The sequence below is a fragment of the Rhinatrema bivittatum genome, chromosome 2, assembly GCF_901001135.1.
Source record: "Rhinatrema bivittatum chromosome 2, aRhiBiv1.1, whole genome shotgun sequence".
NCBI lineage: Eukaryota > Metazoa > Chordata > Amphibia > Gymnophiona > Rhinatrematidae > Rhinatrema > Rhinatrema bivittatum.
The window spans coordinates 421979851-422124029 of record NC_042616.1 but is presented as its reverse complement, the minus strand read 5'-3'; the positions used below and the strand labels follow the sequence as shown (position 1 = coordinate 422124029).

Below are 144179 nucleotides of genomic sequence, written 5' to 3'. Positions count from 1 at the left end.
GACAATTTTTTATTTCACGTCTGATCCTGTGTTTTTTCTACTGATTGTTCCTAAGGTTATTTACCCCTGATGAAGCTGCAACCCTGCAGCGAAACACCAGCCGCTGTCGGGTTTAGAGACAGACACACTGTACAGTCGGGACAGACGGATTACCTGTTTAATACTGCTACAGGCTTCCGAGCCGTTGTATACGGATTATAAGTATAAATTTACAGGCTTTATAGCTGTCTCGGACGGGTTACAAAAAGATCTCTACTCCGTTATTGTTTAACATCCTTCACAGCCGTTAAGAGCCGCAGATGATTATCAGACCGGACGGGTTCAACTCTGCATGTTTGAACATGTCACCAGGCTTGCTGATGCGGCATCTTACAAAATATTGTATATTCACTTATACATTGTTATATCCTTTTGGATTTGTTTGACATTGATTGAGCCACGTTGAATCATTAATAGGTGGTGCCTTTTGCTTACTCATGTTTAACTTTGTACCATGCAGAGATTATGTCAGCTTCAATTCATTTAGGAATGAATTAATACATACGATTTGACCAAGGATGCCAAACCTTTTGGATATAATTTTAAAAAGCATTTACTTGTGTAAAACTGGGTTTTACATGCATAAATGAACTTTATGCATGTAAGTGGGCTTTAGAAAATTTCTATTTTTATGCGCCTTTTTTTTTTTAATTCATTCCATAGGACTGAATTGATAGGTTTTAGGCATATAAATGCACTTTAAGACAAATTGTAAAAGCCCTACAGGCGGCAAATCCGGAAGATATGAGTGTGACTGGGATGTGCACTGGCTGTGTGGATTTTAAGAGGCCCGCAGCTACGCACATATCTCCTGGTACATGCAATGAAAAAGATTTTCCAAAAAGGGGTGGGCCAGGGCAGGGTGTGGGCAGACCTGGACAGCGCCATCAGCGAAGCACACGCCAGGATCCGACAACCGCGTAAGTTGCTGCTGCTATGGACTGTAAGTAAGTAGTAAAACAAAAAAATCTAGGGTAGTCAGTGGGGTTTTAGGGATCAGGGCTAGTAGGGTAAAAGGAAGGCAGGTTAGGTAGGGGGTTTAGGAAATCCACTCCTTTTCAGGGGCAAACTGGGAGGGAACGTGCGCACATGTTATAAAACTGGGGCATCCATGTGCGCACGCCAGCAAAAGCGCGCAAAATTGCACACGCGCATCTGTTTAAAAGTTACCTTTGCGCATGAATGGGGTTTTTTTTAATTGTTACACATATTTGAGTTTGTTTATTGAAATTTTCATTATAATGCATGAACAAGGTAAAAGGGAATGAACATATTTCATAAATGTGATAACAGCACAGAAACTTGAAAACATAATGACTACAACATAATGTATACCACACTGAACTCCAGCTTCCCTTGTACTCTAATCCTAACTTGATTTTGGACTTCTTTTAACTAGAGGATTAACATGAGATTATCATTTGTTATCTGTGATACTAGTTTTGCACTGGGACATTTCTCCCCTGAAATAGATGCTTTGGAAATTTGCCCACTTTCCAGAATCACCTTCCTTTGCTGAAATCCATTTCATTACATTAATAGTAGCTACAATATGGTTCAAAACGATCTGAAATTTTAGGGTATTCCCATATAAAATGCAGATAAGTACCTTTACCAGATTTGTTTCTGCTACACATAGCTGAGGGGATAATTCCTGCTTTAAAGGCTTTAGCTGGGTTAATATATAATTTATGCAGAATTTTGTAATGCATTTCCCAGAGCAAAGAATTTTCCGTAACTTTTTTCGCAAGGCAGACCCTTTCTGTATCATATCTATGACTAAGCCTACCACTCCCTCCTGATGCCATCTCATAAATATATTGGTTAATGGGTCATCTAGTGGTGGCTATTTAGAAACTTATAGAATTAAGAGATAGAGAAGCCTTCTTTTGCATTCTTGAGGAGAAACTCATCAAATTCATTTTGTGCAAAAACAGTTGAGTTTACATATCTTATAGAAACAACATCCATGCCTAATTTGCAGGAATGCAAAGAACTCCTTATTTGGAAGACCAAAACCTTTTCATAGTTCTTGAAAGGAGTACATCAAATCTTCCTCTGATGGAATTAACTCATTAATGGCTTTCAGCTCTTTCATGCCCTATGTTTTTTTTTACAAATATTCAAATGAAGTCCGGGAGGGAAAGCTGCATTATCTCTTAAACAGGCCGATACAGTACAGTGCGCTCCAGTGGAGCGCACTGTTAACCCGCGATTGGACACGCGTTTTGGATGCGCTAGCTTTACCCCTTATTCAGTAAGGGGTGATATCATGTCCAAAATACGTGTCCAACCTTCAAGAACCTAATAGCGCCCACAACATGCAAATGCATATTGATGGCCCTATTAGGTATTCCCGCGCGATTCAGAAAGGAAAATGTGCAGCCAAGCCACACATTTTACTTTCAGAAATTAGCGCCTACCCAAAGGTAGGCGCTAATTTCTGCCGGCACCGGGAACGTGCACAGAAAAGCAGCAAAAACTGCTTTTCTATGCACCCTCCGACTTAATATCATGGCGATATTAAGACGGAGGTCCTGAAAGTTAAAAAAAGTTTAAAAAAAAAAAATTTGAAATAGGCCTGCGGCTCATGGGTTGAAAACCGGACGCTCAATTTTGCCGGCGTCCGCTGACAGCCGCTGCCTCTTTTTACCGTTGGGCCTAATTTAAATAAGTTTGTTTACTGAATCGCGTGCACAGGAGAGTGTCCTGTGCACGCGCCCGCTCTCCCGCGATTTTACTGTATCGGCCCGAAAGGAAGAAATTTAGAATACCCAGGAGACAACTGCAAAAGACATCTCACTGAGTTCCAGGCCCACTTCAATGGCTATATTAGAGAGCGCCACTCGATCTTTGCTGGAAGCATATTAGCTTTAGCATGTAGCACCCCTAAGCGGGATGGATACTTTAGCTAGCACCAGGTGCACATAGAAAAAGAAAAAAAAAAGAGAGATGAAAGCCCCTTTCTGCACACAATTCCCCGTCGCTCCCTCTGTCTCTCCACTGACAGCATTTACATTCTGAATTCCAGGGCTCCCAGTGGGGATGGGGGAAATAATAAATTCCAAGGTCCTTTTGCAATAGTTCCGGTACAAGCCCCTCTCCATTCCTGGTGAACAGCATTAATAATTACCTCAGTCTTTAGCAACAACAGTAAGTGGTTTCCAATTTCATTCACCAATAGTTGATCTTGATGACTGCATAATATTTATAGCTTAATTTTTTTATTTAAATAAAGTCAATAAATAACAGGACAGCAGAAATATTTATAAACTTGGGATCTCACTCTTGTTCAAAGTCTCTTAATTCCTTGGAAGCACTCAAACACTTGAATTCTCTTTTCCAGCTACTCCAATTATCCGATTCCTCAAATTTACCCAGACTGAAAATAGTTCAATCCTCTTTCAACTCCCAATTTGAAACTCAGCTCCTTCCCACTGTTGGGTAGTCAAAATAAAATCCCAATATGTTATTAGAACGTAGTCCCAGTCTCATCTCTTTCCTAAAGTCTCCTGTAGTATTTTAGCTCTCCTAGTTATTATCTGATGGGCACTCAGCTCTGAAGATTCCCTCACTTGAGTCAGCTGCATACACAGTTCTAAATACCTTCAGCTCCTTTTAATTTTCTGCAATGGGCAGAATTCCCTTCTGTGATGATTCCTCCAGCCTTCAGGTTCTTCCAGAATGAAAGACACCTCGCTCCAATTGTTTAGGATACTGAGTCCCTGGTACCAAGGGCACTCAGCACCAAAGAACAAAAATAGACTCTAATTCCAAGAAAAGGGGAAAAAAATCAAAACAAGAGACAGAAAGGGTGAAAAAGCTTCTCAGTCTCCCAACAGTTAAACTAAAGTTGCAACTCATCTGCATCAGGTCACTGTCAGGTCCATCCTCTGAAGGAGAGATGGAACACTTCAGATCTTCCCTATCCCTTGATCCAGCCTCAAACAGGCACACCCCAATCCACTGTAGAAAGGAGGACCAGGCTCTCACAAGGAATTCTCCAAAACTGGATTAAAAGAGTAAAAACAAGCAGAATCAGATCAGATGGGAAGCTGATCCTACAAGGAAAAATTCCCCATTCCTTTCCAATAAAGAAGTGAAAAATTTATACAGCATGAGACAAGGGCTCCTGCCTGCTTGAAAGTCCAATTCAAAATCCACTATTTGCTTGAGGATGATAAACACCTAGAACACACCAACTGCAAGCCCCATATGGGGAATTAAAACCCAAACCTTTCTTCACTAAATCTACAATGGACCTCCCCAGCAACTTAGTATACTCCTTTTAGTGAGGGAAACCAAAGGTTCCCTACACACGTAATAAAGGTTAAATGGTTTCACTATTTGTTTTTCAGTTTACACAGGTGAATAGAAAAATTGGCTCACAAGCCAATTAAAAATGCAAACAGAATCTTAGGCATTGCTAGGAAAATAAAACAGGATATTATAATGCCTCTGTATCAATCCATGGTTTGACTGTACCTTGAGTACTGTGTACAGTTCTGGACACCCTGTCTGAAATAAAGATATAACAGAACTAGTAAAAGTAGAGAAAGGTGACCAAAATGATAAAAGGGATAGAACGGCTCCCCTATAAGTGAGGCTAAACAGTTTTGGGGCTCTTCAGCCTGGAGAAGACACATTTGAGAGGAGATATGAAAGATGTTTATAAAATCATTAGTGGAGTGGAATGAAAAAACAGAGAATAGTTATTTACCCTTTCAAATAATATTAGTATGGGGGGGGGGGGGGTGTCACTCTGTGAAGCTAATAGGTAGCACATTTAAAACAAATCAGAGAAAATATTTTTGACATCTGTTGCACAATTAAACTGTGGAATTTATTGCTGGAGGATGTGGTGAAAACAGTATAACTGGGTTCAAAAAGGGTTTGGACAAGTTCCTGGAAGAAAATTCCATAAGCCGTTATTAGTCATGTAGACATGGGAAAGCCACTGCTTATCCCTGGTATGAGCAAGGAGGATAGGATTTATTCTTTGGGATCCTGTTGGGTACTTATGTCCTGAGTTGGCCACTGTCAAGAAAACAGGATGGTGGGCTTAATGGACCATTGGTCTGACTCAGTGTGACGAAGGGGAGGTGGAATCCCCAGTTCCTACTCATCCAGGACAAGCAATGAAACACATACACAGAGAAAGACTAACACACAGGAAGCCCAGACCAGAGAGAAAACTACTGACAACTACATTTCCCAAACACCAAAACCACACACACAGATTGGTGGGAAGTAGGGAGGGATAAAGCCCGGAGTAGCCATGCCCCAAGAGAACCTCTTGATAGGTTGGGAGATGACTTATATTGGGAGGAGGCTGGGCTAAAAAGGGGAGTGTCAAATTAGAGGGGAAAGGAAGTGATTGAATGGACGGAGGAGCAGGAGGAAGCAGAGGAAGGTCCCGATCCAATGCATACACCACTGGAAGCTGTAGGAGAGTCTATGGACACAGAATAGGAGCCCTGCTCAGAGACGGCAAAGGTGAGAGTTCACAGAATCAGTTTTTGGTGTTTTGTTTTGCTTCCCTGCAAGTGGGAATATTGAGCTCAAAACAGCAGCATTGCTAATGACTGCTTGGACATTCAGAGTCCACAGTAGTTTGGGCTTTGGATGTATTCCCTGTCAAGAGAGAACACAGAGTCTAAGACTGCAGCGTTACTCTTGTTCTTTTAGTGACTGGATATTGAAGGCAGTTTTCTTGCTGGTGCTTATTTTTTTTTTTTTGTAATTAAAATTTTTATTGGGCCAATAGTGACAAAACATTAGAGAAAAACAATGTTTAAAAAAAAAAAAAGGCATGTACAAAGTCAGCCAAAGTTTCTCTCCCCGTTGCATAAAACCTCTCACCATCCCACCTCCCAACTATACTAGCGTCAAACAAAAAGTGTCACCAACCAAATCTTTCAAAAGCCAGAGACACACCACTGTTCAAAAGGTTTTCAAATGTTTTGCAATTTTTGAGCACAATCACTTCTGATCTCCGTCAAATGGCTTACAAAAGGAAGCCCTCCCCAAACGACATTGCAAGGAGGCTTCCCTGGTACTTTAAGACTCTTCCCCATCAAGGGCTATTTCACAACAAGCTGTAATAATAATGTGAAAAATCAATTTCCAGGTTTTAGCAGGCATATCAAGATCTGGAGGGGGAATGACCAACAACAACATCGTAGGGTATTTGGGAAGTACGCAGCTAGTAACGAAAAAAATCTAAGGAAGAATCCTATCCCAATATGTTTGAATTTTAGATGAGATCCACAAGATATTGAAAAAAAGAACCAACGCTCCTACACAGTCTCCGATAAAGATTATCTACTCCGGGATAGAGTTGCTGCAGTCTCTTAGGTGACAAATAACTCTTTAAGCAATATTTTATATCCACTTTTGATACCTACAAAACACCTCACCCAATCCTCCTCCCTAATTTCACCCCCTATATCTTTCTCCCAAGCCAAAATATGGTTTGGCTTATTAGACAGTTTCTTATTCAATATTGAATAAAGCTTTGAAATAAGACCCTTAAGTTTTCTGAGGGGAGAGACATAGTCCTTCAAAGAGAGACCAACCCTGCTGCAAATCAGACAGTATTTTCCCACACGATAAATAATGCCAAATTTAAAGACATGAGAAATAATCCCCAAATGGGAGAGAACATTTATTCACTAAGGGGGTCTTTTATCAAAGTGCTATATGGCATTTTTGCATGCGTTAAGAAGAGAGAGAGCCTAGCCATAATGCCTCACACTAGATAGGTATTTATATCTCTATAGGAGGCCCACCCAGTCACTCGAGTTGAGGTTTAGGTATTAGTGTAGGGGTTAGGGGCCACTTTGACATTCAAAGTGAGACATACAAACAGAACAGTGCTCTCTTGTGAAGATTTGATGACCTTCGGAGTGAGGAAATGCACCCAAAGATGAAATTTGTGCAATGTCCTCTCAACCTAGCTTGATGTCTCTCTCTCTCTCTGTCCCTCTCCCTGCCCCCCCCCCCCCCCTGTGGTTGTAGAAGGGCCTTGACAGCTAGGCTGGCTCTCCAGGAGCTTAAAACTACTAAACATGGTCCCCCCAGTGATTGTATGTAGGAAATACAGCAATTCTGGCACTTAAACTGCCTATTACCATAAAACATGCTCCATTTCCTATCACATGCAATTTTTAGTGCATTTTGATAAATCCAGGCCTAAATCAGCAAAAGGAACAAAATGGCTCAAAGTCCATAATTGTCCCACCTGACAAAGACTCAAATGTGCCTGCCTCCCAAAAACTGTGGACTGCAATCCTAGTAGACAAATCTTATTATGTGTAATATTAATTAGTAAAGAAAAATCTTTCCCACCAATAAATAAAGATTTCCATCTATCCCAAATTTTTAAAGAGAAAATTGTGAATGGACTTCCTAGCAAACTAGGACAGCGGGCATGCTTAGGAAGCCACAATAGACCTCTCAGAAGAGTTTCACCCAGCAACAATTGGTCAGTAACAACCCACTGTTTACTTGAAGTCATATTATGCCAATCCTGAAAAATATACATTTTTGCCGCCACATAGTAATGTTTTATATTGGGCACCCCTAATCCACCACAAAGCCTATGCTGAAAAAATACAGATTGAGCAACCCTAAGTGGTCCATATAAAACCAAAGATCTTGACATGTAGTAATTTAAAAGTCGCATCAGGGATTTCAACAGGTAATAGTGAGGGCTAGCACAAATGGAAAAAAAGCCAATAATAGCAAATGTTTTCCCTATGTAAAATAGGGAATAATTTCTCTCAGATTCTTCCTCTTCTGCCGTTTGACCAGAAAGATATCAATAAATATTTACATTTTATGACCTTTCCTGTTGTACTCGGGAGAGCAGTGGACCCTTGGGCCGGCCTGGAAGGAGAGAGTCTCTACCAGGAAGGCCGGGAGGCGGAGCTGGGACTGGAGAGGCAAGGTCTTCACCCTCGCGGACCCAGGGTCCCCCCAGGAGGAGCCCGTAGGGACTGGGCCGCAGGGACTACTACCAGAGGCCGAGGCGCCGGTGGCTACTGGAGCTGGGGCAGACAGTGTTCAAGAGTCTTAGGAACAACCCGGAGTCAGGAACCAGGTATCAGCAGCAGGACCGGAGGGCTGAGGCAAGAGAAGTCAAGAGCGGGTCCGAGGTCGTGGCAGGCAGCGAACAAGAGTATCAGGAACAAACCGGAGTCAGGAACCAGGTATCAGCAGCAGCAGAACAGGAACGCAACTAATTCGCAGAAGGAACCTCGTTGCAAGGCGAATCAAAGGAGCCAGACGCCCGGTAATATACTCTGCCGGCGTCTGACGTCACTCCGAGGGTGGTCCGGGATTTCCGGGTGCGGGGCCTTAACTGCCCTGCTTACTCTCGCGCGCGCACGTGGCAGATGCGGTGGGCGGAGTTTAGCGGGGCTTTCGGCGGCATCCCCACGAGGAGACGCCGAGACCATGCGGCCTACCGAGCCAGGGCAGCTGCGTTCCGTACCGCGGTCTGGAGGAAGGTAAGCGGCCCCGAGCCTGACCGAGGGGGAGGTGGTCGGGAGCGCAACACTTTCCAATCCAAGAGAACCCAGGTCTCCGGGGTGTTGAATTATAGCTTCCTTCACTGGGAAATCATGCAAGCATGCAACTATATCCCTAGCCACGATAGGCTTGGAGGCACGCAATGCTCTGTGAGCCTGGGCCACCAAAATGTCAGTATCCTTATTGGGGTAGTCACCTGCTATTAAAATAGCTTTGCCAATCTGTTTTAGCACGATAGCTGAATCAGCATACTCCCCAATCTCAGGGACACCTCGAATCCTAAAATCTCTCCTTTCAGATCTATTTTCAAGATCTTCATACTTGTCGGATATCCCCTCATACTGATTTTCAAAGTCAGTCACTGTGGTCTGCAGTTGCAGCAGGTTATTTGGTTCCTCCAGCTTATAGTCTGCCTCTTCCACCGGCTGTCCAATATCCTTAACATCTCCCCGGAGGTCAGGCGGCATTCCAAAAAAGTTCTGTTTTGACCCCCAGGATATCATTTTTAAGCTCCTTAAACCAGGAACGAAGTTGTTCCTTAAAGGCCAGAGTCTCCGAACTCACAGCCGCGACCGCATCTCCAGGGTCCAGCAGCGTCTCTGTAGCTTTAGCTGCGCCATTCCCTGCCATGTTGCTTGCTGTGTCAGAGAGGCCTCTACTCCTCGGATCGACCATTCGATGTCTCGTCGACTTGTGGAGGAGCCAGTGTATCTTAAAATAATTCTGACTCCAAATATTTCTGCTATTTCAGGTGCAAATGGGGCAGTTTATAAAGCTTAACGGGGATCTCTAAAATCAATTCAAAATGTACAGAAGTGTCACCATGACCATGAATGCAGCCATATATCGAAGGAACAATACAAATACAAAGGTATAAAAATAGAAAACTACAAAACGAATGAAAGAAATGTGATCAACCAACCACACTACAGTGTGCAACTTGCAGTTTTATGGGTGCAAAGACACACTTTTACTAGGATTCAGCTACTCATCCATACCATCTGCCCCTCATTCACACTCTCTCCAAACATCCCATACCTAATTACACTCGAACCCTCTCCCACCTTCACACACACTCTAAGTCTAGAAAAGTCCCATAGTAATAATGTCACACCTTTAAATGGAAGCATCACACCTGTACACTAATGCAAAACGCCAGGCACATCTTACCAGAAAGATTGTATGACTGAGCAGTTTAAAAGTTTGTGAAGTAACGTGCCATGTTCTGCATTGCATCTAGAACACATTAGAGAAAAGTCTAATTTCATATCATAGTGACATTGTCAATATGTGAATGATACAACACTTGGAATGCCATTTCACACAAAATCATATCAGTAGAGAACTTATGAATCGAGACACAACACCATTGAATATTTGTGACTGATACTTCATGTCCAGTACTTGGCTATAATATTTACTTAATGCAAGTATTCTAGAGGCAGGAATCTTTTGTTTTACATAGAAGATACCACTCTGAAATAGAGTTCTTCTCTTCCCCAATATCCTGTATTGCTTTGACAAAGACAAGCTCCTGACTGGCTGTACAAGCTAACCATTTTCTTGAATGCAGGTAATGCCAAACTTGCAAAAAGGCAAAAAACTGTGAATTTGGTAGCTCATACCTATCTTGAAGTAGGGGAAAAGACTGAATAATAGATTCATCATATCCATTTAGGTGCAAGATGCACTTCATAGAAACATAGACACATGATGGCAGAAAAAGACCATATGGCCCATCCAGTCTGCCCATCTGTCCAATTAATTTAGCATTATAATTCCCATCACTTTGTTAGAGATCCCCTGTACTTATCCAATGCTTTCTTGAATTCAGATAGGGGCAGATTTTCAAAGGGATACGCGCGTAAGTCCCGGGGCTTTCCCGGGGGGGGGGGGCGTGTCGGGGGCGTGTCGCATCATCGGGGGCATTCCGGGGGCGTGGCGCGGCTACGCGCATATCTATTCAAATCCGGCGTACTTTTGTTTGCGCCTGGTGGGCGAACAAAAGTACGCGCGGGTGTACTTTTATAAAATCTACCCCATACTGTTTTTGTCTCCATTTCTACTGGGAGGTCATTAAATGCGTCTACCACCCTCTCTGTAAAGAAATGTTTCCTAACGTTACTTGTGAGTCTACCCCCTTTCAACCTCATTATGACCCCTTGTTTTAGAGCCTTCTTTCCATTGAAAAAGACTCACCTCCTGTGCAGGGAAACCTGTGAGACATTTGAATGTCTCTATCATATCTTCCCTGACTAGCCTTTCCTCTAGTCTAGGGTATACATATTTAGATTGTTAAGTCTATCCCCATATGCTTTAGAACGAAGACCAGTGACTATTTTAGTAACCGCCCTCTGGACCTACTCCATCCTGTTTATATCCTTTTGAAGGTGAGGTCTCCAGAACTGTACCCAGTATTCCAAGTGAGGTCTCACCAGGGACCTATATAGGGTCAATATCACCTCCCTTTTTCTGCTGACCATTTCTTTCCCTAAGCAGCCATGCATCTTTCTGGCTACATAGGGAGAATGATCACACCAGAGGCACTCTAATGTTGGAAAAGTCACTATTCCCCAGTAGTGACAGCAACATGGAACAATGCCCCTCCAACCCCTACCAGGATCATTACCAGCGTCAGGCCAAAACACAAGCCCAGACCAATACATTGTTCTTAGCCATCTTACACAATTGGGCATGTAGTAAAAAAAGAGGGGACCAGGGACAAACCATACATCTATCATTTCTTTTTCACAGTATACATATTTCCCTGTGTACCACTCACCCACAAAGCATAGCTGGCACGCGACATTGTAAAATTTTAGGTTGGAGAGACTGAGTTCCCCACTCTCCTTCATATTAATTAGTTTGTCAAAACTAATTTTAGCTTGCTTACCTCTCCAAATGAATGCAAGAAACAAGGATTTAATGTGGGAGAGATCCTGACTTGTCAACCAGTGTTATGATCCTGCCCGCAGACCGGCCCCTACCTTTTCTGCCACATAGCCGGCGTGCTGCGGCCTTCTCCGCGGTCCGGACCGCCGCTGAGCCGTGCCTCCCTGCATCGTTGCGGCTATGGGAGCCGCTGGCTGCCTCTCTTCTCCTGCGCGGCTGGAGCCTCGCTGCCGACTTCTCCTTCGGACCTTAGAAAATCCCGTGGTAAAGGGGGGGGGGCGAAGCGGGGGGCAGTCCTGCGATAGCCAGCAGTGTTCGCTGCCGGCGTCGCGCTGAATAACTACACCATAAAAGGCGTAGTTATTCAGCGTGAAACTGGCAGCGATAAGGAAGCTTACCTTTCACTGCCAGCGATGTGTCCGCAGCATCGGCCCCGGTGCCACCCCGACTCCTCCTCTTCCAGGGCTGACTCCGCCCCGAGCTAGCCATTGCACTCGAAAAGGGACTTTGCGCGTGCGCTAGCTTTAGAAAATAACCCCCAATCTCCTTTCTGCTGATTATATAATTTGGTATAGCAATCCAGAAAACTATTAGCGATATCTGTATTAGTTGTCCAAACCACCCTTGCTTTATCTTTTATTCACAAAATTGTAGAATGTTGCCCCTTCATCCACATAATTTGGCCATCAGTTTACTGGCTCTGTTGCCATATTTATAGAGTTTGTATTTTATAAAATGTAGTAATTTCACAGCCCTTTGAAAAAGAAGATTATTCAATGCAACTTTGACCTGGTCAGCTGTCGATGTAATTCAGACATAGTGCTCTTATACTTGTCTTGTGCCACTTTTAGCACCTTAATCAGTCTAATTATTTCTGCATTCCTAATCTTATTTTGTTTGGCTGCGTAGATTATAATGTGGCCCCCTCATCCCCACTTTTCCTGCTTCCCATAACAAGGGGGAATAAGGCTGAGGCAAGTCATTAAACGTCATATATTCTCCCCACACATTTTGCAAATAGGTGTGAAAACTATCATCACAAAACAGGCCATGTAAACACTATTTGTGAGGAGTCTTCCAGTTCAAGCCCCAGCTTGACCGAAGCATGGTCCAGGATAGAAATAACACCTTTCTCAGCACCTTGTACTTCAGGAAATATTCTCTCTGAAACTGAAAGATAATCAGGTCTGGAGAAGGACTTGTGTGGGTCTGAATAAAACTTGTAATCTGCCTTCCCCCGGATGAAGAATGCACCAGGTGTCCAGCAATACCTAATTCAGTACAAATAAAGATCACATCTAAAACACACTCTGTGGTCTTTGGGGGGCTTACAATCCAATATCCAGTTGGTGACAACATTAAAGTTCCCTCCCATTACGATCAAGTGTTCTGGGAAGCTCAATAATTTGATTACAATAATTTGAATACAATCATGGGAGTAAATAATGGGTGCATTTGTATTACATATGGCCAGTTTTTGATTGAATAACGAGAGCCCACAAACCTTACCCTCTTCATCCTGGAATTGGTTGTACCTTAAAAAAGGCTCTCATTCTCACATGCTATCTCTTACACACACATACACACTCAGTCTCTTATTCACATGCTGTCTCTCTCTCACATGCACATGCTGTTTCACACACACAGGCACATGCTCTCACACTCACATGCTGTCACACACACAGCTCTCACTCTTACATGCTCTCGCTCACATATACACTCTCTCTTTCACATGCTATCTCACTCAAACAGAGTTTCTCACTCGCACCTGCTGTCTCACACAGAGGCTCTCACTCCCACACACACACACAATCTCTCAACTCATTCCCATACACACTCAAAACACACACACATACATACTCTACAAGCCTCAGCCTCTCTCTCACCTCTGGGCCTCCTCTTCGATGGTAGCCGTGGGATGGGCTCGCAGTGTCCCTCATCTTCTCAGGCTACCGTGAGGTGGGATCCACGGTGACCTTACTACCAGGCCTCCTGTTCTCAGGCCACCTCAAGGTGAAATTCGCAGTGGCCCTGCTGCAAACACTGCTTCTCTTCTGCATGTGGCCGATGCTCATCCTCCTTCCTGCCTGTGTGACTCCGGCAACATTATTCTTCTGGGGCCGCACAGGCAGGAAGGAGGAGCACCTAAAGGTGACTTTTTCTTCGAGCTGTGGTGGGATGAGCTCCACCATAACCACGATAATCTTCCTGCTGTGTCGGCCATCAGCACCCTTCTATAGCCCTGCGCCCGGGGGCACTGGCCCCGCTGCCCCACTTCAGTATGCCACTGCATGCTCCCCAAGGGATCAATGACCCCAGTTCCCCTACCCCTCTCTCTGGGGTGCATCCAAGCAGTCTCCCTATCACATACCCCAAAGAACATATTATTCATAAACCAGATATGGCTATAATACAGTATGGTAAATTCTAATTCATGAAACTTTCAGAACAGAACATTATTATTTTTTGCTTGTATTATAATTCCATTTACACTGTTTCCTTAAATTTATACATGTATGTGTGTCACCAGAATTCTCTGGACCTATTAAGGTAGAAATCAAACATATGCAAAAAATAAAATATTATAAACAGTCCAACAGTATTTGTTCCTTAATTAAGCCCCAGTATTTTGTTCCATAATATTGTGGTAGACAAAACAGCAGAACTTTTTTGTGTGTGTGCATGTGTTACTAACTTTGCAGAAAGTATACTGCAACCTGAAGTCCAGCAGAGTCTAGGTGCTTGTGGACAACAATTATCCAGCACCTCCATCCAGAGAAGCTACACAGTTTTTGGCTTCTATTTTATTTTTGGGGAAGCACACCTTACCCTGATGCTGGAGCCTTATTTTAGCTGGATCTAGCAGAGGGCACTGCACTCCACGTTTGTGTAGCTCCAAGCAAAATAGGTGCCATTTCTTTCCTCTGTGTTTATTTTATTTCTTTAGGCATTTTAAATACTGTCGTTCCAAAAGAAGAACACAACGGGTCACATTATTAAGGTTCATATTCATGGTCAACAATCATATGCTTTTGAGTTAATTCAACACCATAGTGAAAACATATTTTGGTTCATAATTGTACATCATCATGGCTATCATAGTAGTTCCTATCTAATTTAGTTCATATTAATTCATTCTAGGTCTACATAACAATGAAGATAGACTCTAATCGTACTAGTCATACCTTTATGTCATTTATTATATAATGATTGTTCAATTAGCCTTCTCTCTTGTATTGGTAATACAATTATCATCATTATAGATGTTTACGTTAAATCGTAAGCCTTTCCAAACAGCCATGTTTTCAGTTCACACTTGAAGTTCTTTTTTTCTATCTGATGTAAAGCCTCTGGAAGAGAGTTCCACAGCTTGGGGCCAGCTATTGCAAATATTCGTTCTCTTATTAGCGTTAGATATGTGCTCCGAGTGGAGGGTACCATTAGGAGACCTTTGTTTTGCCACATGCACTGAGTAATCATGGAAGAGGAGTACTTTATGGCCATTTTAAAGCAAAGCTCCAGCTGCTCAGTACCCTCGTAAAATCTTTATTTTATGAGATCAATTTAAGATCTTAGCAACCATGGGTTTCGGTCAACCTTCTTTCTTCCTCTGCACACCAATTCTATCTGCCCACTCACAGCACAATTTATCACCGGCCGCAATGAAACCTAACTGCCCCAGAATCCAGTTTCCAACCAATTCCTACAATTTGCTGCCTTTTACCATTGCAGGCAGTCCTATATTGCGGAGATTGTTCCCATGGTTCCGGTTTTCTTGATCTTCTATTCTCTCAAATAGCCATGTGGCGCATGCCTGTAGGTCAGTGATCTGCTACTTGGCTTGAGCGGCCTTGTCTTCCTGTGTGGAGAGTCTGTTTAGCAGCCTCGATCTGCTTGGTGTGAACCTCTAGGCCTTCCTTAATGTCTTCCATGGCTAATTGAAGCTTTATTAGCCTTTCATCTAGCACTGCCCTGACATTTTTAGAAATGTATCATCTCTTCAGAGAGAGTTGCCAAATATTTTCCTTCCCTTCCGACACAGCCGACACCAAGGTGTGCTCAGCAGCTTTTCCTTTGTTGTGAGTGCCCTGTGCAACATTAGCGCTCATGTCCTATTTATCCACCGCAATTGAGACCAGCCTTGTGTAAGGGCTAACTGAAATACAGTCAAATTATTTAAATAATATCCCAAAATGTTGCCAATATCCACAAAAAAAAAAATATTGGGTAAACAGGGAGTGCTGCAGGAGCTCTAGATCCCGTGTCCATTCAGCTCCCAGCCATTACTGGAAACAGTAGCCTCCATATCTAGTTGAGTACAATGGGCTGTATCATATAGTCATGGCTGCTGTTACGTCGGCCGGCTGCTGGACTTGCGATCATCCTCTCTCACCTTCCACTCCTCCTCGCTGGGGAAGCTGCTCGGCTCCGGGGCAGGGCGGGGGGAGTGCTCCTGGTGCCATCCTCTTCCCTCCGGCCCTGCCTGTCTTCGGGAGACCTCTCCTCATGGTGGAGACATCACCGCCACTGAATCTTGCCTGTTGGGCCTCCAGGTGCGCATGTGCGCACCCCCTTCTTTTCTTAAAGGGCCCGCGGTGCGCCGGGGCTGCCGGCCCCTCCTCATGACATCATCCACTGGGGACTATATTAGGCGAGTCCTGACTGTTAGAGCTCACCTTAGCAACTTGTCCTCTCTCTTTCTGGGTTAGTTGCTCCTACAGCTTTCTCTGCTCTCTACTACGCCTCACCGTCTTGACCATCTCCGACCATTGCTATACCTGACCACGTCTTCTCCATCTCCGACCTCAGACCATTGCTATGCCTGACCACACTTGACCATCTCCTACCTCCGACCTTTGCTGCGCCAACCACGCCACGATTGCCTCCTGCTTTTGACCACTTCTACGCCTGGCCACGCCATGATTGCCTTTTTGCCTTCGACCACTGCTATGCCTGACCACACTACAACTCATTCCTGCCTTCGACCATCACCACACCTGACCTCACCTCTATCAATCAGTTCCACCTGCAGTCGGTGGGGCCCTGCGGGTCCCTCATGTGGCCTCCACTCCCCTTCGGCCCAAGGGTCCACAAATCCCATGGACTATAACAGAATCACAACAGCTGCAGGTCATGCTATAAGCTTATAAATTGGGATATCCCAGTTCTCCCTGTTACCACTCCGCATCATGATTTTTTTGGGATATATGTGAGTTTTTCCCTGCCCAAAGATATTTCCAGATGTTTCTACATATCAAATTTACATTCTAGTTCATCAGCAATAGCAGTATTGAATGGAATATATACCCCCAGTTTGGCAAAATTATCATTTTAAATAGATGAATTCTTCCCATCAATGAGATGGGTAGTGGGGCCCATCTTTGCAGTAATAATTTAGTCATGTATTTAAGGGGGAAAAATTGTTGTTATTTTGGTGGCTAAAATACTTAGGTCTCAAGGAGCAGCAGAGGGATTTGAATCCTGGCTTCCCTGATTCACAGCCCAATGCTCTATTCACTAGGCTACTCCTCCATACAGATTTATTTTAAATCTTCTGGTTGTTAGTTTCATGGAACATCCCCTTGTTTTAGTATTATGTGAATAGGTAAATACCCATTCTTTATTTACCCATTCCATTTCATTCATATTTTTATAAACTGCTATCATATCCTCTCTCAAACATCTTTTTTTTTTTATCCAGCTAACTTTAGGACAACTGAATAGCTGTCCTAGACTTATCTGGCTAACTAAGCCAGATAATGCTGAATAACTGTATTTATCTGGCTAAACTGGCTGGACATGTGGCCCCACCCTGGAATGTCCCTTATTCACCCTTCACTTAGCAGCTTTTCAGCCAGATAAAATGTTAGCCAGCAAAGTGGTAGCCACTGACCAGAGCTGGATATTCAAAAAGTGCCATTTAGCCGGCTAACTCCAAATTTAGCTGGCTAAATGGCACTAAATATCAGGCCCTAAGTGTCCATTCTCATTTCCCAAATTCTTCCTTTTTCCCTTCAGACCTACCCATCTCATTTATCTGTATTTTTTTTTCATTTATTTATCAAACTTTTAATGATTTTACAAAGAGAACTTTGCATAGATATCCAAGAGATATACAAGAATTCCATTTTACATTTCACATCTCACAGATAATAACCATTCCTTAAAGTAAAATACCAAATAGTATATCTCTACTTTCATAGGAAATAAGGAGAGAAATGAAAATCAAAGGTGATCATTAAGAAATCATCAATAATATAGAAAGGCTGCTCATATACCCATATTACATTTATGGATCCTTTCCCTATAATTGCGGGTTATTGCGCCCGACCTTCCAAGAAGGCCCGTAGTTGTTCGGGGCTGAAAAAAAAGATATGTGTTCCCGGATAGTTTGATTATGTACTTACAGGGGTGGCATAGAACATAGCTAGCCCCTAGTGCTAGGACTTCGGGACGCATTGATAGGAAATTTCTCCTTCGCAATTGCATAGTTTTGGAAAGATCTGGATATATGCGAACCAGTCCACCCAAGAATTGAACATTTATATTTTTTAAATAATTCTTCATAATTAATCCTAAATCATATTGTGAGAAAAAAAGTAACAAACAAAACAGCTCTTTCAATAATTTCTACTTCAGAACTTTCAAGGAAATTTGATAGATTTTAAAATATCTATCCCTTCATTACTTGGTAATGTTACATTTGAGCTGTTTCTCTGAGAGAGGAAGAATATTTTTTTAACAGCAGGAATTTTTTCCATAGGTAATTTAAGGATCTCTTGTACATATTTCTTAAATGTTAGTAAAGGCAACTTGCCCATTAGTTTAGGGAAATTAAGGATTCTCAGATTCAAGTGAATAAGATAATTCTCAACAGATTCAAGTCTTCTCAAAGAGGAAATCTATTCAATTATAGTAATTGCACTCAAATCTTGTAGTTTCTTAACATCTTCTGTTACCTTTTGTAAAGAATTAGCTTGATCCAGTGTTTCTTGTCAGTGGTCCCGTTCAAACATGTCCATCCTGTTCGATACAGCCTCCAGCCTTCTGGCCTGTTCATTGGAATTCAGTGCTGTGCCTGCAATTAAATCCCAAAGGGCATCCAGGGTTACAACCATCGGTTTTACAATTCCCAAGGGGGTAATCGGGCAAGCCCCATGCTCTGTAGCATTTCTGCCCTCCTCCGATGGTTTCATGGAGCTGGCTCCCCCCATTCACTACGCCACTCTCCGGGGTCATAGCCTGAGCAGGAGCTGCGCCCCCCCCCCCCCCCCCTTCTGCTCCGACGCCGGCAGAGCCTCCTGACTGAGCACGCCTGGTGACATCATCCACCAGCGACTCAGCTTCGACGACGTCTGACAGTGATGAAGCTTGCGGCAGTGCTCTGGATCTGGAGGACTCTGTGATAACTCCCCAGGTGAGTACGAGTCTCCTCTCCCCGACTCTTCAGCGGGGCTTGACGTCCTTGCCCTGGGTGTAGGGGTCACAAATTCGGATATTAAGCGTTGCCCTGAGGAATTATCCGGCTCAGGAGGAAAGACTCGGATCTTTCCTTTTCCTTCTTGTGGCATTGTCCCGAAAAACAAGTGATTTTGCACAAAAGGAAAGCACAGAAAGGAGAGCAAGTTAAAATGTGTCTCCTCCAGCAGCCATCTTGTTTTCTCCCACGAGCAAACACTGTCTCATTTATCTGTATTTTAATGGGTTTCCCTTACAAGAACGGATCACGTTTATATGGGTAGGGTTTCTGCATCTCCCCTTCCTCCTCATCTTCTTAGCCACAATATGGTTATCACCAAAGTAAAGTTGTTGGCAACACTAACTATGATGATGCTTAGCCTAGCTGCTTTGTTTTCTGAAATCAGCACAATCCAGTAACGTCCCATTTAAGCCCCTAGTCCTTTTAATAAGAACTCTCATCAGACTCGAAAGCACTCTGGGATTAGCTATTGAAAAGCAGAGAGAAAGCAAAGAAACAAAATTAAGTAAATAAATAAAAATGTCTCTGTTTAGCACAATTTATTCTTCCAAATGAGTCTTTCAACTTTCTGACATTATAGCTAATCAGCTAATGCCTCCTTCACAAGTGCTTGCACTTGGTGTAGTCATGTATTGAAGTGAAAGGTGAAACTCCTTAACATAAGCATAATACATCAACACTTTTCCTGTCACATGCGGTTAAGTAAACAATAACTAGGGATTTCGTTTTCAGTTGTTTACTTTTTCCTGGGAATTTATCAGTGTTTATCACAATGAACAAAAATGAGAGAAAAATCAGTGAAAAAAAAGGAACCATTTATCTGGGAAGGCAACATGGCTGGTCCAGACGCTTGAAGGTGAGAAGAAATGCAGCAAACCCTCCCCCCCCCCCCCATTTAGATGCCATCAAGGTAGGACTGCTGGACTTTAAAATATGAGTTAATCAGAGATCCTTGGGGGACTACTGGTACCGGGAGATCAAAGAGGAGCCTCTGGGAAGGTGATGAGCATGGTCCAGGCACTTGGAGGTGAGGAGAGACGTTGTAACTCCTCCCCCTCCTGTTTAGATGACATCAAGGTTGGACTGCTGGACTTTAATATCTGCAGCAGTGACGTGCAGCCACTGGCGCACAGTTGAAGCCAGGTGCCAAGGTGGGTGCCCCTTGGAGATTTCTTCTTTCTTCCCTTGAGGGACCTGGAATTATAAGAGTGTGACATGGTGTCCTCCTATATGTGAATTATATCTTCCGAGCCCTTTCTTTGGAGTAGTTATAATCTTTTTGTTGATATGGGTAAGAAGAGGAAGGACCATATATGAACTCTTCCGTTGAAGCCAAGTTTGCCTACCCACTCAACCCAATTAACGTTGGATGGGTTTGTAACTCCTTAGACTCTGGACACTGGATCAGGAAATAATGGTCTTGGTGCTTTGGCACCTTACTTAAATGCGACAACCATCTCACTTATCTCCATTAATTGAGTAGCACTAGTGCTACAGGGAGTGGTTGAAATGGGGGTTGCAGAGGGGGACAAAGGAAATTAAGGCATTCTCAACAACCCAGCCGAGTGACAGAGAACTCCTTTCTAGGACTCTGACTGCCCGTTCCAACTTACATAGCACAGAAGTTCCAACACTCCCAGTTAAATCAGCAATTGTGGGATTATGGACTGCCATTGTGGATCTGGAAAAAGCCCTGACCAAGAGATTGATAGTACCTCAATAGCCCATACCAAAATCCATTCTCAGGTTCAAACCCAAGTGCAAGCTATTGTTAACTTAGACCAGAAGATAACTCAGTTGGAGACTAAATATAAAGGAATGCAAGGATGTGAAGCTGCATTTATAAAAGATAAATAAATTGTTCATCATAAATCTGAGGTGTTAGAAAATATGAAGCGAAATCTTTATTTTATAAATGTTCCGAAGACTCCCTTGGTGTCACCTATTGATGTGTTTAAAACATGTTATCAGGATCTTTTAAAGGTTCCTTTGGAATCTATTCTACCAGTTGTTAGAGCGTTCTATTTACCTAAATCTGTGGGGAAACGTGAAGCTGAGGCACACCAGCCGCAGAACCCTCAGACAGCCTTAATCTTACTGTTTGTCTTTGACATTCTCATTTGGAGATTTCATCCCGGGCTATACTAGTGGTTGTTTTAGAACTTGAGTCAGACAAGAACTGGAAACCTGAAGATGTTTTTCAGGACCAAACAGAATTTAGTTTTCGATCATAGGATTGCAGTTTTTCCAGATGTTTCTAAAGCCTGGGGGTAGGCTAGGCGTCAGTCGTTTCTTGTTACGAAGCAGGATGTGACCTTATTGGAAGTGTGCTTCGTGCTAAGGTTTCCCTGTAAGTGTGAAGTTAAATTAGAGAGCAAGAAATATGTGTTTTACGAGCCTGACCAGTTGAATCACTTTTTACAGACAAGGGTGAGACCCAATGATGGAACATGTCCATGAAATACTTCAACTGTTTGGAAATGCCTTTAAGAGGTAATCATTTGTTGATTTTTTTTTTCTATAATGCTTTTTCTGTAGTTTTCTTTTTCTTGTAATTGTTTTTCTGTTAATTTTTTCTCTGTACCAATGTTTCTTTCAAGAAGAATTATATTTTTGTAAACTATGAAATTATAAAATAAATGAAAAAGAGAGAATAGGCTGTGCGCTCATCTGAAAATTCTTTCCATTTGTTACCACTATAGAGTAGTCTTGAAAGATAAGTCTTCTGGTCATCGTTTTGAAACTCTTGAATATCTGCTAGGCTTGAAGAATCGTTACTTTATGCACAAAGTTAAATGCTTTTGCATGCCATATTCTCCTTTTTTGCTCCCAGATTGTGAGTTCTCTCTATGCAGGAGTGTCCGGTGTGTTCAAGGAAACTTGGCATCCATTAGTGATTTGGGAGGGCCATTGAAAGAAAGGTTATTTCTATGAGACTGATTTTCTAGGTCCTCCAGTTTTTCTCTGCTTTATTTCACAGTATCTTTGAGGACTTTAATTATTTCTGATGATCCACTTTTGTTATCCACCAGCCATGAAACCCTTGGGTTAGACTCAGCAATTTGCTTCCCAAATTCCTTAGATTTCAGGTTTATCTCATTGGTCTTGCCGAAAACTTTATCAAACTTAGCCTCCAATATTTTGGCCACTGCTTCTGCCTCCTCCACTGCAGAGGCTTCGCTCAGCAGGAATGGTGATTTCTTGGCTGGGCCTTTTGCTTTGCCGCCTTGGCCTTGCCTCTTTTGACTATCTTTGTAGACATTATTCTGTCTTTTAAAATTACAAACCTGTCCATGTAGCAGATTACTACCGGAAAGATTTGTTGAGATTTGGTCAATTAATGAAGTCAAATGGGCAAAAATACGCAGGCAGGCCCCAGAGCAAGAGATTCAGCAACTGCTCCTGCTCACCACATCACATGTTCCCCACAATTCTCCTTACAAAAAAGGGTAATTTTACCATCACTTATACTATCCAAATATGATAGGGGCAAGCCTCAAATCAGTTCAGTTGAAATCTCTCAGGTCAGAGCATATTGTGATGTTATCTGGATTATTCCAATGTGGTGGTGTATTTGGCTACATTTTTAGCATACTTCCCTGTACCCCCTTGTCAAGTGTTGGTTACTCACCACATCTGCATTTTTTAGTAAAACAGTGGCAGTAAGCTTTCCCTATGCAACATATGTAACTGTCTCTGTTATTTATATCTTATCTTCACTGTGGTGTGGCATACTAGCTACAAAAGGTGGGACAGAAATCTCAAATTAAATAAAATATCCAAAGCAACATGAAACATGCCAGAAACGTTAAGACTAAAACTCAGAACATCTAAAGTGTGGCATGACTGATGGCTCTGTGGCTCCCAGACCTCCAGCTTTTCTACTACTACCCCCCCTCCCCTTCCCCACAAAATAAAATCCCACAGCTAAGCCTGAATAAACTTGGAGTTTGCCACTTCAGCTGATTTTGTGCTGATTCACAATGGATTCTGCCGCAAACTGTGAGCACTATTTCATTTGCAAGTCAATCTGCAATCAGCCCTCTCTAGTGGAAGGTCTGAAAATGGATATACTGCTTCTCCCTTTAGTTGTCACATACCTGGAATAGGTTATTTCTAGAAAATACCACCCTCGTGTTGCCAATCTGTTATCACTGCAGCTGTTTTGACAGATTCTCCTATTCATATGTAACCCCGCTAACCAGGCACATAAAATGTTGTGAGGATCTGATTCAATATGGTGGAGGTCAGTCTCTCTGATTTACTTTGTAGATTTGACAATTTGGGTCACATAGTTGGTGAAGTGGACCCTGTTACAAGGAGTGGGGCAGAATGGCTGGGTCAGGAAGAGCATTGCCTATCGTCCACTCCATAAAGTTGGTCCCTCTATTTCTCAATTAGTGCTGGCATCAATAAAGTTCCACTAAAAATCACACCACTCACAGGCTTAACCAGATTCCTAACTTTATTTTTACTGGATTTTCACAGCCAGCAACTATGTCCATTTCAGCAGAGGGTAACAGTCCATACCAAATTCTTAAGTTCATAGGAGTCACATTCAGAGTAAAGCAATCTCTATACTGTCCCTGGGTAGTCACCTGGAGCAGGCAAGGTCCTATCTTCGTGCAGTCATGACTTCTGGGGCGGTTCAACTCTTCCGGGCTTGCTAGCAGGAGGACTTAAGTGCAGCGTTGCTCTGCTTCCATGATGGGGACTTGTGCTCCCTTGACAGCAATTCCAATAGGGAGGGGTTTCCTCCCCCGGGCTTCACAGGGTCAGGGCCCCCCAGGATCAAATCCCAAGCAACCACAAAACAAAGAAAAAACTCATCGGGGTAGTTTTTCCCTCCTTAATTATTCACTGGGGAAGGGGTGCTTCTACTTTAGTCTCCGTAGTCCAGCCCAGCTGCTGGGGCTCTCTTGGCCACAGGCTGACAGTCCCGCTCCAAGTCTTAAGCTTACTGCCAGGCCAGTTTGCCCGTATGCCAAAAGAAAAGAAAAAAAAATCAAAACAAGTTTAAGTTCACAAGACTACTAGCCAAACAGTCTGTTGTCCAAGCACCCTTGTAGCCGTAGCATAACTCACCCCTACTCCTCAACATTGTGCTTTTTTTGGCAACTGCCTTCCCTGTCCTTTTTTGCCCGAAAAAAAAAAATGCTGGCTGCAGACAAACAGCCCATTACTTTCCTCTAGGCTGAGGTAGCCAGCAAGCTCTAGGGAAACCTCAGTATTAGTGCCGTTTAGGATTAAAGGCAGAGTACTGTACCCTTAGTCCAGATCCATATCCATCTGGTCTCCAACTCTGTGCAGTCCATTTCCATGTCCTCCTCCTCCTGTTTCATGGGGTTATTTGGAAGTTTAACCTCCCCTTCTTCTGGGTGCGTCTGTACTACGTGCTGTTCCCTTTCCCTCCCCTGAGAGCTCAGGGTTGTGCATCAGGTTCCCCAAGGTCCAACCCTCCTGTGACTGACAGCTTCCCACTGGTTCTCTTCCGGCCCTGAAAGGCTGGGAAATGTAGTTTCTGCCCTGCCTTTTCTGGGCCTTAGTCTTCTGAACATAAGAACATGCCATACTGGGTCAGACCAAGGGTCCATCAAGCCCAGCATCCTGTTTCCAACAGTGGCCAATCCAGGCCATAAGAACCTGGCAAGTACCCAAAAACTAAGTCTAGCCCAATATACTGTTGCTAATAATAGCAGTGGCTATTCTCTAAGTCAACTTAATTAATAGCAGGTAATGAACTTCTCCTCCAAGAACTTATCCAATCCTTTTTTAAACACAGCTACACTAACTGCACTAACCACATCCTCTGGCAACAAATTCCAGAGTTTAATTGTGCATTGAGTGAAAAAGAACTTTCTCCGATTAATTTTAAATGTGCCACATACTAACTTCATGGAGTGCCCCCTAGTCTTTCTATTATCTGAAAGACTAAATAACCAATTCATGAGTGCTCACTGCTCTCTTGATTAACAAATGTTGTTACCTAATCAAACAAATCACACTACCTCAACACTTTTCCAAGGTGAGTAACTGAACTGAACTTTTCAACCTTTTTACTTAGGTATACACTGCTCCTAGCTTATTTCTAGCTTCTAGCTACCTTTTTTTTTTTTTTTTTTTAGGATACAAACACTCTAACTACTGCTTACTAGCTGCCTTACTGACTATTTAAAAATACAAACAGTGTAACTTCTGTTTATTTGCTGCCTTACTATTAAAAGCACAAACACCAAATAGTTAACTTTGCCCCAATACTTTTAAAAAAGTCAATGTCCCAAGCAAAACTTACTGATTCCTTTCAGCAACCAGCAAGGTGATCCTCTCCTCTCAGTGTTCCCACTGGATTGTGGATTCTTTTCACGAATTCTGGGTCTACTTCTGTCTCTACCTTTGCTAATCCATTCCAGGTTTTCCAAACTTGGCAAAAAACAAGAGACTCATCACAATACCAAACTCTATCTGGTACCTCCAAAGTTTGGAATACCACACTCCCAGTCCACATGTCAGCAGAATTTAGATCCTTCAATCCACCCTCCTTATCACAGACAACCCCTTTTGATCCTCCAAGCTTCTCTTGCTCACTCTCTTTGGGGGGACATGGCGTTCAAATCCCTCGTTACCTCCTGAGGCCACGAGCTGCTCACAATCTTCTTGTTCCTTATCGGCCTGCAAGGTTATTATGTTGTCTCAGTCTAAATTATTTTGACTTCCCCCTCTAAGAAAAATGTGGTTGGAGCACAGAAGAGAGATGGGTTTTTCTTATCTCGCTCCAAACTTTGGAATATTCTTTCTTTGGTTTTATGGACAGAGAGAGAATTCAGAATTTTTAGGAAGGGCCTCAAAACCTGGCTCTTTGCCAGAGTTTATGAAACTTTTGCATATTCTGGCTGATTTTATGTTTTAGTAGAATCAAGTTGTTATTTTAAAGGTGAATTTTATAAGCCCGATGCGTGCATCAATTATGTTGGAATACATTGGGCTGGCGCACACAAAGTGGGGTAGATTTTCAAAGGGATACATGCGTACCCCCCGAAAACCTACCCCAAACCCCACCTGCGCGCGCCGAGCCTATTTTGCATAGGCTCGGCGGCGCGTGCAAGCCCCGGGACGTGCGTAAGTCCCGGGGCTTGCATGGAGGGGCGTGTCGGGGGCATGTCGGGAGTGACACCGCGTTTCGGGGGCGCGTCCAGGGGCGTGGTTCCGGCCCGGGGGCGTGACAGCGGCCCCTGGACCAGCCCCCGGACCGGAACATGGAGCACGGCAGCTGGCCCGGCGCGCGCAAAGTTACGCCTGCTTCCAGCAGGCGTAACTTTCTTGATAGAGGTAGGGGGGAGGGCAAAGGAAAGTTCCCTCCGAGGCCGCTCCGATATCAGAGCGGCCTCGGAGGGAATGGAGGCAGGCTGTGCGGCTCAGCGCGCGCAGGCCGCCGATTTTGGGCAGCCTTGCGCGCACCGACCGCGGATTTTAATGGCTACGAGTGTATCTATTGAAATCCTGCGTACTCTTGTTCGCGCCTGGTGCGTGAACAAAAGTACGCGTCTGTGCAGATTTATAAAATCTGCCCCACTGAGCTTAAAAAGCCACCATGATAACATGCTGCTGCGTGCACCAATGAAAAGTTTCTAAAAAGGGGCATGGACTGGGCGGGGCATAGGTGTTCTGGGATTTTAGCATGAAATTTGCGTGCAAATACTTACGCACATTGGCACGCTCCAGGGTCCCCTGCCATGTAACTACTTCTGCTATGGATGTTGCATTAAGTTGTAAAACAAAAAAAATTCTAGGCAGATCAGCAGGGTTTTAAAGGTTGGGGCTAACAAGGGAGAAGAGAGGCTATTAAACTAGGGGGGTTTAGAAGTCTTATCCCTTAACTGGGCAAACTGGGGAAAAAACTGGGAGAACTGCCAATGGTGGCAGGCATGTCTTTTAAAATTCCCTAGAAACAGCAAGGTAGGCGATCCAGTAGAACTGAAGGAAGACAACAAAAGGGATGCCACAAAGAAGCCTTTTTCAATTCTTTATTGGAGGAGACGTAAAAAACTGCCCGACTCTGGCCGAGTTTCGCCACATAAAGTGGCTGCCTCAGGGGCTCAATAAGTGTCAGACGTGCTTAAATTGCTATCGATTCCGTTCATCAACGGTACAATGTACATTTGGCAGCGCACAGCACGGATCGTCTCGGTTGCCAGGTTGCGCGCACAAATCTACGCCCGCACATAGGTACTAAAATCTGGCCCTTAGTCTTTCTGCAATGGCCTTATCTTCCCTAAGAGCCCCTTTAACCCCTCAGTCATCTAACGGTCCAACCGACTCCCTCATAGGTTTCTTGCTTCAGATATATTTTTAAAAGGTTTTATTATGAGTTTTTGCTTCTATGGCCAACTTCATTTCAAATTCTCTCTTAGCCTGCCTTATCAATGTTTTACACTTGACAATGCATATGCTTTTTCCTATTTTCTTCAGATGGATCCTTCTTCCAATTTTTGAAGGATTTTTTGGGGTTAAAATAGCCTCTTTCACCTCATCTTTTAACCATGCTGGTAATTGGTTTTCCTTCCTTCCAACTTTCTTAATGCATGGAATTCATCTGCACTGCGCTTCTAAGATATTTTTAAACAATGACCACACCTTTTGTATACTTTTAACCTTTGCAACTGCAGCTTTCAGTTTCTTTCTATTTTCCTCATTTTATCAAAGTTTCCCTTTTGAAAATTTAGTTTTAGAGCTGTGGATTTACATATTGTCCCCCATCCAGTCATTAGTTCAGATTTGATCATGTTATGATCACTATTGCCAAGTGGCCCCACCCCCGTTACCTCTCTCACCAAATCCTGCGTTCCACTAAGAATTAAATCTAAAATAGCTCCCTTTCGTTGGTTCCTGAACCAATTGCTCCATGAAGCAGTTGTTTATTTCATCCAGGACTTTTATGTCTCTAGCATGTCCTGATGTTACATTTGCCCAGTTAATATATTGGGGTAATTGAAATCTCCCATTATTATTGCACTGCCAAATTGTTTTGCTTCTCTGATTTTTCTTAGCATTTCATCATCTATCTGATCATTTTGACCAAGAGGACGGTAGTATACTCCTATCACTATACTCTTACCCAACACTCATGGGATTTCTACCCATATAGATTTATGATATTTATCCTGTTGGACTCTATGCCCTCCCAGACAAAGTGCTATATCTACACCATGTTGATCCTCCCTATCATTGCGATATAATTTGTATTGAGATAAAGCACTGTCCCACTGGTTATCCTCCCTACCACCAGGTCTCCAAGATGTCAGTTTTGTCTATCATCATTCACTGCTATACATTCTAACTCTCCCATCTTTCTTCTTAGACTTCTGGCATTGGCATACAGACATTTCAAAGTGCGTATTAACAACCTACTTTTCGGTTGATATGGATTATTTGGAATTCTTTAAACCAGGTGATTCTTTACTTATAGTCCATATGCCTACTTTTGCTTTTATTGGAGCCTCTCTGTTGGGATGCCCTAACTCTCCTGTTTCATTAGTATCCTCCAAAGATATATTCCTCCGAACCATGCAATGCTGAGTGATGGTTTTCCTCCTTGTTCTTGTTTAAAAGCTGCTGTATCTCTTTTTTAAAAGTTAGCACCAGTAGCCTGGATCCCCTCAGACTAAGGTGGAGCCTACCCTTTCGGATAAGTATCCCCTTTCCCCAAAATGTTGTCCAGTTCTTTATAAAACTGAATCCCTCTTCCCTGCACCACCATCTCCTCCATGCTTTGAGACTCCGGAGTTCTGCTTGCCTCTGGGGACCTGCATGTGGTACAGGGAGCATTTTAGAGAAGGTTCTGGATTTCAGCTTTCTACCTAAAATCCTAAATTTGGCTTCCAGAATCTCCCTCCCACATTTTCTTATGTTGTTGGTGAACACATGTACCACGACAGCCAGCAAATCCCCAGCACTACCTCTAATCCTATTTAGGTGACACATGAGGTCCGCCACCTTTGCACCAGCTATTTACCAAGCAGTCCTCATGTCTCCCAACCACCCAACTATCTACATTTCTAATAATTGAATCATCAACTATGATGGCTGACCTAACCCTTCCCTCCTGAGCAGTAGCCCTGGGAGACTTGTCCTCAGTGCGAGAGGACAACGCATCACCTGGAGAGCAGGTCCTTGCTACAGGATCACTTCCTATTACACCAAGATGATGCTCTCCAACCAGAAGTCCTTTCTGATCCAAGGCAGCACTGGGGCTGTCAAACTGGATTTGGGACTTGGCTGCTATGTCCCTGAAGGTCTCATCAATGTATCTCTCTGTCTGCCTTAGCTCCTCCTGGTCTGCCACTCTAGCCTCCAGAGATTGGACTCGTTCTCTGAGAGCCAGGAGCTCTTTGAACTGGGTGCACACATACAATTGCTCACCAGCAGGTAAAAAAATTATACATATGACATTTGATGCAAAAGGCTGGAAAGTCTCCCTCTTGCTGCTGGACTGCTGTCATCACCTTAATTTTAAGTTCCTAGTTAAGTTTAGGTTGCTAAGGGAATTGGAATTAGAGTACTTTAAATGTATAGGTGTATTCACTAATTAATCTGCTAGTGACCTACAAGGGGATGATTAAACTCTCAATGAGGGCTGGTGCAATAGTATAATTTAGATAAGAGCCTGATTGATTTTTATGTCTCTTTCCTAGGGTTGAGCTAGAGTTGGGTAGGAGGGAAAGACAGACACTAGAATTAACTCCCTCTGGCTTGCTTTTTATCTCAGACACATACAAACTCTAAATAATATATACCACTATTAAACCTATCTCCAAACTTTTTGAAATTCTAAGAATTTCCAAAGCTATACTTACCAATCCTCTTCAACCACCATTAAGTTGATCTTCACTCAAATGATTGAGAGGTTTGTGATAACGATGTGTGCTTCTGATCCTCTTCTACTGCAAAGGGTGCGGGGCCTCTGGAAGCTGGGGCTGTGGAGATTGAAGCCTGGATCGCTCACTGTGACCTTGGGAGTCCTCTCCCGGGGGATGCTAGGAGCAGTATGTCTTCTCATTACTCTTAAGGGGACAACCTCACCAAATCCCTTAACCTACAATGCCTTAAAATATCCCAGAAACCACATCCTATTTATCCCCTATCACATCATATGCCATCCAGTGGACACTTAGCAGTACTGCAGCTTCAAACATTCAGCATTTTCCATAACATTTCAAACAATGAAAATCCTAGGTTCTTCCCCACCATGGGCGGATTGGCCTATCGAGGGACTGGACATCCCTCGGTGGGCTGGTTGCCATGGCAACATGATAATCTCAGCTCCTGCTGAGGGATTGACATGGAATTCGACACAGCCCGAGGGAAGTGTTGGCGGGGCCTTTACAGAGCCCAACCCGTCGTGGCCAAAGGGAAGTGGTGGCATGGCCCGGGGGAGGTCTCAACCCAAAGAAAGGCCTACAGGCTCAGCAACAGGAAGCATCTGACAGTTGCAGGGCTGCTCCTCCCACTCCCCTCTCTGGCAGTAAATGAGCAGCGTAGGCTTGGCCAAAGCCCAGAAGAAAGGAGGAAGCCTGAGAAGTGTGTGTGTGGGGGTATGAGAAAGCGCCATCATGTGTGTATGAAAGAGACTGAATATGTTCATGCGAATGAGCCTGCCTATGTGTGTGAGAGAGCACTTGCATGTGTATATGAAAGAGAGAGAGCCTGAATATGTGCATGAGTGAGCCTGAATGTGTGCATGAGAGAGAGCTTGCAAGTGAGCATGAGAGCCTGAATATGTGCATGAGAGTGTCTGCATGTGTGTATGAAAGAGAGAGTGCCTGCAAGTGTATGAGATAGAACCTGAATATGTGCATGAGAGTGAGCATCTGCATGTGTATGAGAGAGAGTGTACCTACATGTTTGTATGAATACCTGCACATGTGCATGAAAGATTGAGAGCCTGCATGTGTGAAGGAGAGAGAGATTGTGTGGCCTTCTTCACCCAAATCCATAACAATCTCTGGAAAATCAAAAGATGCCAAGTATTTATTTATTTAATGGTATGGAGAGCTAGAAATGTTTTAATTATTTAATTTTTAATTATTTTAAATTTTGGGGTGTTATTTCACATGTCTGCTGTTTTAAAATATTGTATTGGTGTTTGGGAAAGATTAGAACAAATTTATGTGACTTTTTAAAACATTAGGGGCCCAACATTGAAAGATGGCTGTTTAAGTAACTGGTAAAAAGGAAACATGAAAAATATCCAATATATTCGTATTACCGCTCACGCCAGCGATACTTATAGAAATGTGTTTTTTTTTAATATCTTATCAATTTTTTGTATTTTTATTTTTATTTTGAATTAATTTTTATAAACAGCTATCCAGCTTTATATCAATCAAATGCATGTAAACTTGAATTGTATTGAATTAATATTGAAGCCGCATCAGCTTGCCAGAAGGAGTACCAAGTCTGCCAATAAGGTCTCCCGGACTGATCAATCATCTGCGGTTTCAAAGTCATATGATATTTTTACAGTCCATATTTTTTTAGCAAATACTCAATACTTGAAGGCTTCTTCACTGATAACTTGAAAATATTTCGGCTTACTCATCAATCATCCGTGGCTTTACCGCTAGTAGCTTGAAAGTGTAGGCTCTACTATTGTCGGCATATATCAATTACATATAAACTTTACCGCTGGTAGCTTGAAAGTGTAGGTTCGACAATGGCCAGTGTTTCGCATGAAAATGCTTCTTCAGGAGCTCTGTTTACATTATATGCGGCAAATTTCTAAACATTTTAAATGCCTTGCTGATTTCCAGAATGGCTTCTGAAAATAAATAACATCAAAAAAACTATTTCAACAAACTTCAAATATCAAAACACAATTGAACTTATCTTGGTGGCAGTAGTACCGTCAATTTATCCCAGACATCACGTCTCTTCAAACTTCACTTCTGGAACAGAGACCATACTGAAATTTTGAACACATTTAAATACCGTCTGAAAACTGACGTCACTACTCGTAAAAAAAACATGGTGGCAATACAGGCGGATAACCCGCCAAAAAAACTCTCAAAAACTATTGGTAAGAACTTAAAAAAAAAGGGGGGGAGGGATCAATTTGCCTTTAAATGTCTCCTGGTATTTATAGAAATACTTGCAATTCTAATGCGGTGTTTAACCCAAAAGGATGAATAGTATTCAGAGTGTATATCCAATGCTGTTCAGCTCGCAGTAATCTTGTAGTCAAATCCCTACCTCGCCAATGGGGTAGCAATTGTTCTAAGACACACACTTTTAAATCATCAAATTTATGTTGACACTCGATACAATGGGTTACCAAAGGGGCTGTCAGCCGCTGGTTGTTAACATTTGAACGATTCTCAATGATCCGAACTTTTAAAGAATGCTGCGTTTTCCCTATATATGATTTATTGCAGAGACACTGTATTATATAGATGACCCCAGATGAGGTACATGTGGTTACCGAGCGTAAAAATATGGTCTTCTGCAGAGCTAAAAACGTTAGGCTGTCAGTTGTCAACATCAGATGGCATACGGAACAGTCGCCGCATGCTGAATGCGATCCCGACTGATTTTGAAAAATCTTTTTAGAAATGTCTGAATGGACTAATTGATCTTTTAAAGATGCTCCTTTAGTATATGTAAAACGTGGTAGTGTATGAAATTCATGATGTCCTTGCAGAATAAACCAATTTTGTTGAATGGCTTTTTTTCACCGTTGCAGACATAAGAGAAAAAGGAATAACATGTTAACCACTCCTCATCATCTTTTATCTGGGGAAGAAACAACCATTCACGATGTGAATGTTTAGCTATTAAATATGCTCTTTTTATACAGCGTTTGGGATATCCTCTCTCTATAAATCTCTGACTTAGGGATGTTGATTGATGTTGATATTCTTCAGACGTGGTGCATAGTCTTCTAATTCTGAAGAATTGATTCCTAGGTAAATTTTCTTCCGGTATTTTTGTGTTCTTTTTCTCCTATGTCTGCAACGGTTAAAAAAGCCATTCAACAAAATTGGTTTATTCTGCAAGGACATCAGGAATTTCATACACTACCACGTTTTACATATACTAAAGGAGCATCTTTAAAAGGTCAAACAGTCCATTCAGACCTCGGATTTTATAACATGCGTGGCTGCGCGCGCATGTTATAAAATCGGGCGTGCATTTGTGCGCGCCGGGTTGCACGCACAAATGCACGCCCACGCGTAGGTATTAAAATCCGGCCCATGATGTAAACAGAGCTCCTGAGGCATTTAATATGTTCAGAAATTTGCCGCATATAATATAAATAGAGCTCCTGAAGAAGCATTTTCATGTGAAACACCAGCCGTTGTCGAGCCTACATTTTCAAGCTACCAGCGGTAAAGTTTATATGTAATTGATATATGCCGACAATAGTAGAGCCTACACTTTCAAGCTACTAGCGGTAAAGCCGCAGATGATTGAGTAAGCCAAAATATTTTCAAGTCATCAGTGAAGAAGCCTTCAAGTATTGAGTATTTGCTAAAAAAATATGGACTGTAAAAATATCATATGACTTTGAAACCGCAGATGATTGATCAGTCCGGGAGACCTTATTGGCAGACTTGGTACTCCTTCTGGCATGCTGATGCGGCTTCAATATTAATTCAATACAATTCAAGTTTACATGCATTTGATTGATATAAAGCTGGATAGCTGTTTACAAAAATGAATTCAAAATAAAAATAATACACAAAATTGATAAGATATAAAAAAAACCCATTTCTATAAGTATCGCTGGAGTGAGCAGTAATACGAGTATATTGGATATTTTTCATGTTTCCTTTTTTCCTACAATTGAATGATTAGTGGAAACTTGTATGCTATTTTTTTGATTTGTTTAAATAACTGGGCCAGATATAACTTATGCAGCTGAATTACACGGTATATTCAGCAGCATGGCCTTGTCGCTGAATATACGCATATATATTTATACTTAGCTGTATCAGTTATAACCATCTAATGCAGCTGGTAAACTTATGCGTCTAAGACAGAATATTGCTATTTAGTTGCATAAGTTATGCAGCTAAGTCACTCCACCCACTGCCCGCCCACTAAATGTAAACGCATATTCAGCAGGACTTGCGAGGTTAAGTAGCGGCTAAATAGCAATATTCTGTCTTAGACGCATAAGTTTACCAGCTGCATTAGATGGTTATAACTGATACAGCTAAGTACAAAATATATAAGCTACCAGCGGATCTACTTATCCGACTAAGTAGTGCTGAACGCACTTTGAATATTGGGCCCCCTATGTTTGTTGGCTGATTTGATATATTAATTCTTTTCATGGTTTTAATATTATAAATATCAAATCTTTTGATTTTAATGCTTGATGTTTTGTGAATTATGAATATGTTTCTGTTTTTCCATTGTTGCACTGCATAATAGGGTCGATCTGGTTGTGGTTACCAGAGCATGTTTGTGAGCGAGAAAGAACGGGTAAGCCAATGAGCATACGTTTGAGCAAGAGGACTATTTAAGCCAGTGGGTCTGTGAGGGAGTATAAGAGAGAGCGATTGAGACAGAGAGCATGTGTATGTGTATGTGTGTGTGTGTGTGTGCGCAAGAAAGAGTCAATGAACATGTGTGAGCATGTATGAGACAGCAAATGAGTCCCTGGGCATGAGTGTGTGACACAGTGAGCATGTCTGTGAGAGAGAGCATGTATGAGAGACCGCATGTGATCTAGTTAGCATATATTTGAGAGAAAATATAAGGGAGTGTGTGTGAGAATGAACATGTGTGTTAGAGAGAGAGAAGAAAGTTGCGCATATCTCCCACCCCTTACTAATCCATGACAATCTCAGGTTGACTGGAATCTAAAGTTCCCCGGTATGGGATTTATTTTAGTTTTAATTTTAATTATTGGGGGGTGTTTGCTGTGTCTGCTACTTTGAAATATTTTAATCGATGTTTGGGAAATTAAAAAAAACAAACAATGTTATATGTTTGTAATCACCGGATGATCTTTTCATCAGCTGTTTTGAAAATATGTATTCTTTTTATGAGTTTTACTATTATGATTGATGCTTTATATTTCTTGATGTTGTTGTTTGATGTTTAATGAGAAATGATATTTGTTTTTCCATTCCATACAGAGTCTGGCTTGTTGCGTTTTCAAGTTCAGTTTTTGTCTGCATGTTTCTATTTATACTTTATCTCTTGATTTTGTATTTGGTGAGGGTCTGTCTGTGTTCTATATGTGTGACTAAGGTGAGGTATTCTGCTAAGCAGACTTGTGGTGTGGCCCCAACTGATTTGTTTACTCACTGCTGGTCTAGAGTATACTCTATTTCTTAGTTATTTAGGGAAAAATATGAAATTTATTTTAGAGATATCTGGGCTTAATTCTGCCAGGTTTCAGAGTCAACTTGGCGTGTTGAAGCACAAGTTCGTATAAAGCCCTTTGTGCACAACTCCCAACGTGTGCACAAAGGGCTTTATACGAACAAAACTGCACAACTATGCGCACACACTTCCAAACATGAAAAAAATGAAATGAAACAAACAAAAAAAATCTCCATCAAAACAAACCGAAAATCTTTGGCCAGCACATCTAGTGCCCACTCACTGTACACTATGGACTTCATTCACTAAACTTTGCAGTTCCAAAAAGTTCTGCTCTATGAAAATCATTTTTGTATTTTAACAAACTTTAATTTTAAAAAACCCCCCAGAAGTTCAGGACATACAACTCTGAGCAAAACTATTTACGGGTAAAAGTAATGCAAAAAAATATATAAACAAATGTTGCAAATTCAATGGGATGCAAAGTTTCCACGGAGAAGCTGAAGACTTTTCTCTGGTGCCCCTCCTTCCCTTGATTTAACGATGGAGTGGAGAAGCAAAACTGTGAGGTCACTGCCATTTATGATGTCATCTCTTGTGTATCACCTTCTCCTTTGCAGAATGAGTAAAGCAATTCGATTTCTTCCCTGCGACTGCCAGAGTTTGGGCTGGACAAAAACAAACAGCAGCTTTATCTCCTGACAACACCCTGCATACAGCCATCATGCTTCACAAACTAGGACTCAGCAAAGGGAACATAATCTATTCGGAACTGACCATGTGCCCAAAGCGATGGAAGCAAACTTTTACGTGTGTCAGAGGATCTCACCCAGGCTATTGAAATATATTTGGAGAGAGAAACAGCAAAGCTGAACATTTTCTATAGAGTTTGCTTTTCTTTACCCATCCTCTTTTCTACACATATTTTGATTTAATTCCACTACACACCCTTTTAGTCTGTACAGTGAGGATTGCCAACTGGCTTCAGATTTTCAGGACATGTGGATCCAGACCTTGGTTCAGCCTACTGCACACTGGTACTTGTAGTTCTGATTTCCTTACTGTATTCCCTATGAAAAGCAAGACTAAGTCCATGCATACAGGGAGGTAAAACCTGGACCGAATCAGTCTTTCCTGAAAATATAAAGCCAGGTGAGAACCATATGCACAGCATCATAAAGCAGAATAACAAAAATAAAAATAAAGCTCTCTGGAAAAACACAGGAGGTAAAAATACTAAATCACCAGCAGCCTGAGATTCTTTCAAGCTACTGCATGATTAATTTCTTAAACATTAGCTCTTACTGCTCTATTTTGCATTTTATGGGTGTTACTTCCAAATGTTGATATGGGCAAGAGATTAAAAGTGCTTTAAGAAAAATAAATCATTACAAGGCTGGCCCAGTGGCTATGCTGTTATGTGGAAGGACCTGGGTCTGAATCCCAGCTCAGATCTTGTAATCCCATAGGGAAGCTGGGGCTGGGGCTGCTGTGGAGACAGTCTCAGCCATCGCTTAGTAATGACACCTACTGGCCCGACTTAGGATGCAGAGGAAGGTCTGTGGTCCCTGGTCAAGGAATATCACTGCAATGGCAAGGCTAGGTGGGGTGTTATAAAAAAAAATAAGGGAAATGCCACCGGGAGCTGTGAATGAAGGCTCACTGCACCATAGCCCAACAGAGGCCAGTTCTGATTGAGCTGGAAGCCCAAAGGAGCAGGAGGAGACTACTGGGTCAAAACTACAATTAAAAAAGGTCATTACTTTCTCAAAGCTGTGCGGTGACCTACATGAAGAGAATTGATAGTCTTAGTCCAGTTCCCAGGTGTCTACAGTATTAAAAAACACCATCAAAGTTTGACCCTAATAGTCACACTCTGCAGCCTCTGCACAGGCTTGGAGCCCGAATTCCCTTCTCATCCCCTAGAGGAGTCCATTCAGACAGAAGGTGCACCATCAGGATTGTGGGGAAGCTTTACCTACCGCTGTCTATAGCGCAGCTGTTCTGGGGATAAAACAGAGGACATCAGATTCTAGTGCTTCTAATCTGGCACCATTCATAAGAACAAAAAAACCAAGATTGGGAAGGAGTAACTCCACATAGTATTCAAAATTTCCAAAGGCATTCTTCACATAGAGCACAAGTTTAAAAAAACATGGAAATATGCTTGTGTGCTTCAGACATGAGGCTGTTTGTGTAGGTGAGCCAGAGTGAGCCTCCCTGCAGGGGTGGAGGTACTGTGGGCGAAAGGAGAGAACAGCTGCACTGGGGCCCCTGCATGAAGAGGCAGCTAAAATAGGGGGGCCCTTGCCCTGGAAAAAGATAGGAGCAGCCAAGGGAGACAGCAACGGTGGCAGTAGGCCTGCATTTAACAGCTACCATCATCGGCTCGGACACTAACCGCCAGCACCGCAGGTACATTCAAAACTCATGGGCCTGCTCTTCCTCTTTTTGTTGCTGATCTCACAATACATGAGACCAGTGGCAAGAAAAGAAATGCTGGCTCACAAGTTCTGAAGGTGAAGTTAGTGTCAGAGAGCAGCAGGAAGCAGGGGTAGCGCGTGCTTCTGCAGCTCCTCCTGTCCCCAATGCATGTCAGGTGTTGGGGAAGGGGAGGGGGAGGGAGGAGTGAGAAGCCATATACTGGGGGCAGGAGCCAGATGCTGGGGAAGTGTATGTGCGTGGAAGGAGGCAGATACTGAGAAGGCGGGGCAGAGGCAAAAACCTGATGCTGCTGAAAGGAAGGAGGCAGATGTTTTGAAATGAGGAAGGCAGATGCTAGAGAAAGGGAAGGGGCAGGTTTCCTGTGGATGCTGCAGGTTTGCCAACTTCCAAGAAATACAGAAGTATTACTGATAGTCTTGGTGTTTGGGTAATTGCCAGGTTCTTGTGGCCTGGATTGGCCACTGTTGGAAACAGGATGCTGGGCTTGATGGACCCTTGGTCTGACCGAGAATGGCAACTTATGTTCTTACTTCTGCCTATTCCATGAGTTGGGCTATTTCCTGTGACACTTGCTCGCTCTTGGTTCCTCCTGGCGAGTGATGTAAGCCACTGTCATTGCATTGTCTGACATTATTCACACCCCTCGATCCTGCAAGTGGTCGATGAATCGCAAGCATGCCAACCGAATGGCATGGGCTTCTAGCCGATTGATGCTCCAGAAAGACTCTTCTGTGCTTCAGCGCCTCTGTGCTGTCAACTCCTGCCAGTGAGCCCCCAGCCCTGGAGGCTCACCTCCATTGGGTGTACTAGCCAGTCTGGTGTTTGAAGGAGAATGCCCTTCCTTAGATGATCCACTTGCAACCACCACTGCAGCTGGATGCTGATCTCCACCAATAAGTGAAGCCATATCAAGTAGTCCTGACACTGTGGACTCCCAATATGCAAGCAGTGTGCGCTTAAGGTGACGCACATGTGCTCTTGCCCATGGAACCACTTCTAGATTGGCTACCATTAACCCAAGCACCTGAAGGTAAGACCATACTGTCGGGCGTTTTGTTTCCATCAATAGCTGCACCTGCGTCATCAGTTTCTGAATGTGGATCTCCAGTAGGAACATCCTTGCTTTGCTTCGTGTTGAAACGAACACCGAGATATTCCAATGTCTGGGATGGCTGCAGATTGCTCTTGGCCAAGTTCACCACCCAACCTAGTTCCTGTAGCAAGGAGATTAACATGCGCGAGACCTGAAGGCTCTCTTTTATACTCTTGGCCCGAATTAGCCAATTGTCTAAGTACGGGTGGACCTGAATGCCATCCTCTCTCAACACTGCCGCTACCACCACCATGACCTTGGATAAGGTTCTGGGCGCAGTGGCCAAACTGAAGGGTAGCGCTCGAAATTGATAATGTTCCCCCAAAACAGCAAAGTACAGAAACCTTGATGCTCGAGCTGGCTGGGAATATGCAGGTATGCTTCTGACAAATCAGAGATGTAAGAAACTCCCCCGACTGTACTGCCATTATCACCAATCGTAAGGTTTCCATGCAGAACAGAGTCACTCGCAAATGATGGGTAACTTGCTTGAGATCCAGGATAGGGCAGAAAGAAACCCTCCTGCTTGGGTACAATGAAATAAATGGAATATCGGCCTGTATTTACTTGTGACATGGGCACTGGGATCACGGCCTCCAGGCTGAGGAGTTTTGACAATCTACACTCTACTGCTTGTCTTCTGCAGAGAGCTGCAGAGAGACACTACAAAATCATCCAGAGGAAAGCTGAGAAACTCCAGAGCATAGCCGTCTCTTATCACCTCCAGAGCCCACTGGTCTGATGTGATCTCGACCCACCTCTGATAAATAAAAGAGAGAGGTGACCCCCTATCTCCTGTTCCTGGGGGTGGATTGGCACCTCTTCATTGAGGGGGATAGGAGGCACCGCTGCTCGAGCCTGTGCCCCCTTCTAGGCTGCATGGAACGAAAGGACTGAGACCTATACATAGGTCAAGCCCTCTGAGAAGCTGCTCCTCTGTAGGGTCCTAGCACTAAACAAGTGCAGCACCTGCTTTTTATCCTCTGGTAACAGAGGAACCTGGGATTCACTCCACTTATTGGCCATTTTTTCTAACTCACTTCCAACAAGAGTGATCCTTTACAGGGCAATTTTGTAAGATAAGACTTTGAAATTGTAACGGCCGGCCAATTCCTCAGTCATAGCTGATGCCTGGCTGCTATCACTGAAGCCACTCCTCTGGCTGAAGTGCGGACCAGGTCACAGTCCGCATCTGACAAAAAGGTGGCTGCCAGTTCCATCAATGCCCTGGAATTTGAACCAGATTCATTGACTTCCTGAGAGAGAAGCAAGCAAGTGTGAACCACCAGCAAGAGGCTTTCTGGAAATTCATTGCCATCACCTCAAAGGCCTGCTTAAGGATAGCCTCAATTTTCCTATCCTGTGCATCCTTCAATGCCACTCCCCCTTCTACAGGGACAGTCGTCCGCTTGGTGACAGCACAGGCCAGTGCATCCTCTTTTGGAAAGCGCAACTGCTCTCTTGCTGCCAGATCCAGAGGGTACAGCGTTTCCAAGGCTTGTCCCCCTTTGAAATTAGTTTCCAGGATGCCCCATTCAAGATCAATCAATTCTTGAATACCATCCATAATGGGGAAGAAACATGATGCTTTGAACCAAAGAGAAAATCCCATTTTAATTTATTTGCATACATATGTAATCAGCACCCAGCACCCCTAGCATCTTCAATGTCTGGGAGATCAGAACAGGTAACATCTCTATGAAAGAAACACAACATTGTTCTATACAACTCCAACCCTGCAGGAATGTCCTTATCTTCCGGAGAATAGGGATCGCTTTCACCATCTGTGCCATCTTGGTCCCTATCAGGGTGACCTGCAGCAAGATTAGATGTACTCCAACGCTTACCAGCGGCACCAGGCGTGCAGGGATCCGCAGCTTGTGATCCGGAACGTTTAGGTTTGGCCGGGGCTGCTGACTGTGCCTGAAGAAAAGGACTGCAGTCCTTGAAAAAATTCCACCCAAGAAAAGGCAGAAGGATCCATACCAAAACCAGGGGGGGGCGCTGGTCCTGTGCCCCCTCCAAGCAGCACTAACACAAGTCAGAGGGGACGCCAGGCTGTGATGCCCGAATACGGCAAGCAGCACAAAAGGTAAGGTGCTTAGGCTTCTTTGCTACTGGCGCCATGGATAAAACACCCACTAGCAGCATGCTCCCAAAAGCGCCTGACAATTGTGTGCCCAGCTATGCGCCCACACAAGCAAGCCTGGGCAGAGTGCGCTCAAAAAACAAACTCAGTCCAATAAGCGCATACTATGGACACCCAAAATGTAGGTGCCCAATGCGCAGTCTAGGTAGGCGCCCAGATGAGCACACACCCGGGCACGCAAGCGCGAACCGATGTCAGTTTCATGGCAGATTTTTGCGGGGCGAATTATTTTCCTTCTTCTTTCTCCTTCTAAATTTTTTTTTTTTTAAGCAAGCCCCAGTAGGGAGATGCACATCCACCATCTGCCAGCACATAGGCAGAAAATTTAAAAAAAATGTTTACATGCATTCTGACTATTGCCTTTCATCCTGATCTGCATCTGTATCTTCTCCCACTTCTCAAACCCAGGATACAGAGCAGTAGAAAGTAAAATGGTATATTTCTATTAATAAAAATAGTATTTCAGGTTGTAATTTTTTTAAACATTTCTTCTTAGGGATGCTTCATTTATTTTGCTTAACAAGTGTCTGTGCTGTATACATGTTTTGTGAGCACCAGTGTGATGCCTGCCTGGGGTTCTGACTAAACTTATGAAAAACAGCATCCGAATCACAGAGATTCACAATGGTGGGAATGACTGAAGAGGACGAGGAATATTCAAACATTTCAAACACTGAGCTATTTTCTCAGGGATTTAAAAAGCTAAAACAACCACCAAAAAAAAGGGATCTTCACTTTCTCATTAATGAATTTACTCAATCCTACATTTAAGAAGTAATATCTCAAAGAGATAGTAACTCAATAATATACCTGGACTTGACCAACATTACTCAAATAATTATTTTATTTATGAAATTGTAACCGAACTTTATTGGCACCTGTTAGAATGTACGATATCCTACATTTACTTACCTTAGTCTATGTGCCTATTTGTAAACCGTTGCGATGGTATATAACTTAGCGACGGTATAGAAAAGTTTTTAAATAAATTAAATACCAAAGGAGGATAATAAATGGGCAAATTAATATCTTGAGACAGCAGGTAGCACTGCTAATTTACAGCAGCAGTGAACATTATCAAGTAATGTGTTCAATATGATGAGTGCGCCAGCAGCAATACTATCATTTTTATTAAAATAACTCAGCTGCTAGACAAGAAGAAGAAAAAACATCCCTCATACTTGGCGGCAGCTGCACAGTTTTGGACACTGCACTACAGACAATTCAGGTGTGGATCTCTTGTTCACTGGATTCTGCAGGGCTCACCTACATCAAAGAGATGATGTGCTTAGGTGCGCAAGACTGAGCCCCTAGGGGCAGGTCACAGAAAACAGTTCAGTCATGACCTCTTTTCACTCCGCACGAATGCTAAGGGTAATAAGGGGATTTGACAAGCAAAAGAATAATTATTATAGATCAAGTTTTTACTTTTGTAAGTACAGCTCCTAATTATAGATTTTGCAATAGGTGCACACTTCCAATATATACAACCGGGAGCAAGCTTATATGAAACTACAAATAATAGTACCTATGAAACAGTTCATCATCCAAGGGAAACCCCTTCCCCCAGACCCTATTTTTACATACCATGAAAAATAGCAAAATCTAGAAACTACATTCCAGCTACTCATAATCCCTTGAGATGCAGACTCCCTTACATACTTGTTGAGCTGTGCAGCTGTCAAGGGGTAACTCTTTTTGCCCAATAGAGGGCTAATAGCAAGGATAGCTCATTGAACCCAACCATACATGAAGAGGCCTAAGGACACAGTGCACCAAGGCAAATAAAAAGTGGTTAAAAAAAAAAGACAGTCCCTCTTCTTTTTGCAGACTTTCTCATGGACAGCTATTGCAAACAGATGGGAGAAGTAACTTGTGGAACCCGTGCACAAGCCTGAAAGACAAAATGGTGAAGGGAGTCAACAAGTAGAGGGAAAGGGAGATGGAGAGGTTTTGGGATTAGGAAACTGTAATAGTCAAGCAGAGGTGCACACTAGGGATTTGCGACGCCTGGACGTCAAACGAGTCTTGCTGAGGCACTTGGAGGTCACAAATAATTTCCGCATGTCAGATCACCTTTTTGTGTTGTGGAGCGGTGTCAAGAAAGAGCATAAGGTGTCCAAAGTGACTACTGCAAGGTGGTTGAAAGAGACGATTAATTCCGCATATATTTGTCAGGATTGCCCGATTCCGGAAGGTCTCCGGGTGCATACTACTCGCTCTCAAGCAGCTTCTTGGGCAGAGTGTCACTTAGTCTCTCCTATATCAGAAGCAGAAAGCCTGTGAGGGAGTCAGTTGGACCGTTAGATGATCGAGGGGTTAAAGGGACAATTAGAAAAGATAAGGCCATCGCGGAAAGATGAAATGATTTTTTTGCTTCAGTGTTTACAGAAGAGGATGATACCCGTATCGGAGAAGGTTTTCATGGGTGATGATTCAGATGGCCTGAACCAAATCAAGGCGAACCTTGACAAACTGAAGTGTAGTAAATCACCTGGACCGGATGGTATACACCCCAGGGTTCTAAAGGAACTCAAAAATGAAATTTCAGACCTATTAGTAAAAATTTGTAACCTATCATTAAAATCATCCATTGTACCTGAAGACTAGAGGGTGGCTAATATAACCCCAATATTTAAAAAGGGCTCTAGGGGTGATCCGGGAAACTACAGACCAGTTAGCCTGACTTCAGTGCCAGGAAAAATAGTTGAAAGTGTTCTAAATATCAAAATCACAGAACATATAGAAAGACATGGTTTAATGGAACAAAGTCAGCATGGCTTTACCAAAGGCAGGTCTTGCCTCACAAATCTGCTTCACTTTTTTGAAGGAGTTAAACATGTAGATAAAGGTGAACCGGTAGATGTGGTGTATCTGGATTTTCAGAAGGCGTTTGACAAAGTTCCTCATGAGAGGCTTCTAGGAAAAGTAAAAAGTCATGGGATAGGTGGCGATGTCTTTTCGTGGATTACAAACTGGCTAAAAGACAGGAAACAAAGAGTAGGATTAAATGGACAATTTTCTCAGTGGAAAGGAGTGGGCAGTGGAGTGCCTCAGGGATTTGTATTGGGACCCATACTTTTCAATATATTTATAAATGATCTGGAAAGAATTATGACGAGTGAGGTAATCAAACTTGCAGATGATACAAAATTGTTCAGAGTAGTTAAATCACAAGCAGATTGTGATAAATTGCAGGAAGACCTTGTGAGACTGGAAGATTGGGCACCCAAATGGCAGATGAAATTTAATGTGGTTAAGTGCACGATGATGCATATAGGGAAAATAATCCATGCTATAATTACACAATGTTGGGTTCCATATTAGGTGCTACCACCCAAGAAAGATCTAGGCGTCATAGTGGATAACACATTGAAATCGTCTGTAGTCAAAAAAGCAAACAATCGAGCCGATACATTAAAGTCCGCGGGAGAGTGGACGAACGCCCGCTCTCCCGGCGCACGCACCGGCCCTTCGCTGGTGCACGCGATTCTCTATTTAAATTAGGTGACGCGGTAGATCCGTGTAAAAGGAGGCACTAGGGACCCTAGTGCCTCCTTTTTGGCAGGAGCGGCGGCTGTCAGCTGGTTTGACAGCAGACGCTCAATTTTGCCGGCATCGGTTCTCGAGCCCGCTGACAGCCATGGGCTTGGAAACCGGACTGAGCATCCGGTTTTCGGCCCGACAGCCGCGGGCCGAATTCAAAATTTTTTTTTTTAATTTTTACTTTTCGGGACCTCTGACTTAATATCACTATGATATTAAGTCGGAGGGTGCACAGAAAAGCAGTTTTTACTGCTTTTCTGTGCACTTTCCCGGCGCCGGAAGAAATTCGGCGCTAATTTCTGAAAGTAAAATGTGCGGCTTGGCTGCACATTTTACTTTCTGTATCCCGCGCGCATACCTAATAGGGCCATCAACATGCATTTGCATGTTGGGGGCGCTATTAGGTGCCGCGGGTTGGACGCACGTTTTCCTCCCCTTACTGAATAAGGGATAAGGGAAAACGCGCGTCCAAGAGCAGGCTAACAGTGTGCTCCATCGGAGCGCACTGTACTGTATCGGCCTGAATGTTAGGAATTATTAGAAAGGGAATGGTGAATAAAACGGAAAATTTCATAATGCCTCTGTATCGCTCCATGGTGAGACCACACCTTGAATACTGTGTACAATTCTGGTCGCCACATCTCAAAAAAGATATAGTTGCGATGGAGAAGTTACAGAGAAGGGCGACCAAAATGATTTATTTAACAGTTTTTATATACCGACGTTCAAGGTGATATCACATCGGTTTACAATATACAGAGAACTACGCTTGATTAGCGTTTGACAGGGAATGCGACATGATCAATAACAAAATATAATATAAAGAGCAGACCAGGAAAAGATAATAGAGAAATCCAGAAGGATAAGCTGGCAAGTAATGAAAGCCACTTTGGGCAATTTACAGTAATGCGACTGATACATCTAACAGGCAAATAAATATAAAAGTCCTCAGGAATGTTTTAAACCATCAATTGTTTTGTGCTGTTTGGAGGCGCTAACAGGCTTAGCCTGGCCTCAGGCAATGAGGTCACTATTACTTTTTGAGTAGTCAGAGTTCAGATTGTGCTAGGCCTTAGGAAGTTTCTTTCTTTTAGCATTTCACATATGTTGTTTATCCCCATCTGCTTTTTTTTTAATGTTTTGTTTTTGTGTAAACAAACATGCTTAAAGGAACATTATGTGGAGGCTGCTTCCCTGAAGCAATGTTACAACTCACAGGAAGAGCCAGAGTAGCCAAAACCTCACCTCCTCCCAGTATCTCTCCATAACCATTCAACGTGGTCCTTACTGACCCCGCAGAATGCAGTTTGGCAACATAGATATCCGACTCGAGAAATCTCGGGGAATGCTGCAGTTGAAGTGCATGCTAGTTTAAAGGAAAAAATCTTAACAATTCAAATTTTATTTCAAATTCCAGTTTCCAAAAGTGATAAGTTAGATAGAAGAAAAATCTAGCGAAACATGCTCGGGGGAGGGGGGGGGGGAGGAGAGATTTAAATGAACGCACCTCCCTAGTGCGCAATCTCCGCCTAAAGGGTGCTTACATGTCTTTTTTTAAACATAGGCTGTATTTGTATTTGCCAAAATTGCTGACTAGCTTTCTGTGGAAAATATTTAGAGACCCTGAATTTAGGTGAATTAAGCCCCAGATATGGATTTTTATAATATCTGAGTTTCCTTACTCTACTACTTTGGTTCTTTCTAGTATGAGTAGGTGTGTTTGTGATTTAGTGTGTGTTATTGATTATAAATAGTGTTTATTTTTGTATGACTGAATTTTTTGTGTGCTGGATTTTAAATGTTACGATTATGAAACGTTCCTTATGTACACTGCCTAAGAACAACATGGTAGGTGATTTATAAATCTAACAAACAAACAAATGAATCTGTCATCCAAAAATGTTTCTGAGGGCACCATACAGTTTTCTGAAATTTTGGAACAAGTGTAACCACCGCTGAGATGGCAGTAAAGGAGCTAGCAGAAGGCAAGGCTTATAATAATTGGCCATATTTATTTAAATTGCACCCTTAAAAATTAGTCTTGTGTTTGTCTTCCAATTCTAAGAAACTCTGCCAGAAAGACTTGACTGGATTAAAGAGCCAGGGAGGCAGATCACTGTGAATCTCATTCATACCCGACCAAAATTTGAGCGGGAGCCTTTGTTTCAATGTACTGCAAAGACCAGTCTTATGTGCTTCATTCTTCAATTTACTAAAAAATATGGAGGAAAAAACAAGAGCTGGCTCAGCTAGTACTGGAATGCAATTTCTCCGTGGCTTTTCCATGATTTTTCCCGAAGAAATGATCCAAAATAAAATACTGAATTTTCTGCCTTTTCCTAGGTGTTCTCCCTACAATCAGATTTCATTTGTTTTTCCCCCAGCTCTTAGTAGAGAAACAGAGAACATGACAGCAAAGACCCCACCTTCTGTCTATATCTCCTGCTCAGCTTTAAGTCCTTTCCTCCCTCTCAGCAGGGAAGGGAGGGCAGATAAAGACCAGTAAGGCCCATCCACTCTGCCAGCTGTTTTACCCAATCTTTAAAAGAAAATATCTATGTAATTTAATGCACTTGCACATTTAGATATCTGTATAACGCACACTCCCATCGGTCCCTGCAGTATTGAGTTCAAGGACTGTTTTGTTTTTTTGAAAGAATATTCCTCTAAAGAAGCGCCGCTATCACTCTCTGTAGGAAGCTGTGATGCTGGAAACTGCATCTGGTTTAAAAATCAGACCTTCCTTTGTTTATTTGTTTTTAATATGATACAGCAATAGTGGGTCCCTGGCTACTGATGTTACTGTGCAAGAATAATTCCTGCATGGAGATCACTATGAATAGGAGCCAGGGGACCCCCCTATTGCAGCACCACGTTAAAAAAAAATATAAAATTTTATTTTTAAAGCGAGAACTGATCCATGGCAGTCTTCTGTTACAGCTGTTATTTCTTTCTGGTTTACACATGGCCTGCCTCAGGGAAGAGGTAAAGGTTTGGACAGTTCTAGATCTTTTCATGCACGTTGCTGCTCTTATGTCGTCAGGCCCTCCCCTTCCTGGGTTTGGCAGGTAAACGAGAGACACAGCCCTGGGAGAAAAAAAAAAAGTATCTGGGGGATTATTCAGAGATGACTCACCTGCAAGGGGTCTCGAGGATCATGGGAAGGTCATTGAAACGAGGCTCATTCATGATGTGCCGAAAGCCCTCCATGCCAATGTGTCCCCGCCCAATGTTTTCATGACGATCCAGGTGGCAGCCCAGGGCTCCTGAATTCAGTAAATGACAAACATGAATGTGCACAGAAACACAGGCACTGAGAAGAACTTGATGTTGGTGCTAAGTTGGGGGGGAGGTGGAGAGCGTGGGTGCACTAACAACTAATAAAGATAGGGTGGTTTTTTTTCCTTTTAGCATTAAGATTAATTTGGTAAAAGTTTGTGTCAGCATAAATGGGAATGGTGCAGGGATGAACACATCTGTTGTGGTGGAACTTGGATCCTCTCAGAGTTAGAGGTGAATGGTCTAGGGGGAACCTTTATCATTATAAAAAGTGAAAACCTATATCATCCTGGGGCAGAAAAGGAAAGGGTAAAATATCTTTAACCTGTCACTCCAAAGCAGTTACCAAGATTCACAAGCATTTTGGGACTGTGAGAGAGTATACAAAAGACTCCCTTAGACCACTTTAAAACCCAGGCTAGAGCCATCTGCCCCGGTCCACTTTAAGGTGCAGAGGCACAAAGGATTCTGGGTGCTAGTAGGTTCCCTGCCCAACACTATAAAGGATCAGGGCCTAGAAGAATTAGGCAAGCCCTGGAGAGCTGCTGCAAGCCCATGGTACGCCTGTACCAAATACATATGAACTGCTTGATGTTTAAAGCTAGGTGAGCTGCTCTTGTTTTGCTGTTTATTTTGATTTCTGTAAATAAATCCTTGTTCCTGACCAGAACTGCCAAGTCTCGTTGTATTCCTTGGCTGTTCCAGAAGCTGTGGCAGGTCTATATGCTACAGGAACATTTACACCTGCAAATGACTTTCTGCCCCAATAACATGTCACCAAAGATCAAGACAGATACTGTGAACCTTGACACATGGTCAAGGAGGCATGACTCTGGTTCTGGATCAGTCTCTAGTACTCCCCTGATGCCCATACTGTCTGTCCATTATATCCTCAGGAACTCTCTCTCGCATAAGATCTCTGGCAAGAAGCCTGGGACAACAGCATGTAAAGCCTGACTGTGTTCTCGAGCAATCTTGACAGACTAGGCACAAGTAAACAGACCTGTGTTGTGCTCTTTCAGCCCCCCCAGTGGCTGTAAAGGAAGCCCCTCAGACAATCAGACCTCACCTTTGGAATCATTCAGATGGATGGCCTTCAGGTAATGCAGCCCTACCACGGAGTTAAACTCATCCAGCATATTCTGCAGACCCATTTTCTTCGAAAGGTCATAGCCTATGAGGAAGAAGGTCCACAGCCATAAAGCAGCTATTAAAAAGTGTTGGGGAGAGATTAGCTATTGTTCCTGCCCCTTACTAAAAATGTATATTCCAAGATGGGTTCAAGTCTTTTATCCTACTAATGCTCTGTCTGACCTTTGATAAGCTGCTTTAAGGATGATTAAAACCAGTCCCCCTGTGTGGTCTTCCATAATGTGTCAACTTTTAGCCAGGCTTTAAGGAGATGTTCCCAGAGGCATATTTATGTCAGGGGAGAAAAAAAACACAGTGTGCATGATAGAAGATTTGGTACAGGGAAGATAGTTGTGGGTACATTGGAAAATGGGGACACACCTGGAAAATAAGGATCTACACAGAAGAGTTGGTTTGCATCCATTCAGGAAAGATACTACAGTCCTTAGTCACAGATTCCATTTTTAACTGGACCAGTGTTTAAGCTAAGAATGTAAGGAGGCATATACTGGTCTCCCCCTCCCACAAACATATGAGATAAACAAAGTAACATGATGTCAGCCATAAAGATCACTTGGCCCACCCAGTCTGCCCTGGTACCTGTGTCTTTGCTACAAGAGTTCAGTCAATACTTGCTTGAGCTCTTTCAGTATGCTAGGGTGAACACCGTCAGGTCCCAGGGCTTTATCTACTCTCATTTGTGTAAGTACTTCAAGTACTTTCTCCTTTATAAAAGGGTTTATGATAATATCACAATCAATTACACTCCTGTATCCTGCTTTAGCCCTGAAGGAATAAACCCCCAAATCAGTTATACAATAAAGGCCTGATTTTCAAAAGCATTTACACATTTAAAATTGGGTTTTACACATGTAAATGTACTTTACCCATGTAAGTGAGCTTTTGTAAATTGCTAGAATATATGCCATTGAATTGTCCATAGGATATTCACATGCAAGTGCTACATTTACACGTATAACTCCTTTTAAAATTACCTCCTAAGACTATCTGGAAGAAAGCAAGCAGAAGTAGAGGAGATAGCTAATAAAATGGAAAAAGTGAAAATAGAAAAACAGAAAGAGAACCACAGGTAGCCAACAGAAAAGGCAGAACATCTTGGAGCTTCAAGGTATGAACATTCAAAAGTCTTGATAACAAAATCACCGATCTGGTGGTCTTTACAGCGGACACAGACTTGAATGTGGTTGCATTCACCAAGTCTTGTGTAACAGAAATTAGCATTTGGAAGTGACCACTCTAAAGTATAATCTTTTTTGGAAAATACAGAACAGGGAACAAGTGGGGAGGAATAGTTCTTTACATTAGGGACACGATTGAAATACAGGGTGAGTAGGTATTCCTAAAACTTCTAAGAAGACTTCCATCTACGTAAGAGTAATAATATCCAATGCAGAAGAAAGTGATGGATTCTGACAAGATGAGAGACAACAGAAGGCAGGCACACAAACGGGAAGTGCTCTTTGTAAGAGACTTCAGTTTACGGGATGTGGACTGGAATGTACTGTTGTGGTATCAGCTAGAAGTCAAGAAGTCCTGGATGCCATACAAACACCATTCCTCAGGCAACAAGTTGAAGAGTACACCTGAGGGGAGACTACTCTAGATCTGGTACCGATTGATGCAGACAGTATCACTTGTCTCATGTAGGAGAATACTGAGAGTCTGCTGATCTTTGGAAGGTGTGGTTCAGTTGAAAATTAAGATCTGAGCTGAATAATATTAGGACAAGAGTTGTGGACTGCAAGAGGGCTAACTTCAAAATGAGTAATAACATTGAGGAAGCTTTAGGAGGAATCTGAGCATACAAAGGAATCGTGATCAGCAACAACAGGGCGCACTGAGAAAGCAATACATTTTTGTGTAAGCAGACTGGGCATGACGGAAAGCAAAAGAGAGAAGAAAACAGAGAATAATCTGGGATGAAGACATAAAAATGGTTAAGATCTGGAAACATGGGCAAAGCAGAGAGGAAGGCTGAGCACAGGCTGCACTGGTGCATGACAGTTGCCCAACTTTTATATGAAAAATGGTACTTGATATTGGTAGGCAAAAGGAAGAGGACAAACAGACCAATATGTTGTCTAAGGAGGTAGCAGAAATAGTAAGAGCACAGAAGGCAACTTTCCAACTGTGTGCAGAAGTGTAAGTCTGCGGGGTACTTTTTATCTGCAGACTTTACATCAATTTTCAAAGAGAAAAAGCTCCCTTTGAAAGCTAAGGCAGAAGTAGTACACACACAGACCTCCACCTGCTATTTGTACAGGTACTTTTACCAGAAAAATGAAGTGCGTACACAATGCCTACATGCATTAAGGGCTAACCCTGCCTAGACTGTACCCCCAGAACGCCTTTGCACTCTGTGCATGAAAATACTCACATACTGGCAATATGCACAGACTTATAGGCAGAGAGGGCGGGCAATTATCCAAGAGCCCGTTTCCATGCATATTGCAGTGTTTTGTGCATGGAAATGGTTTTGAAAATTGCCCTCAAAAACATTAGCACTCAAATTAGAAACAAACAAAAACAAGATAAGATGAACAAGCAAAACTATATGAAAACAAAGGCTCAAGCTGACAAGGAAAGTAACCAATCAAAACAAGGAAGAAATAAAACCTTCTTTAGAAAGACAAGGAAAAATTGAAAGAAACAAAACCTAAAAAGAGAAAACTGGGTTAGTGAGGACGGGACCAGCAAAGGCAGAAATCTTACACGAGTTGTCTCGCTCAAAATATACAGAAGGAGAAGGTGATGTGTCTAAGGCAAGATACAAAGGCATAAAGGATTGTGAAATGATCACAAAACCATTTACAGGGGATGTATTAAAGGGCTATTGTTACAGAAAGGAGAAAAGGCATTCAAACTTGACAAAGTATATCTCCAGAACACTGAAAGAGCTCAAGGGAGTGCACGCCTCAAAGAATCTTTTCAACTTGTTTTTAAGAGACAGGGAAGCTTTCGAAGGACTGACACACAGCTGATGTATATTTCATTTCACAAAAGAGGAAGTAAGACGAGGCAGATAATTACAGACTTGCCTACCTTTAGTAACAGGTACAACAATGCAAACACTACTAAAGCAAAGGATAGTGCAATACCTTCAAACAAGTGGATTACAGCCAGGACCCTAGACCAGAGATTCTTAATCCTGTCCTAGAGGCACATCTAACCAGTCTGGTTTTCAGGCTATCCATAATGAATATCCATGAAATAAATGTGCATACATTGGAGACATACTGCATGCAAATCTATCCCTGCAAATTCATTACAAATATACTGAAAGGCAGACCAATTACACGTGTCTCCAGGACAGGGTTGCAAACCATTGCCCCAGACAGTATGGCTTCACAAAGGGGAGACCTCATCAAGCAAACATGATTGAGCTTTTTGAAGAGGTGACACAAGTAGTGACCAGGGAGGTGCGATGGCTGGGGCTTACCTGGATTTCAGTAAGGCTTCTGACATGGTTATTCAGTGAACTGGTATAGAAAACAGTCCATATGGGAGCAGGAAAGAAATCTGTTAACTGAATCAGGAACTTTGTGGTCAATGGAGTCCACTCTGGTAAGAATAAAATATTAAAGATATTCCAAAGAACCAGACTTATCAGCAGAACTGCAGAGAGACTTAGGGGGAAAATGTCAATCTGGGAGAGGAAGTGATGTCACCGGTGAAAATGGAAACTTGAACGCAGAGCTCATCTCCTCACCTAGCAAATCTTGCTTCAACGGAGCCTCTAGAGCCAATTTTCTTTCCTTTCCACGGAGACTGTTAACTTGTGCCGATAGCGAGATGGCTGTCAAACAAAAATCAGTTGATTTTCGTCAGTTTTCCTATCATAAAGGCAATGATGCCAAGGATGGAGTGGGCTGTGATGGTGACAGCCCAGAAGGCCTAGGAGAAGATTCGAGCCCTGATGATGCACTGACTATTCCCTCGGCAGACCTGCCTTCCCATGCTGAATTTAGGGAATGGTTTTGCGGTCTACGAAAGGATTTAAAAGATTATAAAAAAGAGCTGCTGGGAATGATGGACGAAATCAAGGAGGAAATAGCTACTTTAGGACACAGAGTTGATGAACTTGATACCCGCATGGAATTTCAGGCAGAGCCTTCCAAAAATCTTCAAGAGGCATGTTCTAAGCTACAAGATGAGACTTTCTATAAAAGAAAAACTGGCCGATTTGGAGAATCACACGTGAAGGGGAAACCTTCGTTTTAGAGGTTTCCAGGAATCGCCGGAAAATGCCAACTGCGCAGCTCTGATTGTGTGCTTTCTGCAAATACCTCCTTGTTTCTTCTACAGAGGATAGAGAGAGTGATTTTCCTGACATCAAATTGGCTAGAGCTTATCGAGCATTAGGTGTCTCTAATAAATAATCGTGTTAGAGACATCACAGTCTGCTTTCATGATTTTTTTTTTTTTTGGTTTATAAAAGAAAGGGTGGCCACAGCTGCTAAAAAACAATCCACCTAGCTATGGGAAGACCAAGAAATAGCAATCTATGTCGTCTTTCACAAATCACCCTACAGAACATGCAAGAACTGTGGGAAGTTATGGCTTTCTTGTGAAAAGAAAATATTAAGTATAGATGGCTACATCCCTTTGGCTTATCCTTTTCCATCGATGGAGTGACTTCTAAAATTTGCACAATTGCCGATGCCATTCCCATTCTACAGACCCGTGGTTTTGCTCTATCTTCACAGGCACCAACAAAGACAGCTAAAGCTTCCAGCTCAAGGACTATACTTCCAACTTGGCAGTGTGTAGGCAAACCAATAGTAGACTTAGGAGGCATTCCAGAAAATCCTTGGCTACTAAGGACGTAACAATCTCTTTATATAAGATGGAACTTTTATTATTCATACTAAATGTTCCTTAATTTTTGCTCCGAGATTTCATACCATGTAGCATTGTTCTTGTTTGGATGGTTCTATGCTCCATGCGATGTTATTATCTTATTACATTATTTATTTTTGTTATTTCTAGCTTTCTTTTTCTAGGCAGTGGGAGAGATCCATTCCACTGGTGACCGAATTTCCTCCACTGGAAATGGATCTGTGCGGAGGTTTCAGCAGATCTGTTTAGTTATATAGAGGGATTTTTTTTTTTAGGGGATCGTGCGGGGGAGGCTTCTTTCCGCTGTTATTATATGCACTATTTCTCTTTTTCTATTCCTTAGTAAAAACAATTTATACCAAAGGTATTTGAATTTGTGTGGCTTTGCTCCTTTTCCCACAAAACATGAGCATGGTTTATTATTTTTCTTATTCTCTTCTTTGAGGATTATACTGATGTTACCTTTTGTTCAGGGCGTTAAATGTGATGTTTTCAGGGTTTTATTGGCTTTGACCTCTTGTCCCTATCATGATAAATGTCTTCTTTTTGCATAAATTCTATTAATGCTAAAGGGCTAAATTCCCCATATAAGAAAAAAGGATCATACCAGGTCAGGCATTATCTTTGTTCAAGAAAATCATTTAAAGAGCAGGTATGAGTGCTTACTTCATTCTCCTAGATTTTCACATTCTTTTTTTTACTCCCAGCTGTAAAAGGTGCCAAATATACGGGTGTCTGCATAGTGTTTTCCAGGGATTTTATTTTTGATTGCAAATTGTGTGTTAAAGACCCATTGGATAGGTATTGTAGATTTCAGTGAATGGTATTCTATACACTCTGGTTAATATCTATGCACCCCATAAAGACCAAGGGGTAATCTTCCAGAGACTTCACCAAACATTGCTTACTTCTTGTTCTGGTAAACTGATCATTGGTGGGACTTATTTCATAGGGAAAAATTAAAGGATATTATGGAAGATTGGCATCTGATTGATGGTTGGAGACTATTTTTCATCGCTCGCTCATACATTTTATTCAAATTCTCATGATTCTTATTCAAGAATTGATTAATTTTTGGTGGACAGATCTATGCTCCATAAAGTCACTGCAATGGGCATAGAAGCAACAGTCTGGTCTGATTATTCTCCCATATGGGTGGATATGATGATTACGATCAGGTAAAAAAATTTTGGCGATTAAATGAATTGATGCTAATGGCTAAGACTTATAATACCTTTTTAGCCAATAATATTCAAGACTTTTTGGTCAGAAATGATACTGGTGACTCCTCTCCCCTTGTAGTATGGGACTGTTTGAAGGCTTATGCCCGTGGGCTCTTGATTTCTCGAGCCTCCTTCCTTAAAAGACAGAAAGAAAAAGACTGTGTGGCTTTACGGTATAAAACTCAATTGTCTCAGAAGCATATTTCAGACGGTTCCCAGCGAACCCTATCTTTGCTTTCCTGTGCCAGGGAGGAGTTGAAACGATTAGAGGTATTTAATACTGCGTATATTCTGGAACTTGTTAAACAGGAATATTTTGAAGGAGGAAAGCTGTTGGCTAATAAAATTAATTTTTAATAAAGGAAGTTTCCCTTCAAAACCGTATAAGGATGAAACTAGAATGATTTTGACCAATACTTCTGATAGTAGGAATAGGCTCCTTAAATATTATGGAGATTTATACAGTACTGATACTTCCATTTCTTCAGCTATAATTGAGACTTATTTTCATAATCTTTCTTTACCAAAATTAACAGAGGATATAAGAGAAGGATAGAGAAATCTCTAGCCCAGAGATCCTTTTAGCCATTAAAAATGTCAAAGTGGGTAAAGCACCTGGCCCCGACGGATTGTCCACTAGGTTCTATAAACAATTTGCACCTTTTATTGTAGCGCACTTGCAAAAATTATTCGTTTTCTGAGAACTGGGGGGGGGGGGGGGGCATTGCTTCCGGACTCCAATGTGGCAGGTATTACTATTATAGCCAAACTTGGCCATGATCCTATTGACCTATTTCCTTAATAAACCTTGACCTCAAATTATTGGCCAAAATACTAGCTGTCTTAATTTTATTGGGCAACTCATATATCAGGACCAGGCGGGCTTTATTCCTGGGAGGATGGCGGGAGATAACATGCATAAGCTTGTGGAGATAATGTGGTGGGCCCATAAATAAAATATACCTTCCTCTTCCTTACCATTGATGATGAAAAAGCATTCAATATGGTGCATTGGCCTTTTTTTATTTTATACACTTAAGAAAATGGGTTTTGGTGAGTTTTTTTGATCCTGGATTTATAAACTTTACAATCAGCCAAGAACTTGCATTAAGGTAAATGGGGGGGGGGGGGGGGGAGAGGAAAATTCCGACTCTTGTTTGGTAGAGAGGGGTATTCTCCAAGGCTGTCCCTTATGACCGTTACTGTTTGCTATATTTCTTGAAACCATAGCTATTAAAATTTGAAATAATTAATTCTGGCTTCCAGTTAGGCCCACAACTATTCAAGCTTTTTCTTTTTGCACGATAATGTTTACCATCAGTGATCCACATATATCTCTGACAGCTATAGAAAAAGACTTAGGTGATTTTAGTAAAGTGTCTGGTCTTAAGATCAATTGAGAGAAGTCCAAAATACTTACTATTTCCTGTGATTTAGATGCAGAATCTTTTTTAAGATTGCACCATCCATTTAAATGGGCCTCGGACAAGATTAAGTATCTTGGAAAGCATTTGAAAGATCTGTTTGCCCTGAATTATCCTCCTTTGATTAAAAATATTTGGCAGGATTTGGAAAAATGGGGTGGTTTGCATCTTTCATGGTTAGGGAGGATATCAGTGGTAAAGATGAAGGTATTACCAAGACTGCTCTATTTGTTCCAAATTTTACAGATTCCTGTTTCCACTAGTTTATTAAAATCCTGGCAAAAGAAAATATTTAGTTTCATATGGAAGAGGCAATATGAGGTCGGGAGGTACTGAATATTTTGTAGTATTTTGCGGCTGCCCAGCTTCGCTCAGTGGTTGAATGGCACCAACTCACATGACATCAAGCATTGGGTCTTGATAGAGCAGTCTTTGACGGCCACGACACACTTGGCGTGGGTGCTCTGATATGGCACCAAGCACTTGTAACTCTCTGAATATCTGGAAAAATGTGGAACTGTCGATTGGTAGGGACACGAGACTATTTCCATTCCTCTTATTTGTTTCACAATGTTTCCTCTCCTCCTTGCATTCCCCTGCATTCCTTTAAAATTTGGAAGGAGTGCAGCATTTTTCTTGTGGAACATATTTGGGAGGAAGGTAGATTGGTCTCATTGAGTACCTTGTGACTGAGATAGAAATTTAGATTGAGGACAGTTATACCTTATCAACAATTATATCATTTTTTATTTGGCATTAAGGAGGGTTTCTCACTCAGTGCTTGGGAAATCTCTTTTTGATAGTTTTTGTACTAAGGGGGGCACAATGAAGGGATTGATATCTAACATATAATTATCGAACTCCAAACTGAACGTCAAGCCCTTGCATATTTGTGCTTGGGAGAAAGATTTGGGTTATACTTTTTCAGAGGAGGAATGGAATCTCATTTTCATCAACATTAGCAAATTTTCTATCTCATCTTTAATTTTGGAAAATAGTTATAAAATATTGTATAGATGGTACTATACTCCGGATAAACTTACATAGAATTTATCCCACTATTCTATTAATAATTTCTGTTGAAGAGACTGTGTTTCTGTAGGATTCTTTTTTCATATTTGGTGAGACTGTCCTATCATCCATTTGTTTTGACAACAGATAATGGCTCTTATTTCGGAGGTCCTTAAAGAAGCCATTCAACTACAGGCAGAGGTTGGGCTCCTGAACTGTCCAGCCGAGTGTTGCTTCTCAACTTTTGATTCTACAAATTTGCACTGCACCCCAGACTGAAATTGTGAGCTTTTGGAAACAGAAGACTGCTCCACTATTAAAAATGGGTGCTAACTAGATTAGATACAGTCTGTACATTGAGCAAAATAACTGCCATTAAACAACAATCTCAGGAAATTTGATTTAATTTGGAGTCCTTATATACATTGGAGAAAACGTGTTTAATGTTAATCATATACCCAATGGTATCTATATCTTTATATTTACACTTGTCAAGTATTAATATCTAGGACTTTATTGAATACAGGAGGGTGGGAAGAAGGGGAGCGTGGGGTTGGAGTCATACTTGTAAAACAATTGTTGTCGTCAAGCAATTGTTCTACTGTTGATTTTCTTTATTCATGTACATCACTAAAGTGTTATTCTTTTCTTATAGACAATAATAAAAGTGTTATTTAAAATATATATGTGTCAGCCTGCAGATGACAGAAAATACACAATGAAAAGTGACCTGGAAAACTGGAGAAACAGTCAGGGGTTTGAAAGCTGTGCTTAAAGCATTAAAAGTAAAACTAAACAAGTGGAGTGCAAAAACCTATTAGGCACTTATCAGTGAGGAATACAAGAAATGGCAGCTGTCAACCAGAGAAGGGACCTACAATCATCTCAGAGAACATGAAGAAAATGAGTCAGTATAATAAAGCAGAAAAGAAAGCTAACAGTATGCATGGGTATATAAGGAGGGATGTCACCATCAACAAAACAGAAGATATGGAGGTCCTTGTGTAAGTCACTAGTGAAACTTTGCTTCAGGCACTTTGTTCGGTGTTGGAGGCCACAAGTTCATAAGGACATTGAGAAGAGCATGAGAGGTCTTGAACGAGTAGATGTGAATCGGTTATTTACACTTTCGGATAATAGAAGGACCAGGGGGCATTCCATGAAGTTAGCAAGTAGCACATTTAAGACTAATCGGAGAAAATTCTTTTTCACTCAACGCACAATATAGCTCTGGAATTTGTTGCCAGAGGATGTGGTTAGTGCAGTTAATGAAGCTGGGTTCAAAAAAGGTTTGGATAAGTTCTTGGAGGAGAAGTCCATTAAACGCTATTAATCAAGTTGACTTAGGGATTGGCCTCTGCTATTACTGGCATCAGTAGCATGGGATCTTCTTGGTGTTTGGGTACTTGCCAGGTTCTTGTGGCCTGATGGACCCTTGGTCTGACCCAGCATGGCAATTTCTTATGTTCTTAGAGACTGGCATCAATGTCTCAGGTATAGGAACCTGAGGAAAGTTACATGTGGGAAAAAAAGGATGATTGGAAGGACATCCCTCCTCAGCTACTGAAGGCTGACAAGCTCTTATGGTCTGAGTCTGTTGCCCAAGAGCAGAGACCTTTGCTGGCTTGTACCTTTTGCACAGTAGCCTGAGAACCTGTGCTTCTGCTCATCACACTTAGAACCAGCTGCTTATCTGAGGTGGATTTACAATAGATCTAAGCAGTTTATCGGAAGGTTTTAGATACTTGCACATGGCTGTAGGAGAGGGTCCCTGAGAACTAGGCTTCAGGATTGTTTTTAAAAATGTCTGAGCCTCCTGAGCCTTAGGGACTTGTCAGACATTGGAGAAAAGTAAGAACATTTTTTAACTTGGTGTTCCAGCTCGCGGCAGTGCAGGCAAACCTTAAGTCTGTCTATTAGAGATATTTTCGTATTGCATTCTACATACCATTTAAACCCATAGGAGATTTTCTCCGCTAGGTGAAAAATAATTTCAGCCAGATTAAAAGTGACAATTTTTTTTTGGAAGGTAAAAACGCCAGACAGAACTAAGAATAGTGAGAGGGATTCAAATACAAATATATATTTTAATTCTAACTTGTTTCCTGAAGGGAACACACAATTTAGTAACAGAACAGCGAGGACACGTCTTGTTGGCTCTGCAGAAAAAAACAGACTGAGAGGACCTCACATGGCCATTAGCACATGCTGCACACCGCACATGCTCAACAGAGCAAAAACCTTACTTAGAGTTGTGACACTTCAGTCCTTGGTGCTGTCGGATGATGTCACCTAGGACGCATGACTGACTGACCTGCTTGTCCATGGAGAAACGTTCAAATACCTAACAGGCTTCAATAACATATGTAACTGTTTTACTTTGAGGACTGCCTGAATGGTTTTAGGTTTCTCACATGAAAAGGCTACAGTACAAATGCAAATCACGTTGGGTAGCCCCGGATAACTGTAGGTGGCTCAGCAGGAGCAGTTCTAAATCGGTCTGATCAGCACAGACTGATGCTCTCAGAAACAACTGAGGAGGGGGTATCAGGCTGCCTATCACTCATGGCAGGACAACTTGGCTACACTACCCAGCTAACAGCAAAAAAAATGAATAAAGGAGTGATTTTCTGCAGATGGTCAAGCCGTATGGCTGACAGCAAGGAGATCTCCCTTAGTACAGAGGGTGATGGTAAGAATGATGATGAACAGAGGTAGAGCAGCGTTAACAGGGACAATCAGGCAGACTGAGCCAAATGTTCCTTATCTGACATCATATATGAACACAGAACACAGCAAATAATAAAGTGGAGATGAGCGATATACACACTGGTGATAAACCATATATTGACAGTATAGTGCTAAGAGCTCTGGGATTTTGGTAGAAGTGGTGAAAATCAAGACTCAATCAGTGAAGGGTATTTCCAAATAATTTATTCAAAGAAGCAATAGATTTTGGTCCCCCGACGTGGACCGTATTTCGCCACAAGGGCTGCATCAGGAGGAACTGAAGCCCAAAGCTGCCAGATAAAAAGGGAGGGTGTAGACAAACAAGGATCCAAAATAAAAGTAACACATATAGCAAAACTGGCTACATCAAGCATAAGGAGTAAAACAGAAAATAGAGCAGAAAATACAAAGCAGGGTGTCTGAAATGATAACTGAAATAATGATAACAATGATAACTGAAAAAAATGGATACTGAACAGAGGTTTTAGAAATTTAAAACAATAATATAACTACAAAATGTAACAAGATGTGACAACAAAATATAACAGTATAATACGGTAGTATAATAGCAAAAAGTCAGAAAGAGGCAGGAGGGGGGGGGGGGGAGAGAGAGAGGAGGGGAGTGGAGAGGGAAGGTCAACGGACTAGAAAAAGGGAGGGGGGGGGCTAGAAGTGGCATAGGGAGATGCATATAATGTAGAGCCATACCTAATAACACAGCATCAATGGACTATTCGAACATAACAGCTCCAAACTCTGACGGTGAGTGAGAAAGATCATCAAGGAGATGTATAGGGAAACAAATAACAGAATGCAGTGTGTATAAATGTGAATATTGAGGGTACATACTGCGCGACAGAAATGCGGACAAGACTGAAATGCCCGGAACAGTAGATACAATAGCAACTAAGATCCCTAATCCAAAAAATAAAACAAAATCAGGCAAAGTTTTACCAAAGCAAAATGGAAACAATCTACAAAGGGGGTGCACATACCTGGACACAATTACTGTCTATATTGAAGGAGAAAGCAGAGTTGCTTACCTGTAACAGGTGTTCTCCTAGGACAGCAGGATGTTAGTCCTCACACCTGGGTTACATCATCGGATGGGGCCCAGCATGGAACTTTCTTTTTTTTTTAAATTTTATTTTTATTGAATTTTAAACATATATGAATTGTACAATATTATTCAGAACTGAAATATACATCTTGCAAAATTTCTTAAAGAAAACAATTATTCTGTATATAAATTATCCATTACATTCAAGGAAATATAGGGAGGCCAAGATGTAAAGGAAGCAGTTATCTATAAAGGAAATAAACTACAAACAATACAAAATGCTATGTAGTTCACTCTGCATTACTTAACTATACCAATCCACAGTGGTGATTTTTCAGGAGTGAGCATCTAAATAAGAGCATAATTGATCAGGATCACTAAACATATACTTAGAATCTTGATCTACAATCATACATCTGCAAGGAAATCGTAATACAAATTTAGCGCCTCTAGCAATTACCTCTCCCCTCATCGCTATAAACTTTCTCCTTCTGAGTTGGGTATTCCTTGCAATGTCCGGAAATATTTTAATCTGGTGACCATAAAAATTCAATTTTTAATAGCGGAAAAAAGATCTGAGAACAGAGTCTCTCTCCATTGCAAAGGTAAATTGAACTAACAAAGTAGCTCTTTTATTTATGGTCATCTCATAGCATTTCTCCAACAGTTCCGAAACATCCACATTCAAATCCAGTTGATTCTCTTGTTGTAAGACTGTTGCTTCAGATGGCTGAGGCACGTAATAGATTTTAGATGTTGCAGGAAGTGCCTGATCTGGATATTTTAATATATTCACAAGATAACTCTTAAATAGGTCATTCGCTGTAATCAACTTCGTCTTAGGGAAATTTAAAATCCTAAGATTTGCCCTTCTCATTTGATTTTCTATTGTTTCCATTTTATCTGTTTGAATTTTTTCAGATTTTAATGAGATTATTTTTGATTTTTTCCATCTCTTCTATTTTCCCCTCTATTACTTTTACCGATGTTTCCATATTCGCCATTTTAGTTTCCAAATTTTGAGTTTTATTTATAGCCTCTTGTACCGTCACAGTTAAATTATTTATTGATTTATGAATAGTTATCAACATGTTCCAGATTTCTTCCAGAGTTATTTTTTGCAGTGTTATGAGTGGGGTATTGCACAAAACTCTTATTTTATAATTCTCCATTTCTACCTCCACTGAGCCCTCTCCAAACTCGTCTCGGCATTCTTGTGTCTCTCCATCTTGGCTCCTGGAACCCTGCACTTCCAGGTTCACCGAAGGACCAGGTGTTCCCTCCGCCCTTCTCTGGACGCCAAGGTCTATCAAGGTAGATTTTTCCTTCAAGTTTTCAGGTAAAGTTTCCATCTCTCTTGAGCCGGACGGTGGTTCGGGCATCGTTGGAGCGCCAGGGCTTAAAGATGTTTCATAGGTCAGGGGGCTCTGTAACTGCTGCTTGCCAACTTCCCCAGCGACCTCTCTTCCTGGCTGTGCTGAGAGAGTCCTCACAAACAAAACCTCAATACGAGGCTGTCTTGATTCAGAAACTGGTGTCTAGGTCACATCTCGAATTCTGGCTTTCCTCTTTGTATGAGGCATTTCCAGAGTAGATTTTTCAGGCAAAAAGGAAATTATCCAGAGAAGTAATAGCAATAGCCCGGAGCTGCTATGTACAAGTGCACACTACACAGCGGTCATCTTGGCCTCTGGGCACCCGGCATGAACTTTGATCTCAAAGATTCTGGAGCTTTCAGTATGCCTTACTGAGCATGTGCAGTTGTAGTCATCACCCTGCCCCCTAGGCAGAGCCCCTCAGTCCATGATATAGCTAATACAATGAGAAACCAACTCCCAGGGGACGCGGGAGGGTTTCATGAGGTCTAACATCCTACTGTCTTAGCAGAACACCTGTTACAGGTAAGCAACTCTGCTTTCTCCTAGGACAAGCAGGATGGTAGTCGTCACACATAGGTGAATGCCAAACTACAGGCTGTCTGAGCAGTACAAAACGGTAAACTGCACGGTGCTGGAGCACTACCTCCGTCCTTTGCAAGCAAGGCAGTCAACCCACCAGGCTGGAGAAGAGTTGGGTTCTACAAAGAAAGCCAAGAAAAAGACTGAGAAAAGTCCTCAAGCATAGCAGCGATGCCTGAAGTAGAGGAGTGATGTGAGTGCAAACAGAAGAAACTACGCATCATGGAAGACATGCCTAGTGGTTAGAGCAGTGGACTATGAACCAGGAGACCAGGGTTCGAGTCCTGCTGTTGCTCCTTGTGAGAAAAAAATAAGGCAGTATTGGCCAAAGAATGGTGAAAATAAGTGGAAAAACATGGTGTAACTTCCCTGCAGGTATACAAAGATATACCACAGGCACCTTAGCTTTACCTCCCCTCCCCTTGACATCCCAATCGGAAGTTGGAAGGCATGATGAATGTAAGGAGGCTGACCAGAGGACTGTCAGGGCTAGCACAAGTCACCCAGTTGTCTATCAACCCTAAGCAAATAACTCACTGCCGATACTAGCAGAGAGTAACCCACTAAGATGGAGTACTCAGTCTTTTTGAGACAGCGGAAACTGAGAGTGATTACCCCAGGGGAGAAGCTTCCCCTTCTAAGGGAGCATGTGGCCCAGCAATGGGCAACATTGCATGACCCAGGACTCCTCTGTCTGCAGATGGGGTGATCCTGAAAAAGGGGAAAAACAGCTTGCATGCTACTGCAAGCAAAGGGCAGTGCCTCTGTTGCCGTGTACTTGGCCCCCAACTCCCTCATCCATGGACATGGCAATAGGGTAAAAGGCACAATTGCCCAGCTGATGGACTGAAACTCTCCTCACAGAGGAGGGTTCTGCAGGCAAGAATGACTAATGATAGTGATCCTTAAGGAGGATGCTCACAGAGTCCAGCAGAATCCGAAGTGACTCCCATACAGGGGAAAACCTGGAGGGTCGCCAGCGAGCAACACTGGATAAGCTCCCTCATGGATAGACCTGTTGTCTCTCAGAGCGCCCAAAGGAGAGTGCTATTCTCGACTATTCTTGGGGCTGGTGCTAATCAGAGCAATGCCATCCCTTGTCCAGGAACAGAAAATGTGGGACACCCCTCAAAGGGGTGCATAGTCGGGCGTCAAGAGGGGAATTCGAAAGGACTGCCCTGGATCCCAGTCAAGTTTCCCCTTTCAGAGGGGATAGGGAAGCAGCGGAATCGGGGCCTAGCAACCCCCCCAAAGGAGAGTTGAGGCACAATGACAGATCACGGAGACACTGACGCAACCAACCCACCACAGGCAGCCAGCCTCAGATAGGGGATGTTGCCACTGCAATCCCCAGAAGGGCTCCAGCTGAAAACGGTCCAATGACCACCAATGCCGCTCCCCGGCCCTGTCCTCCAAGGAGACGTGCCAATTCAGAGGCTCCAGGCTCCGGATCAGAGAAAAAAAAACATTTATCAGGGACAGAGCCCCAAGGACTGTTCCACAATCCCACTGATCGCAACACTCTCCTGCATTTTACAAGCCATCATCCTAGAGACTTGCGAGAGAACATACCGGTTGGTCAAGTTTTCCATCTGAAGAGACTGCATTCTTATCGAGAAGACTTTTTGATCCAGGCTTGCACTATGTTGGCGCGGTTTCAAATTCAAGGCTGTCCTTATAAACTTCTAAAACGAGCTATGAAACATGCTTACTACGTGAGCTTCTCTTGATACCACAGAATAGATCTCCCTCATCTGACTTGACTTGAGTTCTTCCTTTTTCTTCCAAGACTGGTCAAGTCTGTTCAATAATATGCCAGTTTTGGAATGTTCTTTCTCCACATCCCTTGTTTCATGATCCCCCCTTCATTCCGCGTTCACTCATGGCCAGAACCTGAGGGATGTACATCCAATTTAAAGATTGTACAAAGGGATGCCCTTTGATGTTACTGGTCAGTCCCCTTGCGGGTCCTGAATTGCTTGTCTTTTTTCAGCACATTTAAAGAGTTTCAATAACCCTAGCACTGGCAGAGTCATTTCTTTATGTCATTTCTTTATGTCATGTCTCTACCTGTTGAACTTGTGCGATTTATGTTACTTTTTGCCCTGCTCACTGTTTTGTGTGGGCAAAACCACCCGGGCATTGAAAACACGTATTTTTGAGCACATGAGCTGCATACACAATTCTCATGAAGAAGCCTCCTTAATTTTGGATCCTTGTTTGTCTACACCCTCCCTTTTTATCTGTTGGCTCTCAATGCAGCCCTTGTGGCGAAACACGGTCCGTGCTGGGGGACAGAGATCTACTGCGTCTTTGAATAAATTATTTGGAAATACCCTTCACTGATTTAGTCTTGATTTTCACCACTTCTACAAGGATCCCAGAACTCTTAGCACTATACTGTCAACATATGGCTTTGTCACAGTGTAACAGAAAACATGAAAAGCTAAACTGCAGATGAAGGTGAAGACTTTCTCCTTATGAGCTGTGACTTTGCAGGATGGCTCTCACACTGCTGTATTCCATCTCAAGTCAATCAGTGCTACCAGTGCCGACGCAGCAAGGAATGGTGACAGGTTGGGAGGACCTTAGCTCACCTGCAGCAAAAGCATGGCAGGTATCGAGACAGACACCGACCCGTGACTTCTCCCGCACTCTGTCGATGATCCCTCGCAGCTCTTCAAACTTGCCCCCAACGGTGGTTCCCTGACAGCTCATGTTCTCCAGGACTGCCACAAGGGAGAGGGAAAGACAAAAGACAGAAGAAGATAAGAAGTGCCATGCTGGTTCTGACCAAGCTCCATCAAGCCCAGCATCCCATCTCAGATTGTGGCAAATCCAGGTTGCAAATACCCAGCAAATCCCATAAAGTAGATCGAACTCCTGTTACTCATTCTCTGGATTCAGCAGTAGCTTTGTTTTCTCTACCTGGATAATAATATATTATGGACTTTTCCTCCAGGAACATTTCCAAACCTCTTATAAATCCTGCTATGACCATGTACTCTGGCAACAGATTCCACTGTTTAATTGTGCGCTGTAACGGAAAAGCACTTTCTACCATTGTTTTAATTCTGCTGGTTGTTAGATACACTGAAACCACTCTTATTGTGGCTATTGGGATTGCATTCTTTGAAATAACACTAAAACAAGGGAATACTTCATCAAACTGTCCTTTATATTCCTGTTTCATACCACTCATTTTATAAAACTTTTATCGTATCCCTTCTCAGCCTTCTCTTCCAAGCTGAAGAGTCCTAGCCTGCATAGCCTCTCTTCATAAGAAGCTGTTCACAGGCAGACTGCAGAATCGGCTTGGTAGAGAGATAGCAGCAGAGGCGGAGGTTTTTTGTGGGGAAGCTGGTGCAACTGCTCCTAGATCCCACGATATATGCAAGGCAGCTGACAGGAAAGAAGCAGCAGCAGCTACCTGGGCTGCAGGGAATTGGAGCATGCACGGTGGAGCTGACTCCACCACTGCTCCCTCTTCCCTCTAGTCACGCACTTCCTGTTTAAAGTGGAAGTTGTGCTGGCAGTGAGAAGGAGGGGGAGCCGTGGGGACTGACACTACCATGCTGCTGGCTATAAGTAGCAAAACCTGGAGGATGATGGGCAGAAGACAATGATACATAGTGGAGAGGGAAGGGGGGGGGGAGCAAGATAAGGGAGAGGTGAGAAGGAAGGAGAGAGATAGGGGAGAAATGAGGGAGGATAGCAAAAGAAAGGAAGAGGAGGAGAATGAAGGAAGGAGATGGAGGGTTGGGAGGAGAAGGATGAGAGGGGTGGATGTGATAATTGCAGGAGGACCTTCAAGCCTGGAAACTGGGCATCCAAATGGCAGATGAAATTAATGTAGAAAGTGCCAGGAGTTGCAGATAGGGAAAAATAATCTTAGGTTCTAAGTTAGATCCAATTAGGTGCTACCACCCAGAAAACGATCTAGACATCATAGTGGATAACACATTGAAATCATCGGCTCAATGTGCTGCGGCAGTCAAAAAAGCAAACAGAATGTTGGGAATTATTAGGAAGGGAATGGTGAATAAAACGGGAAAATGTCATAATGCCTCTGTATCGCTCCTGATGAGACAGCACCTTAATTACTGTGTACAGTTCTGATCAATGCATCCCAAAAAAGATATAGTTGCAGTTAAGAACATACAGAGAAGGGCGACCAAAATGATAAAGGGGATGTAACAACTCCCCTATGAGGAAAAGACTAAAGAGGTTAGGGCTGTTCAGCTTGGAGAAGAGACGACTAAAGGGGGGGGGGGGGATATGACAGAGGTGTATAAAATCATGAGAGGTCTAGAACAGGTAGATGTTATTTACTCTTTCGGTAATAGAACAAGGGGCACTCCATGAAGTTAGCATGGGGCACATTTAAAAACTAATCGGAAAAAGTTCTTTTCCACTCAACGTACAATTAAACTCTGGAATTTGTTGCCAGAGGATGTGGTTAGTGCAGGTTAGTGTAGCTGTGTTTATAAAAAAGGATTGGATAAGTTCTTGGAGAGAAGTCCATTACCTGCTATTAAGTTGACTTAGAAAATAGCCACTGCCCATTAGCAATGGTAACATGGGAACAGACTTAGTTTTTGGGTACTTGCCAGGTTCTTATGGCCTGGATTGGCCACTGTTGGAAACAGGATGCTGGACTTGATGGACCCCTTGGTCTGACCCAGTTTGGTAATTTCTTATATTCTTATGGCTGCTTTATTTTGATAAAAATTTAGCACAGAGGACCGTTACCAATAGTGACTCCTTCCACACATCCATGGGCATAGTTGATGCCATCAGCAATGCGATCCAGACACTCATCCACTGTCATCGCACCCGCCCAGGAGCCTGGGTGCATGTTGTACAGGGTGAGGCCCAGCTGCTGGCAGCACTGTAGCTCCTCCACCAGCATTGCTCGGCTCTTTTCAAACACATCTGAAATTGAAGTGGGGAGAAGAGGAAAGAGGAAAATATATATATATATATATTAATATATACACACATATATATATATATATATATATATATATATATATATATACACACACACACCACACACCACACACATATAATATTATATCTATATATTATATAATATATTTTTTTTTTTTTAATGCAAGTCACTGCTTACTAAGCCTGGAAGACAGCAGTCATATACCATCCCTGAAAAATGTACCTTTCCCTATGACAGAATATGGGACGCTTTTACACCCGAAACAACGAACAGGCACCCAATCATGCTGTGTAACTGTACTGAAAAATGAAAATATGCTACCTCACAGGCGCCAGACACCTTGGCTTTTTAAAAGATATTGCTTAACATCCTCTTAACCTAGTCTAATCATCTGTCCAAAAGGCTTACTTTTTTTTTTTTTTTTAAATATCCATATCAATACCTACTCTTCATATCAAACCCCTTGAAACAAACACAAAAAGGACTTGAGGACATTGCCTTTCTGCAATGTTTAACTGTCTCCTCACCTCTGGTATTCTCTTTCCCTTCCCCCGCCTCCCCTTTAGTGAACTGTGATGATGCATGCAGACAGCCTAAGCCTCGGATCAGGCTGTGCTGCTGAATCCCAGTGAAACCGTGCCGTTTCCTCACCGACCTGACCTCACTGCAGCAACTTAAACTTCTTCCACGGAAGTTAAGTTCCAAATGATATCATGGATAACAACAGCTCTGTCCCAATATATACAATCGAAATATAACTCACAACTTCCCAGAAATGGAAGAGAGCAACCCACTCAAATCTGTTTGTAAAATGAACCCTCTTCGTTCGGAAATAATAAAGTGCCTATAATTAGACCATCACTCTAGGCATCATCAGAGTAAATGTGTGCAAAACATTTCTCAATCTTCTGTCTTATTCTTAATCATCGGTCTGTTCACGTTATATATATTTTTTTTTATTTTATGTTGCATTTAAAAACATGTATTTGCTGAGGTAGCACCATGCTTCTCTGCATTCCCTCCTCCTCCTCTACCCCCCAGAGTCTCAGCATTCATAAACTGCTTGAGCTGACCAGGAGTACTCCTCTGAGACACTCCAGGACAAGCTGACCCACCCTTCCTAGCCATGAACTTTACAGAACCTGCCATTATCCAAAAGGCAGTTCCATCACTACTCCCTGTCAGTTTTTTTTCCCTTTTCATCACCTTGGCCAGGCTGGTTCAATTTTCCCCTTCCCCCGGGCTGTTACCCTGACCTATATGCACACTAGAAATGCACAAAGGCGCATGACCATACATGCAAAACAGCCTCTCATGTGTACCGACAGATGCACCTTTCCCAGTAAGCCACTCCTGCTGAAGGGCCATGAACCTAAATGCTTGAGAGAGATATAGAGGCAAAGGACTGGTGGAGTGGGGGGGGGGGGGTATTAACGTAGAAACAATGAGAAGGATATATTTGGAGGCGCCTGTGGAGGATGCTGGAGGAGAACAAGATTGAGAGGTTGGGTGGTGGGAGAGTGTAGGGAGGGTTTAACTGGTGTGGTTTAGGCAGTGGGAATTTCTGTGGTCATCTACTCAAAATGGTAGAAAAACCAGAAAGAAAATCTCAGTCTTCGGAGAGGTTGGACGGAATAGTTGTTCTTTACTTGCCATCATTTACTATGAGCTTAATATTCAGCTGCAGGCTGTCTGGGTAAGTTACCAAAGCAGAGTTGCTTACCTGTAACAGGTGTTCTCCAAGGACAGCAGGATGTCAGTCCTCACGCATGGGTGCCATCATCCGATGGAACCCAGCACAGAACTATGATCTCAAAGATTTTAGAGCTTTCGGCATGCTGACCGGCACTGATCTCGCCTGGCCCCGACAACGGCTTTCTCCTCTGGTAGGGATGAACTACCAGCTCGGCAGGACAAGCAACAAGGGATGTTCCCTCCACCTCCACCCCCACCCCCCGAGAGAGGAGGGAGACGCCGGCGCCCTCGGTGCTGCGCCAGCCCAGAGCCCTCCCACCACCGAGGGAGCTTCATCTCGGCGGCAATGCACACCCTTGATGCGAGCACGAAGTAGCACAACATAAGAACATGCCATACGCTACTCTTATTAAATGTTTAGTCTCTTTCAAAAAAATATCCCTCTTAGACCTGTTAGAGGATTTAAATCCTACTATTGTTTTGCATTTCTGAAACCTGTCTAAACGACAAAGAATGTGCTCTTAAAGCAAATTTCACATCTCAAATATGATGTATTTCATTTTCCTAGACCTAAACAAAAAGGTGGGGATTTATTAATAATTAGTAAAAAAAAAAATAATAATAATAATAAACTTAAGCTAGAACCTTAGAAAGTAGAGACTAACCCTCCCTACGAAGTAGAAATTCTAAAATCACCTCTACTAAACATAGGAATGGTCTATTGTCCCCCAGGAATACTACAAAAAGGACTGCTCACCTATAATCAAATTCTTCACTAAGGTGTTTCAATCACCATTGTAGGAGACTTTAAGAACATTTCACAGGCTATAGTTCTAGGTGTTCTATCTATATGTAGATAGAACACCTGCTCTCCAGGTGGGGCATTGTCCTCTTGCACAGAGGATGCTCTCCAGGTCCTCTTGCACAGAGGATGCTCTCCAGGTCCTCTTGCAACAGAGGATGCTCTCCCAGGTCCTCTTGCACAGAGGATGCTCTCCAGGTGGGGCATTGTCCTCTTGCACAGAGGATGTGTCTCCCAGGGCTACTGCCCAGGAGGGAAGGGTTAGGTCGGTACTGAACGCAGTGTGCTACTGACGTTGCCATTGCTCTGACTGAGTGTGCCTTCACTTGTCCCTGTAATGGGAGGCCTGCTTGCTGGTAACAGAATGCAATGCAGTCTGCCAACCAGTTTGACATTGTTTGCTTGCCCACCACATTCCTAAATTTGTCTTATCAAAAGAGACAAAGAGTTGGGTGGACTTCCTGTGGGCTGTAGTGTAGCTAAGTAAAAGCACAAAGCACGTTTCAGTCCAAGATGTGCAGAGCTTGCTCACTTGGGTGAGTGTGAGGTCTTGGAAAGAAAGTGGACAAGATTATGGACTGATTTAAATGGAGATCAGTAAACCACCTTAGGAAGGAATTTAGGGGGACTTCCGGCGATGTTGTCACCGGCAAGGAAGGCTGGGACTTGAGCTCCGTGGTCCCCCTCTAGTTTCTCCCCGATAGCCCCACGCAGCAGCGGCGATTTTATCCTCCTTTCGCTGGGGAGGGCTTCTGATGCCGTTGGGCCTCCAGCGTAGCTGCTTCGGCGTCCGAGGGTGGCGGATGCGGTGCGAAGGAGCGAGGCGCGGCGAATACAAGATGGCGGACAGCCCGCCCAGCTGCCCCCCCCTTACCGTGAGCCTAGGCGGGTGACTCTGCAGCGTTCCGACCTCGGAGGCCCTCCTCCAATTAGTGCCCGACGCCCGGAGCACTCCGACGAGTGGCGAGAGACACGGGTCGTGAGTGGAGCTGCACGGAGTGAGATCCACATGGCCAAGATGGCGGCCGCCTCCGTAAGTCTACACTATTAAGCTGCTGTGTGGGCCAGTATTTGTAGGACTTTGGCAGGAGCCTGGATGCTTTGAATTTGGGAGGACTGCTTAGTACTTTTCTTTTTCCTGCCATCCACACGGGAGGGTGAAGATCCAGGCCTCTGTTTGCACTTCGGAGCCGTGCCCCTGGGAGGCTAGGGATCAGAGCCCAGGACACCAGGCTTGTAGCCACTGAAGTGGCCGTGACGCACAAGAGCCTGTAACTCACTCACTCTGTGAGCAGACGTGATGGCTACTAGGAAAATAATTTTCCATGTAAGGTATCTGAGTTCGCAGGAGTGCAAGGGCTCAAAAGGAGCGTGCATGAGTCGTGCAAGTATGACATTGAGGTCCTGTTGTAGCTTCACGAAAGTCTTGCTTATTAGTGGAATCGGAAGATACGCATAAAGCAAGCCTTTGTTCCAGGGACGGGTGAAGGCATCCCTGGCTGGTGCATGTCAGTCCTTGTGCAGGGAGCAGAAGCCATGCTGGGTCAGACCAAGGGTCCATCAAGCCCAGCATCCTGTTTCCAACAGAGGCCAAACCAGGCCATAAGAACCTGACAATTACCCAAACACTAAGAAGATCCCATGCTACTGATGCAATTAATAGCAGTGGCTATTCCCTAACTAAACTTGATTAATAGCAGTTAATGGACTTCTCCTCCAAGAACTTATCCAAACCTTTTTTGAACCCAGCTACACTAACTGCACTAACCACATCCTCTGGCAACAAATTCCAGAGCTTTATTATGCATTGAGTGAAAAAGAATTTTCTCCGATTAGTCTTAAATGTGCTACTTGCTAACTTCATGGAGTGCCCCCTAGTCCTTCTATTATCTGAAAGAGTAAATAACCACTTTACATCTACTCGTTCAAGACCTCTCTTGATCTTAAAGACCTCTATCATATCCCCCCTCAGCCGTCTCTTCTCCAAACTGAACAGCCACCGGTCTTTTTTGAAATTAGGAACTATCTGGAGTAGAACCCTTTTTCCTGCTAATTCGGTGGAATCGGTGCCACGGCTCTGACTGACAGAAGGGTTGAGAGCTCTGATTCGAGTTTTCCTGTGTGGTCTTCCCAGCACCAGGATGGATTGGGTGGAAAGGTCGGGGGTATTTTTGAAAAATGTAGACGGTAACCGTGGGTTACGATGGACAGTACCCACTGATCCGTGGTAATTGGATGCCAATTTGTTGCAAAGTGGCACAGGCGACCCCCACTGGAATATGGCTGCTGCTCTCTGGAAAAAAAAATCAAAATCCAGACTCGGGGCCAGCTTGTGGAGCTGGCTGTGGTCTAGATGTTCTGGCTTGGCGCACATGTCCCTTCTGAGGTGCCTGAGCATGTTGTGCATAGGATGCAAGAGGGTAATATCTGCGTGGCCTGCAGAATTGTTTCTTGGGTTCTCTTTGCGTGACCCTACGGGTTACGGAGGGAACATCTGGGGAGACAGTTGACAACTGGCGCAGGGTCTCATGATAGTCCTTTAACTTGGCCACCGCATCCTGGATCTTATCCCCGAACAGGTTATGTCCAGTACAGGGTAGATCTGCCAGTTTGTCCTGCACTTCTGGGTGTAGGTCTGAGGCCTTAAGCCAGGCCCAGCATCTAGCACTGATGCCCGCTGCCGAGTCTCTGGATGCTGTTTCAAAAGAGTCGTAGGCAGCTCTGACTTCATGTTTACCTGCTTCCATTCCTTTTTGTAGGATGGAGGACAAAGTTTTTTCTTGTTGTTGGGGCAAAGTCTCCGCAATTTCCTGGACTTGTTTCCAGAGATTTCTGGTATATTGAGTCATGTATAATTGTTCGCGATAGGAACATGGACCCTTGGAAAATTCTTCGTCCCAACACATCCAATGCCTTCTATTCCTTACCAGGAGGAGCAGAGGAATGTGGATGCAATCGTTTAGCCTTTTTCTGAGCTGATTCCACGACTACAGAGTGGTGGGGCAGCTGACTTTTGAAAACCTGGGGCTTGCTGAACCAGGTAGGTGGCATCTGTCTTTTTATTGACTGGCGGTTCCGTACCTGAATGATCCCACAGGCGGTGCAGGAGGTCCAAAAGAACTTCATGCACCGGTATTGCCATTATTTCTTTTGGAGCATCTACAAATTGTAAGACCTCCAACATCGTATGGAGAGCATCTTCCTCCGTAACCAGTGAAAAGGTATAGTCTCAGACATCTCTTTGACAAAACTGGCAAAGGAGAGGTCTTCTGGAGGAGATCTTCGCCTCTCCTCCGGCGGTGAAGGCTCTGAAAGCAAATTCTCGGACGCCGGTGATGGATCATCTGAGGATGCATAGTCTCATGGATTATAGGGACTTTCTCCTTCTCCTGGTGGAGCTCCCGATGGAGAAAGCATGCCAAAGCAGAGAGGGTGGGAAGGCATCAATGGATACAACCCTGGCATCGATGGAATCAGCATCAGTACTGATTGAATTGGTGCCAGCATCGAGGGCATCGGGGCAGATGAGGTGCGCTTGGGTACCAGTAGCCCAGATGGCCTGGGCATGGGCTCCGGCATAAATGGTTCCTGTGGAGGGACATGGCCGGGAATCGATCCTTCCTCTTCCGAGGAACCTAGGACTGGAATCGGGACCTGCGGAGGCCTCAATGGATGACTATGACAGCGTGTCTGGTGGCAGAGGAGTCAATAAGGCACCGATGAGCATATCGAGGCGCTTGAGGAGCGGTGCCACCATCAAGGGAGCCAGTTCTGGGGCCAGTATGGGGGCCGGCACCGACTGGAAGCCTCGTAAGGCTTTCAGAACTATCTTTTGGACCATGCAGTCCAATTCCTCCTGGGAAGCTGGCATGGGTGGCACGGCGATCGGGGTAGGAGGCTGGCTGGTCATCACCGGAGCCTCCACGGGGGCCCATGGAGGCTCGGTGCCCAGCACCGGTATCATGGGGAACACCTAGGGGTCCTGGGACCAGAGAAGTATGGGGGATCCTCTCCCTGAGCCCTCTTCACAGGCGGCTCGAAGGAAGTCGATGCCGCTGCGGTATCGGTGCCAGCACCGATCGGGGAATGCCAGTCAGTGCTGGTGTTGATGTTTCCCTCGGTGCTCAGTCCAGTCTTTCCCCAGCACCGAGGACGATGACGCCGATGTCCTCGAGGGAGTTGGTGACGGACGGTCACCCTGTTATGTTTGAACTTGGTTTGTGGGCCCTTGGGTCGTGGAGAGAGCTGACTCCACCCACAGGGAGGAGCCCTGTGGGGACTCTCCATGACAGGCAGAGTCTCAGCAGTAATGGACACAGGAGTCAGAGAATATTTATTATACAGCAAGAGAAGCCCGAGGAGCAGGTTTGTAAACTCAGTCCTGGAGTAGGAAGACCCGAGATGGATTCTCCGGTAGTGGTCCGCAGAGCGGGGTAACCCGGGGAATACTTGCCTCAGGCAGGCCTTGTGCGAGGTAGCTCCGGTAGTGGTCCTCAGCGTGGGGTAGGCCGGTGATAGATGTTGGCAACTGGCACAAGACAGCGTGGATCCGGTAGTGGTCCGTAGAGCGGGGTAACCAGAGGATCCACACAGCAAGATGGAAGCAGTAGTGTAGAGCAGGTCTTGTACTCACTCCATGATGTTGCAGTAGAGAATACGTAGTAGCAGCAGCGGAGACCCAAAACAGGAACAGTGAAGGGTCATCCGAGAAAAAGCGAGAGGAATTCACTTAGCTAGAGAAGGTGAGACAGGCAGAAAAGGCTCTCCGAGCAAGGCCCCAGAGGAGCGGGTACCTGAGTCACTCAGTCTGGAACGCAGGAACAGCAAGGCGAAGCGTCTCAGAGGAGGGAATTGAGCAAGATGGAATCCTTGCTAACTCATAGGTAGGAAAGTCCGGTAGGGTTAAATACACGTAAGGCAGCGAAGTCATGCGAAAGGGACGCCCCCAAGGTTCCCGCCATGACGTGCACAGGAAGGAGGCAGGCGCGCGACCGGGATTCACCCACCCCGTCCGGGAACGCCAGGGAGGTCGGCGTGCAGAGGCAGAGACAGCCATCTTAGCCAGAATTGGAGCTACTGGGCAAATTGAGGTGAGCAAAGGTCGCAGCCGTCTGCGACCGATGGGCACAACACATCCTATACATGTTGTTTCTCGCGAATCATCTGCGAGGTCAATGGACCCTCCATGGGCAGTGCGCTTGAACTGGCATCGATGGAGGTCTGTTTTGAAGCAAACAATTGCTCCATTTTGTCCAGGCGAGTGCGACAGCCTTTGGGGGTCATTTGTGCACAACTAGGGTATCGATGAACGTCGTGCGAGGAGCCTAAGCACAAAACACAGACTTCATGCGGGTTGGACCTAAACCCGGTCGCCATGTTAAAATTTGGCAGTTGTGCCGTCGGTGACCATCGGGCACCGAAGTGGTAAGCCGCCGGGAACCTACAAGTACTGGAAAAAACACTTACCGAGCGGAGGGAATGGAGCGCGATGGGAAACCCCGGTGAGGGATTTTTTGAGAAGATAAACTTTAAATAGTTCCGTGAGGAAAGTTGTGAGAAATTTCTCACAGAGCTCCTAAACCACGAGGCAACTGCTGCGCTGAAAAAAAAAAAAAAAGACTGAAGGGGGACCCCTGGTGGCTGCAGGGTTAGTGGCATGCTGGGCATGCTCAGTGTGCCAGTCAAAGTTCTAGAAATTTTGACAAAAGTGTTCCGTGACAGGGAACACCTGTCACAGACTACCATCCTGCTTGTCCTGGGAGAAAGGAAAAAATATCAGGCCAACCATCCCCCCGCCTCCACCAACCAGTAACAGTACTACTCCTTATTCCCTCTCCAGTGTGCCCAGTTACACATTAGGAGCCAAAACTGTTAGCCACATCTTCTAGCCCAGAGGTGGCGCACGTACATTCTTGAAGTATTAAATTCTATCCTACTTGCTGTTTGTTAGTCATCATCATTTATTATTTATCACAATTTAAAGTTTACTGGCAGGTACACTGGAACGCAACAGTTCTTTTAGCAGAGTGCCAGCAATCCTATTTATGACTTTTATTATAAAGCACCAAGATCGGCGTGTGCATGGCAAGAAGGGAAACAAAATATCCTGCTTCCTAATAAGATGCTAAGTATTGCTGCTAGGCCATCAGGATTGGTTCTTCTAGCTGTGACAGACTGCTGTGGTAACACGACTGTAGAGTGACCTAGTCTTGCTATATAAAAATTTGCTACATTTCTGTGTTGGGTACTGTATGTGCTGCAATCCAAAAACCATATTTGTGCTGCATTTGCAGAAGATTTAATTATTGATTTCATTTCCTTTGGGAGTACTCTTAGTATCCCACCAAATGTTGCCCCTTAGGAACCTTAAACATGAAATAAAATTAAAATGCGTTTCCTCACGGGACATGTAAAGATGGAAATTTTCTGTGTGTTTTTTCTCCCCTGGGTAAGGAAGTGTGTATATCTATAAGTACACAGACTGTTACACGATGGTCGTGCTTTTACCCACGCGCTATGAAGCACCGTCCAGCCTCTGCGTGGGTAACTGTACGACCATCGTGTAACAGTCTGTGTACTTTTATCTGACGCAAAAAGCATGCATGCTTTCTACTGTCAGAGGAGTGACTCTACACTTATAAATGGCTTTTCCTTGTAAGCTCTATTGAGCAGAGACTCTCTCATGTGTTATTGGTACAGCACTGCATACATCTAGTAGTGCTATAGAAATATTAAATAGTAGTAGTACTAGCAATTACTGATGGGCCCTTGTACTAGTAAGTTGGGATGCAGCCTCAATGACAGGTGTTACTCAAAAGCAGAGCGCTACAGCCCAGCTAACATCTGCTGTATGTAAGCTAGATTTTTGGTAATCGATGGAAGTATCACCATCATCACCCCCCACCACCACCATCCTCATACCTGGTTTAGACGATCCCAGATTCATAACGTAAGGGCTATGTGGGAGGATAAATCTGGCTGAGATGTCATGTTCTTTGCAGCACAGCCGGAACCTCTCTGCTGCCTTCTCTTCCAGGGGCCTGGAGTGCCAGCTGCGCGGAGACCTCAGGAACAGGCCCAGGGCCTGGCCTCCGATCCACACGGACTGCAGCACCGCTTTCCAGATGCCACCTGCTTACAAACAAAATAAATTATGACCCTTTTATAGGAAATTCCCTATAAAATATATATATATATATATATATATATATATATATATATATATTAGTAACACAATTAGGCAATATTGCACTACCCTTTGTGCCTATTTAATACCAACAAAAAAAACCACTCCCTGCGGAGTGGAGTAAGGCACAATTATTGTATTCCAAATTATTCTTTTATTAGATTCATGAAAATATATCAAAAACAACAGTTCTCCATGCTTTAGACAATCATAAAATTTATAGTAGACCTTCACATTTATGTCTCACCAATTCACATTGCTATTACCTCACTTACATTAAAATCAATACTCATTCATACACATAGTGTTCATTTTAAATTATTTAAATGCCAACATTCGTATAATCATTCTTTAAACTCAGTTTTAATTAATCCCAACAGAGCCCTCGTTTCACCTTACGGCTTCATCAGGGGAATTTGAAATAATTAAACCATGAATTTTCTGTTTATCACATCAACCACATGGATCCTTGCCAATCTAATAGAGACACCAATGATCTTCCTTAGATTTACAACTGCTTGTAGTGCCAACCAATTTCTGCATCTGTATATACATCTGTGAACCGCTGTCTTAACTTCTCCCATTAATCATCGCTCAGACTGTAACTTGTATTCCTGGTCTTTGATTCAACACAGCCACACTGAAAGAGTCGTCAACCTACTCAATCTCATTAATCATCAGCTTTTGCCCTTCATAGATTTGATTGCTTCAGATTTCCGTTGCTTCCGTAGCCTCAGATATCAAATCTCCAAATGTTTATTTCAAAATACCTGCTTCTGCTTCCCTTGCTGCTTTGTAAGCGTGGTTACATTCCATCACAACCCATCCATTCAATGCTACTCAGCTTTATCCTTCATAGATTTAATTACTGCAAACTTCCACTGTGTCTTTAGCCCTCCACATGTTTATTCGGGATATCCCCTTCTCCTCTCCTTTCAGCTTTACAAACGCTGAAAAGAGAGGAGAAGGGGATACCAATAAATCTTTTATCAAGGTCCCCAGGTCTCTGTGATTCTGCTGCCATTGCTGCATGAATTTCCTTTTTACTATGAAATCATAGGAAATGGCCTTCTCCAACTCCCTATCCCACCTTTTCCAGCTGCTGGTTTTCTCTCCACTATTCAGAGGCTCCTCTGGCATTGTGGGGCTCACAGTAAATAGTCATGCAGTGCCAGAGGCAGCAGGAGCTTCTGATTAGCACTGGCAAGTGCCACCACCAATGGAGAGGGAGCAGAAGAAGCAGTTAAAGGCTGAAAAGAAGGATGTAACTGTTGTGGGGAGGGGGATGCGGGGAGGGGAAAGGCGTTTAGGGAGAGGAAGTACTTGGCAGATGGCTGGAAAGGGCAGAAATAGAAAGAGGTTTTCAGCTGGCTACGAGTAAAGAGGGGAAGGAGCCAATGATTAGATTTGAGGGAAGAGAGACAAGGTAGGAAGCAGCAAGATAGGAAGTCTGCGCAGTGGAAGTAGCTAGCAATTAGAAGGAGAGAGGGTGACAAGAAAGTGAAGGGGAGAGCAGCAGCTCATAGGGATCAGGATCAGCGAAAGAAATGGGAGGTGTGGAAAAAACAGGGGTTTTGCATGCTCTGTGGTTTGTTGTTCTGCCTCGTGATTGTTTTCTCCAGAGCGTTCATTCCTTCCCTCTGTGCTGGCCTGCAGGTGCTGTTTGACCTCCGCACTGCAGTTCAGAGGCTTTGGATGCAGACTGACTGAGAAGGCTTGAACAGCATGCACAACCCGGCATTTCTGAGGAAGCTGTAAGATTTACATTCTGAAGTGCCCCGGCCAACAATCTATTACCAGTCAGAAGGCCATTGGTGATAGAGTTATTGTTAGGACTGTGTGCACTGATCGGCCCTGCAGACAGAGAACTAGTCCTGAAGGTTCTGGAACTCGCCAGTCTGGGCTGGGAGTGCAGAGGGAGCAGATCTCTCTGCTGAGGCCCTGGTCACCTACTGTCAACAGCCTTTTCCCGGATATCCCCAGGCTCTAAGTAGGGGAAAGGGTTGAGTAAACTTTCATTGTTTAGTCCTTGTTTTACCTGTTCCAGTTTCCAGATTAAATGTTTTATCCATTCACTGTTTGTACATAAACTTATTAGTTTGTTAGCTCTGCCTGTCTTGGACTGATTAATGATCCTGGTATTGTGTATTTGGTCTGTGGGTGTTTTTCTAAGAACTGTGGGACCCTTGGGTTGCTGGGATCCCAGTGTCCCTAGAAACCAGCAGGAGATAGTTTGTGGATGGGGAACTTGCCCAGAAGCAAGCAGGAACCTGGTTGGCAGTTGCCAGGTACAAGCGGGCAGGATCCTTCAAGTGGCCACAGGGTAATCCTGAGTGGCTTTTAGGAGTACCACTGAGACATTATGTAACAGGAAGGAAAAGAGCCAAAGGAAGAAAAGGAATTGGGAGAGGGAAGGTAGAGGAAACTGTGAAGAAGCGAAGGCAATGCTGGAAAAGGAGAAATGGGAGACTGGAGGCACACAGAACATAAATGAGGAATTGGGTGGATGGGAAACAGACTCTAGAGAGGGAGAATAGGATAACAGGACAGAAGGAAGGAAAGAAAAAGATGAAAAGTAAAGCAAAGAACTGAAATAAAGAAGAGAGGAAAATACAAAGGTATTTTGAATCAAGTTAAGGCTAGAAAGCTTATTTAATGAAACATTTAATGGAGAAATTACTTACCTGATCATTTCGTTTTCCTTAGTGTAGACAGATAGACTCAGGACCAGTGGATTATGTGCTCTTCTGCTAGCAGATGGGAGACAGAGTGAGATTTCAAAGCTGACGTCACTCTAGATATACCCCTGCAGTAACATCAGCTCTTCAGTATTCTCTTCGAAAAGTCATTGTGGATATATCTTTGCCTAATTAACTTGATTAAACTTGATTGAACTGACTTCAAAACTGGAGACCGCCAGTGCACTCAACCAATTAACTCCGACACCGGACAAACTGTGGGTGTCTTGAACTAAGGGTAGGCAGCAGCTTACCCATATTGCTTAGTCTCGAGGTTCGCTTTCAGAGGTTCTCCTTCTCTGGGGCAGCCATGGGCAGGATGCCGAGTCCATCTGTCTACACTAAGGAAAATTAAATTATCAGGTAAGTAATTTCTCCATTTCCTAGCGTGTAGCCAGATGGACTCAGAACCAGTGGTATGTACAAAAGCTACTCCCGGACAGCGCAGGAGGCTGTCTGTGGCCCACTTAATACTGCCCTTGCAAAGGCTGCATCTTCGGGCCTGAACATCCAGGCGGTAGAACCTGGAGAAGGTGTGTATGGAAGACTACGTCGCCACCTGACAGATCTCGGCGGGCGACAGCAGCTTGGTTTCTGCTCAAGAGACTGCTTGGGCCCTCGTAGAATGAACCTTAACCTGTAGTGGTAAGGGCTTTCCTGCCTCTATGTAGGCTGCCTTGTTTACTTCTTTGATCCAGGGGCTATGGTCGCCCTCAAGGCCGCTTCTCTTTGCTTCTTCCCGCTGTGAAGAACGAACAATCGATTCGTTTTGCGTACTGGTTCCAATCTTTCCAGGTATCGCACCAGGAGTCTGCCAACATTTAGGTGGCATAGAAGATGTGAGTCTTCCGAGCCCTTATGTTCTTCTGGAGTTGGCAGGGAGATAGCCTGGTTCAAATGAAACTCAGAGACCACTTTCAGTAGGAAGGAGGGGATGGTGCGCAGCTTTATGGTTCCAGGAGTGAACCTAAGGAATGGTTCCTGACAGGATAGTGCCTGTAGTTCGGAGATGCGACGAGCTAAGCATATTGCCACCAGGAATATCGTCTTCAATGTTAAGAGGCGTAGTGACAGACCGCGCGTTGGTCTGAAGGAAGTCCCGGCTAGGAAGTCTAATACTAGATTGGGATTCTATAGGGGCACCGGCCACTTTAGGGGTGGCCAGAGTTGTTTAACGCCTTTCAGGAAGCGGGACAAATCCGGATGAGTTGATAGTCGGATACCGTCCACTTCGGCTCTGAAGCAGGACAGTGCGGCTACTTGGACCTTGAGGGAGTTGAGGGACAACCCCTTCTTCATACAGTCCCTGTAGGAAGTCCAGAATCATGGAAATCTTGGCCATCCGCGGGAGTATCCCACGGTCCTCGCACCAGGCTTCGAATATTCTCCAGATTCGTATATATGACAGGGATGTGGAGAACTTGCGCGCTCGGAGCAGGGTGTCAATCACGGCCTTCAAGTAACCTCACTTCTTCAGGCGAGTCCTCTCAAGGGCCAGACCCGTAAGAGAGAATCGAGATGGATCTTCATGAAGAATCGAGCCCTGCCGGAGCAGGTCCCTGTGTGGAGGTTGGCACAGAGGGATCCCCGCAAGGAGTCTTTATATGTCTGCGTACCATGGTCGGCCTTGGCCAAACCGGGGCCACTAGTAGAACTAGTCCCCTGTGATCCTCTATCTTGCGGATGATTTTGCACAGTAGCGGCCATGGTGGGAAGGAGTACAGTAAGGCTTCCTCTGGCCAAGTCTGGATGAGAGCGTCGATCCCTTGGGAGTGTGGCTCTTGTCTGCAGCTGAAGAACCCGCAGGTTCTTCAGGTCCCTCTCCTTTGGAATGCATTAACGGCTTCATTGCGATTACTATCTAACCCAATATACTTCAAGACATCCTTAAAAACATACTTGTATCAGATTGCTTTCAAAATGACACTGTGGGAAATATGCGCTTGCCAGCAAGCCATTTCATCAGGGTTTTACACTATCTTCCCTTCTCCCTGACATTTGCCTGAATAAAAGCATCACTTGTGCTTAAGTCTCTGCCTGGGAAAGGATACCTGACTGTCATGTATTTCTCTAGTTTATAATTAATCCTGATAGCCTGAAAGTAGGGCTGGGTGTTCCTTAGTCAGAGGCAGGACAAAGTCAGGAGGTATAGATTTCAGCAGCCAATGAGATGATCCGTGCACACCCCCTGAGCCAAAGCCAATAGTGTAGAGACTCGTCTGTTGCTATGGGGAAAGTAGCCAATCATGTAATGACACATCATCTGCCTTTGTATGAATGTACAATAAAAGAGAGCGCTGCATTGTGCTCAAGCCTCTTTTACCTGCCTGCCATGAAAGCTGCCTGAAGTGTCTTCTTTGCCTCCATATTCAACATTACACCAATTAAACACTAATTACTTCATATCAATTTCAATTCTGAAATTTCCCTTCCCATCAGTCTTTATATACATTTGGAAATTACCCCTTTTCCTCAAATTTCCCTTTCCCATACATACACAGTGGCTACAAGATGGCACTTGATTTTTTATTTTGATATGTATGATTTAATTAGATTTTCATAATTTATTAACCTTTTACTATTATGAGATTTATGTAATTTTTTAGTTATTTTTATGATTTTTATATTTATGTAAACCATTTTGACTAAACTTTATTTGTAAAAGCGGTATAGAAACACTTAAATAAATAAATAAATAAATAAATAAATAAATAAATAGACAAACCTGGGGACTTGGGCACTGAGATAGGTGGCCAGATCATCCATGACTGGGAGACCCCAATGATTTACTATCAGTTGGAAGGCTGTGGTCGACAGCGTCCATTCCCCCGGGTCCAGGCTCTCTCTGCTGAGGAAGTTTGCTGAGACGTTGTCTTTTCCTGCAATGTGGGAGGCTGAGATCCCTTGTAGGTTTATCTCTGTCCATGCCATGAGACGGTCTATCTCCAGCGACACTTGCTAGCTCCTGGTTCCTCCCTGGCGGTTGATGTAAGCTACCGTTGTACCATTGTCCGACATTATTCGAATCGCTTTGCCTTGGTATCTGTGGCTGAATCGCAGGCACGCTAGTCTGACTGCTCCATCTTCCAGGCGGTTTATGTTCCATTCTGCCTCTTCCTTGTTCCATTGCCCTGGGCCGTCAGTTCCTGACAGTGGGCTCCCCACCCTCGCAGGCTCGCATCCGTGATGAGCAAGGTCCAGTTTGGTGGGTATAGGCTTACTCCTCTGCTTAGGTGGTCTTCCTGTAGCCACCACTGAAGCTGAGAACGTACCTCTGCTGGTAGTTGGAGGAGAATTGAGTAGTCCTGGGACAGTGGGTTCCATCGTGACAGTAAGGAGCGTTGGAGCGGTTGCATATGGGCCCTTGCCCATGGGACAACCTCCAGGGTTCATGCCATGAGGCCAAGGACTTGAAGATAGTCCCATACCTTGGGGCATGCATTGGTCATCAATCGTCATAATTGTTCCATCAGTTTCCTTCTCCTCGGGGGAGGGAGGAAGACTTTGTTCTGTTTGGTGTCGAAACGAGCCCCCAGGGACTCTAGGGATTGAGAGGGCTGCAGACTGCTCTTGCCCTTGTTCATGACCCAACCGAGTTCCTGCAGTAGGCTCTTGACTCTGCTGGTCACCTGTTGGCTCACTTTCGAAGACTTTGCCCTGATCAGCCAGTCGTCCAGGTAAGGGTGTACCAAGATCCCTTCCTTCCTCAGTGTTGCATCCACGACCACCATAATTTTGGAGAATGTTCTGGGGCAGTTGCTAGTCCCAAAGGTAGCGCTCGGAACTGGTAATGGTGACCCAGTATCACAAAGCATAGAAAACGCTGGTGATCTTGATGGACTGGAATGTGAAGGTAGGCTTTGGAGAGGTCCAGAGAGGTTGGGAATGATAAAATAGATGGAATAGCGCCCCGTATTTTGTTGGGGCATGGGAACTGGAGTTAATGACTTCAAACTGAGTAGTCTTGTCAGGGTGGTTTCTACTGCCAGTCTCTTGGTGTGAGAGAGGCAGGGTGAGGGATGCTGCGGAACTCCAGAAAGTAGCCTTCTCGAATGATGTTTAGTACCCATTTGTCGGACGTGATCTCGACCCATCTTTGGTAGAAGAGGGCAAGTCAACCCCCTATTTCCTCTTCCTGTGGATAGGTCAGCCCATTCTCATTGTGGAGCACGGCTGGATCCTGCCCCCGGGCCTGCTCCTCTCTTGAACTGTCGGTTCCGAAAGGGCTGGGACCTTCCAGAGGGACGAGGTACCTGGAACTGCGAGTTCCTGTAGGATCTAAAGGGTTGAGAGCCTCTGCCCTTGGTTCTTCTGGGTGAAGGATGCTGAGATCTTTTATTCCTATCTTCCAGTAGCCGAGGCACTGGGGATTCATCCCATTTACTGGCTAACTTCTCCAATTCGCTTCCAAACAAGATAGATCCTTTAAAGGGCATTCTTGTGAGATTCGCTTTAGATGTCACGTCAGCAGATCAATTCCCTAGCCATAATTGTCTTCTGGCTGCCACTACCGAGGCTACGCCTCTGGCTGAGGTACGCACCAGGTCGGAGTTCGCATCCATCAGGAAGGCTGCTGCAGGTTCCAGAGTTATTTGCCTCTCTCGAGAGGAACAAGCATGAACGTGTCACCAGTGCGCAGCAGGAAGCAATCTGCAGGGTCATTGCTGTTGCGTCGAAGGCCTGCTTAAGGATGGATTCCAATCGTCTATCCTGAGTATCCTTCAATGCAGCCCCTCCCTCAACAGGAATCGTTGTTCGCTTTGAGACGGCACAGACCATGGCATCCATTTTCGGGAAACGCAAGCATTCCTTTGTCGCTGGTTCTAGGGGGTATAGGGCTTCCAAGGCCCGACCCTCCTTTGAAGCTGGCCTCCGGGGCATCCCACTCCAAGTCAATCAGTTCCGGGATGGCTTCCATCATTGGGAAGTAGCATGAGGCTTTACAAAGGGACACCAGGATGGGGGTCCTTCTTTGGTTCTGCCATCAGGTCCGTGCCTGGAATACCCAGAGTCTTCAGAGTCTGGGAAACAAAGGCTGGTAGTTCATCCTTGTGGAAGAAGCGAAGCATGGTTCGGTATGGTTCCAGGCCTGGAGGAATTTCTCCTCCTTCCAGGGAGTCGCCATCATTATCTGAGGTGTCTGGGTCCCTGTCAGGGAAAGTCTTGGTTAGGCGAGGCATGCCTCGAGGCATCTGAGTAGAGCTGGGAGGATCTTGTACTTCTGGTAGGGGTTGAGTCAGGGGTGCAGCCAGGGCTGATTGCACCTGAACAAAGGCTTGCAGCCCTTGGAAAAATTCTAACCAGGAGAAGTTCCCTGGATCCATGTTAATCCCAGGGGGAGTTGGCATAGGAGCCCCTGAGGTGCCCTCTTGTGGAGAGGCCATCTCAGAGATGCATAGATCCGGGGAACTATCATCAGTAGTAGTTCCGTACCCATCCCCCGACAGTGAGGGACCAGGCTTTGGTTCCCCCTGGGCTTCCTCTGGACTCCAGTTCAGGCTGCGTGGCTCTTATGTGGCAGGCTGTGCAAAGAGAGTGCCTTCTGGCCTTCTTGGATGCCAGTGCCATTGCCTCTAGCTTTAATGCGCACGTATAGCTATAAATGCGGCTGTGCAAATAGTTGTGCGCCCAGCCCAGTTGTGCGCGATTATGATTGCAGCTATGAGCGCAGCTGTGCGAGCGTCTGTATTGGACACGCGCAAGTTAGGCGCATCGGCTGCCCGGCCTGCCCCGCGCATATTGCCGGTCGAGAAGGGAAGATGGTGCAGACGCCCTCGCACGTAAGTAGGTGCTCCCAAGGGTCTCAACGTTGACCCCTGCACCGGATCGGGGCCTAGCGCAACCAGGGCTGCTCAACCTGATCGGTGCTCCCTTTTACCTCGCTGGGAAGAAAATCAAGTTGGTACGGCAATCCGAGCCTCTGAGTCCGGAGACCTGATTTAAAGTTTTTTTGCTTAACTGGACTCTGCGCTTACCGATTGAGTGCTGGGATGGTCTCCAGCTGCGGGGGGAGAGGGCTTTACCTTCATCTCCGAGCTCGATTTTGCACCCGCTGCCTTTCAGCCATTCTGGAGGCTAAGTCCACACTGGGAACCGGCTACCGGACCAGGGCACACCTGAGGGATATCGGAAATCACCTTAGGAATTCTCAACTGGGGGAGGGACCCTTAGGTATCACCGCAGGAGAGCGGGGCTTGATCTTCTTTAAGGTAAATTTCCTTTTTCTTTCTTCTTTGCTATATTTGTTAACACTATTCTAGTGTGTGGGATAGTGTCCGCATCTACTAGGAGACGGAGAGATACTGAAGAGCTAAGGTTACTGCAGCTTTGAAATCTGACTCCATCTCCCATCTGCTAGCAGAAGAGCACATAACCCACTGGTCCTGAGACCATCTGGCTACACGCTAGGAAAGAGTAAGATTTTCAATAAAATTAACTTTTAATACAAACTGAGTAATGTACAGTCACTCAGAAACTTCATCCTAGTACCCTGTCTACGGGGCTTCCCCAAGGATTTGCCTTGTCAGTGGCCCTATTTAACATTTGATACCCCTCTGCAAGCTGCTGGCCTATAAACTCTATGCAGATGATATCCAATTATTTTTTCCATTGAAAATATCTTGGGTGGCTACTTTTCAGTTCACATCAATCTGTCCCTTATCAGGAGTTGGTTACGCCACAATCTATTCTCTCTGAACGGGTCCAAAACAAAAATTCTTGTACTGAGTAGACTTCCGTTCACTTTTACTTTTGATGATCACAACATTCCTATTTCCCAGACCGTTCGTAATCTAGGAGTCCTCCTAGATCCCTCATTATTTATGCGGTCACATGTCAAATCTATTGTTTGGAATTCATTTGCAAAACTGCACTTCTTACATCACCTTAAACCCCTGCTCAAACCATCACATTTTCGTACATTTCTCCAATCCCATTTACTAAAAGGTTTGGATTACTGAAAGTCCTTATACCTGGGCCTTCCTTCTAACACACTACTCCTCTCGTTACAGATTACCCAAATCATAGTCGAACGGATTCTCACCAAGTTAAACATGCGTGATAATTTCACCCCCATACTGCGCACTTCACTGGCTTCCTGTTTACTGGCGTGTACAAAATAAGGTGGCAGTTATGATTCATAACCCTCTAAGAAACACTAACATTCCATGGATAAACTCTAATATCTCCTAAATATCTCCTAATATCTCCTAAATATCCCATCACCACGTTTAGCGCATCTAACCAAGAAGCACGAGAAGGCCTTTTCAATTGCAGGTCCCACCGTGTGGAACGCTTTACCCACTCCAGTTTGCAATCTGAATGATACCAAAGCTTTTTAAAAAGCTCTGAAAACCTTTCTATTCAAGAAAGCATTTGAAATATCCGATTAACTCAACTCTCTCTCTGGATTAGCTGCTTGGGAACCATGAATGACTGGTTGTTTTTTACTGCTGTATTGTTATTTTGGGTTTATGTTTTTCATTTTTATGCATGTTATGACATTCTCTGCCCCAAATCTTTGGAGGATGCAGGTTAAAAATAAATACACACATAGAAATACATGCATTTATGCAAATATACAGAAGAACATAAACAAGCAGGGAGAGCATACAGAGGCATGGTTTTGGGAATGGTTTCCAATAAAAATTTGTAGAAGGGGTGTGTTTGTGGGGAATGGAGGGTGTTGGTTTATGAAGGGGTATAGCGGGGGCTGTAAGTGGTTTTGTGAAGGTGTCAGATCATCTGTTGGGGAATGGATGTGTTTATCTGGGTAGGTTGCCAATAGCCAAAACAACTTCGGTGCTCATGAGACTTACTCAAACTGTCCGTTTTGTATGTCCCACATAAACCTTGGGACACAGACACGTGATAACACAAATCACATTGGCAGATACACGTTTACTGCACAAATGCATATTGCATCCAGAAATGGGATGACTTCATATAGTCCCTTGAAATGACAGCACAAAAGGAGGAAATGTTGCATGGATAATGTCCTGTGTCAAGTGCCAAAATAAATGGTAAGCTCAAGCAGGCTGATTTCACTACTATCCCTCGATATTATAACCATGTGACAACACTATTATATGAGGATCTTTGAAATTAGGATGTAACTGTAACACACTCAATGCTTGCAGATAAATCTGCAGCAGTGGTGGCATCTATCAGTACAAATCAACACATACATGTTTAACAGTTTTATCCAGCTGCTTATATCCAGCAGTAAGTCTCGACTGGCAACTTGTGTGTGGGGAGGGTCTATGGGGCATAATGTTGTATGGCATGGCTGTGCGTATGTGTGTGATGTGGCTGTGTGTATGCGAGGGTGTGGGAGGGTGTTGAATTGAGAACGCAAGTCATTTACTTTCCCAGTCTTGTATGGGGGTGTAGGTGCGAGTGTGCTGGGAAAGGGACTGTGTGTGTGTAAAATGTATGTGAGGAGGTATAAATCTTGTGTATGGTGGTACAGGAATCTGTGGGGTGTGGAGTGTGTGTGTGTGGTGAGTGCATATGAGGGTGTATGTAGGGGAAGGGAGTGTGACGTGGGTGTGTGTGTGGGGGGGGTGGGGGAGAAATGTGTGGTGGGTGAATGCAAGGGGTGAATGTGGTGAATCTGCAGTGTCTTTTTGTGCCCTCCTTTGCCAGTTGCTTCAGTTATTTTCCATGTGTCTGTCTCTACCTGTGCTACTCTGTGGGGAAAGTGCTAGAAAAGTGGATGGGGGCCGGGGGGGGGGGGGGGGGGAGAGAGAGAGCTGGGTTCTTGGAATTGATTTTTTTCCCTTAGAAAGCAATGGGAATTTTTTTTTTGGAGGTTTGGTTCTCTGAAAATACTGATCTGATGTTTCAAACTCATCCACAATATTCACATTTTCTTTCTGCATGCCAAATCTGGTAGTTTCATCCCTTTTTCTGGAGGCTTATCGTGCCTACAGATGCACATTGATCCTTTTTACATAATTCTCTCCAGCATAAAAATGATCTGCAGAAATCTTTAACCCTTGCTGCAGAATCTACCTTCCAGCATGTTCAGGAAATCAGGGGCCTTGCTTATAATAAAGAAAGTCAACTTTCCCCAGCCTGAGGAGCTCAGACCATGGTTATGTCAAATTTGAAAAGATGCAGCCCATATTTCTGCTGTGTCAAGGCAGCTTAAAAAGACAGGATCCCTTTTAACCAGCAACACTGAAAAAAAAAAGTATAAACATGCAGACATCACATCCTCCCAATCATTGCCTGACAAAGCCTACTGTAGCTACCACCTCCTCTGTGAGGCCCAGGCCATCAAAATTCCTCTAGCTGTTCTTTCCAAACCAATACTAGGATCCCCTGATTACCCACAAAGGTAGGAAGGACACTTGTGCTAAGAGTTCTCCTAATAATAGTGCTTAGTCTGAGAGGACCCTGACCTTTGACTTTGGCGTCTGTCCCTCAGCTGGCAATGGTTTCCTCTTATTTATTTTATTTTATTTAGACATTTGATATTCCACTTTTTACCAAGAATAGCCTCAAGGCGGGTTAAAAAACATCTAAAAATAGATAATGTATCATTTGAATTACTCTACAGTTAATATCAAATTCACAGCTAGTTTCTTCACAGTTGGAATAGCAGTAAGAATCCAATTTATTTGTAACTTATGGCCTTCAAGATAAGTAGTCAGGTGGTTAGGTCAGTGGACTGGAGGATTCTGCCAGGAAGGTCTGGGCAGAGAGCCGTACGTCACCTTTTTTCCTTAACACGAGATAGCAGGGCTCAAGGTGTAAAGTTAGCGGTACCTCGTTCCGAATATTTGGTGCGTAGCAGCTGAAGGACTGGAGTCCAGTGCAGGACAGTCTGGCAGAGGCCAGAGGAGGGGAGGAAAGAAAGGGCCAATTGGGAGGATGAGAGTTTTCTTGTGGGGTGTAAGAGAGAAAACGTTGAGATTGGTACTCTGTGTGGGGCCTGTAGAGAACTTAAGAACTTTCTCTGAGCATATAGCTTCTGGCTCTGGGGACATTCAAGCACAGGCAGCGCAGATTGTTACACCATGTGATGGGCTTAAACAGCAACACAGCAGTCATGCAGATCGGAAAAGGACACATTGTGGTAGCATGGAGGACAACATTTAAAGCCCAGCTTACTGTCCACCATTGCAAAGAGAGCTAAGGCAAAATAGAACTCAATTTTGAGACATATATTTATTTATTTATAGCTTTTATATAGCGACATTCTTACATCCGATGTAAATCATACCGGTTTACATTAAACAGAAAAGCAGGAAATAAATTTCCATAGTCTAATACAATGAACATTTCTAATTAAAATTGTTAGAAAGCGAAAAGAAAAGGTAAAGACTTGGAATAAAGGTTAAATAACAGAAAAACATATATGATTTTTTTTTTTTTTTACAAGAAGCACAAAGGGGTGCACGAAGGGGAGAGCCCCTTTGTTGCGCCCCTTCGGCACGCGGCGCCTGGTGTTAAGGCGCTTTTCAACTGCCGAATCTCTTCATGACGTCGGGGTGGGGGGCGTGGTCTCCCGATCTCTCTCTCAATCTTACATTTAACTCCCGATGTTTGTTGCGCTTCTCTTTTTATTTTTTATATTGGTGTTCAGTTCTAGCGGGGGCCCAAGGATATATATATATATATATAAAACATATAAATGATGGCAGAAAAGGACCAAATGGGCCATCCAGTCTGCCCAGTAAGCTTATGGTAGTATCTGCTGTGCTGTGTAGTCAGGGCCCTCATTGGTTGCTTTTTTAATCCAATTCCCTGTTACCCCCATGCTTATCAGTTTCCCACACTAGCCCTCGTTCATTGCTATTGAATCAATTCCCTGTTATGCCTTGCTGTTGAAGCAGAGTGTAATGTTTGAGTTGCATCAGTCTTATTGGTTAAGGGTAGTAACCGTCACATCAGCAAGTTACTCCCATACTTGTTTCCCCAGACAGTAAAAGTCAGGGCCCTTGGGTACTGAATGAATCCAACTTCCCTTTTTCCCCTGCCATTAAAGCAGAGAGCAATGATGGAGTTGCATCCACAGTATCAAGGCTTATTGGTTGAGGATAATGACCACTGCACCATCAAGTTACTCCATGCACTCTTTTCTTATTTCCATCTTTTAGAATTTAGGGATCCACAGTATTTATCCCATGCGCTTTTGAATTCTTTCACTGTTTTGGTTTACACCACTTCCTCTGGAAGGGCATTCCAGGCATCCATTATCCTCTCCGTGAAGAAATATTTTCTGATGTTGTTTGAGGCATCCTCCTTGGAGTTTCATTTTGTAACCCCCTTAGATCTACTGATTTCTTTCCAATGGAAAAGGATTGACGTTTGCACATCATTAAAGCCTTTCAGGTATCTGAAGGTCTGTATCATATCACCCCTGCACCTCCTCTCTTCCAGGGTATATATATTCATATCCTTCAATCTCTCCTCATAGGTTTTCTGATACTCACCCCACACCATTTTGGTAGCCCTCCTCTGGACCGCCTCCATCCTGTCTCTATCCCATTTGAGATAAGGGCTCTAGAACTGAACTCAATACTCCAGGTGAGGCCTCATCAAGGACCTGTACAAAGGCATCACCACCTCCATTTTCTTACTGGTTATTTCTCTCTCTATGCAGTCCAGCATTCTTCTGGCTTTAGCTATCACCTTGTCACATTGCATCGCCATCTTCAGATCACCCCAAGATCCCGCTCTTGGTCCATGCACATCAGCCTATCTCCCCCCTCCCCCCCCAATCTCATATTGCTCTTTTGGATTACCACGTACCACATGCATGACTCTGCTCTTCTTGGAATTGAATCCCAGCTGCCAAATCTTAGACCACTCTTCAAACCTTCGTAAATCACTTTTCATTCTCTCTACTCCTTCAGGTGTGACCACTCTGTTGCAGATCTTGGTATCATTCGCAAATAGACAAACTTTATCTTCTATCTTTTCCGCAATGTCGCTCACAAAGATATTGAACAGAACTGGTCCCAATACCAATCGCTGTGGCACTCCACTTAACACAGCTCTCTCTTCAGAGTGGTTTCCATTTACTATTACATGCTGTCTCCTATCAGTCACTCCAAAGCTTCTCATTTTGTTCACAAGCTCCTATGTGGAATGGTATCAAAAGCTTCACAAAAATCCAAACAGATGACATTAAGTGCTCTTCCAGGTCTCTAGTCAACCAATCAAAAAAATCTATCAGATTTAGCTGACCAGACCTTCCTCTGGTGAATCCATGCTGCCTCGGGTCCAGCAACTTGCCAGATTGTAGATAGTTCAGTATCCTTTCTTTCAGTCTCCATTAATTTTCCCACCACCAAAGTGAGGCTAACCGGTCTAATTTTCAATCTCCTCTTTGCTACCACTCTTATGAAACGGGACCACAACCACTCTTTTCCAATCTCGCGACACCACTCCCATTTCCAGGGATCTATTGAACAGGTGGACCTGCCAGGACATCTGAGTTCTCGTAATATCCTGGGATGTACCTCATCCAGCCTCATGGACTTGTCCACATTCAGTTTTCCTAGCTCTTCCCATGTATACTCTTCTGTAAAAACAAGTTGTATTTATTTATTTTATTTTATTTTAAATCTTTTCTATACCGTCGTTAAGATGGATACCATCACAATGGTTTACAGTAAGGCACATAAAAGTTATGATATTAAAATCTATCAGTTTACATAGGTGCCATAAGGTTCAGTAACATTGTTTGTAATCAATATTAATTGGTAAATGTAATAAATTATGTCCAAAACTCTCAATATCAGATTTTAGTACAAAAACTAGTTTTATAATTGTAACTTATCCTTTAGTGAAGAACTATAAATAAAAACTATACACTTAATGATTACTTCAGTGTGTGTGGGTTTTTAAATTTTTTCTAAATTTTTGTTGTCTCTTTGAAATCTTAACTCCAAGGGCATGGAATTCCACAGTATGGGTCCAGCCAAGGATAGCGCCCTCTCTCTTACTTGTGTTAGTCTTGCTGTTTTGATTGATGGAAAAGGTAGGAGTGCTTTGTTGGCTGATCTTAGGTTTCTGTTGGGGAAGTGTACACAAAGGGCTGTGTTCAGCCAGTCTGCTTTTTCGTTATGTATTAATTTATGTATGGTGCACAGTATTTTGTATTGTATTCTTTGCTCAATGGGGAGCCAGTGTAATTCAGCCAGTGTTTCGGTGATGTGGTCTCTTTTACTTTTGCCGGTCAGAATTCTTGCAGCTGTGTTTTGCAAAATTTGTAGTGGTCTTAGTGAGGTATATGGTAGACCTAGTAGAAGGGCGTTACAATAATCAGTGCTTGTAGTACTGATCGAAAGTTGGCGGTTGTTAGAAATGGTTTGAGTCTTCTGAGTACCATGAGTTTGGCATATCCTTCCTTTACTTTTAAAGATATATGTTTTTTTAAGCTTAGTTGTGTGTCAATTATTACTCCTAGGTTTCGTACTTTCTCTGCTAATATTATTTGTTGGTTGTTTTTGAGTGTGATTGGGCTCCGTATGATTTCCATATTTTTGCGTTCTAAATGTAGGAATTCTGTTTTCTCTATATTAATTACTAACTCAATTTGGTTTAGTAGCCATTTGATGATATCTAGATGCATGTTTGCTATGTTTAATGTTTTCTCAATTGTGTCGTTGATGGGTAATATTAATTGAATATTGTCAGCGTATATATAGTGTGTGATGCCCAGACCAGCCAGCAGGTGGCACAATGGTAACAGGTATATTTTGAAAAGTATAGCAGATAGGGGCGGATCCCTGTGGTACTCCTGTTTGAAGGTTTATTTTTTTCTAACATTACGACTTTGATTTGTACTTGGAAATATCTGTTACTTAGATATGATCTAAACCATTTGATAGTTATGTTACTTAATCCTATTTCTTCTAGTCTAACAGTATGTCGTGATTTACAGTATCCAAGGCGGCTGACAGGTCTAGCATCACTAGGATGTAATGTTTACCACTATCGAACCCCCGCATGATGTTATCTGTCAGCGCAAGCAGTAGTGTCTCTGTGCTATAGTGTTTTCGAAAGCCATGTTGGGAAGGATACAGGATATTATTGTTATCCAGGTGTTCTGCTAGTTGCTTCTGTATAGTTTTTTCTATTAATTTTGCAATTAAGGGTAGGTTTGATACTGGTCTGTAATTGCTCAGGTTAAGTGGCTTGCTGTTTTTCTTCTTTAAAATTGGTTTTACGATCGCTCCTTTTACGACAATTATCTAGCCCATTCCCTTGTATGGTCTTGTCAACCAGCAACAGTCCTTCTCCAGGGTCTTCTTTAGTGAACACAGAACTGAATTATTTGTTTAATATTTCCATCATTTCCTTGTTTGTCTCAGCACATTGCTCCTCATCACCTTTCAATTTCACTATATCACTTCAGGCTTTCCTTCTTTCTCTTATACATCTGAAAAATGTTTTGTTACCTCTCTATCTTTTGGGCAATCCTTTCTTCCGCTTGATCTTTAGCTTTTCTGATTTATTTCTTTGTCTCTCTCATTTTCATAGATATTGTACCTTGTGTTCCTCTTTTTGGGATCCTTTGTACTTCCTGAATGCTGATCCTGTTGCCTTTATTTTTGCGCCACTTCCTTTGAGAACCAAATTGGTTTCTTTTTCCTTTAACTTTTGTTTACTTTTCTAACATATAGATTTGTTCCCTTTGTAAATGCTCCTTGTAATTTAGCCCCACTGTTGTTCCATCTCGCCCATTTTCTCCCAGTCTTCTAGTTCTTCCTTCAGGTACATCCCCATTTTATCAAAGTCCATATATTTGAAATGCAAAACTCGGGTCTTCATGTGGCTTCTTTATATCTTTTTTGCAATATCAAACCATACTGTCTGATGATCACTTGTAATCAGGTGGACACCTATCTGGACATTATAGACATTATCTCCATTTGTGAGCACTACGTCCAGGATTACACCATCCCTTGTGGGAACCATTATCATTTGTTTGAACATAGCCCTTTGGAGGGCATGCACCATCTCTCTACTTCTCGCAGATTCTGCAGAAGGGATACTCTAGTCTACATCTGGCAGATTAAAATCCCCAATGAGCAACATTTCTCCCTTCTTTCCCATCTTTGCGATGTCTTCGATCAGATCTCTATCCAGTTCTTCTGTCTGAATTGGAGGCCTATAGACCACACTGAAGTAAATGAAAGCATCATAATCTTTTTTAGGCTAGCCCATAATGCTTCTTCCCTACTCCACGTCCCTTGCATTTCAATTGCTTGGATATTCCTTCTGACAAAGTGCTATTCCTCCTCCTTTTCGGTCTTCTCTGTCCTTCCTTAATAAGTTATAGCCAGGGATGGCTGTATCCCAGTTATGTGACTCTGTAAACTACGTTTCTGTAACAGCAACGATGTCCAGATCCGCTTCCACCATCAGAGCCTGCAGGTCTGGGATTTTATTGCCCAGATTACGAAACTGTAAGGTTAATAAAATTAAAAATTTATTTTTTTTTTGGAAACGTGCAAAAAAGAAAAAAGGAAAAAATACTTAGTTAAGAGAAGAAAAAATAAAATTAACAGAAAAGCTTTGATGAATGGTTTGAAGGAAGCGAGCAAAAACGCGTTCTTTCGCATGGATGGAAGAAAAAAAAAAGACTGGGGAGATGTGTGCGTCAGCAGCTCTGTGGAAACACCTGCGCATGATTTTGATTTTTCTGAGCTTGAAGAGCTTTTTCATCTTGGAGCCATCAGATGAAATCACCCACTTGTGTGGCCGATTACTGTCCTGCAGGTCCATGGAGAAGGCAGAATATCCACCCACATCTCTCTTTTTTTGTTGCCCCTCTTTTCAAACTCATTTTCCAATTACTTATTTTGGTTTCTGTTTTTTTTCACCCATTTCTCTTTCTACTTAAAAGTAAGTTTCAGCAGAGATGGATTCATATGCACAGAGATTCACGACAGCGATTACAAACACAGATACATCTTTATATAAAATACTAGTGGAAACCCACTGAAAATGCAGCCCTACCCTAGCACTCTTCCCTCCCCCTGGTCTGTCCACTGTCCCACTTTTCCTCAGCCTGACCCAAGCCTCTATTCTCTGTACCTCTTCTTATTTCTGAATCTGCAGGTGTCATGTTCCCTAGAGCCCATCCCTCCTGCTGCCTTCCTCTAGTCTGCAGCTGTGTTTGTAGGGCCCATGCACTCTTTGTAGAGTACACAGGTTACATTGCTGACAACATCCCCTGATGGCCACCAGCGCAAGCCCTCGACACACACACAAACAAACCATTACAACAGATGCAGAGACTTGCAGTTTAGTGCCCTGACCCTACCCTGCATTTCAAATTTAGGTTTCCCACAGTGTGCTTAAAGCGCTACCTAAGCCACATGTACCTTGTATGGAGAGATGGGCCCCCACATATTTCTCAGACCCTGCTCCAGACTGTCTCAAGATTGGTACAGGGGATACTGCTTTGCTCTCCTTCAGCTCCGCACTTGGCTCTTTTCCAGTCTCCTTCATGTTCTCAGCCATGTTGCATCTCACAGAAACCGCTGCACATACCAGAAACAAAACACACAGTTTTACTGGGGAGGGGAAGTCAATCAAAACATACACTACCCAGTACCACTTTCTACTGCGCTGTACTGAAGAGAGTGGAAAACCAACCCACCTTCATCTTCCTTGCAGAATAGTAACTGTATCAACTGCGCTAGGGATTGGAGTTTGAAAAGGGAGAACAAATACAGACTACATTCCTGAGGGACACTGATGATATGCCATACCACATGCTGGAGAGAGCAATACATCATTTCATTGCACTGTAGCAACAATAAGTCGTCACTCTACTACAAGCACACGAAGGAGAGAGGATCTCTCTCAGCGTACCAAAGTGCCTGCATAAGGTGGGCTCCCTTTTCTGTACAGGCACCGGCTTCTCCTGCCCCCACCATGCGCTTCCCCACTGGCTGATGCTTCTGCAGGGCATCATAGAAGATAGCAAGCTTTCTTCATTCCTGCCAAGCCTGCTTGAATCCCCTGGGGGAGAAGACAGGATCAAGGTGCAGAACATAAGAGAAAGTGGGCAATAAAAGGACACAGTGAAACATGCAAACGATAAGAAAAAAAAATAATAATTCAGCACTGCCTCTGGTAAGCGGACTGTGGTCACAGAAACAGAGAATATGATGGCAGATATGAATGATGCGGTCCATCAAGTCTGTCCAGTTGACTTCCTGTTACAATGCTATAAATCCCAGTTGATCTCGGGCCTTCTCCTTACTTCTTCTCAACTACAGATACTCTGTGTCTATCCCATGAATATGATTGCTGTTTTTGCCTCCATCAGTTCTCCTGAAAGGCCTTTTCATTACCTTGAGATTCTCAAATAGGATCACCCCAAAGTCTCTCATGTAGCTTTTGCATGTTGATCTAGTATTAAGGCATATATTTGATTTGAGGTGGCCTAGCTTCTGGGTTGGGGCAGGCTGTCTCCTGTACAAATATTTTTATCTTTTATTTAGAAGTGTAACTAGTACATTTTTTTTATCAGTCAAACGGACTAGAGCAGGGATCTATTTTGTCTCCTCTTCTTTTTAATCTGTACAAAGAGCCGCTTTGGTTGATCTTTCAATCTAGGGATATAAACTACCATTTGTTTGCAGACAATATCCAATTTTGGTTTCCTTTTGAGGATTTAGGTCCTGGAGAGTTAGAGACTATAAATATATGCTCAACTTAGGTTGCCTTGTTGTTTGTTAACCATAAACTCAAGCTAAATCTGGGGAAATCAAAAGGTTCTTTGGGGGGAGAAGAAAAAATCATTAGTAGACCTCCAGGTGGTTATAAAATAACATTACTTTGTCAATCTGCTCAATGGTAGGCAATTTAGGAATGATGTGAGACTCGAAAATGGATATGATACCCATCCCCCTCAAATCACAATGAAACTGAAGTCAGCTTTTGGAGTCTTGAGAATGGCTCGGCAATTTTCAATGCTGTCTAAAACAGATTTATTTCATATGGTCCAGGCCTTGTTACATAGATTGTACTACTGTACCTCAGCCCTTATGGGATTACTTAGAGGACTTTGAAAATGGTAAAGTTTATCTACTACTCATAGCAGGCTTAAAGGCAAGAGATATTATTATGCCAAAACTCAAGCAGCTGTTGAAGTGAGAGGAATATTTAAGCTTTTAGTTCTTACTTTTCAGGTACTATCACATGCAGGCCTTGAGCACTTTCGAAGGAAGTTGGTGTGGTCTGCCCCAAAGCAAAAAGTCTGAGATCACACAAGAGTTTTTTTATGATTCCTGGACCATCAGACATACGCCTAATTAAGACTGCAACATGGGTCTTTAACGTTGTGGCATCTAAAATGTGGCACTCTCTCCCAAAAAGATTATTAGACTTTTAGAAAAAATGTTAAAGACCTGCTTATTTGGGAAGTATTATCCTGAAGTGTGATATGTAGAAGAGGGTCAGGAGCCTATTCTGATGGGATGGGCTTCAACTGAACCAGAGTAGAACCAGGCTGCTGGTGCTAACATTTAAAAAGGAGGTAGAGCAGCTTTTAAACTAGAACACTATGGGAAAGCTGTCAGACTCTCAGAAGTGCATGGCTTGGAAGGAGGTATCTTCCAAAGATACTTGCAAGACAGGGAAATTAGAACATCCCAGTAGAGAGGTTGTGAATAAAGCTGAAGTAGCCCAGACAGACGTACACAAAGAGCACCAGATGTGAATGACTTTAAACTGCCTGTATCCTTTCCTAACAAGCAATTGCGAATATAAACAGAAGTAAAAATAAAAAGGAGAAATGAAATTACTACTTAATTGATCATTTCCTTTCCTTTCCCGAAGGGCAGGTCAGTCCCAACAAATGGGTTATGTACCTATGCCAGCAGAGGGGAACGGAGCAAAAGTTGACATCACAGCTATATAGTCCTGCACTGACATCAGCCCGCCAGTATTCTCTACAAAAGCCAAACTGTGGACAGAACTGATTATACCTGAACATTATTAGCAACAAGCAACCATTCATGTTTCTCAACCAACAGGAACACTGAGCTCAGCCAAAAGAAGGAACATATCTAGCAAACTAAGGGTTAGAGAAGGCATTTACCCATTATCAACAAAGAGCAAGAATTATAATCTGCATAGCTCACCCTACGAAAGGCTAACCACAAATACAAACTCCAGCAGCCAAAGGCGGGTCTGGGACTGATCTACCCTTCACTAAAGGAAATTATCACTGCTTTCTATTATTGTATAGCTGTTCTTTAATAATCTGGTTAATATTGGCACAGAAGTGCTGAGGGGGTCCTTTAATAGCTAAAGGACTAATAAAGTTCCAGAAAGTGTCCTGCTTGTCCCAGGTTCAATTGTTTGTTTCCCTCCCACCCTACCCCTCTACCCACCCACCCCTGGGATTAGATTACTAATATAGACTGTCTAAATTAGCATTAGCAACAAGATCAATTAGTAACTTAACAGCTAAGGACATACCAATCCCAAACTTAACCAATATGAGAACTATCCAATGCAACTGTTGTAGAGCCTTTATTCTGAGGGAAAGCATCTGGAGACTTGGAGCTTGCCCGATCTGTGCACAGCTCTCTTCTTTGAAAACGGAGCTGACTGAGGTTAAAGCTCAATTAGCTTCAATTAAAAGGATTACACCCATATTGCATTACTCAGAAAATAATTCCCCAACACCAAAGAATAACCAGGAGTCAAGAAAAAGAAATACAGTAGACTCAGGTAGGATAACACATGTGTCCCACAGTCACCCATTCTTGACAGATGGGAAGCCAACAAGTACACCCTCCCACTCAATCAGTTCATCAGGTAAATCATTAAAAAACAGGATCACAGTGGGCTCTGGTAGAATTAGACCTGTAACAAGGAGACACACACAGTATCATATGCAACAAGAACATAAAGCCCTCCCTATATTAACTGAAGAAATTCTAGAGAAAAACATTGAGATGGATAACTCTGTCATCAATGGCACAACTGCAAAAGGAACGAGTAAAGTGAATAACAAATCTCAACTAAAGTCTCATAAGGAGTACAGGAAAAGCAATAACTGTAAAGAGAGTACCTGGAAAGCTATGACTACAAATGCTCATAGTTTGGGAAATAAAATCCCAGATCTGCAGGCCCTAATGGCTGAGGCAGAATTGGACATTGTTGCTATCACAGAGACATGGTTCACAGAATCTCATGATTGGGACACGGCAATACCAGGCTATAACTTGTTAAGGAAGGACAGAGTGGATAGAAAAGGGGGAGGTGTGGCTCTTTATGTCAGAAATAATATCCAAGCATCTGAGCTGCAAGGTAGTTGGGGCAAGGAAGAAGCACTATGGGTCGACCTAAAAACAGATGATGGAGCATCCATTTATATTGGAGTGGTTTACAGGCCTCCAAACCAAAAGGAAGAGCTGGACAGAGATCTGGTTGAAGACATCCATAAGATAGGTAAGAAAGGGGAAGTGGTGATCATTGGTGACTTTAATATGCCAGATGTAGACTGGAAAATCCCATCTGCAGAATCTAAAAACAGTAGAGCAATACTGGATGCCATGCAAGTATCTTTGTTCAAACAAATGGTATTGAAACCCACGAGAGAAGGAACTATTCTCGACTTAGTGCTCAATAATGGAGAAATCGTCTCTGATGTCAAGGTGGGCGCCCACCTCAGCACCAGTGATCATCAAACGGTATGGTTTAATATCACTAAAAGAATAGGGAAAAGAACCACAAAGACCCGAGTTTTACAGTTCAAAAACACAGACTTTGAGGAAATGGGGAAGTACCTAGAGGAAGAACTAAATGGATGGGAAAATGAGAGAGATGTGGCTCAACAGTGGACCAATCTAAAAGGAGCAATCGCCAAGGCAACTGCTCTATATGTTAGAAATGTAAAGAAAAGCAAAAGAAAAATGAAACCTATCTGGTTCTCAAAGGAGGTGGCTGACAAAATTAAAGCTAAAAGAACTGCATACAAGAAATACAAAAGATCCCAAAGGGAGGAGCACAAAGAAGAATATCTGATTCAACTGAGGGAGACTAAGAAATTAATCAAGTTGGCAAAAAGTCAAGCAGAAGAGAGGATTGCCAAGGAGATAAAATATGGTGACAAAACATTTTTCAGATACATCAGCGAAAAGAGAAAAGTCCAAAGTGGTATAGTGAAATTGAAAGGTGGAAATGATCAATGTGTGGAGGGAGACGAAGAAATGGCAGAAATATTAAACGAATACTTCAGCTCTGTGTTCACTAAAGAAGACCCTGGAGAAGGACCATCTCTACACAACAAGAAACTGGAGGGAAGCGGAACAGAGGAAAATCCATTTACAGTAGATAATGTATGGGAAGAGCTAAAGAATCTGAAAGTGGACAAAGCCATGGGGCCTGATGGGATTCATCCAAGGATACTGAGGGAGCTCAGAGATGTGCTGGCGGGACCGCTGTGCGACCTGTTCAATAGATCCCTAGAAACAGGAGTGGTGCCGAGTGATTGGAGAAGAGCGGTGGTGGTCCCTCTTCACAAGAGTGGGAACAGAGAGGAGGCTGGTAACTACAGACCGGTTAGCCTCACTTCAGTGGTGGGAAAAGTAATGGAGTCACTGTTGAAAGAGAGAATAGTGAACTATCTACAGTCCGGAGAATTGATGGACCAGAGGCAGCATGGATTCACCAGAGGAAGATCCTGTCAGACAAATCTGATTGACTTTTTTGACTGGGTAACCAAGGAATTGGATAGAGGAAGAGCACTCGATATCATATACTTGGATTTCAGCAAAGCTTTTGATACGGTTCCGCACAGGAGACTGGTGAATAAAACGAGAAGCTTGGGAGTGAGTGCCGAGGTGGTGACCTGGATTGCAAATTGGTTGACGGACAGAAGACAACGTGTGATGGTAAATGGAACCTTCTCTGAAGAGAGAGCGGTTTTAAGTGGTGTACCGCAAGGATCGGTGTTGGGACCGGTCCTGTTCAATATCTTTGTGAGCGACATTGCGGACGGGATAGAAGGTAAGGTTTGTCTTTTTGCGGATGACACTAAGATCTGCAACAGAGTGGACACGCCGGAAGGAGTGGAGAGAATTAGACGGGATCTAAGGAAACTGGAAGAGTGGTCAAAGATATGGCAGCTGAGATTCAATGCCAAGAAGTGCAAAGTCATGCATATGGGGAGTGGAAATCCGAATGAACTGTATTCGATGGGGGGGGAAAGGCTGATGTGCACAGAGCAGGAGAGGGACCTTGGGGTGATGGTGTCTAATGATCTGAAGTCGGCGAAACAATGCGACAAGGCGATAGCTAAAGCCAGAAGAATGCTGGGCTGCATAGAGAGAGGAATATCGAGTAAGAAAAGGGAAGTGATTATTCCCTTGTACAGGTCCTTGGTGAGGCCTCACCTGGAGTACTGTGTTCAGTTCTGGAGACCGTACCTTCAAAAAGACAAAGACAAGATGGAGGTGGTACAGAGAAGGGCGACCAGGAAGGTGGAGGATCTTCATCGGATGACGTACGAGGAGAGATTGAAGAATCTAAATATGTACACCCTGGAGGAAAGGAGGAGCAGAGGTGATATGATACAGACTTTCAGATACTTGAAAGGTGTTAATGATCAAAAGACAACGACAAACCTTTTCCGAAGGAAAAAAATCAGCAGAACCAGGGGTCACGATTTGAAGCTCCAGGGAGGAAGATTCAGAACCAATGTCAGGAAGTATTTCTTCACGGAGAGGGTGGTGGATGCCTGGAATGCCCTTCCGGAGGATGTGGTGAAGACCAGAACTGTGAAGGACTTCAAAGGGGCGTGGGATAAACACTGTGGATCCATAAAGTCAAGAGGCTGCCAATGAAGAGTGGGTGACTCGCCAGAATGATGGCTACTGCCTGGAGTCAATACCCTTATTAAATAAACATACACAGGCTTACGGTGACTCCAACATCGCTCTAAGCTTCAACAGCAAAAAAAAAGGATTCACACTCACAAAGAGGGGAGTAGCTGGCTTGTTACGGCGGTTACTACCCCAAATCAAATAAGCCTGATACTTCACTTTCAATGCATATACAGCAAAGTTCTCTGATTCAACGGCAGGGGAGAAGAAAAACTGATACTTCACACATCCAGCAGAGCTCTCTGCTTCAACGGCAGGGGAGAAGAAAAGAGGGTTCGCACTCACAAAGCGGGGAGTAGCTGGCTTGTTACGGCGGTTACTACCCCAAACCAAATGTGCCTGATACTTCACTTTCGATGCACATCCAGCATGGCTCTCTGCTTCAACGGCATGGGAGAAGACTTATATGTCACGCATATCCAGCATAGCTCCCTGCTTCAACGGCAGGGGAGAAGAAAAACAACCAATAAGGGCTAATAACATAGTCTGGGTAAAACAAATAAGCATGGGTGCAGCTTGCTTATTGCGGCGGCTACTACCCCTAACGAATCAAGCTAGATATTTCACTTGGATGCAGCTCCATCACTGCTCTCTACATTAAAGGTGGGGGTGGAAGGGAAATAGAACCAAGAGCTAAGAGAAACAGATAAGTATGAGAGAAAATGTGTGTGAAGCTTGCTGGGCAGACTAGATGGGCCATTTGGTCTTCTTCTGCCGTCATTTCTATGTTTCTATGTTTCCATAAGTAGTAATTTCTCCTTCCTTAGCGTTCAGGTAGGTCAATCCCAATGAGTGGGATGTACCAAAGCTAATCTCGAAAAGGGCAGGAGGCTGCCAGCAGTCCAGTCAATACTGCCCGCACAAACGCAGCATTCTCCTTAGCCCTTACATCCAAGCAATAATGTAAAGATGACCGTGTCGCCACTTGGCAAATTTCAGCAGGTGACCAGAAACGAAGTTCCACCCAGGATACCACCTGAGCCCTCATGAATTGCAGTCTAATCTGTTATGGTTAAGGCAACATCAGCAGTCACATAAGCTGCTGTAATGACTTAACTCAGCAGGCAATCGTTGCCCGCGTTGCTGGTGCTCCATGCTTACCTCCGCCATGGAGCACAAACAGGTGATCAGACTTCCGCAGAAATGACGTTTGTTGTCCAAGGAGCGCAAAAGGTGGTACTCAGCTTCATCTCTGTCCCTGTCCAAGCAGAGAAATTGACCGATTCAAATGAAGGTCCGAAAACACGCTGGGCAAAAAGGAGGACCCAGTCCGAAGTTGAACTGCACCCGGAGTCATAATGAGAAAAGGCTCACAGCAGGAAAGAGCCTGCAGCTCAGAGACCTGATGTGCTGAACAGATTGCTACCAGAAATATGTCTTCTAGGTAAGCAGCTGCAAGGAAAGAGTACACAGTGGTCGAAAGGTCAGACCTGCCAAAAACTCGAGGACCAAGTTGAGATCCCACAGAGGCACCAGAAGCTGCAACAGGGCGAAGATGCTTAACTGGCTGCAGAAGAAAGGACATATCCAGATGGGAAGACAAAAGCTCTCCATTGACTCTTCCTCTATAACAAGCCAGGGTTGCAGTTTGAACCTTCAAGGTATTAAGGGCCAAACCCTTTAGCAAGTCGTCTTGTAAAAAATTCCAAAATCAGCAGAATATCCACCTTGAGCGGTTGAATACCTCGCTCCGAACACCAGGTCTCAAAGACCCTCCAAACTCTAACATAGGCTAGAGAAGTAGAAAATTTCCAAGCCCGAAGAAGAGTGGAAATTATTGCAGATGAAAAACCTCACTTCATCAACTGAGCCCTTTCAATGGCCAAACCATAAGTCAGAATAGACCCGGATCCTCGTGCAGAATAGGCCCCTGACATAATAGATCCATCCAAGCCAGGACTGCCCACCAGAAGTCTTTGGAAATTGGCATATCATGGCCTTCGAGCCCAATCTGGAGTCATTGCAAGGACAGTGTTGGCATAATTTGTAATCTTCTGGGCCAGCCTGCCTATCAGAGGCCAGGGCGGAAACGCATAAAGAAGGTCGCCGCTTGGGCACTCCTGAACAAGAGCGTCAATGCCCATCGCTTTTGAGTCCCGCCTGCACCTGAAGAAGCGTGGAACCTTTGCATTGTTAACGGTCGCCAACAGCGGTTCACCAGGAACAGAAAGGCCTCGTCTGACAGCTCCCATTCTCCTGGGTCCAAGTTTCTCCTGCTGAGGAAATCAGCTCTGATATTGTCCTTTCCGGCAATGTGAGAAGCAGATGTGCTTAGGAGATACTGCTCCGCCCACACCATAAACGCATCTATCTCCTGACACCTATTGACTCTTGGTTCCACTAGCAAAACAAAAACCTACCCTGACCACCCCACACTGTTTGATCTAAGGTCAGAAAACCCCAATGCTATATGAAACGAACAGATTCAATAAATGCAATATATAAATTTAAATACAAACTTTAATATATCTAATGTATTCATGTCAATCATATCACATTTCAAAAATTATTTTATTAAAATTGTTATACCGTTGCCCACATGCTGGTATTAGCAACACATAGGAAAATTATTATGTTCAGTTATGGGAAGTATAATTTATTGAATTAATAAATGAATAAATAAATAAGTGGATGTGTGGTGTGAATGTTAGGGATTTTGTATGTTTTTATGTATTGGGACAGAGTGAGAAATTATTGAATCTAGTAAATGCTTGGTCTCAATTGAATTTTGCTACAACAGTTTTAACAAAATTTTTGAAATGTGATGCATGATGTGATATTATGTATACATTAGATATATTAAAAGTTTGTATTTAAATTTATAGATTGCATTTATAGAAACTGTTCGTTTTGTATAGTATGGTGGTTTTATGATTCCTTGTTCTACCCTGATTGATGTAAGCTACCATTGTCGTATTGTCGGACATTATCCAGAATGCCTGAGCCTCTAGCTGCTTGGTGAACTGCAGGCATGCCAACTGAACCACTTGTGCCTCCAAGTCTGTTGATGTTCCACTGCCGCTGTGCTGCATTCCAGCACCCTTGCACTACCAACTCCTCATAGTGAGTCCCCAAATCCCGGAGGCTCGCATCTGTCATGAGTACCAACCAATCCGGCAGCATCAGCGAAATTCCCTTCCTGAGATGGTCTGTGTGTAACCACCAGTCCAACCAGGATCTCACCTCTAATGGAAGGATCAGCTTCACTGCATAGTTCTGTGACTGTGGACTCCATCGGGAGGGTAAGACATGCTGAAGAGGGTGCGTATGTGCTTTCACCCAGGGAACCACTACTAATGCGGCAACCTTCAACCCCAGGACCTAAAGATAAGATCACACAGTCGGACAAACAGAGTTCCTCAGGGATCGAACTCACAGCATCAATAAGTGAATACAAGACTCTGGCAGAAACACTCTGCCCTGCCTTGTATCGAATCAAACCCAGAGATGGCTGCAGATTGCTCTTGGCCAAAATCACTACCCAGCCTAATTCCTGAAGCAAGAAAACCACCCTGCGAGAAGCATGAAGACTCTCTTACAATGTCTTAGCTCGAGTCAACCAGTTGTCCAGATAGGGGTGAACTAGAATGCCCTCCTTGCGAAGGGCCACTGCTATCACCACCATGACCTTGGAAAAGGTTCTGGGCGCCATGGCTAGTCCAAAAGACAAGACTGAAACTGGTAATTATGATCCAGGATAGCAAATTGGAGGAAATGCTGATGTTCCTGCCAGAAGGGAATATGCAGATATGCCTCCATCAGATCCAGAGATGCGAGGTGCTCCCCTGCTTGGACGGCCATTATGACAGAACGCACGTTTCCATCATGAAATGCGTGACTAGTAGATACGGTTGATGCCCTTGAGATCCAGTAAAGGCAAAAACGACTCTTCCTTCTTGGGCACAACAAAATAAATGGAATATCGGCCCGTATCTCACTGTGATTTGGGAACAGGAATCACTGCTTTCAGATTCAACAGCTGTTGTAACGTCACTTCCACTTCTACCCTCTTCTGAGGGGAGTTGCACAGCGAGACCCTGAAGGCATCTGGAGGAATGCGAAAAAATTCTAGAGCATACCCATTCCGAATCACTTCAAGAACTCATTGATTTGAAGTAATCTGGATCCACCTGTGATAAAACCAGGATAAGCATCACCAGGTGAGCCCGCAAGCCTTCATTGGGAAGACCGAAGAACTCCACCTCCAGAGCCCGCATCCTTGCAAGGATCTTGGGGGTGAAAGGACTGAGGCCTGTGGAAGGGACAGGATCTCTTGGAAGAAATTCCCCTATAAGAACAAAACCACCGGTAGTCTCAGGAGCGGCCAGATAAGACCTGGCAACGGGTTTCTTGTCCTCTAGCAAATGAGGGACCTGGATCTCTCCCCATTTACTTGCCATTTTCCATTTCACTGCCAAATAAAAGCAAGCCTTCAAAGGGCAGCTTAGAAAGACTGGACTTTGAAATAGTATCTGCGGACCAGATGCACAGCCACAGCTGCCACCTGGCCGCAATAACTGAACCAGCTCCTCTGGTGGCTGTGCATACCAAGACACAGCCCACATCAGCCAAGAAGGCAGCCCCCAGTTCTATCATTCGTCCAAGATTGGACCCAGCAATACCAGATTCTTGACAAAGACGCAAGGTAGCCTGAGCTACCAATGTGCAATAAGAAGTAATTTGCAAGATCATTGTCACTGCCTCAAAGGCTTGCTTCAGGATAACTTCAGTCCTCCTATCTAGAGCATCCTTTAGTGCCACACCTTCCTCTACAGGGATGGTGCTATGTTTTGGGTCAGAACACACTAAAGCATCCATCCTAGGGAAACACAATTGGTCTCTGGCCTGCAGATCCAAGGAGTATAAATCCGCCAAGACATATCCCCCTTTAAAAGACGCCTCTGGCGCACTCCATTCCATATAAATGAATTCCTGGATAACATCCAAGAGGGGAAAGAAACAAGAAGCCTTGCGCAGGGTGACCAAAATAGGATCCTTCTTCTGCGTCCCCAAAGAGTCAAGCCCAGGCACTCCGAGGGTCTTCATGGTCTGAGATATCAAACCTGGCAACTCATCTCTCTGAAAGAAACGGAGAAGAGTTCTATATGGCTCCAAATTCAGGGAAATGTCCCCTTCCTCACCAGGAGAGGCACCCCCATGATCATCGGTATCATCCTGATCCACCTGCATTCGTGCTCTGTCAGATCGCACTGCACCACAGCGCTTGACCGTGGAGACAGGCAGAGGAGCACTCAGAGCACACAGAGCTACCTTAGTACGCACTGCTGCTTCCAAAGACCAGCCCTGTAGAAATGTCTGCAATCCCTGGAAGAATTCTACCCAGGAAAAAGAGGTTGGGTCCATTCAAGGCCCCACAGGCCTGAACCAAACGTCCTGCAAACTAGTGACCCCTGAGGACTTTACCCATGGATCAAATCAAGGGAGGGGCCACTCTTGCCATCTCTCCCTCGGACCCACTCCCCTCAACCCGAGGAGATGGACCATCATCGGCAAAATCAGAAGCAGACAAATCTCCCCAAGCTTCCAGGCAGCGCTAATACAGGCTTAAAGAAAGCTCTGGCTGAATGGTTCTGATATGGCATGCACACAGATAGATAAGTGCTTAGGTTTCTTCAATGCGGGCCCCTGCCGTAAGCATGCAGACCGATAAAGGCTCGTGCCTAGCTTAACTACATGTATAAGCATGCCCAAAATGGCACACAAAAAACATGCGTCCAAGCCCATTGTGCCTAGGCCACTCGTTCAACTGGACTCTCAGTACCGACGCCTAAACTGGATGCACAAGATATGCGCCCAGAAGAAAGAACTCCGAAACTGGACACATAGATGAGAATGGATGCCCACACAGACACGCAAACAAGCGCTGAAGGCCAGCAGCAAAAAGCATGTGAAACCACCCTGCAGCCTACCATATGCCAAAATAGGAGCAGCCTGGGAGCAGGGTCTAGCTAAATGGCTGCTCAACCCTCCAAGCCTGCAATCTCTACACACCTAACAGAACTCCCCAGAGACGTGAGCAGGACAGCCAAACACAGAGGAAACACAGACGCTTCTCCTGCTGACTTCCTTTCACTTTCTTTTATTTATTTATTTTTAAGTAAAAAAAAACCTTTTACCTGAGCTCAGCTGAGAGCAGGAATAGGTCCCGGCTATGGGGCTACGGGGAGAGGGCTAAAGCCTTCACCGCCGAGCCTCTCTCAGCCTGCAACCACTAATTGGAATTTAGGTCCACACCAGTCAAGGCTGCTGGACTGAAGGCACTCTACTGAGGGAGGGACTGCACAGTATCACCTCAGGAGGCAAGTGATGCTACATAGACAGATCGTCTTTCTGATATCTCCTTTTCAACTACTTTTTTTTTTTTTTTTTTTATTATTATTCTCAGGCAATCCCCCAAAGGGAAATTCATGTCCACCATCTGCTGGAGACAGAGTGGCGGGCTGATGTCTGGGCGGGACTATATAGCCTTGACGTCAGCTTTTGCTCTGTCTCCATCTGCTGGCAGAGGTACATAAGGCACTCATTGGGACTGATCTACCCGAACGCTAAGGAAACATACTTTATCAAATTTCTGTGTATTGAAGGGCACATATAGCCAACATACATATAACCGACACAATTTACACAAAGTATCATAAGAGATTTTTGTATGGTATGTCTCTTGAGCTACACATACTTTAAAATGCTTGTAGCAAATGACAGAAGCCCGAACAATAAGAATGTATGGCATTATACGAGGATATAGATATTATAGGTACTGCAGAAACATGGTAGAAGGAGTATACTCAATGGGACACTGATACCTAGGTATAAATTATATTGACACGATAGAGGCGATAGAATTGGTGGAGGTGCGGTACTATATGTAAAAGATGGCAAAACAATCAAGTCTTGTTTTTGCTGTTTGATGTTTTAGATGCTATGTGTCATTTTATTTGCTTTTAGGATTGTTTTGTTTTCCTCTTATTTAGATGTTTATATGCGATTTTGTTTATTTGTACTTTTTATAAATGTTTATTGTTCGCCACCTAGCACTTAGGCAGCAGGTAGCCTAAATTCCATAGTAAATAAATAAATACAATAAATAAGCATGATAAAAATCACACAGGAAACAACATGCAATGTGGAATCTTTATGGATAGAAATTCCATGTGCAACAGGTAAGAGTATAGCTATGGGTGTATACTGCCGGCCACCAGGCCGAAATGAAGAAACAAGTTGCGAAATGCTAGCTGAAATTAAAAAAAGTAAATATATGTGGCAACACTATAATAATGGGAGATTTTAACTACTCCAGTATTGAATTGGTCAATATCTTATCGGGACATGCAAGAAAGCCATGCTAGAGACCAAAAATATCTGCTTGATGGAACAACTAGTTCTAGAACAGAAGAAAGGAGCAACTACTTTAGATCTAGTCCTCAGTGGTATATATGACCCGGTATGAGGGGTTATAGTGGTGGGGCTGCTAAGCAATAGCGATCATAATACAATCTAGATTGTAAGCCCTCTGGGAGTAGGGAAATACCTACAGTACCTGAATGTAATCCACTTTGAAGCGCTGAAAAAAAAAGTGTGAAAAGTGGAATATAAAACTAAATTAAATAAATAAATAAAATTTGACAATCACTTTAGGTAGGACAATGGAACCTACTCTGAAAAGACAACAGTGTTAAGGGGAGTCCCTCGATCAGTTTTGGGACCAATTCTGTTCAATGTTTTTGTGAGTGACATTGCAGAGGGAAACATTTGTCTTTTTGTGGATGATACTAAGATCTGCAACAGAGTGAAGGTGTAGAGAGAATGAAAAATGATTTAAGGAAGCTTGAAAGAGTGGCCATAGTTTGGCAGCTAAGTTTCAATGCCAAGAAGTGCAGAATCATGCACTCTAATTGAAATGCGATAAGGGTGAAATACTTATGTGCACGGACTGTGAAAAGGACCTTGGGATGATGGTGTCTGGAGATCTGAAGGCAACAAAGCAATGTGACAGGGCAGTGGCTAAAGCTGGAGGGATACTGGGCTGCACAGAGACAGAAATAACCATCAGGAAAACAAAGAGGTGATGATGCCCTTGTACGGACCTTGGGTGAGGCCTCACCTGGACTACTGTCTTCAGTTCTGGAGATCGTATCTCCAAAAGAATGGAGACAGGATGGAGGCAGTCCAGAGAAGGGCAACCAAAATGGTTTGGGTTTGTATTGGAAGACATGAGGAGAGGCAGAAGGATCTAAATATGTATACCATTAGAAAGAAAACTGTAGAACTAGGGGTCACAATAAGAAACTCCAAGAGAGGTGACTGAGAATCAACATCAGAAAATATTTCTTCACAGAGAGGGTGGCAGATGCCTGGAATATATCCCAGAAAAGGTGGTGAAGACGAGAATGATAATGGAATTCAAAAGGGCATGGGATAAGTACTGTAGATGCCTAGAGGCTAGAGCATGGAAATAAAGAAATAGGGTAGCCTATATTAACTGTAGGTGCACATTTTGGATGGAGGTAAATTGCACAGAGAGGCAGTTACTACATTTAACATAAGGACTGGGATGACTGGCCCACACATTCACGGCTAGGTTGTGACATAGAGCAATTATTTATGAGACAATTTTGTATTTGCAGCCCAATTAGCCTTGATGATTTTGATGCAACTACAACATCTCTCTCCACTTTGATAGCGAAGAAATTGGATTCTTCCGATAGCCTACTTTTACAGACCAGGATACTGATATACAAACATTTGAGAAAAAGCATCAAGAATCACAGGACTGATTCTATGGCCAAGTCCAAAAGTAAAGCATGTTCATGCAGCATTGTTTGAATTATCAAGAAGGCTAGTCACCTTGTAAAAATGTTGTTAGTAGTAATTTTGTTATGGGTTTGAGAGTTGCTTGGTTTTGATTATAAATACTACTGCCCTTAACATAATTCTTGGGGAAACCTGCGCAGAGTGGCAGTTACTAGCCTAACCGAATGGGGGTAACCTGCACAGAGCGGTAGTTGCCACATCATGTAGCTTGCTGGGCAAACTGGATGGATCATTTGTTCTTCTGTCGACTGTTACTATATTAAATAAAACTACTACAGTAGCATATAACTTTAAAAAGGGAGACAATGATAGAATAAAGAAATTAGAAAAAACTAAAAAGGAGCAGTTACAAGGATTAAAACTTTGCATGAGACATATACATTGTTTAAAAATACCATTTGGAAGCCCAGATAAATGTATTCCATGCATTAGAAAAGTTTAAAGAAAAATCAAATGACTGCCAGCATGGTATAACGGTGAGGTAAAGAAGGCAGTTAAAGCTAAAAGGCATCATTCCAAAAATGGAAAGCAGATCCAAATGATGAAAATAAGCAACAGATAAGCACTGGCAACTTAGATGTAAAACAGCAGTTAGAAAGGCCACAGAACACTTTGGGGAAAAAGCTTGCAAGTGAGGCAAAAACTGATAATAAAAACTTTTTCAAGTATATTTGAAGCAAAAAGTCTGTGAGGGAGTCAATTGGGCTGCTAGATGACCGAGGGGCACTCAAGGAGTACAAGGAAATAGCTGAGAAACCGACTTAATTCTTTGCCTCAGTCTTTACGGAGGAGGATGTTGGGAACATACCCACACCTAAAACATTCTTTAATGTGAAGATTCTGAGCAACTAAAACAAATATCTGTGACAATGGAGGCCATAGTAGATCAAATTAAACTAAAGAGTACAACTCACCTGTACCAGATGGCCTTTACCCCAGAGTTCTAAAAGAATTAAAACATGAAATTGCCAACCTGTTACTAGTAATTTCTAACCTATCATTTAAAACAGCCACGATTCCTGAAGACTGGAACATGGCTAATGTAATGCCGATTTTTAAAAAGGGCTCCAGAGATGGTCTGGAAAACTACAGACCAGTGAGCTGGACATCAGTGATAGACAAAATGGTTGAAGCCATTCTTGAAAACAAAATCACTGATCATATAAATAGATATGGCTTAACGGGGAACAGCAAACATGGTTTTGGCAAGGGGAAGTTTGTCTTACCAATCTCTAGAATTTTTTGAAGGTGTAAACAAACATGCAGATAAAGGTGAGCCTATTGATTTGGATTTTCAGAAGGCATTTGACAAAGTCCCCCATAAGAGACCCCTCAGGAAATTGTAAAGTCATGGGATAGGAGGTAGTGTTCTATTGTGGACTGGCAACTGATTAAAAAGTCAGAAACAAAGGATAGGACTACACGGTCAGTTTTCCAAATGGAGAAAGGTCATTACTGGACTTCTACAGGGATCGGTACTGTTTAATATATTGATAAATGATCTGGAAAAGGGAATGATGAGTGAAGTGATCAAAACTACAGATACAAAATTATTCAAATTTGTTAAAATGGCAGATTGCGAGGACCTTGTGAAATTAGGAAACTGGGCAACAGAATGGCAGATAAAATTTAAATGTGAAAAAGTACAAAGTGATACACGGGAGAAAATAATCCCAACTACAGGTACAGGATACTAAGTCCTGTTTTGAGAGTCACTACTCAGGAACAGGACCTTGGAGTCCTTGTGGACAATATGTTGAAATCATCAGCTCAATGCGCAGCTGTGGTCAAAAAAGCAAATAGAATGTTAGGAATAATCCAAAAAGGAATGAAGAATAAAACAGAAAATATCATATTGCTTCTGTATTGAGCCATGGTACGACCACACCTTGATCATCCCATCTCAAGAAAGACATAGCAGAACTAGAAAAGGTGCAGAGAAGGGCGATAATAGTAATAAAGGGGATGGAACAGCTCCCTTATGATGAGAGGCTACGCAGGCTAGGACTCTTCAGCTTGGAACAAAGAAGGCTGAAAGAGGACATGATAGAAGTTTATAAAATCATGAATGGGGTGGAATAGACAAATAAAGAACAATTATTTACCCTTTCAAATAATATGAAAACAAGGGGACAGGCCATGAAACTACCAGCAAAAACAAATGCCTTCTTTGCCTTACGTGTAGTCATTGGCTATGGTACAATATATTTGAAATGGCACTTTTTTTAGTTTTTTTCTTTTGCAAATAGAAATTTATTAGTCCTTTAGGCAGACTCTAGTGTTAAAGTTTTAAGTAGAACTTATCTCCAGAAGTCCAGCGAGAGGGTTTCAAGCATGGCGTCAAACAGTTCGTAGCCACTATAGCAAAAGACCTTGCACAATACTAACTAGCGCAATGTTAAGAGATGTTTAAAGGTCTTATTTCCATCGGCCCTCCTGATGCAGTTATCGAAACACGGCTAGTGTCAGGGCATCTCGCTGGCCTTCTGGAGATAAGTTCTACTTAAAAGATGTATTGGTCCTTGGGGCCCAATATTCAAAGATATCTGGTTATCTAACTTATCCGGATGGCTATGCAGCTGAATATAACTGGGTAAGTTCTAGTTAGCCAGATAAGTTATATCCGGATAACTTTAGACCTGCTATTCAGCAGGTCTAATTTATTCGGTTAACTTAACCAGATAAATTACCCCACCTTGATTCGTCCATTGCCCGCCCCTAAGATATCCAGCTACCTACTTGGCCAGATAAATATTTATCCACTTAAGTGGTGGCTGCTGAACATAGCCGGATATTCAACGACTGCCACTTAGCTGGATAAGTAGTGCTAAATATCGTCCTCCCTGTGTCTTCAGTTTAACTAGGAAATGAAAATGACCTTTGAGATCCTGGACTCTTTCTCTCTGCCACGTCTTCATTTTATGCCATCACTCCCACTTGTTGCTGACACCAACTGAATGAAGGTTTAGAAACCCAGGCTCAGAAGAAAGGGTGTTGCCAAACATTATTCTACAGTGCTGGGTCATTGATAACCCTGAGAATGTTCCTTATTGACCTACAAGCACTCAATCTTCCTCAAAAGTATTCAACCAAGAACTTGGGCCTGACACAGCTTAGCTTCTGAGACTCCACAGGATCCTAGTCCAAGGTGAGTCACGTCGCCAAGGGTTATTCTCCAGTCACACTAAACTCCAAGATGTTTCCGAATCCCAATTGTAACATACTAACCTCTGGGTGACTGGCATGGATGCTTCCTTGGCCTACTTTTGCTTTTCATGTTTGGTCCCTTTTTCTGAAAGGCAGGCTGTTGGTTTTTTGGCCCTCTCTTCCTCTTTCCTTTCAGATCACCTGTTCTATCTCCAGCTTTCTTCATTCTTCACAAGCACCCTGATCTGCAAACAAAAACCGGAGAGGTCTAGTCAGTGGTAGTCTTAAATGGAGGAAGCTTTTAAAGCCAGAGTGTGGACATCTTTATCATGGCATTATGTTACTAATCTCAAAATGGCAATTGAAAATTCCAGGGGGAAAGAGTTCAGTGATGTCAGTAATACATTGCTGCACACTTAAAGCTAAGGATGTGCAAATGTCTTTAGGGAAGGTTTGCAAACTAAGGGGCAGATTTTCAAAGGGATACACGCGTACCCCCCGAAAACCTGCCCCAAGTTCCCCCTGCGCGTGCCGAGCCTATGTTGAATAGGCTAGGCTCGGCGGCGCGCGCAAGCCCCGGGACGCAGGCGTCGCAGCGGCACATCATCCCGGGCGGGGCCGCCGTTCCAGCCTGGGGGCGTTTCAGGGGCGTGGCCGAGGCCTCCGAAACTGCTCCCGGGCCGGGGAATCGCGCAGCCGGGGCAGGCGTAACTTGTCAAACAAAGGTAGGGGAGGTTAGATAGGGCTAGGGGGTGGAAGGAAAGTTCCCTTCGATTTCGGTGCACATGAAGCCGCTCCGATTTTGCACAGCCTTGCGCGCGACGACCCTGGATTTTAAAGGCTACGCGCGTAGCCATTAAAATCCGGCGTACTCTTGTTTGCGCCTGGTGCGCTAACAAAAGTACGCATGGGCGTACTTTTTTAAAATTTACCCCTAATTTATCAAATCATTTGGATTCAAATTAATTTGGGACCCTTTTTGGAGCAACTGGAGCAGCTGTTAGCAAGATATATAATGGATCCACAGAAACCTATACAAAATCCCCCACTGATCTCTATGGATCCACAGCCTCTTTCAGGGGATTTCACCAAGATCTGTGGCATAAATTCTGATGGATTTAGACTTTTTTGCCAGCTTAAACTAAATTGAAATCAAAGGCTGAATCAAATTGTTTCACATTGATTTAATAAGTGCTCCTGACTAGTTCTACTGTTTTACATTTTATTTGTTTATATAAATTGCACTTAAAACATTTACTTTTTCCTAAAAGGCTGGGGGGAATCCTGCAGCTATCCCAAACATCTCAACTTACCCCTAATTGCCAAGCTAATCGAAAAGACAGTTCAAAAACAACTTTCAAACCACCTTGAAAACAACAACATACTATACCCAGCACAACATGGGTTCCGCAAACACCATAGTACAGAAACATTGCTATTAGCTCTAACAGACAATATCTTAAGAGGATTCGACACAGGAACACACTACATTCTGGTTCTATCAGATCTCTCTGCTGCATTCGACACTGTAAATCACAGTATATTAATCAATAGACTGAAAGAAATAGGACTCGCTGATAAAACAATAAAATGGTTTGAGTCATACCTTAACAACAGTTGCTTCCAGGTACAAATCAAAAATACACTCTCAGACAAAGTATCACTGCTTACCGGCGTCCCACAGGGATCAGCCCTATCTGCAACACTATTTAACATATACCTCCTCCCAGTATGTCACTTACTAGCAGGACTTGGAATCGTACATTACATTTATGCTGACGATATACAACTACTGCTACCCATTGTTAACACCATTGAAGAAACAATGAAACTAGCCAACATGTATCTTGAAATAATCAAACAGCTCCTAAATCAGATGTAACTGGTAACAAACATTGATAAAACTGAATTCCTACATCTTGAACGGAAAAACATACACCACGTACAACCATCATTCACAATCAAAAATATTCAAGCCGTTGATATCTCAACAAAAATAAGGAATTTAGGAGTAATATTCGATCCGGAGCTAAACATGAAACAACACATCTCACAGAAAATAAAAGAAGGATACGCAAAAATAATGATAATGAGAAGACTAAAACCACTACTAACACTAAACAACTTTCGCACAGTTCTACAGGCAATGATATTCGCAAGCACAGATTATTGTAACTCCCTATTAGGACTACCTCAATCTACGATTCTGCTCCTGCAAATATTGCAAAATTCCGCTGCTAGAATATTGACTGGCAAAAAAAAAAAGTGACCACATAACAGGAACACTTGCCGAACTTTATTGGCTGCCAATTGAACAAAGAATACAATATAAGGCACTATGTATAATCCACAAACTAATCCACGGTGAAAAAGCAGACTGGCTTAACACGGCACTACGCGTACATGTCCCTCAAAGAAACCTGAGATCTGCAAATAAGGCTCTACTAACTATCTCCTCAGTTAAATCAGCTCATCTCATGCAAGTAAGGGAAAGAGCACTGTCACTGGCTGGCCCCGTGCTATGGAACATCATGCCACTTGAAATAAGGCTGCAGAGAAATCTGAAAATATTCAAAACTAATCTGAAAACCTGGCTTTTTAAACAAGCTTTTTATAAAGATAACGAGAAGGAGAAAAATAGTTGATGTATAAGAACGCACCCAGCTAGAAGTTATTACTTATAACCTACAAAGCAAATTAATGTTAAAATCAAACCAGCTAATATGTTCCTAACAAAACAGGCTTAACTTACACAATTAGTTTATTACGTTAAATTGTTACCGTACCACGATGGCACATGATTAATTTGTTGGATATACCACCCATTTTTTATTATCGTGCCCTTCTGTAAACCGTTGTGATGGTTATCTAACTTAACGACGGTATAGAAAAGTTTTTAAATAAATAAAAATAAAAATAAACTACCATTTGGAATAGCTATGAAAGATATAGATTTTCCCCAGTACACAATGGTCAAAGCAACAAGTCAAAACCTTAAAAATAAATGCCAACCATGCTTAAATATGAGCTATCACGAAGTTACAAAATGAAAAAATATAAAGAGCAACATTCTGTTTAGCCTCAGGTCTAGTTCCGATACATTTTTTATGGCAAAAGTCTCAACTTTGTCCCTTTCCAACCCACCTCCTCCCCGGGTTTGAAGACTGGAACGGTCTGTTTCCCCAATGAACTAGTTACACAAGTTTCCTTGACATTGGTTCAGTTTAAAAGTTGTAAGGGTGGGCACTCATAAAGGCTAAAATCACAACAACACAAAGACATCAGGACGATCTAATAACCCTCTCTTATATAGAACTGAGGTTAAAAATGGCGTGAGAACTCAAATATATTTCTAATATTTTATTTAGTATTTTCTTTATCCAACACCTGAAACGGGAAATTTAGATTAGTAGTAAAATACAATCATTAGGACCCTTGTTTTAATCAGAGCTTCCCAAACCTATCCTGGTAATAGCAAAGCCCGTCGGGTTTTCAGAATATCGACATCACTGTGTATGAGATAACTTTGTATACTACTGGCACTCCAATTCTCAAGTTACACAAAATGTATCACGTGCAAGTTCATTTCTGGCTATCCTAAACACCAGACTGTGGGGTAATCACGACAAGTTTGGAATACCCTTACTTTTCATCTCTAAGACGTGAAAAGTTTCAGACAGCAACTCCACCCCCTCAATACAGGTATCGGGAGTTGGTGTGGGGCGCTGCTCCGATCAGAACTCTCTGCAGGCACCACGCCGACACATGCAAAGCAAGGACAGCACCGAGAACCGGAAAGAGTACCTAGTTAAATACCCTTGTAGTAGGGGAATTATCAGAAAAGTAAGAGGACTGTATAACACAAAACAACCACGAGCCGCCTCCTCTTTTTAGCTTTGCAAACAAAAGCCTATGAGGGAGACGTTATAGTTATTGTAAACGCCATTTAAGACCGAGCACCCCGGAACGGTCGGTAGCAGGCGAAGAGGTAAACCCGGAATGCGTAGGGCAAGCGCCATGACGTCACACACTGTTGCACCTCCCCGCGCAAACCTCCGGAGCCAGCTGCGGCGCTGCACTAGGAGGGGGCGGGGTGGGGCGTGGCAATCGTACGAGCACGCCCCTTTCTATATAATTCCGCAGGTGTAGCCTAGAAGTTCCGTCACAAATGAAACGGGGTTCGTGCATCCAATCTTAAATGTCTGTTGAAAAAATGCCGCAGTTCATAAATATGAAGGGTCTAACTGTTTTTGTTCTCTAGTAAGCACAAACCACGCCTGAGAGCGGACAAAAATGCACTGCTTTTACCTATCAATTATACCCAGTTCCACGTTGAGCTCCTGCTTACAGTTTTGACATTGTACTTCTAACGAAGCAATGACATTTTTCGAAAGAAAATAGGAATGACGCAAAGTATAGCCCAAGAGCAACTTTTCTCAAGGCCGCTGACAGGGGCATACTTTATTCCTGAGGAGGATGCTGCAGACTTGTTTAAAATATTGGTCTTTGATAAAAATTAATTTATAAAACAAAAATGTTTTACTCATAGATGTATAATTTTTATTTTTTTTATCAGTTTTCCCAGCAAAAGGCCTAGCCCTTAACTCCTAGACTTTCTCCTTCCTCCAGGCTCGACCTTCCCCAGCTATTGCCTTTTTCTTGAGCCCTTCCCTACTCCTGCCCCTTGGCTCAACGACCCAGCATTGTCCCCACCTCTCTCTTCCCCCAACAATATTCTCAACTTTTTCAATGTGCCACCTCTCCCAGGTTTATTATAAATGTCAACGTTTTCAATATGGCAGTAAAGCAGGGAATTTATTGGCCAATATGATAACATGTAAATTAGAGGTTAAATTTATTGTGGCTGCCCGGGACCGAAAGCATAAACTTGTTAATTCACAGGATGGGGCTTGTGGGATCTTGATTTTTTCCAGCACCTCTGTGCTCTCAGCAGCCAGAGGATGTAGAGGCCAGGTCTTGTTTCTTTCAGAGGTTTGCCCTCTGGCAACTCAAGAACATAAGAAGTTGCCATACTGGATCAGACCAAGGGTCCACTAGGCCCAGCATCCTGTTTTCAACAGAGGCCAAACCAGGCCATAAGAACCTGGCAATTACCCAAAGATCAAGAAGCTCCCATGCTACTGCTGCAATTAATAGCAGTGACTATTCCCTAAGTAAACTTGATTAATAGCAATTAATGGACTTCTCCTCCAAGAACTTATCCAAACCTTTTTTGAACCCAGCTACACTAACTGCACTAATCACATCCTTTGGCAACAAATTCCAGAGCTTTATTGTGTGTTGAGTGAAAAATAACTTTCTCAGATTAGTCTTAAATGTGCTACTTGTTAATTTCATGGAATGCCCCTAGCCTTCTATTATTCGAAAGTGTAAATAACCGATTCACATCTACTCGTTCAAGATGTTATAGATGAAAGAAAACGAACACTTTTCCCTTGCATGAACAGATTACTGTGAACTTACAAATTTATCGGCAAAAGCAGGTCTTTATTGCATATCATGATATGGGTGCATACACCGTCACCAGACAGGTCTATTGGCAAGGCAGCACACGAGTTTCAGGAACTGGAAGGCCTTCTTATAACCCCCTTCTTCCTGGCTTAAGCATTGCGGTTTCCTGCTATTCATTGATAGGCTTATGAATTACAAGCGTTTTAATTGGAGGGGAGAGGTGTTAAAAAAGTTTCTGGTACTTTCTGGAAGCAGGTAGGGGAGGGGATGCTTTTAGCATTGCTATTATTTGTGAGGGGTTGCACATTTACTTCAACACTGTTAGATGGCAGTAGTTAATCATCTAAAAGTTACTTCCCCTTTTCAAGCCTTGCATTAGCTCGTTTCTTAACAAGGTGGGAGGGGGGAATACTGAGGGATATTTGCAACAACATATTTCTTAACCGCAGAAACTAACCATCTTGCCCACACAGTGTGGAAAGCCGGGTTAGGTCTAGGTTAGGTCTACTTATCTTACTGGCCGTTGGCCATTTATTTTACTTAAGAAGGGACTTTTTATATTCTATTTTCCATATAAGATTTGAAGACAGTTTGTGCTTTCCTATCCAACTTGTGGGATTTCACCATCTGTCACAATTTTAAGTTCCTGTTTTACTGAACTCAGGCACTCAAATTGATCTGTTTAAATTCTAATAGCTTCTAAATACAATTCTTACTATTTTATTCCTATATTGCAATCAAACATGAAATATAAAGCTAGCTTAGCTGTCAGTATCTCGCCCACCCTACCTATTGTGTTTATAATAGCAGCATAGGTAGGGCAGGCCCTTGTTAATAGCCTTTTCAAGCATTTTATTACTGTGATAGCAACACTAATTTCTATTTATCACAAAGAACTCTCATGGTCATAAAGACCTCTATCATATCCCCCCTCAGCCATCTCTTCTCAAAGCTGAACAGCCCAAAACTCTTCAGCCTTTCCTCATAGGGGAGCTGTTCCATCCCCTTTATCATTTTGGTTGCCCTTCTCTGTACCTTCTCTATCGCAACTATATCTTTTTTGAGATGCAGCGACCAGAATTGTACACAGTATTCAAGATGCGATCTCACCCTGGCGCGATACAGAGGCATTATGACCTTTTCCGTTTTATTAACCATTCCCGTTCTAATAATTCCTAACATACTGTTTGCTTTTTTAACTGCTGCAGCACACTGAGCTGATGATTTTAAAGTATTATCCACTATGATGCCTAGATCTTTTTCCTGGGTGGTAGTTCCTAATATGTACCCTAACATGTAATTACAGCAAGGGTTATTTTTCCCTATATGCAACACCTTGCACTTGTCCACATTAAATTTCATCTGCCATTTGGATGCCCAATCTTCCAGTCTTGCAAGGTCCGCCTGTAATGTATCACAATCCGCTTGTGATTTAACTACTCTGAATAATTTTGTATCATCCACAAATTTGATAACCTCACTCGTCGTATTCCTTTCCAGATCATTTATATATATATTGAAAAGCACCGGTCCAAGTACAGATCCCTACAGCACTCCACTGTTTACCCTTTTCCACTGAGAAAATTGTCCATTTAATCCTACTCTCTGTTTCCTGTCGTTTAATCAGTTTGTAATCCATGAAAGAACATCGCCTCCTATCCCATGACTTTTTAGTTTTCCTTAGAAGCCTCTCATGAGGGACTTTGTCAAGCACCTTCTGAAAATCCAAATACACTACATCTACAGGTTCACCTTTATCCACATCTTTAACCCCTTCAAAAAAATGAAGTAGATTTGTTAGGCAAGATGTCCCTTGGGTAAATCCATGTTGACTGTGTTCCATTAAACCATGTCTTTCTATATGCTCTACGGTTTTGATCTTTAGAATAATTTCCATTATTTTTCCTGGCACTGAAGTCAGACTCACTGGTCTATAGTTACCTGGATCACCCCTGGAGCCCTTTTTAAATATTGAGGTTATATTGGCCACCCTCCAGTCTTCAGTTACAATGGATGATTTTAATGATAGGTTACAAATTTTAACTAATAGATCAGAAATTTCATTTTTTAGTTCCTTTAGTACCCTAGGATACATATCATCCAGTCCAGATGATTTGCTACTCTTTAATTTGTCAATCTGGCCTACTACATCTTCCCAGTTCACAGTGATTTAGTTTAGTTCATCTGACTCATCTCCCTTGAAAACCATCTCCGGAACTGGTATCTCCCCAACATCCTCATTAGTAAACACAGAAGCAAAGAATTAATTTAGTCTTTCTGCAAAGGCTTTATCTTCCCTAAGAGCCCCATTAACCCCTCGGTTATCTAATGGCCCAACCGACTCCCTCACAGGTTTCTTGCTTCGGATATATTTTTAAAAAATTTAATTATGAGTTTTTGCCTCTATGGTCAACTTTATTTCAAATTCACTCTTTGCCTGTCTTATAGGGATGTGAATTGTTTTTTGACGATTTAAAATATCGTCCGATATATTTTAAGTCGTCAAAAATCGTTAGGGCCACGATACAATACCAATTCCCCCGATTTATCGTCAAAAAATCGTAAATCGGGGGAAGGGGGAGGGCAGGAAAACCGGCACACTAAAACCCCCTAAAACCCACCCCCGACCCTTTAAATTAAATCCCCCACCCTCCCGAACCCCCCCCCCAAAATGCCTTAAATTACCTGGGGGTCCAGCGGCGGTCCGGAACGGCAGCGGTCTGGAACGGCCTCCTGCAATTGAATCGTGTTGTCTTCAGCCGGCGCCATTTTTCAAAATGGCGGCGCAAAATGGCGGCAGCCATAGACCAACCCGATTCGACTGCAGGAGGTCGTTCCGGACCCCCGCTGGACTTTTGGCAAGTCTTGTGGGGGTCAGGAGGCCCCCCCAAGCTGGCCAAAAGTCCCTGGGGGTCCAGCGGGGGTCCGGAAAACGATCTCCTGCCGGCGCCATTTTCCGTACGGAAAATGATTCGCGGCAGGAGATCGTTTTCCGGACCCCCGCTGGACCCCCAGGGACTTTTGGCCAGCTTGGGGGGGCCTCCTGACCCCCACAAGACTTGCCAAAAGTCCAGCGGGGGTCCGGAACGACCTCCTGCAGTCGAATCGGGTTGGTCTATGGCCGCCGCCATTTTGCGCCGCCATTTTGAAAAATGGCGCCGGCTGAAGACAACACGATTCAATTGCAGGAGGCCGTTCCGGACCGCCGCTGGACCCCCAGGTAATTTAAGGCATTTGGGGGGGGGGTTCGGGAGGGAGGGGGATTTAATTTAAAGGGTCGGGGGTGGGTTTTAGGGGGTTTTAGTGTGCCGGCTCACGATTTTCACGATACTTTAAACACCCAAACGGCAACAATACGATTCCCTCCCCCTCCCCCTCCCAGCCGAAATCGATCGTTAAGACGATCGAGGACACGATTCACATCTCTACTGTCTTAATAATGTTTTACAGTTAACTTGACAATGCTTATGTTTTATCTTATTTTTTTCAGATGGATCCTTCTTCCAATTTTTGAAGGATTTTTTTGGCTAAAATAGCCTCTTTCACCTCACCTTTTAACCATGACGGTAATCGTTTTGCCTTCCTTCCACCTTTATTTTTGCTTGGAATAGATCTGGAATGCTCCTCTAGGATTGTATTTTTAAACAATGTCCATGCCTGTTGAACACTTTTAACCTTTGCAGCTGCACCTTTCAGTTTTTTTCTACCTATTTTCCTCATTTTATAAAAGTTTCCCTTTTGAAAGTTTAGTGTTAGAGCTGTAGATTTACTTATTGTCCCTCTTCCAGTTATTAGTTTAAATCTGATCATGTTATGATCACTATTGCCAAGTGGCCCCACTACCATTACCTCTCTCACCAAATCATGCATTCCACTAAGAATTAAATCTAAAATAACTCCCTCTCTTGTTGGTTCCTGAACCAATTGCTCCATGAAGCAGTCATTTATTACATCTAGGAACTTTATGTCTCTAGCAAGCCCTGATGTTACATTTACCCAGTCAATATTGGGGTAATTGAAATCTCCCATTATTATTGCACTGACAAATTAGTTAGCTTCCCTAATTTCTCTTAGTATTTCATAATTTGTCTGACCATTTTGTCCAGGTGGACGATAGTGTACTCCTATCACTATACTCTTACCCAACACCCATGGGATTTCTACCAATACAGATTTTACTGAGCATTTAGTATCTTGTATGATCTTTATCCTGTTGGACCCTATACCCTCCCGGACATAAAGTGCCACACCCCCAATGATGTGCAACTAGAAAAACTAAATGACCCATTTCATTTGGAGGAAATATAATATGGGATTCTGGGAGCCCCCTCATATAAGGACAATAAGTAAATTATAGAACTCCCCCCCCCCCAAAGCCTGATAGCTTTGGGGGGGGGGGGAGTTCTATAAGATTCTCCAGGAATGCGTGGCATCTCCCTTGCTTCTCTTCTACGAGCATCTGCTGGAAAAACAGTCTTTTACGCCTCACACCAACAGGGCTCTGATCACATTATTTCCCAAAAAAAGATAAAGATTCTTTAGACCCTAGTTCCTATCATCCCATATCACGTCTGAATTTTGATATTAAGTTACTTGCAAAGATCTATGCGGATAGACTAGCATGTGTTATCCCTTCATTGACTGGTGATCATCAGGTGGGTTTTGTGCATGGGCACATCCAGTTTTTAATGTGAGATGAGCTCTGGCTTCCATTGCATGGAGCTCTTCTCATAAGATGCCATTCTTGTTGATCGGTTTCGATGACAAAAAAGGGCTTTGATGGAGTAGCCTGGGATTACCTCTTTTTTGTTTTAGAATGATTTGGGTTTCATGGTAATTGACTGCGGGTGGTTCATTTTCTCTACTCGGCACCTTGCGCTCAAATTTTGATAAATGTCTCTATCACTGCAGAATTCCCTTTGCAGCGCAGTACTAGGCAAGGGTGGCACCTTTTACCTCTTTTATGTACAGTATCTTATCACTAGAACCCTTATTGACAGCATTTCAGCAGAATGTAAATATTTCTGGTATTTCGGTTGGTACCAGCATGTTCAAGGTCATGGCTTTTGCAGATGATCTTTTAGTGCAGCTTAGTAATCCGGTGGAGTCTTTGCCTGCATTGCTGGAGGAATTTACTCTTTTGGGAGCCTTCTCAGGCTTTAAATTAAATATGAGTAAGTCTGAAGTGATTGCTTCCCCTGTCAGTTACCAGGTCGACTGGGAAAAGACATTTCCTTTTCAGTGGATGGGGGAAACCTTTCATTATTTGGCCAAAATCTATGATTTAAACATCTTTCCCCTTTTAAAGGCCCTAAAGACTAAATTTATGGAATAGAAAGATTTGCCTGTATCGGTAACGGGCAGGGTGAATTTATTTAGAATGCTTATTTGGCCTCAATGGTTATATATTTTGCAAACTGTTCCCATGCTACTCCAGAAGAAAGATATTAAATTAGTTTATGCCATGTGGTCTCACTTTGTTTGATGTGGGAAACAGGCATGGATTTCCATAACTCACCTGGTGAGATCGTGGCGACAGGGAGGGCTAGGGGTTCCTAACTTAGAGGAGTATAACATAGCCTGTTTATTGTGACACATGAAAGATTGGCTATTTAATTCTTTGCATTTTACCTCTCTGGACATGGAGAAGGAATTAAGTCATTGCATCCCTGTGCTTCATGCATGCACAGCCTGTTTACCGTTATCTATTCTTAGCAATTTTTCTGTTAGATTTTTGCACAAGGAGTGGGTATATCTCTGCTCGAAACTGGGCCAAAACCCACAGGTATCAGTGTATCTGCCTATTAAGGGTAATTTAGATTTTCTCTCGGCTATGCAGGTCTTCTACTTTTCTCATTAGGAGGCGCAGGGAGTAGACTCCTTAATGCAGATGGTGGAGTTTGGATGGTATATGCTGACCTACAAGATCTATCAATGCAGTTTGCTCTCTCCCCTAAGTCCTTCTTTGCTTATCTTCAATTGCACACTATGTCATTTCTCTGCACAAATTTCATCTTCGCGAAGTCTTAGTGGATCTGCTTCAGGAATTTTTTCAGGTAGATACATGGGGTCGGCTGGGGATTTCCTATATTTGAAAATCTCTTATTTGTTTAAAGCCTAAGGTCACCAGTGTAGAGTTACATGCTTAGTGGAAGGCAGAAATAATCACCTTAGCTGATTTCTCTATCTTCCATGCCATCAAACGCATTCCTGAGTTGAGAGAGGATGCAACTTTGCGGGACATGCAATATAAACTCTTACACCGAGTGTATTTGCCTCCCTCCTGGCTGCAGAGAGTGAGTTATTTAGAATACAAGCTGTGCATTAAGGGAGAGATTTTCAAACCCCGGTGCACGCTGGTCATGTGTGTAAACCCTGGGACGCGTGTAAGACCCGGTGCTTGAACAAGGGGCGGTCCGGGGACGGGGCAGGGCTAGTGATATGTGTGCCTGAGCTTGAGACCAACATGGAGACGGCCACTGACCCAGAATCCTCTGCTATCTTAGCCTTTCTGGCTATGTGAACTTTAAATGCCCTACTGAGCCTGACCTGGAGGAATTCCAAGGACATCTGAACAACAATTGAAGCTGGTGACAATTTGTGATGCCTAATGAAAGGGTCACAAAAGCAGAAGGCAACAGTTGGAACCTCAGGCTAGAATGTCATTACAGGGGCAACATTAACAGGGGCATCTGTAAACACAGCCTAAGATGTAATGATTGCCCTGAACAGCAAGATTTTAACAGAACAAAGGATTATCTAAAGAGTGATGGTAAATGGGCCCCCACCTTGGAGAACTGGTCAGGGTAGTTTAGGGATAATCGATCATGCTGTTGACATGAAAACCTATGTAAATGATTCTGTAGGTGATCATGCAATTTCAGAATTTCTGACCTAGTACTGTATTGTATTTTACCTATAAAAGAAGGATCAATTCATGTATACAACGAGATGCTGGTGGTCAGTTTGTCAGAGAAATGGCATCCAGCATCTCCCAAGAATAGTTATATTGTTCAATAAAAAATTATACTTTCTACAAAATCTGAGTGTTCTTGTATCCCTGGGTAAGCGTCATAAAGCGTGGTTTGGCGCTTAACATTTTGGCACCCGAACAGGGACCCAGCGACAGCTGCGGCCACCGTGCATTGTGCTGTCTTGCATCTGAATCTGCTGGACAGGCTCAGACCTAACACTGGTACTTGGAGAGTAATTGGCTCTCGTCTGAAGGAAGTTACCCAGATGAAGATTTCTGGATGTCTGATTACTGCATAGTGATTCCCAGGAACAGAAGATTTCTGGATGTCTATAGAGAGTGCTCGCACTACTACTATAGTAAACGAAAGACAGATCTGTATGTAAGTATAATTGGAGAAATTACTTACCTGATAATTTCATTTTCCTTGGTGTAGACAGATGGAGTCAGGACCAATGGGTGTACTGTACTCCTGACAGCAGTTGGAGACGGATCAGATTTCAATCTGACGTCAGCCCCTAGTACATATACCCCTTAGGAAGTGCAGCCCTTCAGTATTCTCCTCAAAAAGCATTGTGGATATATGTGTGACTGACTAATTTGATTAACTTGAATAACTTCATAACTTGGTTAAACTTTATAACTTGATTAACTTGATTAACTTGAATTGGTTGGAACGACTATAGCTAGAGACCGCCAGTGTACTCAACCGGAAAGCGTCGACACCCGGTAGGGTGGGTGCCCTAGGTGAATGAAAACATGGCTTACCCTTGAATCATTTGAAATTCCATGTGTAACGGCAGCCAAGGGTGGGATGCTGAGTCCATCTGTCTACACTAAGGAAAACGAAATTATCAGGTAAGTAATTTCTTCATTTCCTAGCGTGTAGCAGATGGACTCAGGACCAATGGGATGTATAAAAGCTACTCCCAAACCGGGTGGGAGGCTGCCCGTGACCCACTTAGTACTGCCCTTGCAAATGCCGTGTCCAAACGGTAGAATCTGGAGAAGGTGTGGATGGAGGACCATGTCGCCACCCTGCAGATCTCGGCGGGTGACAGCATTCTGGTTTCTGCCCAGGATACTGCCTGGGCTCTGGTAGAATGGGCCTTGACCTGTAGAGGCGATGGCTTGCCTACTTCTATGTAGGCCGCCTTGATGACTTCCTTGATCCAGCGGGCTATGGTTGCCTGCGAGGCCGCTTCCCCTTGTCTCTTCCCGCTGTGAAGGACGAAAAGGTGGTCTGTTTTTCGTACGGGTTCCGACATTTCCAGATATCGGGATAGAAGTGTGCCGATATTGAGGTGGCGTAGACTACGAGCTTTTTCCGAATTCTTCAAGTCATCCGGCGATAGTAGCGAGATGGTTTGGTTAAGATGGAAGTGTGATACCACTTTGGGAAGGAACGAGGGGACCGTGCGTAGCTGGATGGATCCCGGGGTGAGCCTGAGGAACGGCTCACAGCAGGACAGTGCTTGTAGTTCTGAAATGCGGCGGGATGAGCAAACAGCCAGCAGGAATGCTGTCTTTAAAGTTAACAGACGGAGGGACAGACCTCGGAGGGGTGTGAAGGAGGTTCCTGCTAGGAAATCCAGGACCAGGTTGAGGTTCCACAGAGGTACCGGCCACTTAAGTGGTGGGCTGATGTGTTTGACTCCTTTCAGGAAGCGTGACACGTCCGGGTGAGAAGCTATGCTATCGCCCTCATGCTTGGGGCCATAGCATGACAAAGCGGCAACCTGTACCTTGATGGAGTTGAGGGACAGTCCCTTCTGTAGCCCGTTCTGTAAGAATTCCAGGATCACGGGAGCTTTAATTGAGCGTGGCTTGATGTCGTGGTCTTCGTACCAGGCTTCAAAAACTCTCCAAATCCTTATGTACGTTAGAGATGTGGAGAACTTGCGTGCTCGGAGTAGGGTGTCGATTACAGCCCCCGAGTATCCGCTCTCTCTCAGGCAAGCCCTCTCAATGGCCAGGCCATAAGAGAGAATTGAGCTGGATCCTCGAGTAGGATTGATCCTTGTTGGAGCAGATCTCTGTGTGGAGGCAGTGGTAGGGGGTTCCCTGCCACTAGGCATCTCATGTCGGTGTACCACGGTCTTCTTGGCCAGTCCGGGGCCACCAGAAGAACTATTCCCCTGTGTAGCTGTATCTTGTGAATGATTGCGCCCAATAGGGGCCATGGCGGGAAGGCGTATAATAGGGTCCCCTGTGGCCAGCTCTGTACCAGGGCATCGATCCCCTGGGACTGAAGTTCCCGCCTGCGGCTGAAGTACCTGGGTACTTAGGCGTTGGACCGGTTTGTCAGAAGGTCCATGTCTGGTGTCCCCCACCGGTTCACTATCATTTGGAACGCTGCAGACGATAGCTTCCATTCTCCTGGGTCTAGACTTTCTGAGGTAGTCCCTGTGATGTTGTCTTTCTCAGCGATGTGGATGGCCGAGATCTCCTGGAGGTTTACTTCTGCCCACGTCATTAGGGGGTCTATTTCCAGAGACACCTGTTGGCTTCTGGTTCCCCCCTGCCGGTTGATGTAGGCCACTGTTGTGGCGTTGTCTGACATTACTCTGACCGCTTTGTCTCGGAGTCTGTGAGCGAGCTGTAGGCAGGCTAGTCTGCCCAGGCTTCTAGGCGGTTGATGTTCCATCCCAACTCTTCTGCGTTCCACTGCCCTTGGGCGGTTAAATTCCTCGCAGTGTGCTCCCCATCCTCGTAGGCTGGCGTCTGTGGTGAGCAGGGTCCAGGTTGGGGAGGATAGTCTTGTTCCCTGGCTCAGGTGGCTGGCCAGTAGCCATCACTATAGTTGGGTCCGGACTCTGCCCGGGAGTGATAGAAGTACGGCGTAGTTCTGAGACAGTGGATTCCATCGTGATAGAAGTGAGCGCTGCAGGGGTCTCATGTGAGCTCGCGCCCATGGTACTACTTCCAGTGTGGATGCCATCAGACTGAGGACTTGTAGGTAATCCCAGGCTCTGGGACGAGGTTCGCTCAACAGGGTTTGTAACTGGTTCCACAGTTTTGATCTCCTTGTGGGAGTCAGGCTGACCATGTCTTCTTTGGTGTCGAATCGGACTCCTAGGTACTCTAGAGACTGTGAGGGCTGCAGACAACTTTTGTTTGTGTTGACCACCCATCCTAGGCTCTCCAGTAGAGTTTTGACACTGTTAGTTGCTTGGCGGCTTTCCTCTGGGGATTTCGCCCTGATCAGCCAATCGTCTAGGTAAGGATGTACGAGGATTCCTTCCTTCCTCAGTGTTGCCACCACCACCACTATGATCTTGGTGAACGTCCGGGGTGCCGTGGCTAACCCGAAGGGTAGTGCCCGGAACTGGTAGTGACGGTCCAGGATTTTGAAGCGTAGGTAGCGCTGGTGTTCCTGATGAATTGGCATGTGTAGGTAGGCCTCCAAAAGATCCAGGGATGTGAGAAACTCTCCCGGTTGTATCGCCCTTATTATGGAGCGTAGGGTTTTCATGCGGAAGTGGGGAATCCTCAGGTGGCGGTTGACCGACTTGAAGTCCAAAATGGGCCTGAATGTCCCATCTTTCTTGGGGACGATAAAATAAATGGAATAATGCCCAGTATTTATTTCTTGTGGAGGCACTGGGGTTATGGCCTCGAGGGCCAGTAGTCTGGTTAGTGTAGCTTCCACTGCCACCCTCTTGGCGATGTCGTGGCAGGGGGACTCCACGAACGTGTCCGGAGGGGTTCATAGAAAATCCAGGTAGTACCCCTCCCGAATGATGGCTAGGATCCACTTGTCCAAAGTTATCTCGACCCATCTGTGGTAGAATAGGGCTAGTCTGCCCCCTATGGCTTCTTCCCTTGGACGGGTCGGCTGAATCTCATTGTGGGGTATGGCTGGGGCCTGTACCCGAGCTGGATCCCCTCTTGTTGTGCTTGTTCCGAAAGGACTGGTTCTTGCCCGTAGGGCAGGGCGCTTGATAGTTGTTTCTGTATGGGTTGAAGCGCTGAGAACTTCTGCCCCTGGAGGACCGGGGGAAGGGTTGCTGGTTTCTCTTCATCCTGTCCTCCGGTAGGCGCGGCAATGGGGACTCGCCCCATTTGTTGGCCAGTTTCTCTAACTCGCTGCCGAACAGGAGGGATCCTTTAAAGGGCATACTTGTGAGGCGAGTTTTGGAAGTTTTGGCGAGTTTTGGAAGATGCATTGGCTGACCAGAAGGACTTTGCGGGGCCAGGGAAGGACTAGTGCATCTACTCCCTCAGAGCAGTATTTCCGCCAGCGGCTGAAGAACCTGGGAGCCTTGGCATTGCCCAGTGTTGCTATCAGGTCCAGGTGAGGACCACCCCACTTGTGGACAATCAGATCCATTGCTCCATTGGATAACTCCCACTCACCCGGATCGAGACGCTGGCGACTCAAAATCGGCTTGGACATTCTCCTTGCCCACTATATGAGAAGCAGCTAGGCGCTCCAGGTGGTGCTCCGCCCAAGTGAAGAGCTTGCTGGTTTCCAGGGCCACCAAGCAACTCTTGGTGCCCCCCCTATCGATTGATATAAGCCACCATAGTAGAGTTGTCCGAGAGAACCCTCACTGCCTTGCGGCGAAGCAGTGGGAGGAAGACTTTGAGAGCCAGACGAACTTGCTCGGGCCTCCAGGTTATTGATGTGCCAATGGGATTGGACTGGGGACCAGTATCCATGTGTAGCTTGAGACTGGCAGACTGCTTCCCACCCAGAGAGGCTGGCATCCGTTGTGACTACCATCCACTGCGGAGTCTGAAGGGAGAGACCCTTCAGAAGGTGATTTAGCGACAGCTGCCATTGTAAGTCGGTGAGCAGTAGAGGTGTCCAAAACTGCTCCGACACCGGCTTCCATCGGGATAGCAAAGCTTTCTGTAATGTTGCATATGCGCAAAAGCCCAGGGGACCAGGTCAATAGTGGAAGCCATGGTCCCCAGAACCTGGAGATAGCAAATGTTGCTTACCTGATGTAACAGGTGTTCTCACAGGACAGCAGGATGTTAGTCCTCACAAATGGGTGACATCGAGGATGGAGCCCTGTACGGAAAACTTTTCTGTCAAAGTTTCAACAAGCTTTGACTGACACTGGCACACTGGGTGCACTGAGCATGCCCAGCCTGCAATTATCCCTGTGAGCCACAGGTGTCTCCCTCAGTCTCGTCTTATAGCTAAAAAGCACAAGCGAAACTAAAATAAAAGTATACAGACCCAACTCCGCGGGGTGGCGGGCGGGTTTCGTGAGGACTAACATCCTGCTGTCCTGTGAGAACACCTGTTACATCAGGTAAGCAACATTTGCTTTCTCACAGGACAAGCAGGATGGTAGTCCTCACAAATGGGTGAGTACCGAGCTGAGGATGCCCGGGAATGCACCAGATACACCGCAGATGCGCAAAGGCGTAACGACTGAGGTGGAAATGGGAACGGAGGGCATCCGCAACACCATAATGGGTTCGTGGAAGGATGTTGGGTAGTGAATTGAAAAAAGTAAGAGTAGGCGGACTGGCCAAACATGGAGCATGCCGGCTAGTCAAATGTAAGCAATAATAGGCTGCGAAGGTATGGAGAGGACTCCAGGCTGCAACCTGATAAAAAAGTACAAGCAGCAGTAACCAAAGGGAAGCTGTTAAGGCTAAGACGGACACAACAGTATGTGGATACCCACAGTGTTGTAGTGAAATGTCTGCTTGTTGGTAGGAAAGGAAATATAGACCACTTAATCAGAAGGATTAGGTCTGTGTGGCCACTGGAAGTAGCAGCTTGACCCTTGCATGAAGGAAAGAGTCAAGTGGAATTCACATGGAATGCAGTGCAATGTAGATAGAATGTAAGCGCAGCATTACTGTCCAGGAATGTGGAAAACCCAGTCTCTCCCTAGGGCGAGAGAGAGAGGTTAGGAAAAATTAATAGAGTATTTCCTGAGGAAAGGAGATACAACATCTACCTGAAAAGGATAGAAAGTTGAATGCGTAGAACTACTCAGTGGCAGAGGAACGGAGTCAGGTGAGTATGGAAAGAGTGCATAACTCACGGACCCTGCTGGCAGGAATGACATTAAGAGGGAAAGAAGTTCCCTTGCCAAACTGTGGAAGAGAGGAATGGAAAGGCTCAAACGTAGAATGTATGAGACTTATAAGGAGAATATATATGTTCATTCCGTGATTAGAGAAATAGAGGCGGCTTGATCAGTGGATAATCCATGGTAAGCCGACTCAGAGAGGATTACCGAAAACGGGAACCCAACTCCCAAAACGATACACCTCCTAAGAGAAAGGTGTATCTATGTGGAGGATGTCTGGAGAACAGAATCCGAGGGAGTAAGAAAAAATGGTGGAAAAGTAAAAGGGGTAATACCTCTTTTTTTTTTTTTTTTTAGCGTCAGGAGGTAAAGCCTGCCATATTAAACGGCAAGATTTATGTTTAGAAGGTTTTGTGACGCTACCAGAACCTAAGAACATCAGTAAGTCTATGATTTGGGACTGACTGGTGAGAGAATAAAAGGTTACTGATATGATGGATTGAGAAGTATGGGAAAGCATACTGATCTCAGTCAGGGAGTGGGGAAAAGAATACTGAACCCCATCCCAGTTCAACATTAGAAGAATGCTGGCTACGAGAGGCAGCAGAAGAGATATATTGAAGAGGCCTTTGATGGAAGAAAAGGCATCTAAGGGAATGCATAGGAAACATGTGCAGGGAGCAGAACCTGTGCATCGTATGGAATGATGCAGACGCCGAGGAAAGTTTAGTTAAACTCAGCGTTAAAAGATTTGCCCTGTACACATGTAATTGAGACCATTCGAGAGGATAGAACCTACGTGGAGAAGGTCTGATAGAGCGTTCATTAATCTCTTAGATATGTGGCCCAAGGACGCATGAAGTGAACAAGGGCCAAGGGAAGAGCTGCGCAGCTGTCTAGCAGAGCAGCTAAGAGGTAATGCGTGCTTATGAGTTGGAAAGCACATTGTCCCTATGCTGTCTGTCTGTATGCACAAAGAATTGTTGCAAAAGCAGTATTGGAAGGCATAACGGCATAACTCATGGGTGCAACGTCCAGGAAGTTTATGAGAAACTATGCTGGAGTGCAATAGATGCATAATGGGTTGACAGCTTTCAGGAGAAACTTTATAACCCTAAGGAATTGCGAGCATGAGTCGAAGGAGACTAGGTCCTAGTTCGAACTGGGATAAGAATCAGGGACGAAAGCAATGAAACCACTTAGGTCCATTGAGTATAGAATGTCACTGAATATAACCCATAGCAGTTTTGAATTATGAGAAAAATGCATAGTGGGAAGAAACCCCATAGCCCAACCATGAAAAGTTGAAAGGCTGAGGTTATGGAAAATATGCGCAGGGACATATAACAATGTATCAGAATGTCTGTGCGCATGCTGGACAAGAGGGTCTTAAGACTGTGGTGTCCAGAAGTGTTACAGAAGGGATTTATGGCAGTGACAGTAATCCCAGTTAGTAAATGTATAGTGAGTCCTGAAAAAAGTGAGAGCTCCTTGCATGTACTGAAAGTGGTTAGCAGTAGTCTATGCAAGGAAAGTGAATGATGTTACACTCCGCAGAGAAAACAGCATTCACCAACAGTGATGCAAGAGACAGTTCACTTACCGAAGCTGGTGCCAGCGGCAGAGCTTGGGGTTGTAATGTTGACTCACCATAAAGCACATAGAAACATTAAAATAATGTACTTACTGCAGTATGGAGTGATGGTAACCAAAGATACCATTGTACCTGTGACGTCTAAAGAAAGTTGGATTTTCTTAGGTCCAGGATGTGCGGAGAGTAACTATTTTCTGTTAAAAGAAAGAATAGTGCAATTAAAACTCCCCAACCCCCCTCCCTTCTCCCCTCTGCACTTCGTAGCGCCTGGGGGAGTGTACCGGGACTTTGGTACAAGGTGGGGTGGCCGCTCTGATATCTGACCAGATGGGAGACCAGGAGGTGTCCCAATGGAGGATATCATGTAGGCTCCTGCAGGTGTGTGAGCGGTAAGTGGTACCCGCATTTCTGTATGCTGTACAAGGAGACACTGAGACCTGTGGCCAGGCCTCAAGGTGGACTTGTACATGGGGCAATGGTTGCTGAATCTCATGTTTAGCAGATCAGCCAATGCAGCTGGACCTTGGTTGGGAGGGAACCAAGAGTCAGAGCATTGGTCGGCACAGGGACTTGTTACTGACAAGAGAAGAAGCCCTGCTGCAATCCCAAGAAGATAGAGGGGTTCTCCTGATATTGTGGCTAACATAGCTAACATAGCGATATGTGACACTAATACAGTTCTAAAAGGCACATGACCCAGAACTTTTCGAACCACGGTCCGAATGGGAGAACACAACTCTATGGGAATGCTGCCGAAGCGGGTACTTACCATCCGACGTGGATCGCTGCAAGACGAGCCGGTGAAGATTATTGACTCCGACGGTCTCCGGAGTCCTCGAGGGTAAGGCCGGGGACGTAAACGTCCATCTCGCTCTGAAACCCGGTATGGTGGCACAGGTACAGAGGAGACAGGCCAGGCGTGAGTGGCGTTTAGACTGCTAAGTGTAACAGATGGCCATAGTCCCACACCACTTGACGGTGGGGCACGCCAGGAACAGAGGAGCCCTAACGGAACTCATGTTCCCTTCCCTCGTCACAGCGGCTCGATGTGTCGTGACGCCAATGCAGAAGCTGTCGGACCTGGATCCGGAAGTTCTGGATCACCAAGGACTGCCAAAACTGTAGGAACAGTGCTGATGGCAGTGGTGATGTCGCTCTGCCCGAGCGTTGTCCAGCCTGGAGAAGGATGGCACCGATGTGCTGGATGGCATCAGCGGCGGACGATCACGATGTCGGTGATGATGGGTGCCACGGTGCTCGGCCCGGTCTTTCCCCAGCGCCGAGATGGAAGCCCTCGTCGTCCTGGAAGGCGATCGATGACGAACTGTCAGCACGCCTGCTCTGCTCCTGACACAATGGAGTGTCTTAAGCTAATACGGGCTTAAAAAAGAACCCAAAGCGTGGAGCAATGTGAGGAGGCGAGGGTATTATGTGGCGGTGCTATGTCGGTATTGACGATATTGAAGGCAACCTAAGGGGCTTCGAGGATATCATCAAAATGGGTATGAAAAATCGTCGATGACTGGCCAGGAGAATGATGACAGTGACGGGCACTGACAGCAGTGGCATAGGTATCTTTGAAACGATGTGGAATCGAATAATCGAAAAACATTGCTGTTATTGAAAAAGATACCGGCATCGACTGAGTCGAAGTCGAATCAATAGGGCGTCAAGGACACCGAAGGAAAACGGAGGTGTCGAGGGCATCGATGCATGGAGGCGGGCATTTATGCCGTTTGTGGCATGGCCACGGGCATCAACTATAGGGCCACAGACGTTGACGGTATCGATTTGGACAGACTCAGATTTCCAAGTGTACATGGCATCGGTGCCCCAGACACGTGTGTCGGTGGCATCGATATGGACACGTATGGAATCGATGGCATGGATCTCCCAGTCGATGAATTCCATCCCGGCATCAACGCCAGTCCTGGAATCGGCATGGGCATCGATGCCAGCCATAAGGCTGGCATTGGCATCAACGCCCATCCACGGAATCGAGCCGGCATGGATACCCACCGATGGGACCCACCTGGGCATCGAATTTCACCGATGGGAGCAGCCTGGCATCGACTGCCCTCGATGGATGCATTCTAACATAGATGCCCATGGATGAAACACCTGGGCATCGGTGTCCATCGATGCAAAAGGACCTGGCACAGATGCCATCGACAGACGGCCATCCGGCACCAATGCCATCGACGGACAAGCCATCTGGCACCGATGTCCATCGATGGGGACCATCCGGCACCGATGTCCACCGATGGGGACCATCCGGCATTGATGCCCACCGACGAATCGATGTGGCACCGATGCCCACCGATGGAAAAGGGCTGGACATCGGTGGGGAGGATGGGGCATCGATGGCATCCCCAAAAGGGGGGGTGGCATCGATGAAGTGACCCTGGGATCGTTAAAAAGTGTCTCGGGCAGCGGTGGCGGCGACCCGAGTATGCATGGCAGTGACTAACAGCGTGTGCGTCAATGGCATGCATCCGGGTAGGGACGGCACCGAGGAAGCCCAAGGAAAAAAAACAGTGCGTAGGAGGAAAAAGCCTGGTAGCACTGAAAAGCAAAAAACATGGATAAAGGCATCAGGGCACCGTGGGGGGAGGGGCGCTGATGACATATAAAAGCCCAGGGCGGTTTAGGAGGGTCCCGGTGTAGCGATAGGGTATCGACTGCGTGAGGGTACCAGGGAATGAAGGACTTGAAGCTACAGAGGTCCTAAAGTTAAGGAAAAAATCCCTACCCCACTAGCATAAGCAAGCAGAGTGTCACAGAGATACTCGCAAGCTGTTTAAAGCTAACTGAAAAATGGGGGAAGGGAAGGCTTCAGTCAGTTAACAGCCTTAAGATAGTGACAGGAACCGACCGAAAAATAAGAATTAGTACTCACCGAGCGTCGTAAAAACGTACGCGGAGGGAGACCTGTGCAGGGAAAAGTGTTTTTTGAAGTGAAAAGTTAAGTGTTTCCATGAGGTAATTAGTTAAAAAATCCTCACAGAGCTCCAACCGCTATGCTGACTGCAGAGCGGAAAAAAGAAGACTGAGGGAGACACCTGTGGCTCACAGGGATAATTGCAGGCTGGGCATGCTCAGTGCACCCAGTGTGCCAGTGTCAGTCAAAGCTTGTTGAAACTTTGACAGAAAAGTTTTCCGTACAGGGCTCCATCCTCGATGTCACCCATTTGTGAGGACTACCATCCTGCTTGTCCTGTGAGAAAATCCCATGCCATAGGAAGGGGCATCGAGAGAAGATGTCGGACCTGGTCCATCAACTTGAACGCTCGAGCATCCGGGAGGAAAATCTTGCCAATCCGGGTATCGAAGCGAGCCCCCAGAAATTCCAGGACCCGGGAAAGTTGCAGATTGCTCTTGGAAAAGTTGACTATCCAGCCCAAGGAGATGAGAAGAGCAAGGACGCGGTCAACTGCCATCTTGCATAGAGGTTCCGACTAGGCCCGCACGAGCCAATCGTCTAGGTAAGGATGAACTAGGACTCCGTCTCGTCATAGAGCCGCCACCAGCACCACAATTACCTTGGTAAATGTGCACGGTGCTGTGGCTAGACTGAACGGCAGAGCCCTTAACTGAAAGAGCTGGCCCGAGATGTGGACTCGGAGGTACCTCTGATGCTCGTGTCGGATTGGTATGTGAAGTAAGCCTCTGTCAAGTCCAGAGAGGCCAGATACTCTCCGGAGCGAACAGCTGCTATTACCACCCTCAGGGTTTCCATCCGAAAGTGGGGCATCTTGAGGGCCCGGTTGACTCTCTTGAGGTCCAAAATGGGGCGGAAGGAACAGTCCTTTTTCGGCCCCACAAAGTAAATGGAATACTGGCCAGCGCCTTGTTCGTGGCCCCCAGCCCCTGGAGCCTAGCGAGAGTCTGGCATACGGCATCCCGCTTCTGGTGCCTGCAAGGAGAGACAATGTACTGATCCGGCAGATCTCGAGCAAACTCTAAAGCGTAACCTCTATTATCTCGAAAATCCACTAGTCAGACATGATCTTGGCCCATTCCTTGAAAAACGGAGAGACGACCACCTAAGTATGGAATGGAGGAATGGGTCGGCCGAAATCTCATTGAGAGGCTGGCTTTGCTGCAGAATGTTGCGGGTTACCATCTCGGAAGGCACGATGGACGCGAAAGGACTGAGACCAGGACTGAGATCTGGAAGGCGTCCCTCTAGAGAAGGACCCTCGCCTTCAATTAGTATATTTTCGCTGTCCCCAGAATCGAGAATATATAGGGAAAAAAGTCCTCGACTGTTTCGGCTGGTCCTCACCCAAGGATTTAATAAGCTGTTCCAGGTCCTCGCCAAAGAGCAACTTACCCTTGAAAGGAAGAGTGCCCAACTGCGACTTAGAAGAAGAGTCCACCGACCAGTTGCGCAGCCAGAGGAGTCATCTGGCTGACACTGCTGAGACCATTGCTTTAGCCTGGACATGTAGTAAGTCGTAAAGAGCATCCGCCCCATATGCTATAGCGCCTTCCAACCTTTTGGCCTGCTCCGCCTCTGCAGACGGGAGGTCCTGGGTGCTGAGCAATTGTTGAACCCACCTAAGGCTTGCCCGCTGCATGAGACTGCTGCAGTATGCTGCCTGACAGAGTGGAACATCAGGGCTCCTGGAAATTATTTGAATCGATGACGTCTGCACAGGAATTACTGCACAATTTGTAGGAGAAGCTGGGCTGCTTATACTGCCAGGATAGCTAGACTGTTTGCAAAAGCATTCTATGTTTAAATGTGTTGGTAACGTATAGTTATTTCTACCGAATCCTATATCACGGGTAAAATCTGCGTCTGATTGCGCGCAGGGGTAAGGGGAGGGCACTGGAATGGATCACCATGTGGTTCCCATTCTTCCTGTTATTGCTGGAGATATACTGGAGTCATAGGGGGAAACCTGGCAATTGGGGCCAGGAGGGAACTAGGGGAGTGGGTGGGGGAACAATAGGAGACCAAGCTCCACAGAACTTAGGGTTAGGCTGTGGACTATTACTGAGGAAGTTGCGAAACAGTGGGTGTTCTCTCAGCAGTCTTAGTGATAGGGATACCGCGAATTTCCTAGGCTGGGGGGAAATCCGTGGTCCAAGAAAAAGGCGCAGCATTATAGGCTTACAATATAAATGATTCTGGATAAAATCTGGCTGAGTTGACACATGTGCTATCTTGGAATGTAGCTGGGTTGGGATCCCCAATCAAGAGAACCAAAGTTCTGGCTTCTCTCAGAAGGCATAAAACCAAAATTGCCTGCTTGCAGGAAACATTTAAATAAGGAGCACAGCAAACTGGCAAGAGACTGGGTAGATCAGGTATATCATTCCCCTACAGACTGTAGGAAAGGGGGGGGGGGGGGGGGGAAGGACACGCAATACTGCTGGGTAAAGGGGTAGCATTCGATCATATCTCAACACATATTGATACAGCAGGGAGATACATCATCATTACTGGGAGATTGTATGGAGTTCCAGTAACGATTGGCAGTATATACGCACCTAATTCATATTCCCACACTTTTTTTTTTTTTAAAAACTACTACAGGTTTTGGTTGAGCACTCCATGGGTACTCTATATCTTGCTGGGGACTTTAACTGTGTGGTAGATCCCACCTTAGACAGGAGTTCCCAAACTCCAGTCCCTAGCCTGGGTCGCAAAAAAGTAATCTCTTATTTATGTCACCATTTAAGGCTGATTGATGTATGGAGGCTTATGCATCCCGAAGAACAGGATTACACACACGTTGCGAGAGCCCATGATTCCATGTCCCGAGTAGATATCTACTTACTAATGCAAATAATTTCCCATCTGTTAGTGAGGCAAGGATCAGGTCTATGGAGTGCTCTGACCACGCTATGATATGGGTTGATATTAGGATGAAATCAGGGGGCAGGGCAGTTCAAAGATGGAGATTCCCAGGACACCTTATTGGGGATAGTGAATTCCAGCAATTCCTCAAAAACAAATGGAAAGAATATGAGGAAAACAAGTCGGCAAAAGATAACCCGTTGTTGTACTGGGAGGCGGGGGAAAGCGGTACTGCGAGGTAATCACAGGGTCTCCTGGCAGTACTTATTCTAGGTACTACGCAGATATGGCTTTGATGAGGCCTATATTCAGAGTATTTCTTTTCTGTATCAAACTCCTTGTTCTGCTATAATGGCCAATGGGGAGGTTTCTAAGGAATTTGAGCTGAGAGGTACCCGACAAGGATGTCCTGTCTCCACTCTTATATAATTCTTTTCATGGATCCTCTTTTGAGGAAGATAGCAGATTCAGAGGGCTTTGCTAAGGGGGGGGGGGGGGGAGTCCTTTAAAATAGCTGCATTTGCGGATGACTGATAAGTGTCTGTACCAATTCTGGCCTGCAGCAACGAAGAACTCTAAATATTCTGGGTGGGCGTTCTAATTCACAAAGATTTGCATTTTGAATTACTAACTCCCATAGTGACTCTCAGGGTCGCTATCTTTTACTAAATGTGAAACTAGGGGGGGGGGGGGGGGGGGGGGGGGGGAATCTCTGACACTCTGTGCCATATATGGTCAGACATCCCACAAAGAGGTCTTCAATACTATGCTCTATACTCTACTAGCTGATAAGGTGGAAGGGAGTGTAATTCTCAGAGGGAATTTTAATGTTACTCTCAATCCATATATTGATAATTCCACTGGGACTAGCTCAGATACGTCAGTGACCAGAAAGGCTCTTCAAAAAATAACAACACTTGTAGCTGGGATTGATGTATGGAGATCACGCTTTCCCACCTCTAAGTGTTACTCCTTTTACTCTCACCCGCATAACTCTTATTCCTGCCTAGACATGTTTTTTCTAGACAAAACTAGAATGAATATGGTGCAAAAAGTGGACACTGAACCCATTGTTTGATCCGATCATGCCCCAGTTTGGTTTCAATTACAGTTAAAAATTTATGATACCAGCCAAAGATAATGGAGACAATGACTCACTCCTTGAGGATAATATGTTTCATAAACAGATACACCAGGATATTCAGGAATACCTTCAGCATAATGACATGGGGGGAGGTGAATCCGGGGACAATTTAGGAATGCTTGAAGAGGGGGAGGTGAATCCGGGGACAATTTGGGAATGCTTGAAGAGTGTCCTGCATGGTTCTTTTATTGCTCATGCCACCCATGTTAATAAGCAGAGAGAAAAAGATAGACTACAATTAATGACTACTCTCCGTCAGCTTGAACTAACCCATATGCAGAACCCATCCAATTCCATATTGCAGCAGGATACAGGAGACTCGGGATAAAATAGTGGCACTTGACTCAGCGCATATAGCTCACCAACTGACTTTGGCGCAACAGCAATTCTTTGAAGGGGGGAATGAGGCCGGGAAGCACTTAGCCCATATGCTCAAGAGAAGACAAGCGCTGGCTACCATACCAAAAATCAAAACTCCAGAGGGTCAGATATTAACTGACAATACTTCCATTCAGCAACAATTTCTTCAGTTTTACACTAAGCTATACAGCGGGGATCCAAACATTTCAGACAGGGATATCATAGATTACCTTTCCGATACACTGTTACCGGAGCTGACCACCTCTCAAAGGCAATTTCTGGATAAAGATATTACCCTGGGGGAAATCCAAGACACAATTAAATCACTAAAACCTGGTAAATCTCCAGGTATCGATGGGTAACGCTCCAAAATTCTATAAACGTTTTGCCAGTTTTAGCGCCTGTACTCCAAAGGTTTTTTAATTCTTTACAAACAGGGACCGCCAGGCCAATTCGGCGGGGATTACTATTTTGGTAAAACCAGGTAGGGATCTGACACTCTGTGGATCATATCGCCCCATTTCTCTTTTGAACATAGATGCTAAGCTGTTGGCAAAGATTCTAGCTAACCGCTTAAACAGTTTCATAGCCCAACTGGTTCATTTCGATCAAGCGGGGTTTATTCCTGGGAGAACCACAGCAGATAATGTCCATAAGATCCTTGATATTCTCTGGTATGCGAAGCAACATAAGGTACCTGCTATTGCCCTTTCTATAGATGCTGAAAAAGCATTCGATATGGTACACTGACCATATCTATTCCACACTCTAGAGAAAATGGGATTAGGAGCTCCATACCTCGAGTGGCTTCGTCAGCTCTATAGCACACCTAAGGCGTGTCTCAAAATTAACGGTGGCTACTCACCTATGTTCCCTGTCGGTAGAGGGATCAGGCAGGGGTGCCCTTTATCCTCATTGCTCTTTTTCTTGAGGTCCTTTGCTGTTAACATTCGTCGGAATGCGGAGTCTCTGGGTTTTATTTGGGGGCGTCCTCTAAACTCTATGTATGCTGACGACATTTTTCTTACACTTGCGTGCCATGAGCTTTCCCTTCAGCATATGACTAGTGAAATGGAGTCATTTAGCCACGTACATTTAGGCTTCTGGGTCAACTGGGAAAAAAAATCAGAGATCCTGAATATAAATATCCCATCTAATGAGATCTCCTTTCTACAGGGGCAATTTAGATTTAAATAGGCAAATACGCAGATCAAATATCTGGATATCTGAGTGCCACCCAGGATCTGCTCTCCATAAATTACACACCTTTATGGCACAAACTCACTAAAGCTATGGAAGAATGGAGCAGATACCATATCTCCTGGTTAGGCCGCATGGCAGTCTTTAAAATGACCATACTCCCCAAACTTTTATACTTATTTCAAACTCTCCCGATTCCAG

General features: G+C 43.9%; 1 protein-coding gene across 6 annotated transcripts; it reads right to left on the bottom strand.

The window, feature by feature from the left end:
* Nucleotides 1-35612: 35612 nt before the first annotated feature.
* On the bottom strand, nt 35613-143857 carry LOC115084861 (probable endonuclease 4). Of its 6 annotated transcripts, none has more exons than XM_029590222.1 (10): nt 143644-143857; nt 115500-115663; nt 97408-97557; nt 96915-97073; nt 77560-77772; nt 67940-68122; nt 65785-65916; nt 48860-48964; nt 47648-47777; nt 35614-35946 (listed from the first exon to the last, which is right to left on the bottom strand). In XM_029590222.1, the coding sequence occupies exons 2-10, from the start codon at nt 115642-115644 to the stop codon at nt 35859-35861; spliced, it is 1305 nt and encodes a 434-aa protein (XP_029446082.1). In that variant the 5' UTR covers nt 115645-115663; nt 143644-143857; the 3' UTR covers nt 35614-35858. The 6 variants fall into 6 exon arrangements, with proteins under 6 accessions (XP_029446084.1, XP_029446082.1, XP_029446080.1 ...); XM_029590220.1 differs by lacking the exon at nt 143644-143857 and adding an exon at nt 119065-119457; XM_029590223.1 differs by lacking the exon at nt 143644-143857 and adding an exon at nt 119065-119455 and having other exon boundaries at nt 77560-77769.
* Nucleotides 143858-144179: the final 322 nt, after the last annotated feature.

Coding starts and splice junctions, on each gene's coding strand:
- LOC115084861 (XM_029590222.1), bottom strand. CDS start 115,644: ATGAAGAAAGCTGGAGATAGAACAGGTGATCTGAAAGGAAAGAGGAAG. Junction 77,773..96,914: donor GGCCCATCTCTCCATACAAG/GTACATGTGGCT, acceptor TTTGTTTGTAAG/CAGGTGGCATCTGGAAAGCG. Junction 35,947..47,647: donor ATCCTCGAGACCCCTTGCAG/GTGAGTCATCTC, acceptor GTTTTTGTCCAG/CCCAAACTCTGGCAGTCGCA.